The 144,179-nt window shown below is 38.9% G+C and overlaps 1 protein-coding gene across 1 annotated transcript; it reads left to right on the forward strand.

Annotated features, from left to right (window-relative positions):
- The first annotated feature begins 757 nt into the window (after nt 1-757).
- Nucleotides 758-71,767, forward strand: TPPP (tubulin polymerization promoting protein). Its single transcript, XM_074899798.1, has 4 exons — nt 758-861; nt 14,902-15,216; nt 48,601-48,754; nt 63,415-71,767. Exons 2-4 carry the CDS (start codon nt 14,906-14,908, stop codon nt 63,607-63,609), a joined length of 660 nt encoding a protein of 219 aa, XP_074755899.1. The 5' UTR covers nt 758-861; nt 14,902-14,905; the 3' UTR covers nt 63,610-71,767.
- The last annotated feature ends 72,412 nt before the right edge of the window (nt 71,768-144,179 follow it).

A 144,179-nucleotide genomic window follows, 5' to 3' on the forward strand; every position in this document is an offset into this window, starting at 1 on the left:
ATGCACAACAGTTCATTAGATTTCTGCTGACTCCTGAACTGCCTCTGTGCTCTAAGGTTTTGGATGGGATCGCTCCAGATTAGGTTAGTGGCTGCACCCCTCCGCTGTGCCAGCTCCGGGCCTGCTCCTGGGCAAGTGCCGAGCTGCGGGAGCGCGAGGTTTTACGGAGCGCCTACCGCACCGCACAGCCCCACTCCGTTACACGATTTTTATTTACTTTATGCCAACGCCCCCAGCTTAAAGCACAGCCCAGCAGCGATCCGGACCCAAACCTGCCAGAGCCCGGCAGGGCGCGGAGGACTGTGGCGCCCCTCGGCCTCCGCTTCTCCCTCGGGAAAACGGGGACGAGATGCTCGAGATGGCGGCAGCTGCTGGGCCCGGCCTCGACCCCCGCCCCAGCCGGGGCTCGGGATCACCGGCCCGCGCCGCGCCCGGCTCCCGCCGAGGGGGGCGGTCGGGGAGCCACCGCCGCCCGGCCCGGCCCCCGCTCCACCTGCCCCTGCCCCTGCCCACCTGCTGCCGGGCCGCAGGGAGGGAGGAGAGGAGGGAGGCGCGGGCAGAGCCGCCGCCGGCCGCAACCAGCCATTTAAGGCAGCAACTGCAGCGGCTACCCCCGCGCTGCCTCCGTACCTCAGGCTCCGCGGGGGGCGGGCGCGGCCGCCGGCCGGACAGCCCGCCCGGCCTATGGGGGCGAGCGGCGCAGGGGCGGGCAGGCGGCGCCGGGCGCCCGCCAATGCCCGGGCAGCGGGGGCGGCGCCTGCCGGAGCGGCCGCGCCGGCTTGACAGGGGCTGCCGACAGCGCCGGAGCGCGGGCGAGCGTCGGGCTGGGCTGGGCGACCTGCCGCCCCGCGAGAGCCGGCGGTGAGTGGGCACCCCGCGCGGGGCGGGCGAGGCGAGCCCCCTTTTTATAACTTCTTTTATTTTTTGGGGGGAGGCGGTGCAGGCGGGAGGGGTGCGTGTTGCTTGCCCTCTCCCCCCGTTTTAGCGCGGGGGCTAACTGATTTCTGTGCGGCGAGCGGAGGCGCGGAGGGGGCGGGGGTGCCGGCGGAGCGGCCCCGGGATGGCGTGTCCCCCCCCCCCTCACCTCCCACCGGAGGGGCGCGCCGTGCCGTGCCGCGCGCTGCCGTTATGTAACGGCCGCGGGGGGCTGCGGGCGCGGCGGCTTTTCTCCGCAGGATTAACCCCTCGCTGTCTTCCCCGTTTTTCGACGTTTCTCCTTCTCTCCCGCCAGAGCCCCGGGGAAGGGACCGGCGGGGACCGGGGCTCGGCGCCGAGCTGCTCTCCTCCGCCGGCTCCCCGGGGTGGGCCGCGGCAGCCGCTTCTCCCGCCGCCCGCGGGGATGGGACGCTCGGCCGCCGCTCGGGGGGGCTGGGGGCGCTTCCCCCGGCGGCACTGCGGCAGCGGCCCGGCGGGTGGGCGATGCGGCGGCGGCCCGGCTCCGCCTGCCGGCGGCCCCCGGCGCAGCTGGGGAAGGAGCCACCTTGCGCGCACACAGCCGGTGCTCTGCTGTTCGCTAGAGGGGATGGCAAAGCCGCCGCTTCGTCGGGTTCTTGCGCAGAGCAGGCGGTCTCCTTTCGTGGGGATTGATGGGTACAGACGGTTTGCCTTGGGCGTTAAAAAAAAAAAAAAAGGCAGACAAGTGTTAGCTGAAGGGGCTTTGTCTTCGAGAACTGCTCCTATATGGCGTCGTCTACGAAAACCCGCATCAGGTGTGGGAGACTGTTTAGGGACTGCGGGGTAACACCCGTAGGTGTGAAGCTCTAGGGTGAAGAACAACACGAGAAAAAAATCATGTGAATGTGCGACCTCAGCTAGCTAGTTTGAAAGCAAATACGCCATTCACCCACCCCCCCACCCCCCGCAAATCAGCAGCGGTTGAGAGTATCTCTTCAGTCCTGGGTGAAAGCTCTTGTACCTGGGTGAAATTCTTCCACGGGGACTTGGGGTGCTGAACACGCATGTGAAAAGTGTGTGTCTTCTAATAAATGTTGACGGCTTTGAATCTTGCAGTAGATGCTGCTGACAAGCGGTTTCCCTGTCCGTGCTTTCCAGGGTCTACATGAGCAAGATAAGGGGGAAAATTATTTCAGATTTCACAGAGCATTGCGTAATCGCTTATGTTTATTTAAAAAGAGAAGGAGGGGCAAAACCAACCCCCAGCCTGAAATCAAACACACAATATGAGACTGTTTTCACTGACTTCTACTGAGCCATCACACTGTTTTCTCAACTGGTATCATTAATTAGCATGCTTTAGAAGGTTGGCAAGTGTTAGCATGATAATGAAACATGAAGGTTTGGTGGTTGTTTAATTTTTTCCCCTCTAGAGCTGTGAAAACCTGGGAGAAAACAGAGAGATACCTATACACTTTCATAGTCTCAGGCTTAAAATAGCATGACTGTTTATCAAGTGTATACAATTTATTTATTCTTAAATTGTCAGTGGACATTGTTTTACTCCTTTAGTGATGAGTGACTTCTTTTTCAAATTATGTTTTCTAGAGGCCCTACCACAGCTCAACCTCACACCTCCCAAAACCAAAATAAAGTGCTGTTTTGAATGCTTTTGTACCTCTCTGGGTCAGTGTCATATGCCTTTAAATAGTCCATAATTTGTGACTGCTGAAGTGTATGTCCAGTATTAAATCATAGTACAGTGTAATGCTTGGACAGCATGCCATGCAAGGATCAAATTGCAGATAAAGTTCCCATAGGAATCTCCAGTGGTGCTTGCACTTGACCCTTGTAAATGTAAGAAAAGATCTTTATAAATGGAAATATGTATCCAGCAGGTAGTTGTTTCTGTGCCCACTCTGGATTGACAGTGGTGACAAATAATATCTTTTTATTTCATTTTTATGGTAGTTATATTCATTCCAGTTACAGGCAGCTGTATGATAGAATTTATTTTTACATCTTGTACCTTGAGCTTAATTTGAAAAAAAAAAAAAAACCCAACCCAAAAAGAAGGGCTCTTTTAAGGAGGGAGGAAGTCACATGTCAATTTATGTTAAGATTAGCATATTCTGATTATAGAGGCAATTAATCGTACTTAATATATCTCAGAATGCTTTTGAGAATACACTATATAGTGTTTAAACTTGATAACTTGCTCTCAGATGGTAAGATACAAATCCAAATAATATCAGATATTTGATATTTTTCTTGCTTTGCATGCATTGATTTTTGTAAGTCTTCGCTGTGAGAACGTGACTGTATTCACAAGCTTGTATCACTGAAAAATTTGTAACAAGAACAGTCTTTCCTATGGTGTAGTCACTCGATGATGTCATGTCGTTTCTATTTGTACATGCATACTGCTTGCAGCCCTTGTATAAATGAAATGGACTCTTTTCAGCAAGCAACAAACAGTTGTGGTTTTTTTTCTTCTTCTTCCAAAACGCATTTTTATGCCATGCATAACTGAAGGTAGATGCAGGTATATAATTTTCATGCCTAGTGCTTCTCTGCCATACTGGCATGACTACTATGGGCATAAGAGCTTTTAGGTGCCTCTGCCAGTTAACTGAAATATTTTGCTTACTGTTTGTATTGCCGTAGTGTCTGGGAGCTGTGATCAGGGACCTTAACTGATGTGTTAGGTGCAATATAACCATGGAACAAAAAATTGGGCCTCGCCCCCAAAATACAAAACAAGGCATTGTAAGTAGTACAAAAAAGGTAATGTAGCTGTTGTTAAGAAGGATACATTGGTACATGTGTGTGCATTATCCAGCTATGTATTTTCTCTTTCTTGGGTGTTAGAGCAGAGGGAACTGTAGAACTTACTGTAAGACTTGCACGGTTCTCTGAGGAAAGTTCTGGTATCAAAGGACACTCTTGGGATGTGTAAATAAAGACTTGGTTTGAGGAGATCTTTAAATGTACTTGACTAAATGCTGAAAGTTGAAATAAAATTTAGAATATCTGAATCGACCCAGTATGAAACATTTTAAATTCAGGCTACTTAATTTTTACCATTCTTAAATTTAAGGTCACTCTTAAAAATTTTGAAATGGAGTTTTAATTTCAAAATCCAAGAGTTACACAGGTAAAATCACATGCTTTGACTTTTCTGCAATGTTTTCTGTAAGCTGTTTTAGCTCTTTCTTCCTCTTATCTCCCTCATGTGCCTAAACCCACAAAAAATGCGTAGTAACAAAGACACCTTCTGCAGAAGGAGATTTCTTAGTGAATGCATTGTCCTGCCCATCCCAAATTGCCCCTACGTAGAACTATTGCAAGAATTTCCCTTTATAATGGAGTCTGGTTATTGGAACACTTTTGAAATAGTAGTGAAAGTAACTACATTGAAAGGATGTTACTGGTAAAATACCCTGATATAAATACGGTCTAAGTACACAGGGCCTGTACATGTGGTTGAGGACAAGTACATATAGCCTGTTCAGGTTTCAGGGCACTTTTTCTGAATGGGTGTTTATCTCAAGTGCTGATGGAGCAGAACAGACTGATTTTTGTGCTGATCGTTTTTCCTGTCTGTGGTATGTCCATCAAAACAGATGGGAAGGTTTTCTCTATTGTTAGTTGTTATGTGTAGTGGGTGAACAATTCAGTTTGCTCCTGCTAAGAGGGAATCTTAGCTGTGTCAAGACTCGAAGGCAGATGTGGAGAAGCCTAGGTTCTTACTCTTACAGTTGTCTTAAGGTTCCCTCCTCTTTCCCCTGCCACGTAGTGTCCTGAGTGTGTGGTATGTCCTGGGTAGAAAACTGAGAGCTAGAAACCAAGAGTATGCAGACCAAAGCTTCAATGCATTATGTGGCAGATGAAAAGACAGAAATTAATCTGCAGTACAACTGTATTGAATAATCTTATGAAGGTAATTCTTGCCCAGTTTGGCCGATCTCAAGAAAATGCTTGTGTGACAGTGTTCAAATATTGGAGCATTCAGCAAAATAAGCACAGAGAAACTTAAAATCAAGGATGTAACAGTTTTTGCTTGAATCTCTGAGGGATGCAGTCCTAGTTCAAACAAGTTCTTAAATGCACAATTGAGGAATGGATCAGCACTAAGGAAATGGGAAGAGGTCTTGTTCACAAAAGCTTTATTTCATTGTTGATAACTACTTATTTTTAAATTAAAACCAAATCTGCATCTGCCCGTCTCATCTGATTTCACTATCAGAAGGACCAGTACCCAAACAGTTCATTTTACAGGAGCTTATAGATGTGAAAGAAGTTACTGATGATTTAGCAAAGGAAGTATTCCCCTCCTATTTTGTACTGAGCTGTGGGTAGTTGAAGAAAATCTGTTATTAAAGGTTATTTTTTGGATTCAGACAAAACTGAAGCAGCAGACTTAAAGAACATAAGGGATCTTTAGACAATCTAATCTGACTCATGTGTTAGTTATTTTTAGTTAGTTATCTGGGACCAGTAACGTTTGATGAAAGTCTATCTTTCAGAGATGCTTGACTAAGTGTATGTTCTGTATTAAATGAAATCTAATGTGCTGACATCAGGATGTGAAGTATTTGCAGCTTATTCTTGGAAGTTACCTTTAGTATTTCCAGTGGGTGGTTGTATCTCCTTAAGGAAATCTTATTTCTAATTTGCATTGGTGTAACCTGAATTCTAAGCTGTTGAGTTTTTTGATATCTTTCACAGTAAAGAGCCATTTAGTACGTGATGCAGTTTCTCTACGCAGGTTATTTGGATACCTCAGTCAAGTGACTTCAATTACCTGACAAATTACATTGGTGGAATTCTTTAAGTCTCTCATGGTAAAACATCTTGTCTCATGATTTTGTAGCTCATACCATCTCCAGTTCTTTGATCAGAGGTGATGCTTTATGACTATTAGATCTTACAGTGCTTTCAAGGCTTGTGAGTCTGTTAGCTCTGTTTTTCTTTGATCTAATTCTATCCTTGTCAATAGCATCATTGTGGTTCTCTTGGTATTTTTACCTATAAGTGGTACACAAAGCCCCCTGTTTTACCGATGTTTGAAGTGATCTCCTTGCTGTACAATCTCTGATCTTCTTTCATGGAGCAGATCTTCATTACTCATGGCTTTTGCAGAAATATTTTGAAAGGGTTCTGTTGAAGTTCAAATTAGTAGTCTGCTCTGGATGTGGTGGCGGGAAGGGCAGTGCATAGTGTATGAAGAAATGAGGCTAAGCAAACTCTACAATTTTAATGTTACAAGTCCAGGAACCTGTACTCAACTAATCCAAAAGTGATGATAGGCCCAGCATGTTATTTGTAGCTGCAAATTAATTGTATGACTAACCACTGTGGAGAGCAGCTGTTGTCTTCTAGACTTCTTAGATCTCTGACTCCCAAGCCTTTTGTTGATACACCATGAAAAAATACCTCATCTAGACAGTTGAGGCTCCTCTTTTGTTGTGCTTTTATCAGTGTCGTATTCATTTGTTCTGTGAAGGCTGTTCTAGACACTTTTTTGTGTCCTTGCCTGTGTGTGGAATTGCAGAACATTTGTGTCCAGATTATTTCTTCATCTACCATCAATAGCAGCCCAGCAGAGCTGAGGATGGATACTTAGTAAGTGGAATCCTCAAATGGGATAGCCACATAATGGAGAAAAATGCACGATAAGATTTTACCAGTACATAAATGTGTGGTGGATGCCTGTATTTATGCTTTTGCCTTGTGTAAGTGACATGGTGGTATTACAGTATATTCTAGGGCTAATTAAGAGTTATTTAGATAAGGAGGTTTTGTGTAGTTTTAAGCGTTGTCGGATGAACATGTGTCTTTCAGAAGAAAAAAGTTCTAACAACTATTACTGATAAAGATATGTGTGTCTGTGTATAGGTGCTTCATTTATGTTTATATAAAAGTGATATTTGATGAAGTGGTTCTTTGGAACGGAGGAATGCAGTTTTCTAAGAAGTAAACTTAGTTTTGTATATAAGTGATATTGTTGCAGTAAATAGATAGGCAGATAGCAATAGTTTTTCAGAAAAAGAACAGTAACAGCCTTTTGTCAGCAATCAGAATAATCTCTGCGCTTGATAATGTGATTTCTAAGGTTGTTTCTTCAGTGATATATGTAACTTCATCACAGTTATTAAGGAGAAACATTGGACAACTTGAGAAACCATGCTTTTTGTTACTTTGTTTGTGTCCTGCTGAAGGTCTTAATGTAGCTGTATGATCTAGCCAGCCTTGCCCTTGTCCGTAGTGCTAGATAGAGGTATATTGTTAAGAGAACTTGAGGTTCAGCCATGCAGTTCCTCATAAAGCCTAGAAAAGGATGTAATTTTCTTTAAGTAAATATGGGTTTAAATGTAGATATATTTGTGTTAGCTTTGCTTTGTCTGCAGTGTTCTCTGCTTATTTTCCTTCTGTGTTACATGCTAGGGAAAATGGATGGCTCTCATTCACTTGAGCACCACATGTGGAGAAATATGCCCAGAGCAGAACTCAGACAAGAAATGCCTTAACTCTGGTTCCTACTAATAGCTGTGAAGGAAGGTTGAGGGAAGCTTTAAGAGCATTGTCTAAAGCATTGCATTTTATCGGGAGGATGTTGCATTTCTCCAGCTGTTTATCCCTTCCCTCAGCTTGAATGTTTACACAAAAATGTGGGAAAAAGATTCCATCTGCTGTACTTTGTCTCTCCTGTTTTTATTTGGCATAAATAATTACAGAAAGAAAATAAATGAGAATTCCCTTTAACAGCAATTCTGTAACATTTTTAAAACATGAGGAAGATAGATCAAGTACTAAAATAAAACAGATGCAGTCAGACAAATTCAAATGCCTTGTACAGTTTGATAATGTTATGAATCCAATTCACTCATAAAAATAGCACCTCATGCTCATTGAAGAGTTGCTTTCTTTTTTGCTCTGGATTGGCTGGAAGATCTTAGGAAATATTAGATGACAACTATTTGTGGTGTAGTGGATAAGTTCTACTGACAGTGGAGAAACTGATCCTGATAAAAATTAGACCTTAAGCACTTGCATGTGCAGGAATGATTAGTGGGAGAATAGAAGGTAAAAACGAGTAACAGTTAATATAATGTTACTGGGTTGTGTGGCTGTGGCCAGAATTCTTTGTAATATGCCTATTTTCTAAAAGCCAATGACCTTTCAGGTTTAAAACTATCTAAAATGTATAGTTAGGAAGGCTGGTAGTTTGGCTAGGCTGAGGAGCTGAGAATATAGATGTAGAGATGTTGAGGCTGATGCATTTATAAGAGAATGGTGTGGAAATAGGAAGCTTATAGTGAGGTTAAAACAGAAGTAAAATAGTTAATGTTAGCAACATATGGTTCTTCAAATCTTTATGTAATACTGGACTTAACTTGCTAGCTGCCTTAACTCCATTGCTAGGGGTCCACCATCTCTCTCCTTTCCCCCTACTTTATTTCTTGTTCTCAATAAAATCAGTAGATTCCTGGTTACTGTTTTCTTGAGCATTCATTCAAATGTTTGATGTTATCATATACATGAGAGATGCTGTCTTAATTGAGAATTGTGTTTTTCTTGGCCACCTAAATAGATGTATAGATGCTTTTGCAAATTAATCTGTTATATTTTCCCCACTTTGGAAGATGAGGGTGCAAGGAAGATCAGTTGGATGAAATTCACTCATGAGCTAGGGAATTTTTTGGTCTGAATACCCATTACAAAGAGCAAGAAAAGTCTGCATACTCATACTTGGTTTAAGGACTAGCAAAATGGAATAGAGTGCTTGAAAGATTTTTTTTTTTTTTTAACCTGCTGGTGACATTTTGCAAATAATAGAACAGCATCTTTCTTTTTAAGTCTAGGGTTTGTGCTGTGGATTACCTACTTGCCCTTCTCATTGGATGGATCATGGAGACAAAATGTACAATAGTATTGCTGGGTGGTGAGGAAGTTGCGGAAAGACTGTCTGGGTAATCTCTGCTTGAGATTATATCTTGGTGGATATTTAGGGTACAGTTAGGGTACCATCTCCACTCTACCTTGTGGCCGAAGGTCTATGGTGAAACTGTAAGCAAAGTAGAACCCTGGACTTTGCGTAAAAACAACACAAAGGGAATTGCAGAACAAAAGAAAGTAAAGGACAGAATTTGTAGATTTTTTCTTCTTAGTTGTCCGGGGCGTATGGTAGAAGGGATTAAGAATTTAGGGAGGGATCAGGGCTAATATTGATAACTTGAGCAGATATTCCATTTTAGGGCTATTTTATCCTAATTACTCTCTTTGGGCTCAAGATGAGGAATTTGCACTGCAGACTTTGGATTTTAGCTAGAGCATGACCCTGATGCTCAGTGTAAACATAACTTTGGGGTCTTGTGGAGTTGTGTTGCAAGTTGCAATGGAGCGCTGGGTGTTGAGTGTGAGACATAAGGTTGGCACATGCAAAAGTGAGCATTACAGTGAGTAGATGTTAGTAATATCATTATTGCATGGTGACTGTGCCACTGTATCTTTTCTCCAAATTCATTAATCTCAGCAGTTTCCTGAAGAGAGGCTTGCTTGATGCTTGAATGCTTTCTGCCATTAAAAAGCTTGAGCTGAAAGTTTTCCTTAGTTCACAGGACTCTTGACCTCATTTTAGCCAATTTCTTGTTAGTAACTATTGTAAAAAACAAACGTGTAAAATAATCTGCCTTTTCTATTAACTGGATTTTATCTGAGGTTGTAATAAATACTATAATGTTCTATCTGGTCTTCTGTGCTGTCTTAGACAAACACACTTTTATTCATTTCTGTGGCAGTTAGTGCTGCAGGAGGACTTCCATTAAAAACTATTTTTGTAATACTTGCTGCAAATGAAAGCAATTCAACTTGTATTGGGACAGAATATTCCTAGCATGCTAGAGGCAAACTAGACAAAGCAGGTGAAAAAGTACATGGTATAGCTCAAAAAGCTAGGCAGTCACACTGTTGATAGTTTCCTGCTGATTTTCCTGGAAAAGCATTTTTTGGTGTGGAGATCATAAACTGGTTTAATACATTTGCAGCTAGTGAGACTATATTTATACTTCTTCCACAGAGTCAGAGAATGTTGGTTCTTCAGAGCACTCCATACAATCATACACCTGCTTTATGTGGCCCAATAATGAAAGCAGTGTAGAGTATGGTCCCCAGGGTCCTCATTATGTTCTGAACTCTGGCAGCAGAAGACATGTTTCTTCATCCCTCTGCTTTGGTTTCCCTGTGTGTGACATGGCAGCTGTGCTAACTTCTTTCACAAATACTAATCTATCTGCACTTTGTGAGCAGATTAGCCATGTATTAGTTCTCGGGGACAGGACAGGGAAGGTGCTGCAGCGAATTCTGACCAGGTAGGATACATATATATTCCATAGAGTTGCATAAGCTGCTGAAGTTGTTGGCAAAAATACCCTGGGTTTTAGTAAGTCTTCAGGTCTTCCTTCTTGGTGCTGAGAGGGGATTACTTCTAAGAGCAATTCTCCCAAATCAAAATCAAAGTTGGACCAGAATTCCTGCAATAGAGAATGTGGGTAAGTGAAAGAGTGTAAGTTAATATAAATCTTCCAGTAGAGCTGACAGTTGGTCAGTACTGAGGCTTTGGGCTTATTTATATGTATCTGGTATTCATGCAGCCTTATGGAGAATCAACTGGAATTCAAAGAAACAATAGCTGGTTGTCCCCTAATTTTTGGAAGAATCCAGATTAATACGTGACTTTATCTAGGGGAGTTCTCCCAGCTGTCTGTCTGCAGATGAGTATGTATTGTAGTCTCTGGCTGAAAGGAAGTTTGATGGTATGAGAAAACTTTTTCTAATGGGTTAGGCATGTGTTGAGAACACAGATCTGCGCTTTCAATTTTAGCATGAGTTAGTCATGACCTCAGTCAGTTTGATCCCTAGCTTATTCTCTGTCTGTAGAGGTATCTCTGTCTGTGTAATATGCTGTATTATTTACCTATTGCAGAGGCAGAGGACAAGAAATGTTTTTTTCATGATACTGAAGGAGTATTACATGACAGAGTCTATAGCAGTTCATAAACACACTGCCTAGTTGTCTAAATATTCCGTGGATTTCTGGAACTCCATTTTTTTGGGACAGTTCTTTCACAAAGCTTTCTGAACTCTAGCATCTACTTATACCTCTTTCTTAATGTCTTATATGGCTGCTTTTGTTGATGTGGACCTGCTAGGTTGGAGCCAGCAGTATCTAGAGAGGATGGGGTTGGTGACTACTCCTGCTTTCCTTCCCTCAGTTGGCGCTGGAAATACAGTATTATCTAACTGTGTGCGTATTAGACCTTTTGTATGGTGATGAAAGGTGTTTCTATGCTTAGCTGTAATTGTTACAGTCAGCATCTATGCAGCTCATGCTTTTGAACAGTGGCTTAATTTTGTTTTACTGAATTTTAGAACTGGTATTTTAGTTACTTTCTTTTGTAACTTCCACCTATCACGCTGCTGTGGCCCCTCCCCAAATTACTGCTAGTCTTTACTTCTAGCAGAAGCTAGCAAGCATGTTCTGATCCCTTTGTCCAGGGGAAAAAGGATAAGGAAGACTTAAAACTGCATTTGATGGTAAGCAGGTTATTCTCTATTTCTTCTTAAGAGATCGTTTCTTCAGTATGGCATAATCTCCTTCCTTGTCTCTAATAACTAAAAATAGTTAAAGGAGCTGACCCTATTAAAAACCTGATTTCATATCCATGTTGTGCATTTCTTTACCTTTCAATGTAGTATATTAAAGATTATATTTCTCTTCAGAGTCTGTTGTTTGTAGTGTCAAGACAAAATTTTAAGTTGAGGCTCGGTCGGTGTTTTCATAAATCAGGCAGCTTCTTTTTAGTAAATTTCATGCTGTTATGTGGGATTTTAACAAGTAAACTGTAATTATGGTTTAACAAGAAAAGGAGTACCTGTGACAATGGCAACCACAGCAGAGCCCTAGTTTTAATCTATCCTTGACCTTCTGCTTTAGATGGTGAGGATTTCTTTGAAATGAGTCTGCTTTGCATACCAGACTTCACCATTCAAAACTGAAGCCTTTACAATAGTGTGTGTCATGTTTCCCTCCCACCCAGAATTAGTCAAAATACCCCAATACAAAGTTCATTTATTGATGTCCAAGAGAACTAAGTCTAGAAGTGAACTACCTTTCTCAAGGCCAAATATGTTCCTTTGAGCATTTTTCCCACCATGTTAATAAACTTTTCTTAGCAACTGAAAGTAAGTAAAAAATATTTTCAAGATGTAGCTATCATATTGAAGACAGTATAAGACAGTATTATTGACAAAAAAAATGTAGGTTTTTTTTTTTTTAAAAATCACACAATTCAGAAAATCAGAACTCTTTCAAGTGTGGGTTTCAGCTTATGATTTGAAATCACTAGTTGCTTTTTAAAACACATTTCTGCTGTGCTTTGCAACATTGAGTTATGGTTAAGCGTGAGATGGGATTAGGCAAAATTGGCCAGCAAGGCACTGACACTGGCTAAAGAAAGAAAAAAAGTAGGAATGTGGTTATTTTTTTCTAATTTCAGATGAGACAGAGTGGCACATGTTTTCTTGCTTACAGTTTGTAAACTGTGCAATTACATCTTTCAAGGATATTCACATCGAGTGTAGCTTCTTTACAGTTGCTAAGAGGGGGGCTATCCCCAAAAATCTCTTAGAAGGTTTATTTGGCACTAGATAAAATTGCAAAATGGTAACTGTATATACCTTTCTATAGAAGATCATTTTTTTTTTTGTCCTGTTAATTGCTTACGGAGATAACTTTGGGTTTTAATATCCTGTACAGACATTAAAATACAGGCTTTGCTTTTTGCTGATGTGTACTCTTTTCCTTTCTTTCTTTCTCTAGCCAGTTAGTGTTAGCTTGGAAAATTTCTGGTTCTAGTTTCCAGCTCCAGTGGTTTTGAAATGGTGCAAGCTTGGAAGAGACTTCTGCTTTTGGAAGTCAAGTTTCCTCGAAGGTGGAGGTAGATCATAGGTCTTTATGATCTTATTTTTAACATAATTCTCTTTGCACAGATTGTGTCAGCAGTGTTTTTGTTCTTAAGTTCTCTCACCACTGTTTTTGTAGCAAAAGAATGTGTGTAGCCTGATGAATCAGTTTAGACTGATCTAGACACTTGTTAAAAATGTACGCATCTGTAATACTTGCAGTAGTTTACAATTGACTGTGGGTGCTTACTGTTTCGAGTTTCAGTGTTGGGAGACTTTCAGAAAAAATTGTTGAGGTAAATTTACTGTTCTTTGGAGAGCAGGCAGGGTACAAAGAAAATAGAAATGGCAATTGGTTATTAAACTTTTTAATGAACTTCACATTTTCAAACTCTTTTTTTTCCTCCCTCTGCTTTTCTTTTTATTTCATAGGTGCACATATAACTTTCAAGCGACAGTTAGGAAATTCCTGTCACATTAATTTTAATTTAGCATTTTTATTTTTTGGCCAAAACTTGTACTGACAGTGTAAACAAAACAGAAGGATCTCCAGGCTAAAGATGCAAGGTTTTTAAGCATTTGCTTGAATATTTTCAGAATAGACAGTAGTGCTTTGGCCATGTTGCATTTGCTCAAGTGTAAAGAACAAAGGTCGTTTAGTATAGTTTTTGTTAAAAGGTTGTTTCTAATAATGAAGCTTAACAGTAGCTGCTGCATAGCAAGTAGTTATGGTTAGTTCTGTTGCAGTGTGCAGGAAAGGGTATGGCGTGGTCGTGCAAGTGATAGAGGTTAAGCAGTATTGGAAGAGATAGAATTTTGGAATTGTTTCCATTGCTGAAGAGTTTTTATTGAAGTACAGTATATAAGCCAAAAGAACTTTCAATCTGATGCAGAAATAAAACCTTAACTAGAAATAAATACCAATCTTTGCATATGTTAGTTGCCTACCACATACATTTGTGACTTTAGAAGAGTGGACAGGGTAAGTATGGTGGGCTTTCCAGCCCTTATCCAGTATTTGCCAAACTTCTGATACCTGAAGCGCCTCTTTATGGGTTAAAATTTGTAACTGGGCAACAGTCTGCATGTAGCTGTTAGGACAGGCAGAGTGTATCCTATCCCATGGCTTTTCAGTGCTTCTTACTTCTACCAAGCTAAGATTGGATGGGCAGAAGGAAAAGGCTTCTGTGTAATGCTTCTGACATGTTAGGAGTTTTTTTCTTTATGAAGACACCTGAAAATAACTTTAGTGTTCTGTTGCTCAGTTTAATGTTTCTTTTAAAAGGCAAATCCGTTCTACATGAGCATAGGCTAATCTTAAAGTTATTCTTTTCAGTAATGACATCCCTTCTCAGTGGTCCTACGTCATAGATGTGTTCATTCCAAATTAATTCCACAGCTACAGTTCTTTGATTATAAATTTGAAAAATAAATGGTTTTGTTAACAAGAGAATGTCTAAGTATTTCTGAGGCTTCCTTCCTTGTTAGACTTTATGTTATATAACATGAGGGTTGTAAGATTAATATTTTTGCTGCAAGTTCCAAACATTCAACTTTTCAATTAAAAAAAAAAAAAAAAAAAGAAAAAGAAAAAAAAGCCCCATTCCAGAAAATAAAGGGTTGGGCTTTTTTTAACTTCAGAAATGCAAGTAGGTAGTAATGCCTACAATGTAAATAGGACATACTTTTATTAGAATCAGTAGACTGTGGTGATTGCCATTTAAAAATAAAAGAACCAAACACTGTGTTCTCTTGTTGGCTGATGTATTGACAGTGAAATTAGGTTTGTGCCCTAGTTTGGAATGCTCTTTCCCGGACTACTTTTTTTTTTTTTTAATATGCTAGAATTTTTTTCTAGATGGGCAGAGTTACATAGTTCTATGTATAGACTGTTGTTTGGTGGTGGAGGGCACTGAGTTCTTGCTAACTTTATATACCACTTATTCTTCTTACTATGTGATATGGACTGTAGCCTGTAGCTTAACGGAAAGTAAATTAGTGGAAATTAATGTAATGAGTTTACCCTCCTCTTCTTTGTAGCACAATGGCTGACAATAAAGCGAAGTCGACCAAACCTGTGAATAAGACTCCTCCAAAGTCTCCTTCAGATCCAGCAAAGGACCGAGCAGCAAAACGATTATCCTATGATTCAAACAGCTCCCATGAGGGAGCTATGGCAGGAGAAATAAGTGCTCTGGAAGAAGCCTTTAGAAAATTTGCCATCCATGGTGATACAAGAGCCACAGGAAAAGAAATGCATGGGAAGAACTGGTCAAAGCTATGTAAGGACTGTCATGTGATAGATGGGAAGAATGTGACAATCACAGATGTTGACATTGTCTTCAGTAAAATCAAGTAAGTTCCTTTATGCCGTCATTTCCTTGTCTCCCCAACACGTTTTGTAGATATCATCTAAATTTATCTTCTCTTGCTTACAGATGTGAGGCACTGTATGTCTTTGCCACAATCAATCTCTTTCTTGTTCTTTTATGAAACTGTGTTGCTTTGTCTGAAGGTTACAGCTTTCAGCTTCTGTCCTACTGTCTTAAACTGACTTCAGTGTCATAGGTCTTATGCTGTACAAAGAGGAAAGAGGAATGATGTGATCAAGACAAATGCAGGCTATGCAAAGAAACCTTTTTTCTTTTTTTTTTTTTTTAATTGCAATAAATGATATGACTGTTTCCTGAAGGATATCTGAATGAAGTCAGGATGGTTTTACCTCTTGCCAAAACGCAGCTTCAGAGGACTGAGGCTAAGGTAGGATGTGTACTTAAAGCCATTATTCTAACAACAGTCCTAATGTCCAGCACAACACCTACACAAGTTTAAAATGTAGGGCCATGCCAAACCTATGGTGAATTTGTGATGCAGACCCATGGCTGTGATTAATAGGTTAGGATTATCTCAGTGGTCCTAGCGTATTCTTGTAAGCTGACTGGAGCTTTAGTGAAACTTTCTCCCCACATTGAAAACCTAGGCAGGCTTGATTGAGAAGCTCATCAAATCCAAGGGAAGACATTCAACTCTTCTGGTATATTCTGTGTGAAGCCCCAGATAATTATTTTTTTTTTGTTCTCACTTTATGTATGGAATTGGAACATTTTCACCTTCCCTCTCCCCCTGGTATCCAATAGCCTTGTTTAAATTGTCTCACACCTCCTTGTGTTGAGGGATATGCTTTAAGGAAGGGTCCCTTAATTGTGGATTGTAGGAACATTTATTTGGCCTGTGCTCCCAACCACTGTGGTTGTAATGCTGAGGAAGGCATGCAAACTGAGTTGCCTACAAGGGGAGATGGGAAAACTTGCTACAAGCACTGACCCTTTAGTGTGCATCAAAGCATAGAAAGGCAGAGAAGAAAAGGCCCCTTGATCTTGAAATGTTGTTCAGTGTAACATGCACAGTTAGATTGACATTACTTATTTGATTGATTTCTTTCTTTCTTTTCTCCTGAGGGCTCTTATTTAGGCAGTTGAAAACACTATATATGCACACTCCAATCCTCTTGGTTTTGTATCAGTCCACTTTCTCTTTTGAGTTCCTACTTGTATTTTTTTGGAAGTTGTGTTGTCAGAATTGGGTATACTATCAGTGAAGTAGCTTATTTGAAATGGATGTTTAGGCTGTAGGGTTGTTTGTTTCTTTCTTGATCTATAATAGACAATGCTGGCATTTATTTTCACATTTCCTTTGGCTTTCACAGACTTAAAAATTTCTCTGTATCTATCATCACAGGAAGTAATAAATCTTCATACTACTTTCTTCTGTTGGTATCTGGACAAGTTAGTGATAGGACAACCCCATGATATGGCATAGACAGTTATGAAACATTAGCAGGTATAAAGAATTATCAGTTTTGGTGCCTGCTGGGGTAGAAGGAACTCAGTCCTATTCTGCAGGAATGAGTTGTGAGGTGGCAGGCATCTGAGGCTCAAGGGGAATGTCAGCGTATCCCCTTGCGGTTCAGCAGTCTTAGCTCAAGGGTTCTTGTCTCTGCCTCTGTGGTGAAGTGCCTGTTCAGCAGTTTCTCAGACCTCTCCCATGACTGCTGTGAAGTGTTGTCATTTATCTTAGAAGAAGCACGCCATCTTTTCCTCTCTCTATCTAATATTAAATAGATTAGAAGACAACTACATCAAATGCATTTTTATCTCTATTGTTTATCAGCTATGTGCTCATTCCTCACCTGTGCATGTACATATAATATGTATTTTATATATTCTTCTCTTTTAAGATTGTTTTTAAATTAATATTAAGCAATATTATGGCAGACATGGAAACTTGTAATAGCTGAGATTTGTTGTCTTTATTAGGAGGGTCTGTTTTTTCATGTGCATATTTTCAGTAGGTATTCTTTCCCATTTTCTTAAGTGTTGGGGCTTGGGTTTTGTTACATTTTTATTCTTGAGAGTGTATGTCAGCAATTCTTTTTAGTCTAGATCACATTTATTTCACATATAATATTTTAAGTTTTAACAAGGAAAGATTTAATGGCTCTAGTTACTCAAGTGTTAGTAATATGCTGTAACTTAGGAGGCTTATGCATAGGCTAAGTATACAGGTTTTCTCGAGCGTGTTCAGACAACTGCTTTTCCTTGCTTCCTCATTTGCTTCACATTTAACCCTAAGCTAAAGGATAATGATATATTTGGTGATGCATCAAAACAAACATACTTGTAAAATAAACTCTTTCTCATTTCCATTTTGCAAGAAGCTTTTTCCCAGCAGAGAGCTAAGGTTTTTTGACAACCCAAGTTTTTCCTTATCTGTGTCGAATGAAAAACATTAAACCCTATAAAAGATTCTCTGACTCCTCAGAAGGCGCAGAGTACTGCTTCCATGCGCCAGTAAGAGTAATGTTTACGGCTGTCAGAAGGCTCTGTGCGTCACTGTTGGTTTTAGGTTCTTCAGCTAGGCTGTGTCTCATAAGATGGACTTTGGCCTGGGATTCTCATGGTCAGCCATAGTGGTTCAGTGAGGTGGGGCTGGTGAATCTTGGCAGTTGTAGTCTGGCCAGGGAACGCACCGAAAGATAAGAAGAGATGATTATCATGGCCAACTGCAATTGTCATCTAGTATTGTGGTAGAACTTCCAAACAGGCTTTCTGTTGGGTCTGTTAACTGGGAAGCTACTGTGTTTAGCAGGATTTGGTTTTTAGCCATCTATACTTAAAGTTTATGACAATGGCACATGTTGTTGAAACACTAGGAAAATAATTGATTGAGTATAATTGTTCTTTGGATTTATCAATTACTATGTCTCTGTATAAAGCTTATGTTTGTCATCTTGCTGAGTTTCCCAGGCTTCATTTATTGTTCTGCTACAAATACTGGCAAAATAGGTAGGAACTATGTGTTGCTGATAATCAGGGTAAACTAACAGGGAAATTAGTAACAGATATGTTTAACTAAGAGCTCCTGAAAGATAATCTTTTATTCTTGGATTGGTAACTTTCTCTGCTGCAGGAGAGATTTTATCAGTTCAATCCTGAGAAGTAATGACATTTTTGCAGAGTGAACACCCCCTTCCCCACTTCTACCTAACCAGGTGAACAAAACCTCTGAAAGTTTTGATTAGTCTGTGATACTTCTTCAGAGCTGGGATTATGTGCCTGTGTTTCAGAGATTAGTTCATTTTAGGTTAAGTTTATGTTTTTATAAAGATTGAGAAAATTCTAATGAACCTTTTGTTACAAATAGGAAAATAAATGAAGAGTGTTGTTTTCCTTCTGCATGAGGATGTCAGGTCAAACTGAAGTGTAATTTGGCTATTTATCTTGCATAAAAGATCTACGGAAGGCCTTCATGTAAGCACAGCATTTGTACGTACATTAGGATATGAAGAATGAATGGTCTAATGCAAAGAATGAACAACAGTAGACATTAGAGAATAATTGCTACAATTGCACTGTTTGGTAAGAAAAGATCTCCCCCCTTTTCTCCCCCCGCCCAAGGATATTTTAACAGTAATGTGTAGGTTCTTAAGGGTCTCACAAATCCTTCCAATTTGGACTGTAATATAAGTTGTTGTGTGTTAAAACCTGATTTAATAGATGTCTTTCTGCCCTTTTTTCTTGCTTTTCTATTTTAAAAACTTTCTATTGTTAGAAAATACAAGAAATTAAGCAATAATGAATTTTGCAATGGAATTACTTGAAATGAAAAGCCAAAGCCCACTTGTAAGTAGCCATGTGTATGCATATTTATAAGTTACATCCCTAGAGATCAGAGGAAAACCACCTACATTTATGCCAAATACTTGGATTGTATCATTACAGTTGGGATAGACTGCAATTTCTATAATAAGTAGAAAAGTTTTTTTTTCATTTTTAGATTATAAAAACATACAATAAAGGCATTTCATACAATATAGTTATCTTTCTGTGCATGTTGCACCTGGAAAAGCAGAAGAAATTGTGAAGAATTACAAAGTTTTGTAATATCTCATGGGATCAACTCTATTTAAAATGGAGCAAAACCAACAAAAGTGAATATAACTGTAAATGCAATTATGTAATAAGCTTTCCTTACTGTATTTTATAGTTTCACAGTCAAAACTTGAGATGTTGGACTCTTTTCTTCATACGTTCATTGGATTGCATGCAACAGTAACATGATGGTTGCAGGGTAAACTTTTATTTCAAAGCTAGTTCCTTACCTAAAGTTACATAAAATGTTCTTTTGCTAATTAGTATCAGGATAGCTTTTTCTCTTTAAATGGCAAAAATTAAGCAACTCCTTCTGTGAAAAAACTGCTCATATCATTGTTTTAAAAAACAATTTTTTTAACTGTTCCCTAAATTCACTGCCATACTTGAAGACAAGGGTAAGTCATAATCATATTCTATGAGAAGGAAAGTTTTCATAAATTACTGTATGAAATTTTCATGACAGGACCAAAAATAGTATTTCACCATTTTTGTAATGATAATAACTTCAACTTCTCTGTAGCCCAGGCTTCTGCTAAAATATAGGGCTTTAGTATAAATATCTTGGTAATATTAGATCATTCCAAGCATTCATTTTTCACCACTATCTGAACCTTATATAGACATGTTTCTTTTATATTTTGCAAATTAAGAGTGATAATGTAGTCTGGGTCTACTGAATTTAGAGACATAGAACTTGCAAACATGCAATAGCATTTGAAAATTGATGATTTTCTTGAGAATGGGAATTCTGTGTGTATCTTTTTAGTAGATGAAACAATTGCCTACTTTTTTGGAAATTTTCCTCATTAACTGACTGTTTGTTTTATGTTACTCTTCCAGAGTTGCAAAAGTTTGTAGGCTGTGTCTTGCATTGTGCTTGCACAGTGTATATATGGGTTTAGTGAATCTTGTTGTCTTGGAGGAAGCAAGCTTATTGGTGACACAGGAGAAGGTCACAGAAGTGTTCTGGATTTGATATGAAAAGCAACATGTGGCTGCATTCTTATTCTTAATCCAGCAAGACAGTGAGACAACAGTCTAAGAAATTCAGGGTTTTTGTATTAAGGAAAGCAGATTACCCAAGAAGAATACATGTTCCTGATCTTGGACCAGCATTCTGGCATGTTGCCTTAGGAACTTAAATGTCTTTGTTTATTGGGGTCAACAACTGCTCTGGGAAATTTGATATGTTAGCTATGCCATACACATACTCCACATGTTGTATGTAGTTAATATGGTAATAGTAATAGCCCTGATATAAATACCTCTGCTCTTATTTTAGAAGCGTTGCCACTCAGCACTGCAAGAGTATGGTTTAAGCACTGCCATAAAACTTCTAATTCTATGACATTAGATAGAAAAATAAAAATACTTCTATTTACACTGGCATGTTACTGTGGTTGCGGGCAGGCCTGGGTGACGTCACGCCTTGGATCCATTGTGAGCATTTATTTAGGTAGCTGTCTCTATGGAAACATTTGTTTGTTTTGATGTTACTATGTGTTAAATTTTAAACAAATTTTTGTGGTTCTATACTGGTTTGTTATTGAAGACTAGTTAATCTACACAAGCTTTGTAAATATACCTTACCCTCTAAAATATTTTTGGTAAAAGATCAAGTGAAAGCATAATTGTCCTTTCAAATTCCATTAATAGTTTCTTATGTTGCTTTGACATGTTTTCTTGTTGCTGAGGAAGCCATGTGTTCTAAAGGCCAGAAAACACTCCTCCATCTTTTTAAGAAAGGAAGGTTTTGTTCCCATGGAGAATCTTCACAACACACTTTATTGTGCCCTGACTTCTGAGCAGTCCCACCCATGCTCTATCCTTAGTACATCTTGCACAGTCAGCTGTTCAGCCTAGTTCCCACAGTCTAGATCAGTCAGGCCTCTACAGGAGTGCTTCCACCTGAGATCAGCTGGGTCTTAATTCAGCAGCAGTTCACCATTGCTGCAAGACTGTGGAAGAATTAAAATGGATAATGTATGCTCTAAGCAACTGGCAATATAACTCTTGGCAACAATAAGTACATGTTTTCCCCATTTGTTAACTATAATCTTATTTTTGTTGTATTGAACAATTATGATACTTCTTATTAATATATTTGAAGGGAGTAGTATTTTGACACTTGTGCTCATTCAAAATAAATATCCATGAAGTTTCTCTGAAGTAATTAACAGAAATTTTACTGAAGCCTCTCTTAAATTTTTTAAACATGTAATAGGTATGAAGTGGTCTTTATATGTAAATGAAGCACATGGGAGTTGTAAATTTACTTTCCTACTGGAGAGATTCTTTTAATAGTGACATAGAATCTGATTTGTGTAATCCTACTTTATGCATGAAGTAGGCATAACAGTTAACTTGTATACTTTAATATGTCTGCATCGGGAAATAAGTTTTAAGTGGATATAGAATGGTATGCAGAATATAATCTGTGCTAATAAATCTCTCCCTTCCAAGCAAATTGTGAAGTAGTGCAGTTATAGATAGAAAAGCAGTTAAGTTACACTAGAAAGTGTTCTTTACCACATCATCTATATTTTCATTGAAATTAGGATCCAATTTCCTTTCTTGTCCAAGAAGCCAAATATAATATTGCCTTTTGCACTTTATACTTGACAGGCTTTTTATTAAAAAAAAAACAAACCCCAAAGCAACTCTTCTTCCCCTTCTACCAAGAGGCATAAATTCTAAAAGTAAAACTGTCACAAGAAGAAAGATGAATTTAGATTCACTTGCTATTATGCAGGCTTGTTTTGTGCATGCAAAATGGGTAAGTTCTGTATCCTTAATGATGTGTGATAACTACAGAGGTGTTTAAAAACACCTTTTCATATGACTAGACATCACATGAAAACCTATAGATAACAGCAGTGGGCGATTCATTTCCCAGCTGACATGGAATGCTGCATGATATCATACATGGTACTACAGAGCAGCTTGCTTGTTGTTTGCCACACTTTGTGGCATAAGCTACTTGAGGACTACAAGGACTTCTACTGGTGTAGAGTAGAATTAGGGCTCTGTTATGAGATCTTGTCTTGGGGGTTTTTAGTGGGTTTGTTTCTCCCGTTTCTGCCCCCCTCACCCTGCCCGCCAAGTCAGCCTAATTTCATCATATTGCACCATCATTTAAAACTGCCTGTTTTTCATTTATAAAAGCAGCTATGTGAAATCTGTGTTAGTTACAGAGTTACCTCATTTTACTGATTAACAAGCAAGTATTTTCTGGACTGTTAAGCATCAATGTAGGCTTTGTCTCTCATTTTTCATGGATTAAAGATTATTTAAATGTAAAGGATGAGGCAGCCTTGGCTGCAGCAAGCAGATGAATGTAAAGTTTAAGGCCCTGAGAGGAGGGAGCAAGATGAACAACAGAATTACAAACCCAGACTTCAGAAGGGCAGATCTTGGCCTGTGCAGTTCCCCACAGGAAACTGCCCTGAAGGGCAGAGGGGCGCAGGAGAGCTGGTTGGTCTTCAAGACAGCTTCCTCAGAGCACAAGAACGGTCCATTCCCACGTGCAGGAAGCATGGCAACAGGCCTGCATGGATGAACATGGAGCTTCTGACTGAGCTTGAACTGAGAAAGGAAATAGACAGGAGGTGGAAGCGGAGAGAAACTATGTGGAAGGAATATAGCCCAGGCATGAAGGAACAGAGAGAGGAAAGCCAAAGTGCCCCTGGAGTTGAGACTGAGGATGGAGGTGAAGGACAACATGAGAGGTTTCTGTAAGTCCACCAGTAGCAAAAATGTTGGCCGACTGCCTGGTGTGGCAGGGGACCAAGTGACAAGGGACATGGAAAAGGCAGAGATACTCATTGTCTTTTTTTCCTCCCTTTTCAATGGGTAGGGCTTGCCCTCAGGGCTCCCAGTTCCCCGAGCCTGCTAGCAGTCTGTGGGCATGAAGCAGTACCACAATAAAGGCAAACAGAGTTAAGAATCACTTGAGCCAGTGACACATACACGAGTCCATGGGACCGGGTAGGATGCGTCCAAGGGTGCTGAAGGAGCTGGGCAATGTCATTGCAAAGCTGCTCCCTATCATCCTCAAAAGCCGTGGGAGCTGGGGGAGGTTCCCAGTGACTGGAAGAAGGCAAACATCACACGCGTCCTCAAGAAGGACAAGAAGGAGGATCCAGGTAAGTGCAGGCCGGGCAGCATAACCTCAGTCCCTGTGGAGGTTGTGAAGCAAATCCTCTGGGAAGCCCTTTCTCAACACACGAAGGACAAGAAGGTGATTTGGAGCAGCCAGCATGGTTTTGTCAAGGGTAAGTCAAATCTGATGGACCTCATTGCTTTCACTGATGAAATGACTGGCACTGTGTCAAAGGGGTATAGTATACCTTGATTATGGCAAGGCCTTGGCCCTGGTCGCTTCATCACCAGATTGGTGAGGTGTGGGCTGGACAGTGGGCTGACAGTCTAGGAAGCAGCTGTGGAGGTCGTGGTGGGCACCCGGTTGAACGTGAGTCCACAGCAGTGCTTGCAGCGAGTGAGTCGTGGCAGCAGGGAAGGGTAGGGGCATCCAGGGCTGCATGAGGGAATGTGTAGGCAGCAGGTCTGGGGAAGTGATCTTGCCGTTTGTGGTGGTTTGATCTTGGCTGAATGCCAGGTACCCACCAAGTTGCTCTATCACTTCCCCCCACTTCCCTCTTTTTTCTCAACAGGGTAAAGAGGGGAAAGAAAATAAGGAAAAAAACAACCAATAAGGAAAAAACCAACCCTTGTGGGTAAAACAAAAGCAGTTTTAATATAAGCAAAGTGAAGCACAGGTCTGTGCGCAGAAGCAAAAAGCAAACAGATTTATTCTCTCCTTCCCCAGAGAAGAGGCGACGTGGGGCTTTCTCATGAATCAGGGCTCCGATACGCGCAGGGGTTGCCTCTGAGGACCAAGGGTGCCCCCACCCCCTTCCTCCTTTCTCCCAGCTTTATACTGAGCAGATGTCCTATGGTCTGGAATATCCCTTTGGCCAGTTGGGGTCAGCTGTCCTGGCTGTGTACCCTCCCAAGATCTTGCCCACCCCGTCCCACTGGGGGAAAAAATGTTGTAAAGAGCCTTGGTGCTGTGTAAGCACTGCTCAGCAGTAGCCACAACACCAGGGTGCTATCAACACCCTGCCAGCTCCCAGCATCAAACACAGCACCGTAAGGGCTGCTATAGGGGAAAAACAATTCCAGCTCAGCCACACCCAGTACACCATTCTGTTTGGTGCTTGTGAGACTGTATCAGGGGTGCTGTGCCCAGTCTGGGGCTCCTCTGTGCAAGAAAGAGACTGAGACACTGGAACGAGCCCAGTGCAGTGCCACTGAGATGGGTAGGGGGCTGGTTACAGTATACCATGACTGTGGCAGGGAAAGGAAAAAAGTTTCTTTATGTATAGACCATAGAAATTAATTTGCTGTTCTGGAGTTAGAGGGGAAATTTTAGAGGAAGAAAGTGTGTGTGTCTGCATGTATGTATTTGACTCCTAAAATAAGGACATGAGCTAGAAATCATCCATCTTGTAAAGAAGATTGATAGATGATAAATATTGTAATTAAGCTATATTTGATCTGTCTGTGTATAAAGCTACTAAAAGAATTATGATGTGGTCTGCTTAGGATGTGATGCTGGTAAATGGAAGCATGAACCATTTGCTGCAGATTTTCATCTTCCCTCTGCTTTTGGTTGGTTTGTTTTGGGATTTTTTTTCAAAAACAGTGGTTGACTTGGGAGACCCCAGTTCTTGTTTTCTGCTCATTATCTAGAAGTTTAAGAGAACAATTTTACAACTGAATCAGAACAAGTCTCGTTAAAGACTGGTTGTAACTTTAAGTTGAAGTATTCACCAACACTCCAGCTTAAAAAGCCAAATGTGAGCATATGTCAGGTCCCACTCAGACGAGGGAGACAAGTGACTCGGATTCATAAATCCCCAGTGGAGCGGACAACTGTGAGACATGTCTCAAAGTCCAAACATTTATTAACTTCCCACAATGTACTAATTGGATACATGATAATTGGCTAAGTATTTAACAAGTTGTGGCAAGCAATACAGTATGCCTCGCATTTCTTAATGGTAGTAAAAGAGAAGGTGAAGAAGGAAAGGAGAGAGATGGAGAGAATAGAGGTATAGAGATCACCGGTCTGGGTTCCTGCCTTGATCCTGCCAGTGAGGGTTCCAGGGGGTATCCGTCGTCTTTGCTCCACTGCACTCTCCGGACCCTCCCCACCCTTGTCCCCCCTCATGCACACTTTCTTGGGTCCATCCCCTAGGTCGACCTACATAGCTACGTATCCCATGTACGGAGAGGTGTAAGGTGTTTCATGGGATGATGTAGTTAGCATGATCTTGTTAGTCTTTGTTAGCATATTCAGGGTGTTAACTTTAATATGCACTTCGTGGATAATGAAGCAAAGATCATTCACTGGACAGATGGCCTTTGAAATTTGCCCAGGTGCTCCAGAGCAGAACCGTCCTGTTCCACAGGGCTCCTTCCTCCAGCTGCATCCTGTGTTATTTGGGCAGCCTCATCAGCTTCAACCTCCACACCATCCACCCCGTGACTAGTTTCATTACTTGTGAGTGTTTGAGACATTCCTTAGCTTGGAGGGCCTCCACTCCCCCTGCTATCCTCTATCTCTTTCTCAGTCTGTTTTTCTCAGTCCTTGTTTCTTGCAGGCCTGTTTCTTTCAGGACCTGTTTTTATTATACAAGTCATCTCACAGTCTGTGCAGTCTTCCTTGTTCAGTTTCATCTTCACTACCAATAGGAATGTAAAACTTTCCCTCAGAGCAGTGTTGGCATATAGCTTTCAAGTTTGTGAAAGGCCATGTTAATCAGGCTCCTAGATCCCATGATTTATAGTTGCTTGGAGTCTTGAAATGCTTTGGACCTGGAGCCTGGGGCTAATATTACAGAGGAGGAAAAGAAAGGATCAGTTGTAAATGCTGAGTGTGCAGCGTGTGATCTGCCCCTTAAGGCTGGGCACTACATGGTCTTATTTTGACGGAGGTAGGTCTGGGCCAGGCACGTTTAACTTACTGATTTGAAATTGTTCCTGGCAGTGATGTCCAAATACAAGACACCTTCTTAATGTTCTTTGGTCCAGCTCTGGCTGGTCTACTAGTTGGATGAGAAGTTTTAAGTGCTGTATATAGTTAGGATTTGCAGCGTTAAAACACCCAAGTGGTGTTACTGGAAACCACTCTGAAAGTCATCACCCTGATTAATTAAAATGGAGTAACTTACTACTTTCTGCCTTTATTGAAGTTGCTTATTGCTTTCTTTTGTGTATGTGTGTCTGTGTGTGCACTAAACTGCAGAAGCATGAATGAAATCCAAACTTTACTCTGAAGCTTGATCTCTGTTCCTGACTTTCTGCAGGTTTTTTAATGCATATGCATGTATTTCCATGATTTTTTTTTTTTTTTTAAAAAGTGTGGACAAAAAAAAAAAGTGTGTGGACCTTTTGGTGTGGTGTTCTGATATAATCTCCCCAGAAGGAAAAGCTTTCCCTTTTTTTCCATTTCATAGTCAGTTTTAGGTTCTCATTTGTTACACAGGTTCTGGATGTTACCAGGAAATAAATAATCTTTAAAATCTTGCTAAGAATGCTAACAGCATTGGTGCTGATTCTGAAGGCTCCCAGAACATTGTAATTACATAAATAAATCTCTATGGCAACCTCTTCTAGGAAGAAATGCTGCTAGGTACTAGACTTTCATGGTTGAAGGAGCAAATACAGAAAGCCATTCAGTTTCTGTGAGGAACTGGGGAAGGATGATGGCAGTTGACAGAGTGTAGCCAGGAAGACCATGGCTAAAACGTTCACCCTTCTGATAAGGAGTAATACTAGCACCTTAGCTACTGCCCATCACTAGCTTTTCCAGCAGTGCAAGCCCTCCCAGTGCACTGCTGCTTTTCTACACAGAAGTATTGTTACTGAGCTACTGGTTCCTCTGAATAGCAGCATCGTATCCTGAATAACCAGCATCACTTTTTGCAGGTCTCCCATCAGAGTGTTAATATTGTTGATTTAATTTATCACTTGAGAAAAGATGATTGTTTAAAAAACCAAAACCAACAAAAAACCCAAATGGGCAGGATGGCGTAATGTTCACAGTCTGCCATTTTGTTAGGTAATGTACTTCCTTTGATCCACTGATTGCTAAAAAGACACAGTACCTCAGGCAGGAAGGGAATGTTTCTGTACTATCTGGACATTAGTAATCCAGGCAGAAACCCCCAGAAAACCTGACTGCAGTGTTTTGCATCAAGCCAGTGAGTTTCTGCTTAAGCTGTGGAGCAGCATTAAATCAAACCTGAATCTTTGTCAGTGATGGTAAGAGTGGAAAATACCTTCAGGCAAGTTGTTTCAGTGGTGATGGGAGTTCATTGTAAAACCCATGCACTTCACGTCTGTTTTGAATGTGTGATATTCCTGATGTCCAGTAGCTTTTCATGCCGCATTTACTTTCCAGTAATTGGTTCTGGAGATCCTTTTTGGGAATGGTGCCCTGTTGTGTGCAAAGCCACAGGGTGCGCAGCTAACGAGAGCTTGCCACGTGCTGTGCTAGCTGCAGAAATGGAAGCAGTGCAGCTCCAACTGTGTGGTGCTGCACTGCTCTGGTTGTCCAGCCTGTTGCATTGTGCCAGGTGAATGCTCTTGGTGTTAGCTTGGTGTTTTAAACTGTGTGCTTCTTAAAAAGGGTGTCAATGAGTGCTGACAGAAAATGAAGAACATGCATGACTTTATCAGCACTGGATTGTCTGTCGTCTTCTTTGCCTCAAATTTGTTCTGGATGGGAGAGTCCTGTTAGTGTGGGGAATCTTTTTATTCTTACTCTACTACCCTATTTTCATGATTGTAGCACAAGCTTTATAGGATGCTTAGAAAAGAGCTTTTTGGAGTGCTCCTTCAGTATACATAAAAGTACAAGACTCTAAAAAGCATAAGCCACTATCATCTGGTGAATAGGAGTTAGTGCTGTAGACCTGTTCATCTGTTTGTCTCTGCTGATACAGCAGAGCATTGTACCACTTAGTGCCATTTGTGATCATGGGCACCAGCAGCTGCAGAATAGTGGTGATGTTTGGCACCAGGCTGTGACTCTCATGATGCATGACAGCACTTGCTTCATTGCCCAGATGTCTTGGGTCTTTATTCTGTGCCCTTCAGTTGCAAATATTGTTTAAAAAAAGAAAGTAAGCTAATGAGAGGAGCAGTTGTTTTGCTTTGAGAGGCTGTATTTTTTTAATGCTATTTAAAAGATGCAACTGATAGCTTTTCTGTCATCATAAAAGTGTGTACAAGGATAAGTTGTTTTTCTTTCAGCTAACAACAGATATCCAGTGATACTGTAACATAATGGTAGTTCCTTACTGAAAAATCACTATGAGAAGACAGGATAGATCTGTGCTTATTGTTTGGAATCTAACTCAGATACCCAAGATCTCCAGATACCCTCATTATAATTCCCAGTGCAGTACCAATTAACCCTGGATTTGTCTTCTTCATGATATTTGAGGTGTTTGTTATTCAATGTGGGGTGATGTTTGTTAAGCTTCTGAATGGAACTGACAGTGCTGAGAATTGAGAATTTACCTGACGCAGAGCAGTGTGGGAGTAATACAGGAGGCTACTGAGGAGAGGGGGCAGCTCTTACTCATCATGTGCAGTCTGTATTTCACAAGAAGGTGTTGTGTGTTCACTTCTGCAAGAACAAGCCTCTGTGGTGTGGGATAGATGAAAAACGGTGACTGGACTCTTCACCTTTCTGTCCAGCTGCTTCCCTGTGTATAGCAGCTACTACTGCTGCATGCCAAGCGAGTTGGTGGCACTGGGGGATCATAATGAACCCTATTTTGGTACTTTTAATGCCCAGTCTTCTGTGTCTCAATCTGAAACAGGTAGTAACCTTTCTTCCAAATTTAAGATATTTTAATTTTTTTTCTAGTAATGGATGCTGTATGGAAACAGATTCCTGGGGCACTTGTAATCCAAGTGGAGATCACCGTGCTCTTGTGGGTTAAATAGCATGTGTCATACTGTTCTCATTTGGTATAGTGTCAACAGAAGGTTTTGCACCTTTGTGAGCAGTATGCATTGATCAGTGTTTACACTTTGCAAGAGGCTGTCTAGGGAGAAGGCTTCAAGTGGGGTTTTTTTTGGTGGTCTGTTTTTTTTTTTTTAGAAAAAGAAATGGGCAGGTGAGTTCATATTCTTAAAAAAGCCTATAATAGACAAAGGAAGAAAAAGGAAGTAATTTATCATTTATAGGGTCTTACATTTTTTATCTGAAGTGCTTTGTAAGTTGAGAGATAGCTTTCAAATATAAGAAGACAGTAGGATAAGGTACTGAAATGTAGCTATGATGAAAGAAAATGTATACCCCATATGGTAGTTGATAGCCACCCTATTAGGTGATATTTTTGTGTATGTCCAAATATAAATCTGATACTTTTCAAGCACTGTATTAGAAATAGGTTTTGGATGAAAGTGGTGGTGAGCTGTCTGTGATTTGCATTTAGGACTTTTTTGTGCTAATAACTAAAGATAATGAGTGATGTGAATGTAAATTTGAGAGTAATGACTATAATCTGATTAAATGTTTTTTGCTCCCAGTAGTCTTGGTGCTGGTTTAAAATGAACAATGAAGAGTATTCAGTTCAGTAATTCCTTGAGAAGACCAATACATTTGTCATATGTTCCAGCGCTTTATCCTTTATTAAGATAGCACAAATAGCATGATTTGTTTTCCAAGCTTTTATAGTGAGAATAAACAAAAATTATTTCCTTACTTTTACAGAAAAGCTGGAACTCTGGTTTCCTCTTCCAGACAGGTTGCTTTTCTTTCATCACTTCACCTCAGATGAGAGTAATGGGAGAGCTTTACATTATGCTGAAGTGGATGACGTAGCTGGAAAAGCTGTTGAACTAAAATGCGCAGAACTAGCTTGATCTTCTCTTTTGTCAAGACAGCACACTGTGGCCTATTGGGTCTCCTCTAGCCAGATGAAGACAGCTATAGAAAGGATACTGAGAAGTCAAAGAAGCTGTTTGGTTTTGCTCCTGATGTACTGATAAGATGAACGCTGCTTGCTGATTTAACAGTTTGGTTTTGAGTTTGACCTGCAAATCCAGCTGACTGCAACTTCAATCAACATTGGCCATTTTGAACAGTTTGTCTGATTTTAATAATTCCTTTTCTAATTTAGTCCTGTGCTCTGTGACCAGCAAAACAGTTATCTCCTGCATGCTTGGAAGATTGTTCCTTTTATTCCCCTTTAGGTGCTACACTGTGCCAAGGTGCTACACTGTGCCGCCCAGTCATTGGCTTCCTGATTTCTAGTTCTGCATCTTTTAAGTATTAATCTGTGAAAGGCATAGTGATGGGCATAGATGGGCAGTGATGTGACAGTCACCTGAGATAAACAGTAAGGGTATATAACAGCTATCAGATTTAAGGGCTACACATAGGGAACTGGATTTCTTTAATGTCAGGGACTCTGATGTTATGTTATCTACCATGACATTTGTACTTTTTGGAAGTGTTTCAATTCCATTTGTCAGAGCCTTGACATAAAGAAGATGACAAGATGTACTTACTGGAGACAGTTATCCAAATAATTTATGCCAAGTGCTGATTAGATTCCTATATGTGCTTGCTGCAAGTGTAATCTCTTAATCTTGGAGGAAGTCATTTACTGAACAGCACAGCTTCTCCAACATACATAGTGATTTTTAAAGGCATTATAGTATTGATTAACCTTTCAACAGTGTTATGGAGTTAATTGTCATATGCTGTTGAAGAAAATGGAACACATTAAGTGTTCCTGATTTACATGTACTCAGAAGAATTCTGGCCAACACTTCTGCTTGTCATCTGCATTGAGCTTCATTTGAAAATCTGTGAGGCTTTTTGGGGCTTTTAATAGTGAGAGGATTTGACTTTTGATGCCTCTAAAGGGATGGACACCCTACCTCTGCTGCAGAGTAGAAAGGCACGAAGACATACTAATTTTTGTAGCTCTGGTCTCACAGGACTGCTTTGACCTATTGTATAGGATAAGGTGTTTAGTGGTGCATAAGGCTTGCTTTGGTTATGTTCTACTCTATCAGACTTTGTTTGGTAATTGAAGCAGAGTATTGGTCTGAACCAGTTTGTTGAGCAAGCCTCCTGGTTTTGCTATCCTTGCTGTGGGAAGTTAATTATAAATACATGCATCGAGTACTTAAGCTAGTTTTAAATTAACTATTTGTATAAACATACCTAATATAGAGATTCTATGGTAAAAATGACCAGCATGTAACCCTGCAAAGATGTTTGTCCATTGCTTGTTATGGGGGGTTTCCACAGTAGACCTGCATAGACTGGTATATGCTGTGAAGTGCATAGAATTTAACAGTGTATATGTACAGAGCATTGTCTTTATCTGTTGTTTTTATGTCATCCTGTTTTCCTCCAAGAGTCAGTCTGCAGTTTTGCTTTATAGGCTATAAGGATATACTCAACTTGCTTATGAACAGCAATCTACCCTACAGGCAGTGCTAATGGAGTGTGAGAGACCAGATGTTGAATTAGCTCCCATGGAAATTAATTAACAGTCTGCATTTAGAAGATTTTATATCACAAATAATTAGTATATAAGAATCTGGTAGGTAAGACAGTCTTCTGACATACACACTAGAATAAGAGCACAGAATTCTAATACTAATTGCACCATTAACTGGCCACAGTTTAGAAAACTTACCCTTCTGTACCAAACATTGTGAAAATGGATATTACTGTAATGAATATCCTTGCACCAAAATACCATATTGTTAGCGAGTGACAGTTTGGAGCAATACTTGGCTTTCTTGCTTCAGCTGGTAAAATCAGTGGCTTTGAAGAAAATGTCAGCTTCAGAATTGAGATGGTTACTTACATTCAGGAAATAAGACTTCACTTCTTTTTTTCCCTGAGTTACTAAGAGCTGCTAGATGTTGCTACTGTAAGAATGTAACTATTATTATTATTATATATCTTATTATTAAAATAACAAATGTAACAGAACATGCCCTTTGTACAAAGCAAAAATCAAGAGGGCAGCACATATTTAGCAGTTTGTATTCAAAAGCCAGAGAGTTGTGACCTGACAGAGAACGAAAAAGAGATGCATCGAAAGGGAATTTGTATTCCTCTTCAAGAAGTTTTCTGATGTTTGCTATGGCTTCTTATGTTGCGAGAGTTGGGTTTTTTTGTTTTGGAAGGAAAAGCTTCTCGGGTATTTTGAACTTATTAAATGCTATTAACTAGTCAGTGGTATCTGATCACAGCAATGTTGTTCAACTGGACTCATCTAAGGACAGGTTCAGTTTCATCCTGGCATGCAAGGAGGGTCCTGTGCCCTGATAGATTTTGCAGCAGGTGTAAGGGACAGGCTAAATTAGGTAGAAATTTCCCTAACAGTTCAGTAACTCTAGCTGCTTTCTTAGTTCAGTCACTGAAGTTATGTTAAACATCTCCAAAATTGTTGGAATCTTTCTCAGCACTGGCTTGATACCTTCCTTCAGTAGCTGTTGATCTAAATAAGTCACAGATTTCCAAAAGAATGTACACTTGTTCTTTCATACTCTCCTCTCTGCTTTCACAATTCATTCCAACATCTTGGAGGCTTCCCAATTGTTCCTTGTCATTTTGGTTTATGACAGTGATGTACGCAGGATAGAAAACGATGTGGGTAAACCTCGATTTATTGTAAACTTTTGGATCTTTTAAATACATCCAGTATTTTGAATTGAGAGAAAAGTGGTGTAAATGAGAGAATATCTGTATTGGTGTTAACTGTCATAATTTTCTGCATTTCTGTTGGGTTGGTTTCAGAGGCACATGAGTCATCACTGTAATGACTGATAAACAAACATTTAATCCAGGGGAGGAGATAGATTCCCACAGAGAATTTGGTCACTGTTTATAGCTTTCACAAAGTGCCAAGACATCATTGGTATGGACTGTTCCTCAGATTCTGTGGTACAACTGAGACTTCCACTGGTAAAATATGTTTCCCTCTTGGGACACAGAGAAAGGATCAATCTCTCTTACCCCAAGGAGGACTGCCTCAAGATCAAAATGGCTTATTTCTGAAGCTGGTTGTAGCTTTGTTGTAACTACTTGTTTGGCAGGCTTTCTCTGGTAGAATTATCTTAGGATTCTTAACTTTAGCTTAGATTTTTTTTCTATCAGGAAATAGGCAGAACTCTGTGGTTTGCAAACCCTCTGTTTTTTTCTCTTCAATCTCTGCTTTGCCTACTTTCAATTGTTTAGGTCTCAGAGCTAAAGAGCCTGCACTTACTCCTTGCAAGGTATACTGCACTTTTTGCAGATGTTCCTTGTTAATGATTAGGAGGGGAATCTTCATTCAAATTGATGGCTGTCTTGTCCACTTTGTGTTGGGATGGGAAGTGCGTGGAGATGGCTCTTGAGATATATAAAATAGGCAAATGCTTTACCTATTTTTTCCCCTAAGCTGTGCAAAGGTGCATCCACAAGATACGGGAAGGAGAAATGATACAGTCATAGCAGAGGAACTTACTAAAGAATATTCTCTGCATTGGAAGTAGCATACAAGTCTTTAGACTTGTGGATCTGTAGAAGAAATGAGGCACCACCTTTCTCATATACAAGTGTTATATAGCTTTTGCTGCTGTATAATTTAGCCTGAAGACTTCCCGTCTGCATTGACAGCTACCCCTAGCCCCCATTATCTTTCTGTAGGAAAGACAAATTTGCTTCCAGAGAAATCAATAAGAAGGAGGGAAACAGTCCAGAACTGGTACTTGATGGGCATGGATAACAGAAAAGCAAGTATATACCTCTTAATTTATGTATATCTCTATGGCATGCATGAACAATAATGTTTTGAGACCAGCTACAAGTGTTAGAAGAATGTGAGTCTTTTCAGCTTCTACATGAAAAGTTCTTGTACTTTTCAGTAATTAGAAACTGCTTATCACTGTACATTCTCATGAAGGTTATTTCAGTGTCTTCTGCAAAAGAACAGTAAGATTTTTCTGGAAATTATGTTGATGCTTGAGTGAGCAAGGAGAAGTAACTTATGTAATAAATACGTGCATCATTGCTTTATGGTAATGTTGCAGCAGAGTTTTTTTCAAGAATGTATCATATGTATGAAGACATACCACTGAAAGCTAAATGAGCTTCTTTGGGTCCATACAAAAAATTAAAGCACTGTGATTAATTAAGGATCCTGTTGACATGACAGTTGTCCTACACTTATTCTTTGGTCTGAATGGAAGCAGCCTTCATTTATGGCTTTGGTTTGCTTGTCACTTTGCTTTGCTTGGTTTTGTTTTCTTGTCACCTGATTGTAGCATCAGCTCTGAAAAATCTGTCCTCTTTGTTTCTATTGAGCTGTTTTTCACTATACTTCAGTTTCAGCTTAACTTAAAAGGATTTTATTATGTGCCATGAGAAGAATTCAATGTGTTTGTTGTTCCCCTATTTATTCACTGTGGTAAGGACATATCTAAGCTGTTGTAAAAGGTCAAATAAGCAAAACTGTGCTCTTGACATAGAATTTGTCTTCTGACATTCTCTTGAACACCCCACCTTAGAGAATTAATTTTCAGCTTAATTTCTGAGTAGGTAGCAATTTTGCATATGTGGTTTTCAAAAATACCATGTTCACCAGTTAAAACTCTTTGTTGCTTAAAACCTTCATTTACATGCATAGTGTTCTAGATGACTTGTATATAATGTGAACAGGAATGAATGATGTCTACCAAATAAGAACAAGAGCAAATTTAGAGATATTTCTGAAAACTTGGATTTGGTATCTGGAGTTCCTTTGTCTTTTTGTTTGTTTTGTCATATGAAGAAGATTTTAGTAATGCAGGACTGGACATTTTTTTAAAAAGTTCTTAATGCTTGTTTAAGTTCAGCTGGCTTCCTAATTTTTCATATCAACAAGAGTTAGCTTGAACTCTTAGATGTCCCACTTAATTTCCCGTCTCCTGTGTTGTGTGTCGTGTGTCATCCCCCCCGCCCCCCCTTTTTTTTTTCCTAAATGATAGGAAAATACTTTTTTCACAAATTTTTCTGTGCATTCAGTTTTTCAGTGGTCTAACTCGCCTTGTTCTTGGTGGAAATAACCTGATGTTTCTGCAAGTTTGTAGCTGGTTGAACAATGCTGTACCCAAAGCAAGAACATGATTTAAATTGTTGAAATGGCAACTGGACAAATCACATATGGGTGCAATTTATTTTTTTTTCTCGGTGTGTGTTTTTTTTTACTTGTGGGCAAAGATGAGGAGAAACATTTTGCACATCAAACAACTATAGGTTTCCTGTTTTTCTTTTTTAAAATAGTACAGTTCTCTTCAGATGGGTATCTCTTCAAATATTCTCCTGCTCTCATTGTAACCTGAGAGACTGTTTCAGACAGTCTGCCTGTTCTTCTGTCTTGCCTTTTGTTTTGTAAAATGAGAATAACTGCTGACAATGCAGACAATTGCATTACTAATTTTAAGGCTCTAACTGCTGTTTCAGAAGACATGAAGATAAGAGGGATATGGGGAGCTGGATATTGTGAATATTGGTGTTTTAACACAAATTCAGGCTCTCATACAAGGAATACACATAGAATGGGAAGACTGTAGACCATCTACATACTCAGAGCTTTCCTGTGACCATCAATTTTCTCTATCCTGTGGGAAGGTAATCTTCCAGAAGGGGAGGCATGTGCAGTTTCTTTGTTATTTAGGTTATATGTCTTGTTTTGCTTGAAAGAGAACTTGTGATAATTCTGCTGTGTGCGTACCTGCAGTCTGGAGTCTCCCTTCTTGAAGACTGTGATTTGGTCCTTGGCCATTGGTTATGACAGACAGATGTCTTGTGGGATTCTCTGCATGTGACCTCTGGATATGGGCTGTCACTGTAGTTAGTTTCTCTTCTTTCACTTGGTGTGTCATTCTTGATTTCACACCTTTCTATCTCCATCCACGGTCAATGATTCCCATAGACTGAGCTTGCACTCTCAGTTACCACCAGCTGTCTATTTTTAATGCTGCCATCTTCTCATATTGCGAGTAGAAAATGTTAGCAGATATATGTACATCCATGTTTTCTCCCTGTCTTCAGGATCACTAAAACAACACCTCCCACATACACATGCTTTTTTACGTACCTGAATATATCTGACCTCTCAGGAGAGTTCACTATCACTGAGCTGTCACTGGGTTCAGAAATAGCTTTCATACTTATGTGTAATTTGACGTGGAAAAAATTCTAACCCTGTGAAATCCTTTGAAAAACTGGAATCTTGCTGTTGTAAAACCATCTGACAATGACATTTCCTTATTAGGTCAGTCTGAAAAATATCTGTTGTTTTTCAATTCTATGTTATTAAACTCTAAAGTGAAGTTCCACCTTGGATTAGATGAGACTGATGCTCTGCCTTCCACAGTAGCATTTTTGGAAGCAATGAGCTGCTATTACACTCCACAGATACATCAAGCCATGTTATTTAATGTTTAAATTATGTTTCAGAAAAAGCTATGCAAAGACACTTGCTATGTGTAGTGTTAAATGGTAGTATACTTTTCTCTCAAAAAACCCACAAACCAGTCTGTAACTGGAGATACTTACTTGGAGGGTAGAGGGGAATTTCCTGGTGCTGGAGGGGAGCTTGGTACCTCAGCTATCAGCTAGTGCCTTCTGAATTTCTTGGCCATGAAATATGAGTAAACTTGCTTGTCTTGGCAGTATCATTAACAAACAGCTGCGGTGCCTGAATAATAGAGTAAGTATACTCTATGTGAATTAAAGGTTGTTTTTGCCATCCCTTTCCCTTCATTTTTCTTGTCTTCAGTCAGAGACTTTTTTTCTTTATACTGAACAGTGTAATTTCTGAATTATGATGGGATCTTTTTCAGAGGCCTCACTGGAACAGAGTGTTCCGGACATCTTTCCCTATAGGAACAAGCAATAAAATGTTTGGATTGCATTTGTAGTTTTATTTGATCTTCATAGTGATTTAAAAACATGTCCCCGCAATACAAACCCTTTGCCTTGCCACCATCTTGCATGCCACTCTGATGTGGATTGGCTCAGCCTAGCTGAAATGGCCATTTTGGTAGCTATAAGGATCCTGAATGGGAATTTAAAAACCCACATAATATTAGACATTGTAGAGATACGGAGCTAGGCTTTTTGCTGAAACAACACAAGATCCCAGGAGGAAAACAAGAAGGATTCTGAGAAAGTTAGCAGCACATAAAAGGCTTTTTAAAACTGTAATTTTAAGGAAAAACTGGGAAGAACTTGTGGATTATATGGTGCTAGAAGGAAGCTTGGATCCTCACTGTTGTTGCATAATAATGAGTGAGTTGGATTCAGTTATTATTCTGTTCCTTGTGCAGTGGTTTGCTTTCAAGGTCCAATTCAGTCTTACTGAAAGCATAATTTAAGCTCTAATATCTTGAGACTTAATGAGTTCAGATCTTACTATGTCACGTTCTATTTAATAATTCATTGTTCTTTGACCTCCTGTAGTTGTGTTTGAATTTTGTCCGAGTAAGGTGTCGTATACTAATCATCCAGTATCTAGTCCTTAGTGAGATACTGAGATTTTCTGTTCTGAGTCTCATTAATAAAAATAGCACTGTCTTACGTAACTGTTCCATTTCTGTTGTGGAGATTTCATCTTTCTCTCCTCTATGAAATGCTATGTCCTGTTCTTGGTTAACTGGTCTCATCAAAAGAGGGAGCTTGTCTTCCCTGAATGTCAACACAGTCAAACATAGACACTGCATGTGGAGAGAAGGCAGTAAAGAAGGTTAGTGGCTATCCAAAGCCTGAGGGAACTGGGTACTAACACAGAAGTTCATTGGGTTACATCTCTTTTCCTATCTCTGATTGTCATGTATTTATATGAATTCAGCTTAATAATATAGCAGAAGTCCTGAAAAATAGCTAATAATCTGAAAGGTGTCCTTGAGAATCTTTTTATTTTCATACTTACAAACAATTTTCTGTAGTTTCTATGGATTAACTGCTTGGGATCAAATACATTCACTTTTGCTTAGAGGACGTTTGGCTGTGCAGCATTGGTCTTGTTCACAGTCACGGCTTGTGGTGGTATTCTAGCTTCCTTTCAACAGTGTTTGTGTTTGACACGGTTTCATTGTACATAGACTGGTCTCCTTTTTAAACAAATATTTTCATACTGCTGGGGAATGAATCAAAACCTAGCACTGGGTTTTTTTTCCTGGGACATGAATGAGATGTGTTAGCTCATGGGGTTGCTGGTGAACTCTAGAAGGACACCTTATTTGTGTTTCCTACTTTTTTTTCTCCGGGTATCAGGCAAGGAGTTCATGTACATTACTTTAACTGGCATAAAAAGTACAGATGATGTTGGTTCTTTGCCCTGTCCTTTCAGCTCTAAAGCCTTTGATATAAGCCTCTGCACTTCAACAGCAGAAAGAGCTTTGAAACTGTAGCGAGTGTGTCAGCTGCTTCAGCCCTTGGAAAGATAAAATGCTAAGCATTATTGTAGGAAAATAGCTTCTTATCACTATCTTATGTAGTAAGCTTATCACAGCCTGGGGAAGACTGACAGATGAAATGATTGGCTATTGAGGATTGTTAGTAAATCTGCAGCTATCCTTAACTGCTTTCATTTATTGGTATGAGGCTGATTTAATGAACACTATGACATCATCCTCTTGGATTTTCATATTTTGGATGTGCTCAGCAGTGTACCTGTCAGTTATGAACTGTATTAGGTTGTTAACACTGTGGTTAACAGTTTCTGCTCCCTTCCCCTATGATCTATGTATATGTGTCCATTCTAGGGCATATCCTTATGATGACAAGAAAGAACCAAAGAGAACAGCAAATAAATGGAGCCCTCTGGAGAAAAAATGTGCATGTCTGCAGAAGCCTGATTCTGAGGCACTGTCTTTCTGCTTCAGCACTAGTTTGTCCTCTACCATTTGGGTCTAAGACTTGTCTGCAGCCTCTCTTTTTTTGCTGTCCATTTCTTGCATTGTTCTGTACTTTGGCTAACGTTTCTGTTGCTGTCACTCACCTTTGCCATGTCCTTTAATGCCTAACTTCCATTTGAGTTGTGCTGACAAATTGTGCTAGTCCTTCATGCACCCAAAATATAGATTTCTGTGTTACTGAACAACGTGCTCTGTAAGTTGCATGTCATCTATTGGATTCTTTCACAGAAGCAGACAGCGTTCTAAGGATAAGGGCAATAATACACTGGTGATAAAATTGCTATCTTTTATCCATTGTGTGTGTAAGGTTATTACATTCTTTGTGTAGAGTCCAGGGGATTGACAGCCAGAACATCTCTCTCCTTTGTATGATAACAGTTAAAATAAAGCCTGATATCAGCTTTGGTATAGTGAGCTGCTAAAGTCCTCCTGCTTCAGATTTTCAAAACATGGCCGTTCACAAGCTGTCAGTTTCCAATGCTTACAATGACCTAGATGTGCTCAGCTTTACCCTTGCTCAGTAGTGAGACAAAAAGCCACTTGGAGGGAAACTGGCCCTTTCAGGTTCAGTTTTTGAGTGAAGGATGTGATTCTTCTACCTTGCTGCTCACTCCCTGACTCCAGAGGGGTTTCTGCAAGCCATGACTATTGTGATATAATAGAGAACATTTTACACTGCATTTTGCATTGTGCCTCTCTTGTTGCTTTGCTCTCCTGGAATGATGAGAAAACTGATGATGGCATTCCCTTGTGGTTGTGAAGCCATTCAGTCCAACTCCTTATATCTGACTTGGCCAAGATGCTAGAAGTTTTATTTATAACTGTGAAGGTCGTCTAGATGTCGTCTTTGTCAGTCCTAATCTTTCCATCAAGGGAATCCCCTTTTGGTAAATAGCCATGCACTTAAAGCTCTGTGTGTTCCAGAAGTGGCCACTATCTAGCTGAAGATCTCTGTTGTATCTTCTTCCTAGGATCATTTTTCTGAGGATATCTTCTGGAAGGATATCTTCTTTCCTAATAATTTTCTAATTTTATTCCTGCTGCATCAACACCCAGATGTCTGATTTCAGTATCCCAGATCTACCCATTAATTGGGCAGAAGTTTCTGATGCAAGGTGATACCTCAGGTTTTGTCTTCTTAACTGGTTCTTTTACAGCCACCTTTCTTTAGAACTGTTAGTGCAGCACAAAGAACCTGATAGAATTGTATTGCTGTATCTTTCCTCCAACTCAGCTTCTCCCTTCAGCTACATTTGTCAAATTTTTACACAAGTGTCTGCTTTGGGTTAGTCATACATTGTTTAGTTTTATCCAAGAAACTGTGTTCTCTTTTTGATTTGTAAGTTTTTTTGATTGTATGTCTTTTGTAATTTCATCCTTGACTAATATGTAACAAGAAACAGATCTTCACAGGGTGTGTTAAGTACTCCATTAGATGGAAAGATTCTAGCAGCCTGGTTATCTTACCTAGGGACCTAGCTTTAGTTTGGGACTTTTTTTTTTTTTCTGACTGGAAATTGTGAGGCTGGTGGCCAGTAAAACTGCTGAGCTGTGTAGCCCAAAGAGAGCAGAAAGTGAAAATTGTAAACCACAAAAGGGAAAAAATAAACTACCAGCCCCATGTCATAATTTGCTTCTTGGTTAAACAGATAAGCCTTTGACTTTGTGTTGGTAACATTAGAGCAGGCATTCTTGGAAAAAAGAATACACCTGTTAGATGAGTGATGTATTTTGCAGAGACCAGTATAAACCTTTTTTGCTTCAAGGAATTTGTCTGTGGTACCTCTTTACTGTCAACTTGTACAGTACAAATGCCACTAACCGTTCCTATTAATGTATATTATGTTTATAAACTACAATCAAGAAGACTTGTGTTATTGTAAGTAGTAAGAAAATAATAAATGTCAGTTCTACTAAATGAACAGGAGTGAATGCTTTGGGAAACACCACAGTAATAATCATAAAGTTGCCACTGTAAAGTGGCAAATTAGAAAAATCGATTTGTATGAAAATCAGAGTTTCAGCTGTAGTGAGTTTTTATGGCAGATTGCTCTTGGAAAAAAAAGCAAAAAGAAAAATCTGAACAAATTGAGCAAGATCCAACTATTATTTGTCTTCTTTTAAAAAAAACCCCAAGACTCCTGTTTTAGAAGAAACACTTCACATTTCCCTTTTTTGTTTCCTTGCTAAGATAAACAGTTCAAAGTCTGGTCTGAATGTTATTAGGAAATATGCATTTGTAGGGTTTGGGGTAAAAAGTCTGACCTATGGTCTGTTCTCAATGTTATCACAAGACCTTTATATTATTAATTTGAATAATTTAAATTATTCATTCTGATAATTCAGGAGTGTTTCTTATTATTTGGTTAGCAGTTACCTACATGAATGTGGGAGCAAATGAGAATTTGTAGTGGCAAATCAGAAATTGTCCAATTAAACTTACTGTTCCAGCAAGACAGAAACTGTGACAAACAAGCCACTCGGGCATTCTGTTGCCATCACAGTCCTTCATTCTGTGTTCTGAATGAATGAAACTGCCTTGAAATGGGAATAAATATGGGGAATACCCCAAATCCTGTTTGTTCCTGTTTACAAGAGATGATGCTGTTGAGTTTTACTTGACTGCTTGGTTGACTGAGACACCCAAGTCCATGGTGAATTTAGACTAAATAAGCCTTACAAACAAAACTCCTTGTATGAGAGTTTATGCAGAAGTATTTGTTGGGCTCCCGTCTCTAGTTATGCTGTCTTCAGACCCTTGTCAGACTTTCTGTGCTCCTTAGACTTTTGTGGGTAGATGACAACTTCCACAGCAAAAAGTCCTGGTTAGTGTATGCTGCTGTAATCCTCTCTGGTGTGCTAGGAAGAATAGAAACTTCTCTGAGTATTTTTAGATCTTCTTTCTCCTCTTCAATCTAAGAAAACTGAAAAGTGATCTTTTGGGATGGGAGTATGGGATGACTGTTGGTAGCTCATAGATTAAGACAGAAAACTATTAAGTTGGAGACTTTTCTATATTAACACAGAACTGTAATGCTATGGAGGTAAAGATTTCTAATATTGGTGGAGGATTTTGTGTATTGTGCATGTGGAGTGTATTTGAATAGCTTTTCAGCTAAAATTGTAGACAACTGTTAATCCACACAGTATTCAAGTCCAAATGGCATAGAAGTATTAATTTGCAACAGTATATTTTCACACTGTTAATCTAATCTTGTGAACACAGGACACTGTGAGTAGTAATATTTGAAGATGAAAACTGCATCACTTGCTACGGCAGTCTACTTTGGGCCAATGTTTGATCTTTTACAGGTTAGGATCACTATGCTGATGTCCAGGATCAGAACTGATGCTTTTACATATGTGAACTTGAGCTCCCAAGAGCAAACCGAGGAGTTCAAGCTTTAGTTCAGAATCTCCCTATCTCTGGCGGTGACATGTGAAGAGACCCATCAAGAAGGGGAAGTGATGACAGGCTTCCTAAATTTTCTGAGTATGCTTAGTCTGTTCCCAGAGGGAGACATAGATAGAAGCAACTTCCTGATTGTACCACGACTACATTGTTTCCTCCACCAAAGGATGATGTATTAGAGTAATTTGTTTGTTGTAAGAAGCAGAGCTTAAAATAGAATGGCATGTAAGAATGTATCCTTTATAAACATAAAGGTTTCTTTGTGGCATAATAAAATATAGGGCTTAAACTTATTAAAGCCCCTCTTAAATATATTTTGTTCTTTTCATTGTGATTGACAACTTTATGATGTCTGTTTTCATAAAAGCCTTTTTCTTCCCCACCTTCCCTCTATTGTTACTGTTTTCCATTTTGTCTCATTTTCTGGTCAGATAGTTTTAACTTGCATTTCCAGTGTCTGACTGTGTCATGTTCCTGTATCTGTTCACACATTCCTTCTATTACATTAATAATATTTTTTTTTTTAAATGTAGTATTTTCTTTTTTCTAGGTCTCTATTAACTCTCTGTAGTGCTAAACCTAAGGGAAGAGTGTTAATAGCTGAGAGATCACCCTTGGCATACTAAATTGTAGACAAGTTGTTTGAACTTGTAACACTTGGAAAATGAAAGTTAATATATTTGTTTTGTTATTCCCATGGAAACGAGATATTTATAATGAGCTTCTAGAAACAAGTTACAAATATACACAAAGAAGCTGATTCTTTGTAGCAATTGCTACAGAAAGAAACTGGTTGGTTTGGGGTTTTTTTAGGTTTTTTTTTTAAGGTTTAACTTCATGACCTCTGAAAAGCTGGTGTCAGGAAGGGGCTTCCTGAATGTGAACAGGGCATTAAAAATAGTGGGAATAAACTTAGGGTACAACTACCTTGTGTGGTGTGTCATGCAGTCTTCATAGTATTACAATTTTTCATAAAATACTTTGACTTGGAAAGGACCTTTAAAGGTCATCTAGTCAAACCGCCTCCTGCCATGAGCAGGGACATCTTCAACTAGATCAGGTTGCTCAGAGCCCCATCCAACATGACCTTGGGGCTGGGGCATCTACCACATCTCTGGGCAACCTGTTCCAGTGTTTCACCACCTTCATCATAAAAAATTTCCTTCTTATATCTAGTCTAAATCTACCCTCTTTTAGTTTAAGACCATTAGCCCTTGTCCTATTGAAACAGTCCCTATTAAAAAGTATGTTCCCATCTTTCTTATAAGGCCCTCTTTAAGGACTGAAAGGCCTCAATAAGGTCTCCCCAGAGCCTTCTCCAGGCAGAACAACACCAACTCTCTCAACCTTTTCTCACACAAGAGGTGTTCAACTGATCTGATCATTTTTGTGGCCCTCCTCTGGACCCTAACAGGTCCATGTTTGTCCGATGTTGAGGACTCCACAGCTGGATGCAGTACTGCAGGGGGGTCTTGCCCGAGAGGAGTAGAGAGCAGAATCCCTTCCCTTGACCTGCTGGCCACGCTTCTTTTGATGCAGCCCAGGGTACGGTTGGCTCTCTGAGCTGCAAGTGCATATCGCCACCTCAAGTCTAATTTTCATCCACTAGTACTCCAAATGCCTTCTTTACAGGGAATTTTTGTGGACCTGGAGGGGGCTGAACCTTTGGCATGAGTGTATGAATCCAGAGCTATGTAGGTTTGTTGGCAGACTTTGCCTCCATCATTTTTACCTACTCAGTCTGTTCTCTACATTAAACCCATGTACAGACAGAAGAGAGGGTAGGAGCATGCTGTCCTGATGGGTAACAATGACGGCAGCTGTTCAAAGCTCTTTGAGACATGTCTCTAGAGACAGGAGGGGTTGTAGTGTTGCTGCTTGGTAATTTAGATTCTATGGTACATGGCATATAGGTACCATACATAGCTACCAAAAGTGCCAGAACATGTGAGTTAATCAAGAGTTATGTTCTCAGGGTTTTCCACAAGATTTAGTGTACCTTGCAACTATAGAATTTGTAAGTTAATTATGTTGCTTTTCAAATGGGTTTGATAATGTTGGACGTGGAGAGAGGATGTTTTCGGAGTGTAGAAAAAGATAATGAATTTAAAAATTAAAGCGGCTTTATCTAGGAAACTTTTACTTGGCATATAGTTCAAAAAATTCCTTTACTCCCAATCCTATTTTTAGTGTTACTCCAGTTAGTGGTTTTTGCTGGCAAAGAATATCCACCATGATGCACATTTTCTTTTGGGTCTAGCAGCAATACTACATTGCTCATATATGTATCCAATTTGTGGTTACACCTTAAGTTGGATGGGGGAAAAAAAACTCATTTCCTTTCCCTATGTTAGTGTGACAGGGAAAAGACCAAATGTGAGAGGTAGGAATGGCAATATCTTAGACTAGAAGATGCTCCTTATTCCTCTTGGCATCCTCATTTATGTATTTTTCCTTTTAATACAGAAAAAAAAAAAAAGTCATGTTCATCTATTTGATAAGTGCAGAACCAAAAATTCTACATGTGTTAGTAAAAGGAATCAACATGAACTTCAACAGTTGTTTGCTGAAAATGGTCATTCCCTTCCTTATTGTGATGATCGTGACTGATGATCCAAGCTAAACTGTAGCAGTCCTGTTTGGAGACTTCCAGGTAACCTATGTGCTACAGAAAATTGCATTTGAAAGGTCTGTATGTTAGACTTGACTGTGAGTCTGTAGTGAACAAGGGCCTTAGTGTGGTGTTCTGCTGAAGCTTTGCAGTGATTGCCAATGTTGTCTTTTTCTACATGAGAGTTAAAACAGAATTAAGTCCTGACCTCTTGAGCTAGTTAAAAGTTCTTGGACATATTGCATCAGAAGAGGGATGTTAATCCTACTGATGAGAATCCTGGACAAATTCCGAGTAGTTAATTGCAGTTTATTCCTTGTGTCTTTCTGATTAATGAAACCTTGAATTGTATTCTTCATTTCCACTGTCATGATGATATTTACTAGCTAATTCCATGAGATACTCCAGCATATACTTCACCTAAAGCAGACAGGTAGTTGCAAGCAGCAAAGTTTGGTCAAAAAACAAGTAAAGTTTATTTCTGGCTAAAATAGGGAGTGTGAGGAATATAGGGATTTGCTACATGTTGGGCTGTGTTGAAAATAAAGGATACTAGTAATGAATGGTATGTAAAGGATTGCATTAGTATTGAATTTTGTTGTGAAAAAACAATTTCTCCTTACTTTAAAAGCCTGGGATAAAATTTCATTTTGTGTTTGTTTAATTGAAATAGGATTCACTTCCTAACTGCTAGTGTCTAAAACTGTGAAATCTCACTTCCCCCTTTCATTAGTGGATGCACCCTCCAACTGAGAGGGATTTGTCTTCTGAAGGTGTCCAAGAGAAGATCAAAGATAAATTGATCATAGAGAGATTAATTGCTCTTTGAAGTGGCTCTTTAGGTGCTTGAATTAAAATTAGATTTCTATGCATAGTTTTTCTAGCCTGAGATTTCTGTTGCCAGTGCCCAATTTCTCTGTCTTTGCATCTATTGTTTATTTCTGTATAAACAGCTGTCACTGTTGAAAGGACCGGTCTAGGTTTTGTAATGTGAGGGTTTTGTTTTTTTTCTCATTTGATGGAAATGCCCTCTAAATTGGCATAAAGAAGAAATGCTTAAGCAGTGAACAAAACTGATGTAGTAGCATGTTTCCCAGTAACATGGACTCTCAAGTATTTCTTTGACTTTGAGGGTTTCATAATGTAGCAATCAACTGAAAACATCTGCTATTAAAGATGGTACTATTTAAGGTTGCATCTGCGTAAGTATCAGAACATTTTCGAAAATTTTTTGATTTAACCTGTTAAATTTTAGCTTAAAACATATGGCTAAATTTTGGTGTATAAATTCTTGTTCTAAAGATCAGGGAATCTGTAATCTAATAATACAGGGAAAAGGTATGTTTTGTGTGATAGAATTAATAGAATTTTTTTTTTAAATAGTGAGTAATCTCACTAATGCTGTGGACCCCTGTGTAAATTTTAAAATGCGAAACACTAAAAATGGTTTTGTATTAGGGAAAATAAAGGAACAATGTGTACTCCACTACATTATCACAGAATCATCTAGGTTGGAAAAGACCTTGAAGATCATCCAGTCCAACCATTAACCTAACACTGACAGTTCCCAACTACACCACATCCCTCAGCACTATGTCAACATGACTCCTAAACACCTCCAGGGATGGGGACTCCACCACCTCCCTGGGCAGCCCATTCCAACGCCTAACAAACCCTTCTGGAAAGAAATGCTTCCTAATATCCAGTCTAAACCTTCCCTGGCGCAACTTGAGGCCATTTCCTCTTGTCCTGTCGCTTGTTACTTGGTTAAAGAGACTCATCCCCAGCTCTCTGCAACCTCCTTTCAGGTGGCTGTAGAGGGCGATGTCTCCCCTCAGCCTCCTCTTCTCCAGACTAAACACCCCCAGTTCCCTCAGCCGCTCCCCGTACGACCTGTGCTCCAGACCCTGCACCAGCTCCGTTGCCCTTCTCTGGACACGCTCGAGTCATTCAATGTCCTTTTTGTAGTGAGGGGCCCAAAACTGAACACAGGAATCGAGGGGCGGCCTCACCAGTGCCGAGTCCAGGGGTCAGATCCCTTCCCTGTCCCTGCTGGCCACGCTATTGCTGACACAAGCCAGGATGCCATTGGCCTTCTTGGCCACCTGGGCACACTGCTGGCTCCTGTTCAGCCGGCTGTCAGTCAGCACCCCCAGGTCCCTCTCTGACTGGCAGCTCTCCAGCCACTCCTCCCCAAGCCTGTAGCGCTGCTGGGGGTTGTTGTGGCCCAAGGGCAGCCCCCGGCATTTGGCCTTATGGAAACTCCTCCAGTTGGCCTCAGCCCATGGCTCCAGCCTGTCCAGGTCTCTGGATTTTAAAATGCTAGAAAACAGACTTGCATTAATCCCCTTTTGGTTAGCACATGTCCACAGTGAATACTGAGTTTCTTAGTATGAGTTTTATCAATTGAACCGTTTTGACCTGCTGGGTGTAAAAGATCACAAGGAGTGACTGTATAAATAGATGTTTGTAAAGTGTGAATTTCCCACTCTACCTGTCAGATTTTGCACTGTACACTGCAATAGCAAAATCTTCTCCACTGGAAGTAAACCTAAGCAAGTAATCTACTAGTGTGGAAATATGGGCTTCCTATTAGTGAAAACAACAGCAAGTCTTCAGCTCTGAATTTATGGGGGGTTTATGAGTTTATCAGACTCATGTTTTACATGAACCTTTGAATGTTTTATGAAGGTGATGGCCTAAGAAGGAAAACAGGTACTGAATTTAAATACATCACTTTAAAATTTGACAGTCTTTAATAGAAGAGGAATTTCAAGTTTTTAAATGCTTTTCAATAGTTTGCTTTACAGAACAGCATTATTTTTAATTTTCTTGTGAATACATGAATAGTGACCTATGAATATGTCATAACCAGATATTCAAAGAGGGATAAAAAAATATTAAATAATAAAACTCAGCTAAGATGCTTCAGTTCTTGTCTTTTATGCATGCAGGCTTTATAAGTGATCAACCAAATGATACTGTATTTGATTTGATGAGCTGCAGGCATTCTGACAGCAGGCCAGGTCCCTTTAATTCCTCTTTATTTCTGAATGTTCATCAAGAGAAGTTTCTAAAGTGCTGTCCTACTGATGTACATAAAAAAGCAAGTGATGTTGCTGGGATATGTTTTATTTGACACCATAAATGGGCTGCATGGATCTTCCTGTTCTGTTGTGGTTTTCTGTTGTTCACTGTGGTAAACTGGAAACATTCTGCTATTCTTGGAATGCTTGTTGTGCTCTTTTGTAATTTCTTTCAATTTCTATGTGTTTTGACAGGGGAAAGTCTTCCAGAACTATCACTTTTGAGCAGTTTAAGGAAGCTCTTCAAGAACTCTCCAAGAAGCGATTTAAAGACAAGAGTGATGAGGAAGCAGTTCAAGAAATATATAAACTAATTGAAGGAAAAGCCCCGATTATATCTGGAGTAACGGTATGTTACTGATCTAATGAATGGATTGTTCTAGCTGTACTTTGATCTACTGTGTTGGTGTTGTTGTATTCACCTGCTTCCCATTACAATCCACAAATCCAAGCAGCCTCTGTGGGCCTGAAGGCAACAACTGTGCTGAGTTGAGTGGGAGCAAAGATTATGCAACAGTCAAGTACTGCACTACTGTGTATTCTTGGGTGGCACTGTCATTGCTTCTGCTAGGAATTGTAGTACCACCCAGTAGCATGGTCAGAAAAATTCAGGGAGAGCTCTTGTGTGTGGTTAGAACATAGAAATGGTCATGATGAGTGGTGTATCCAAATCAAAAAGAGTAGAAGTGAATTAAATTTAGAACCTCATTAAACAGTTCTAAGTTGTGTGAAATATCAAAACAACTAAAGCAAAGACATCCTAAAATACATTTAATAGACAATGTGGATCCCAGAACACTGGAAATCTGTGAATAATTATCATGTGGTCTGATCTTTATTTTTTGTTTGTTCCAAGTCTGCCAGAATGCTAATGTTCTTTCTTTTTCTTTTCTTTTTTTTCTTTTTTAAATATTGGTGTTAAGCTTTATATATGAAAAGGAAGTTATAAAACCTGGTGTACATAAGTTTGGTTATCTTTTAAACGCTCAAGTCAGGCAAGATTTTACCTTGTAGTATAGGAGATATTGGAGTGTTTACTAGCAACTTGAATACTCCTGTCAATTGACTTCATTGCTTAAGATTTGTGATCCTCCTGAATTTTGGCTGCAGATCTGTGGATGAAAGTCTCATTGTAAATAATCTTCCCAGAAATTGGTTTTGCATGAATGAACAGTGGAAATGTCAATTGGAGATTTTTGACTTGTACAGTTTGTCAGATTTTTACAAGATTTTGTTTTATTACTCTTGTACCCTCATTTGAAACAAGTGGTAGTTTTGATACAGACTTAAAATAATGAACCTTTCTTTTTGTCCTTCACTCATTTTAATGAGTTTGAATACCTTGTTCATCTATCCGGAGATGATCCCTCTGCATTGTGCACGTTCTTCTAGGCCTCATTTTCAGTATTTCAGCAGTCAGATACTGAAATGATCAATGCCTGATAATAGGGGAACAGCCTGTTTCTGTGTGGGTGACAGGGTGATGAGAGAACTTTGCAGATGCAGGGCAGTTTGTAGGTGCTGCAGAGGTACCTGAATGTGCCAGGGGGAGAGGAATGGAGGAGCCTCACAGTGTGAGGCTTGCTTGTATTCCTATTGTATGTGCAGTCCTGGGGAGGGTTGGAGAAGTGGTGAAGAAATAGTGGGAGAGCGGGGGGGATTACAATATTCTCTCCTGCTTGCTGTCAAAGTAAGGAACAGGAGGCAGAGCTTAAAGAGAGGGAGATTTCAGGCTGGAAGTGTGGAGGGAAAAAAAAAACAACAGATATTATGTTTGTTATATCATGCTACTTTAGTTTCTGAGTACTAAAAATGACCCAAACACTTGGTTATTAAAGGCATTAAAATTACATACATTAAAATACATGGCTACTCTTCACCCAGCAATCTGGGAATGCAGATATGAAATCTATATACAAGTATTCCAATGATTTGTTTACTTTGGGAAGTCTGTGTCCTGGAAGTGTTAAGTTGGACTGCTTTCTATATGGTGAGACAGAATTATATGCAGCTTTTCTTAAACTGTTCTAGGATAACTCAGTCATGCCATGTATTATGTCCCCTGCTCTGTATAGCTCTGCTGTAGGTCAGGTAGATTTAGTTCAGGTTTCAGTCAGAAAACTTTAGTGTGACTGCTGATACAATTATCTAAACATACTAAGGAGGGAGTTGAAAGCATGATTAAGTGAGGCTTGTGGCTAAGTATACTTCAGCAGCATTTGGAGATTTTTGTGTCGTCTTATGTTTTGTGCTCTCTGTTTGGGTGGGGGAGGGGAGGCAGAGCAATAATATGTCTGTACTGAATGGCAGCCTGGGGAAACCACAGCTTCAACAGGATGGTTGGAAAGTTTACTTTCATGTCAGACAATGAGGATTTTAGTGTATGCTGTAATAGAAGATATTTTTTTTCTGTTTATTTTTTCTTCTCCTTCAGAATGTTGTAGAATTACAATAATCCCTGCTTGTGGTTGATGTGGTTGAGAAGGCTCAGCAGCCAGACATTGAAACTGAGTGAAATTTTGGGCTGCTTTCTAATCTGCAACGGAAGGTGTATGGTTGGCTTGGTCACAAAGGAAGAAAAACAATAGGCAAGTGATAGGGGTTAATTAAGACATGGCTTTATTAGCTCATACGATAGTGATCTGGCAATAGAATATACAGTGCAGGTCGTGTATCTTTGACAGTTTACAATCAGATATGTAAACAAAGTCTAGGGCCTTTTAGTTGCCCTTACTCCTACACAAAGGCTACAAGAGCAAGACTGAGGTTTGTTCTTTTCCTTTTTCTTAAAAAAAAAAAAAAATTCTTAATGTGAACGATCAGTGATGCAATGAGATACTCTGGACCTGTTACAATCAAAAGGAAGAAGTGGTTAGAGATGCAAGAGCTGAGAGAGCCTTGGCTGCAGCAAGCAGATGAATGTAAAGTTTAAGGCCCTGAGAGGAGGGAGCAAGATGAACAACAGAATTACAAACCCAGACTTCAGAAGGGCAGATCTTGGCCTGTGCAGTGCCCCACAGGAAACTGCCCTGAAGGGCAGAGGGGCGCAGGAGAGCTGGTTGGTCTTCAAGACAGCTTCCTCAGAGCACAAGAACGGTCCATTCCCACGTGCAGGAAGCATGGCAACAGGCCTGCATGGATGAACATGGAGCTTCTGACTGAGCTTGAACTGAGAAAGGAAATAGACAGGAGGTGGAAGCGGAGAGAAACTATGTGGAAGGAATATAGCCCAGGCATGAAGGAACAGAGAGAGGAAAGCCAAAGTGCCCCTGGAGTTGAGACTGAGGATGGAGATGAAGGGCAACGTGAGAGGTTTCTGTAAGTCCACTGGTAGTAAAAGTGTTGGCCGACTGCCTGGTGTGGCAGGGGACCAAGTGACAAGGGACATGGAAAAGGCAGAGATACTATACTCATTGTCTTTTTTTTCCTCCCTTTTCAATGGGTAGGGCTTGCCCTCAGGGCTCCCAGTTCCCCGAGCCTGCTAGCAGTCTGTGGGCATGAAGCAGTACCACAATAAAGGCAAACAGAGTTAAGAATCACTTGAGCCAGTGACACATATACGAGTCCATGGGACCGGGTAGGATGCGTCCAAGGGTGCTGAAGGAGCTGGGCAATGTCATTGCAAAGCTGCTCCCTATCATCCTCAAAAGCCGTGGGAGCTGGGGGAGGTTCCCAGTGACCGGAAGAAGGCAAACATCACACGCGTCCTCAAGAAGGACAAGAAGGAGGATCCAGGTAAGTGCAGGCCGGGCAGCATAACCTCAGTCCCTGTGGAGGTTGTGAAGCAAATCCTCTGGGAAACCCTTTCTCAACACACAAAGGACAAGAAGGTGATTTGGAGCAGCCAGCATGGATTTGCCAAGGGTAAGTCAAATCCGATGGACCTCATTGCTTTCACTGATGAAATGACTGGCACTGTGTCAAAGGGGTATAGTATACCTTGATTATGGCAAGGCCTTGGCCCTGGTCGCTTCATCACCAGATTGGTGAGGTGTGGGCTGGACAGTGGGCTGACAGTCTAGGAAGCAGCTGTGGAGGTCGTGGTGGGCACCCGGTTGAACGTGAGTCCACAGCAGTGCTTGCAGCGAGTCGTGGCAGCAGGGAAGGGTAGGGGCATCCAGGGCTGCATGAGGGAATGTGTAGGCAGCAGGTCTGGGGAAGTGATCTTGCGATTCTGTTTGGTGCTTGTGAGACTGTATCAGGAGTGCTGTGCCCAGTCTGGGGCTCCCCTGTGCAAGAAAGAGACTGAGACACTTGAACAAGCCCAGTGCAGCCACTGAGATGGGCTGGTTACAGTATACCATAGCTCTGGTAAGGAAAGAAAATATTCTTTGGTCTAGTTCTGGCTGGTCTACTAGTTGGATAAGAAGTTTTAGGTGCTATATATAGTTAGGACTTGCAGTGTTAAAACACCCAAGTGGTGTTACTGGAAACCACTCTGAAAGTCATCACCCTGATTAGTTAAAATGGTGTTAACTACTTTCTGGCTTTATTGAAGTGGACTTGCTTATCACTTTCTTTTGTGTGTGTGTGTGTGTGTCTGTGTGCATGCTAAACTGCAGAAGCAGGAATGAAATACAGACTTCACTTTAAAGCTTGATCTCTGTTTCTGACTTTCTGCAGGTCTTTTTAATGCATATGCATGAAATTGCATCATATTCCATGAATTAAAAATAAGAAATTATTTTGGTGAGAAGTCTTGGTATAATCCCCCAAAAGGAAAAGCTTTTCATTTTTTTCCATTTCATGGTCAGTTTTAGGTTCTCATTTGTTACACAGGTTCTGGATGTTACCAGGAAATAAATAATCTTTAAAATCTTGCTAAGAATGCTAACAGCATTGGTGCTGATTCTGAAGGCTCCCAGAACATTGTAATTACATAAATAAATCTCTATGGCAACCTTTTCTAGGAAGAAATGCTGCTAGGTACTAGACTTTCATGGTTGAAGGAGCAAATACAGAAAGCCATTCAGTTTCTGTGAGGAACTGGGGAAGGATGATGGCAGTTGACAGAGTGTAGCCAGGAAGACCATGGCTAAAACGTTCACCCTTCTGATAAGGAGTAATACTAGCACCTTAGCTACTGCCCATCACTAGCTCTTCCAGCAGTGCAAGCCCTCCCAGTGCACTGCTGCTTTTCTACACAGAAGTATTGTTACTGAGCTACTGGTTCCTCTGAATAGCAGCATCGTATCCTGAATAACCAGCATCACTTTTTGCAGGTCTCCCATCAGAGTGTTAATATTGTTGATTTAATTTATCACTTGAGAAAAGATGATTGTTTAAAAAACCAAAACCAACAAAAAACCCAAATGGGCAGGATGGCGTAATGTTCACAGTCTGCCATTTTGTTAGGTAATGTTTGCCTCCAGTACTTCCTTTGATCAACTGGTTGCTAGAGTAACACAACATGTGTATTGGGTCTGGCTGAGATGGAGATAATTTTCCCCACAGCAGCCCTCATAGTTCTGTGCTTTGTATTGATAGTTAGAAAGGTGTTAACACGCCAGTGTTTTGGCTACCTCTGAGCGGTGCTCACACAGTACCAAGGCTGTGTCTCTTAACATTCCCCCTTCACCAAGTAGGCTGGGGGTGGGCAACATCTTGGGAGGGGACATAGCCAGGACAGCTGACCCAAGCTGACCAAAGGGATATTCCATACCATAAGATGTCTGCTCAGCAATAAAAGCTAAGAGAAGAGGGGGGAAGGGGCTTTCACTATTAAAATAATTGCCTTCCAGAGCAACTGCTAAGCCTACTGAGGCCCTACTTCCTGTGAAGTAGTGGCTGGACATTGCCTGCTGGTGTGACGTAGAGAGTAAATCTTTTGTTTTCCTTTGCTTTTGCTTTATTAAAGTGCCTTTATCTTTAAAGTTTTTTTCCTTCTTACTTTCTCCCCACCTTGTCCTGCTGAGTAGGGGAGTGATTGGTGGGCACCTCATGTCCAGTCAAGGTTAATCCATCACAGTACCTAAGGCAGGAAGGGAATGTTTCTGTACTATCTGGACATTAGTAATCCAGGCAGAAACCCCCAGAAAACCTGACTGCAGTGTTTTGCATCAAGCCAGTGAGTTTCTGCTTAAGCTGTGGAGCAGCATTAAATCAAACCTGAATCTTTGTCAGTGATGGTAAGAGTGGAAAATACCTTCAGGCAAGTTGTTTCAGTGGTGATGGGAGTTCATTGTAAAACCCATTCTGTTTTGAATGTGTGATATTCCTGATGTCCAGTAGCTTTTCATGCCGCATTTACTTTCCAGTAATTGGTTCTGGAGATCCTTTTTGGGAATGGTGCCCTGTTGTGTGCAAAGCCACAGGGTGCGCAGCTAACGAGAGCTTGCCACGTGCTGTGCTAGCTGCAGAAATGGAAGCAGTGCAGCTCCAACTGTGTGGTGCTGCACTGCTCTGGTTGTCCAGCCTGTTGCATTGTGCCAGGTGAATGCTCTTGGTATTAGCTTGGTGTTTTAAACTGTGTGCTTTGTAAAAAGGGTGTCAGTGAGCGCTGACAGAAAATGAAGAACACTGAATTGTCAGCACTGGATTGTCTGTCGTCTTCTTTGCCTCAAATTTGTTCTGGATGGGAGAGTCCTGAAAGCGTGGGGAATCTCTTTAGTCTTACGCTATTACCCTGTTTTCATGATTGTAGCACAGGCTTTGTACGATGCTTCTAAGCCTTTGACACCAAAGTTGAGATAGAGGTCCTGTTGAGTCCATAAAATTCATGCTGACTTAACTGTACTGATGCAGATTCTGTGCTGCAAACAGGCCAAGCCAGTGCTGCAGCATGGCTTTCAGTGCATGTCTTTTTCTTCAGCATATTACTACATTCTTCTGCAGTTATGTTGATGGAATGCATGTTCTTCATTTCTGTATTCTTATTTCCTTTCTACTGTAGTTCCTTTCAGTTTCATAAGGATTGGTAGTACATTTCTGAAACATTCTGATTCTCAAAACTGGTGAGATGGAATGTCTGTTTGTTCTGTTAACTGCTCTGAATCACAGAATCAGAATTACAGAATCATCTAGGTTGGAAAATACCTTGAAGATCATGTAGTCCAACCATTAACCTAACATGGGCTGTTCTCAACTACACCATATCCTTAGGCACTATGTCAAACCGACTCCTAAACACCTCCATGGATGGGGACTCCACCAGCTCCCTGGGCAGCCCATTCCAACGCCTAACAACCCCTTCTGGAAAGAAATGCTTCCTAATATCCAGTCTAAACCTTCCCTGGTGCAACTTGAGGCCATTCCCTCTTGTCCTATTGCTTGTTACTTGGTTAGAGAGGCTCATCCCCAGTTCTCTGAAACCTCCTTTCAGGTAGTTGAAGAGGGTGATGTTTCATCTGTTATCATGAGGTAGAAGGTAAAATGTTTGAGTTTGCAGAGGTGTCTTTCATAAGCTAGGAGGAGAGAGGCATGTGGCACTGTTGTTAAGGGCTTCAGGCTTTAAAAAGACTCTACAGCTTTCACTTCCTATCTTTGGTATGAGGGCGGTTTCAGAAAGACAGAAGTTGGAACGTGGATAATTTGTAATTTGGATGAGATGTTGGATTTTTGTTTTGGTTTTTACACTGGGTGTAGTCAGACATTGGTACAAGTTTCCCAGAGAGGCTGTGGAATCTCTGTGCTCGGGACTTGACTTGAGAAGTTTCTGTGCAACCTCATTTGAGCCTTGCGACGAACAGGTGTTTATGCTAGGTAAGGACTTAGATGCAAAGGTTCCTTCCATCCTAAATTGGTCTGTTACTTTATGTTTTTAAGTTTTAAGAATCTCCAGTGATAGAGAATCCCCAGTCTCTCTAGGTAAGCTGTTTCTGTGCTTGACCAGCCACAGTAGTGAAGAATTCCCATGTGTCTAGTTGGAACTTCTCATCTTCTAAATTGTGTTCATTATCTTTTGTCTTGGGATTTTTTTGATAGTTTTTTTTGGGTTTGGTTGGTTGTGGGGTTTTTTGCTATGTACTTCTGAACTGGCTCTATTTCTAACATAACCCCTCTATTGACTACAGGAATAAGATTTTCCTCCCCTGGTTTTATTTTCTTTTGAGTCACCTTCTCCTTGTATGTCACATGCTTCAAGATCCTCGCTGTCGTAGCAGCACTTCTCTGTAAACACTGACAAAGTGGAAAAAGAAAAAAGAATTGCTAATAAAAAATGAATCATCTCTTTAAATTAGCAGTTCTACTGGTCTAAATAAAATTTATTTTTATTTCCCTGAGTCTGTGGCCTGTTCTGATATTCTCAGCGAGGTTTTGGTGTGAGAGGAGTATCAGTTGAAAGGAGGTGGCATACATGCCTTTCCTGACTCATCTGAGATGTTTCCATGAATTTGAAGGTCACGTGGCCACATTTTTGGTTGGAAGCTGACAAGCCATTTTAAAAAGATTTTTTTTTTAAGATTAGAGGGAGCACAATGGTCCAGCAAAATATCAGTAAAAATACAAGGTTGGTGAATGAGCAGGTCTTTTGTGAGTGACCTCCTCTTTTACTAGAGGCAAAGACACTGAAATTATAGCTGCTGTCTTGTATTAATGGAAAACTGTGTGAAGGAAAGAATGGTGAGTCTTGGAGAACAGAAGTCTTGACATTTTTGGAAAGTACCTTTGGTTGATTCATTTCGTGTTCCAAACTGAGTTTATACACTGATTATATTGGATTCTGTTGTGCTAAGTAAACCTTTCTCTTAAAGAGTTTTTTTTTTAATAAAAAAAAAAATTCATATGCATCTTCTGTGATATGAAGACTTTGTGGTTAACTCTATGTGCAAATAGGAGTAGGAAAATGGAGGCTTCTGTGGGCTGACAGAAAGGAAAGGAGGAGGTTGGCTTTAAGTAATTTATTGCCTTTAGAAAAAGGTAACTAGAGAGATTATATAACATACTCTAGATAGTAAACAGAGCACAATTGCTATGTGACAAGATAGAATCATTTGTCTGTGATTTGTTGTGGAAAAGAAGGGAGAGTGTTGACTTGCTAAGATGAACATTTTCCTCACCCAGCCCATTTTGCTGTTCACTGTATTTCTTGCTACATTTTTCCTCACTGGTGAGGGATGTTCAGCTCCCCCCACACCCCTCTTTTTTTATTTGACCCCCAGTGCCCATGTGTAATTAGTAATGAACAGCTGGGTTGCACAGAAGAATGAGCTCCTGGCTACTCTTTCAATTGTTTTTGCCCTTTGCTCAATTGCCAGTTTAGTCTCTGTAGTTGGTTTTGTTGTTCATAAACAGAAACACCATTTTGATAAAACCCAAGTTGGGTGCATAAAGGCAGTTAGCTAAAAATAAGACATAAAGACAGTTCATAGAATATGAGCTTTATGAATAAACTTGTCACCTTAGGACACTGAAGGTGATGGAACAGCTAATCCTAGAAATCATTTCCAGGCACTTGAAGGACAAGAAAGTCATCAGGAGTAGTCAGCATGTCTTTACCAAGGGAAATTCATGCTCGACCAACTTGATAAACTTCTACAATGAAGTGACTGGCCTGGTAGATGAGGGAAGAGCAGTGGATAGTGTGTATTTGGTTACAGTAAGGCCTTTGACATAGTCTCCCATAAGAGTTTCATAGCCTCTCAAGTTGTTGCTGTAGGGGCTGGATGAGCAGACAGTGAGGTGGATTGAACACTGGCTGCATGGCCGGGCCCTGAGGGTGGTGATTAGTAGTGCAAAGTCAAGTTGGAGACCAGTAACTAGCAGTGTACCTCAAAGGGGGCATGTTCAGTCCAGTCCCATTTAACATCTTCATTAGTGATCTGCACAATGGAGCAGAGCGTACTCTCAGCAAGTTTTCTGATGACACAAAGTTGGGAGGAGTGGCTGATAGGTCATCCAGATGCCGCCATCCAGAGGGACCTCGACAGGCTGGAGAAATGGGCTGACAGGAACGTCAGGAAGTTCATCAAGGAGAAGTGCAAAGTCCTACACCTGGCAAGGAACAACCCTGCACACCAGTATATTCTGGGGGGCATCCAGCTGGAAAGCAGCTTGGCAGAAAAGGACCTGGGGGTCCTGGTGGACACCAAGTTGAGCACGAGACATCAATGTGCCGTTGTGGCAAAGGAGGCTAATGGTAACCTGGGCTGCACTAGGCAAAGTATTGCCAAGCAGACCGAGGGAGGTGATCCTTCCTCTCTGTTCAGCACTGGTGAGGTCACATCTGGAGTGCTATGTTCAATTTCAGGCTCTGCAGTAGAAGACTGATATGGAGCTACTGGAGAGAGTCCAGTGAAAAGCCATGAAGATTACTAAAGGTCTGGAGCATCTCTCCTGTTAAAAGAGGCTGAGAGAGCTGGGACTGTTTAGCCTAGAGAAGAGAAGGCCCAAGTGGGAGTCTCATCCATGTATATAAAAACCTGAAGGGATGGTGGAAAGAGAATGGTGCCAGGCTCTTTTCAGCACTGCCCTGTGATAGGACAAAAGGCAGTGGGCATAAACTGAAACACTTTTCTGGAAACACCTTTTCACTATGAAGGTGACCAAGCACTGTCACAGGTTGCCCAGGGAGGTGGTTGTGTCTCCATTGTTGGAAATATTCAGAAGCCATCTGGACATGACCCTGAGCAACTGGCTCTAGGTGAGGGGGTGGGAGTTTGGAGCAGATGACCTTCAGAGGTCTCTTCCAGCCCTGGCCCTTCTCTATGATTTAGTGATATATAGTACCGCTAGCTGCTTCTGGTTGAGGAGTCCAAACCAGACATGAAGTCCTTGTATTCTGTTTTACAAAGGCTTTTTTGAAAGAAAGCACCTTAGAAGGATGCTTAGATTGCACCTGGCCCTTCTGTGTAATGTTCACACGACCTTAAAGAGGATGTAATATTTTCTTTGTAATAGATATGCATTCATCATAAGAAACATAAAAGGAGAAGAAGTGGGGTGTTCTGCATAGCCTTATGGTGGCATCTCATTAACACTGATCTTTTATATGGGTGAATCAGTTCAGGGAGTGAGATCATATTTTACAAGGAATTAAAATGGTTTGAATTGTTACTGTTGGAAACAAAGCGAATCTCACATCTCATAGAAATTGTGCCAGCTAGTAACCAACAGGGATTTCCATCTGTCACATGTGGGAAGGGGTGCACCAGTGACTTCATATCCAACTTAGGAATAGACTGCTGTTCTTACTCAGTTAGAAACAATTTGGAGAAAACATGCTTGCCTTGCAGCTACTGTAATGTTAAATTTGCATATGGTGACTCCTGGGATGCAGAAAGCCTTCTGATACATCCTGGGCAGAAAGAACACAGGATGTGGGATCCCTGTTGTTCTTGCTCTGCAGTTGTGATGTTCATTGTGCTGGGACTTTAGGTTTTGTTTAACTGTTTTTCAGGACAAAAATATTGTATTTTTTTAATCTGTAATTAATTTACCTTTACTTAGAATTTTGATGTTTCTTTCTCCCTGCACAAACACCTATTAACTTTCAATTAATAGATATGAAAGCCAAAGATCTGAATGATTGTCCTAAATTGTCTGCTAAATAAGTGTGATTTTTTTTATTTTTTTTTTTTGAGATATGTCAAAGGAGTGCTAAACCATACACCTGGGGTTTCTTTTCTGTATTTCAACCATTTGCTCTATCGTTGTTGCACTGGGAACACACTTGACTCTAGCATATGAAGTATGTGTTATAAAAAAATGTTTTCATGTTAGTCCTAGCACAGGTCTTTACCAGAGGACATAACAACGTTATGAGACACTTGGAGGAAGTAGTGGATGTGAAATCTGTAGACAGATAACTAGTAAATTCCAAATGGAGAAGTATCAAGGGAAAGTAGTGGGGGAAAACAAACAAAACCCCCTCTCAGTACAAAGTGAAGGTGAAATTTATTTACAAAGTCTCTAGTAAGCTGATTCTCATTTACATGTACCTATTTTCTGATAGATTTCATTCACTTGCTCTCTCACAGTCAAGCATGAAGATGTGTGTGCCAAATTGGTCACATTTTGGCACACACATCGCATCCCCTCTGTGTGTGGGACACAGAGGACAACAGATTCTTACTACTGAGACATCACTGTGTCTCCTGGGTTCTTCATGATCTGCAAAGACAAACTAGTTTTTGCATAAATGTTTCATGACCTTTAAGAATCAGTAGTTGTTACAGACTGGTCCTTTGTTCAGTCTCCATAAACTGTAGGCCAAGCTGTTGCCCATTCTCTGTTTTCTATTTCCATTTTTCCATGTTGTTTTGAAATATGTCACTGTTTCCCCAGCAGACTAACAGGAAAAGGAAAGGCTTATGTGGCATGCTTCAACCTTGTTGCTATCGTCTTGTTAGGATGCACCTTTTTTTCCTGATAAGTCATCTGTGTTGTGGTCTTACCACAGTGCAGAGTGCCTTGATAGAAACAACACATACCTCAAGTTTACCACTGGGAAGGACATCCTGGGAGTAGTTTCCTGAGAATGCCCCTCGTTATTAACACAGGCATTCTATTAATACTCATTTTACTATTTCTTCTTGTGTGTTAATATATATATGTATTTCCTTTCATATTGTTATTCATATTCATACTTCATACATTCATATTCATACAAGTCTTAGTATGTTTGCTATAATTATGTTACTGTACCAAAATTCTTATTTATTTTTATTGTAATTTGGGTATTGACGCAAATTTCATACTGTCATGCCACTGCTTTGAAACAGAGGAGCAGAAGTTGTAGTTGTTCTTTTTCCAAACAGTGATTAAACTTAATATTACAAATTCTCAGAACAGCAGTCTGTCATGAGAATTCATTTGGTAAAGACAGTCAACTAGAGTTTCTGAGACTTCTCTCTACATGTACATTTAGAGAAAACTGATTTTCTGTAAAGTAGTGGTGATGAAATACAAGGAAAGTAAATATGTGTTAAGTTTATTACACTGAATATTGCCCCTGTCTTGCATTTGGAGTATTTCCATGTTTACAATACAACACTAGTAGCTTCCTGTAGCTTTTAGCAACAGTGTTATATAAGTAAACATAGAGCAAAGTTTAGTCCTTTGATTATATGATAAGCTTTCCTGCAGCTTCTATAGCAGCTTTTCCTGATGTTAAGGATGGTGAAAGATACATTGGCAAGTGTTGTGCCCTAGCTTTTTCCTTGCTGGCTTACACAAGGAGAATCACAGATGGAATCTTCATTGTCTTCATAAGTTTGTTAAGAACACACAAGAATTGTGCTAATAGTTAAGAAAATGCCTTTATTAAGAAGCTCAATATGTTCTTTTGGAGGGAGAATGGTGCTGTTGTTTGACTGTGTGTACAACTCGTTCAATTTACTAATACCTTGAGGAACAGAAAGAGTAAGTTCTCAGCTAGGCACCAGGCTGGGAGTTTTTACTTTGCTCCTTTTGATGTTTCAGCTTATACATTTTTATTGCATTTTCATTTTATCTAGCTGGGCTGCTAACACGATTACTGATCACAAGGGTGTAATTTTTTGAATTGCTGTGAATACATGTATCCTGGTTATAAGGTGCTAGCAGGCCAGTGTGGACAAGAAACCTGTATGTATTAAGAAGCAATACTTCTTCCTAAGCATTGTTTTAATTTCTGTTTTTCGATATAGAAAAATAACCACTTCTGCAAATAGTACTCTGAGACTGCAAGGCAAGAGTCCATAAAGCTCATTCAGTAATGCTATTTTGAGAAATGAATGCTGCAGTGGTCGTTTTCTTTCAGATAGCGACGGAACTCTCACTTCCATACCACCTTTCCCCTCAGGGCCTTATGTGAAAGTAATGCTGCAGAACAGTACAGTATTTTACATGTTGAGTACGTTTGGAGGGAGAAAAGTAGAAATATACAACCTGAGATTCTCATTAAGTAGTTACGTATGTGAACAAATTCCCTCAAAACAGCTTTTATTTAAATGGTGTGTGGGACGTGTGGCTTCCATGGTGTACAATTTATAGCATTCATTCCCGTTCTAACTGAATCCAAGTATTGTCATCTTCTTGGTACAGATTGAAGCATCTTTTCTAAGTCTCTGATCTCTTAATGTTCAGCATTAAAAGATATTCGACATATGTCGTCCCACGGAAGAGCTGTGTGTTAGCACATTTGTTAGGTCTCATTAATAAGCATTTATTTGGGCTGAGGATGGGTAGAGGGAGAATGAAGTTTTTGATGAGACAGATTACCAGAGCATTTACTTCACTGCAGTGAAGCCCATGCAAATTTTGTTTCTAAAATGCACACTAACAGAGTGGCACACATAAGAAAGATACCCAAGACTTCCAGTGCTACACAACAATTTTTTGTGGTTTCCCTTCTCCTTTAGTGTCCTTTCTTTTCTGATTTTAAAAAGTAAACTTAAGGATCAGAGAGACTGTTCCCAGTCCAAGCACACAGATTAGCATGCTTGTATATTGTTCTATGAAATATATTTTTCTTTCCGTTTGTGTAATCATTTTTTTTTGTCTCAATGACAGCAAAACTTTGATTTTTAAGCAGCCTGATATGGCTCAGTGGAAACAATGTAGAGGAAAGTCTTTGCTTAGTTCCATTTCATAGACTGCTAATTAGCTAACATCGAAAATAACTTTCCATTTTTCTATTTTGTTACTTCTCTCATGAATCCTAGAGTTTAGAATTAATTTGTCTCAAAGCAGCGAATCCTGGCTGTATTGCTGTGCTTCTCCTGTATTGGTGGAGCCAGACTTTTCTGCTTGGATGTTGACATAACGGATTTTCAACAGGGCTGTTCCCTATGACTTCTTCGTATCTTTGATGCTTAGAACTTTTATTAATAAACAGAAGTATCTCATATTGAAAGTCTTGTCCAAAAGTTTTTGACATAAATTGCGCTATTTTGTTCTTGGCTATATGATTATTCTCCTGGTATGTAATGGCAAGAAACAAACATTTTTTATATTCTTTTGCTGGAAGTGAGTAGATATTTATGTAGTCTCCATCATTAGCAAAGATTTAAATGTCGGTAGCATGTACGGATATCTGCATTAAGAATAATTGATTTCTGATATGGTTTTTTTCTTTTCTTCCAATAGAAAGCAATTTCATCTCCAACTGTATCGCGCCTTACAGATACATCAAAGTTCACGGGTTCTCACAAAGAGAGGTTTGATCCCAGTGGCAAAGGAAAAGGCAAAGCTGGCCGAGAAGATCTGGTGGATGCTTCAGGATATGTATCTGGATATAAGCATGCAGGCACATATGATCATAAAGTACAAGGAAGCAAATAAGGCTGAGGGTTTACAAAACGGAGGGAGAAAAAGAGGGGGAAAGAGAATATATTTGTAAGAATGATGTAGATGAATCCCACATGTTTTGGTTATTGTGAATGCTAAGACTATGTTGTCAAGAAGTTGTTTTCAGGAACTGGAACTGATTTCAACATCTGCTGAGCTACTCGCAGCATAAAGCCACTTCATTACATTCCTCATGTGTATATTGGCAAAAATAAATATATTGGTACAAAAATTACATAATTTTGTTGAGCTTTAGACAAAAAAACAAACCCACCACAACAAAGTCAAGAGCAGTTATACCACACTTTGTCAATTCAAGCAAAAGATCTCAAACATTCCTAAATGCCCAGTTGCCCTGAGGATGTCAAAGAGAACCTCTTGAAAAGAAGGGTCTTTCATTGCAGTCTTTCTGAAGAATATCCCATTATTTGTGCAGCTTGATTTGACTACTGGTTTGGGGCTTTTAAAAAATGTCTTATATGGGATTTGGCACTTTTTAAAAAACATTCAACAATATACTATTGGGGAGTAAGTGGTTGTAATATACAAGGTGCTAGCCTGTAAATGTCATACACGACTCATGGAAAACTGAAAAACAAAAAAGTTATTTCTAAGACAGTATAGGTTCTAAAGTATATTATGTCAACAGAAAGAGGTGAAAAATACCAGCCCTTACTTTCCTCCTGTCTATAGTTTGTGCTTGTTACTGTGTGTACTGTAGCATGGTTCTGACTGGCTGGATTTGGACAGAGCTATTGTACTAACCTGAGAGGTGGGAAACAAGACATTACTAAAAAAGTTGATTAAAGCTTTTTCAGTCTGTTTTCAAGTTTGCACTGCCTCACATTTGAAATTAAGGGATGTTAAGCTAATAACGCTTTAAAATAGTGATTATGACTAAACACTGCCAATCAGATTGCTATTAAGTGAATGTTATTATACACGTGCATTGGCACATATTCCCTTTAAACTATAACATATATAAGGAAATTTTATGGTGCCTTGAAATAAGTACATTTACAGTTAATATCCATGTAATTAGATGCAATTTGCCCACAAAAATATACTTTTATAACTGGGCTACATTTTATGTTAGATTTGTTTGAAGCCAAGTGATTTGATTCTCTGTTTGATCTTACTACCTAACTTGGGAGTAATAGTATTGATGGGAATGGCTTTCCACTGCTATAGAATGAGAACCAGTTCCACAGACTTAAGGTACAGGCAGCTATTTCTGACCTGCTTGGGGCCCAGAATGACAAAACAGGTTAACAGGAATAAAAATAACTTGATTTTTGTGTTGATTAAAAAGGAGAGAAAAGGCTGGTCCAATTTTCCACAAGAGCTGAACAAGTAACCCTAATGTATTACTCTGCTTCTCTAAAATTATGAAAGACAAGATTTCCAGTTTTCAAAACCAGCTGCTAGCAATTCTGCTTTGCTTTCTTCAGAAAAGAGCTCATGCACTGATTTTCATGTTCGACTCTGAATAAAGGTTAATAAATTCATTGCTCTCCCCCGACTTGCATCAGCAGGTATCAGCATCCCACTCAATACAAAAAATTTAGTGAGCAGTGTGTGCTGCCGTGTGCCATGCAGGTCAAAAGTCTGTATTTGACCAATGTCTGGAAACAGAGCACTGATTTTTCAGCCCTTAAATTGTTCATGTTTTGGTTTTCTAACATTGAATGGTAGCCTTTCTTGTAACTTTGCCTCCAATGACCCTTTGAGCCCAGACATCAGCATGAAACCAAAACAATAGCAAACAAAGGCAAGGACTTCCTTGTGGACTTGGAGATTGGGTTGTTTGTTTATAATTTATTTTAGGTTTTGTTTTGAAGAGGGAGGGAAGTTTGCCAAAACTTAGCACATGTTCTTGTAAAGATTTAAATGGTTTTTCCTGTGGTTGGCTCTGGTTACCTGGGAGGATTTTTGATGTATGTAAGGATGCTCAGGATGAGAAGCATCCAGCTTTGTGAAACCTTTCCAAGTGTTACCTATTGTTCTTGAAGAAAAATTTCCATGGAATGGATGATTATCCACTCCTGCATTGCACTGGTGACCTGTCAAACTCTGAGGCAGAAAATAGAATACTGTGATATGAACAATGGATAAATTATTCCAGCATGGTGAACTGTCTAAACGTAGAGAACCTTCTTCTACATCACTGGTGCTTGTGCACCTGAAGAAGGCTCCAGGTTATTCATTGTTATGAATAAAAAGACTAAGCCTCTAACCCTTGATAAATCCTTCAGCTAAGTTACAGGCAAAACCAATGTTCCTATTCTTCCCATTGACTTTAAGACTTGACTCATAGCTCACTGGTAGCTGAAAAGATCTGGACCCAGCCCAAATGAAGTCCAGTCTGCTGCAGAGCCCTTTCAGCGCACTTGGTCTGGCTGTTTGTTGTTAGCAAGGTGCTTTGTCTAGCACATCAGGTGATACTTCACCTGAGATGCACAAGTGTCGGGCTTTCTCAAGTAGGCAAATACTGAGTGTCAGTAATGCCAGACTGTTGCTGCACAGGAAGAGCGATTGGTTAGGAAGGCTTTAAGGTATAATCAGGTTTTAAGTTGCTAGTTCGCAGTGTGAGAGAGCCCAGGTTTGCAAAGGAATTGAGAATGCAGGCAGATCCAAGCTGGCACTGACTAGAAATTGAGCTACTCTGCATAGAAGAGGCTGATGGAACTAGCTGGAGTTCTGGCAGAGTTTACTTTACATTACTTGTGCAGTACAAAATCCATGCCATGAACCAAAGCACTTTGTATAGACCTGATGCAAAGTTCTTTGAAATACTTTTGCTGGCATAATAAGCTGTGGATCAGGACCTGAGAAGATGCCTTAGATAGCAGTATTTTATTTTGAGGAACACACTTTGTTTCTTCTTTGTTTCTACAGTTGGATAGCTTTAAAATTCAATCAAACAGATGTATGAAAAGAAATCATTCTGATATGACAGTGGCAAAGGGAATTTGTGGCTGGAAAGATAGTATTTTGGAAAGATTTTTCTGTTTTACTAGACTTGGTGTGGAAGATAAAGGATATGAATAAAAGCACCAAATGCAGCTGTGTAATTAGGGGTTCAACCACCTACTTAAGCTTTTACTTTTCCACTAATATCTGTAGGAAATTAAAAGCCTGAATACTAGCTTTAATGTTAGCCGTAAGTTCCAGGCCTGCTTGGGAATGAGGCAAAGTACATTCCCTTAACTCTCAGGACAGCAAGTACAGCTGGTACCTCAGAGATGAGGGGAGGGGACAGCTCAGGGGGTGCAGGAAGTGACCCATTTTTCAACCCTTGAAGTGTTGTTAAGCATATGCTCTTCCTGTGCACCATAGTCCAGACTGTAACTAAATGTCATGTCTGAAGTAAGGACATGGGTACCTAGTAAGTTTTACAAGCATCTCCTTTTTTTGGGCATCTTAACTCCTTCCCTCTAGTCACTCCATGTGCTTTAGTTACTTGTAAAGAGTTATGCAACAACCTTACCGATATGGAAATACCAGAAACAAAAACTACTGTCCTGCATTTTATGGCTATCAAAACTATCCCAGTAGTGTCACTGAGAAGCAGGCATTAAAAAAACATACACTGTTTCAACAGTCCTATGTGAACAGTTGCCATTAACTGTAAACAAATATTTGGATCTATCTACTTTTTTAAAAAAAAGCTATGATATTTCTTATCTCTTTTTCACTTTAGAGAAGGGAAAAGGAGATTTCAAAACTAGTCACATGTCACAACTTGTGTTTTTCATCAGCACAGAGACTGGCCTTCAAAGGTATTTTGGATTGAAGTATGATATTTTCCATGTATTTTACTGACCTTACCTAAATTAAAAATTCTTCTAACAACTTTTCGGCATTATAGAAAGCTTTGTTCATGAATTAGCATTTCAGTCACACATATTTTCCCTCTATTGGATCAAATTAACATTTTTTTTTATGGTACTGGAATTAGCCAGAACTAAAAGGCAAAGACTGTTATGGGTTTGGCTTGCAAGTGATAGGTTTCCCAGCCGTCTGTAATCATCTGTAGAGAAAGTCCTTGTGTATCTTTCTCCAAAACCAAAACTTTAAAGTTGTAATTGATAGTTTTTTTCCTTAAGGCTTGTCATAATTATAAAATAAATTTTAATTCTTTGTGCCTGCATGTATAGTATTCAAAACATAACCGTGCCTTTCAGTGATGCATGTATTCTGGGGGCATGTGACTGTCATCCATGAACAAGAATTCTGTTTGCACTGGCCAAGAAACAAACCTTTTACCTTCATGATAGAGCAAATGTAACGTGTTGCACTAGTACCTGTCCTCTTAACTGACTGTTAGCCTTGCGTGTGTGCCAAAATAACTACACCTTTGTATACACTGTTTGTAGTGTGAATATTAGGTTCTTAGCTTGCCTATTAGCTGGTAATAAGTAATGTAATACACAGGACTTGTACAGGTTTGAGCGTGTGTACACATACTCCTTGCATCCAGCTAAGTAATTAAACCATATATATGTTGATCTAAACCTTAAATCTTACTAGGGCCAAACTCTAGTCCTGCAGCCAGTGCTGTTCAGCCTAGCCAGTTGGTGACACTGCCATTCTCCCTCCATATCATGAAGGTAAAGATCTAAGGAGGCTTTTATGTTTTTACACATCTACCCTATTGATTCTAACATTAGACTTCATGTCACAAGAAGAGTTTTTTCCACAGTGAGGAAGTAAGCGAGAGAGAGTCAGGGTGAAAGCAAGATTTCTTCTGAGTGCTCTCAAGAGACCATTTAATATTATGTCCTGGATGGCCCCTGTATTTTCCTTTGTCCCAACTTTGAAGCAAGTTGACACTTGTATGTATACACGCAGTTGTTCATCGTCAGTTAGTACATACAAAGTCATGGTATGTTGAGGTGGGAACAGGAAACAGAACTGTTGTACAATACCTATGGACTTGAGTCTGGCATAAACCTTTATAAAATGAAATACCTGAAGCATAATGACAGATCTCAAACTCGTGTGAAATTCTCATAGTCTGGAGTGCCTCAACTTGATACCTGTGCACCTCCTGTATTTGTTTGGAGTGTTTGCCCATAAAATAGCATCTAGACATTCAGTTATTCATTTTGTGCACCTAAGTGCCCATTTAGTTTACCTAATATAAGCTGGAAATGATGGATTGGGATGTTCTTTTTAAGTCTTCAGAAACCTAAAACTAGTGAGATGCCTTTAGTTGCATTATGCTTGCTCATTAAACTCAAAAACAATGCTTTGAAAGATGTCCCAGCTAGGAATGGTGCTTTAGGAAGCTAAAGAATATTGCAGATAGAACCTCCATGTCTTAATTGTCCAAGTAATTTGTTTTTGCAGGGAGAAATAACTGTAATATATTTCATATTTTTTTAAATGTTTTTCAGTATATTACCTTGGCTCTATTGCTTCAAAATTCTTACGGAGAAGGTGGATTTCAAAACAACTTTAAGATATAACTCTTTACTTTGTTCTCATAAAATGTTTGAACTGGCTTGTTTCATTCAAACTAATTGATCATGTACTCTAGGTAGTCTTCAGCAAGAGCAAGCCTGATAATAAATAAAAGGGGAAAAAACCCAGTTTATTTCCTCCCGGTATTCTTGACAGGCATTTGCAATACTGGTAGCCTGAAAATGATTTTTTAAAAAATAAATTCTCTTTTGTAATCATGCATGTGTGCACATGTATGCACACATGCACTACTTTGGGGCGTATGTATACATGAGTGGCAAGAAAAGCCCTCAGGTTTTTTTTCCTTTTTTTTTTTTTTTTTTTTTTTTAATACCTTACATTTGGAAATTGACATTGAAATGCCCAACTGACTAACCTGATTTGGAAAAAACTTAAGCACCCACCATTTTCCATTGGAGGTAAACAGCCAATGAATTAATTTTCAAATATAGTTATACAGCATCTCTTTTTGTGAGTTACTGTAAAGCTTATGGCACTGTACAAAGTAAATTTTGTTGTAAGCACTTGTAAAGGTCTTAAAGGTAGTGCTCGTGATAATTTGCCCTTCAGTTATCTTGATTATTTCTATTACTTTGCACATTTTTCAGAGCAGATCACAAATGTGAATAGTTACATTTAAGTTAACTATAAATGTAGCCCTAGAAACACACTCATACTTCATCCATTTTTACATTTTGATTGGGAGCTATATTATGAATGATCAACAAAATAAAAAAAAAAATGGCAATCTGTATCCCCACTGTGGTGAATTATTTTAAGCTCCAGTTTACATCAGATGAGTTTCTGTATGCTTGCATTTGCTCAGATGCTATTTTCAAACAAAGTAATTAAATAATGTGAAATAATGCAGCCTGGGATCTGTTAAATAGGGTTATATTAATGCAACTGAAATGCTGTATGTCTGTAATATTCATGCTAAATACATACTATCTCTTTACAAATGCTTTGTGTAAGGTCAGTTAACCTACAAACTTTGATGTCCTGTATAAAATCCTGTTGGCAAACTACTTCTGTTAGCATTGTAGTGTATGAAATGGCAAAGTCCTAGACAAAAACAAAGTTATAGGATGCAGCAAAAGCGTGTTTGTGTTTATCTTTGTGCTGGGTTCAAAATATATCAGCTTTGGCAAACTGTTGCAGCAGGGAAAATGTTTTGTATAATACTTATAATACAAAGTAACTTGTCTTTACGTTCTGTAAGGCAGAGAAAGGGTCAATGTTGGATAAGTATATTGAAGTTTATTCTTAGCAAGGTTTTATGTTTCACAGATTTAAATATTACAGGAGAAATATATATTTATACAGAAGTATAGTTTTTGAATGTTTGAGGTTGGTTTTCTTCAGTCATGAACCATTTATTTATCCACATTATGCTTTATTCCTTTGATAGTTTGTTTATCTGTCCATGCTGTTCCATTTCTAATTTGATTTAGGTATTTTGATTCTTTATTTGCACAAATCTGGATGTGCATGCTGTCAGGACCTGATCATAAGGTGTAGAGGCAAAACTGTTTTGTCTTTGATTACCTAGAGCACTAATAAAAATTTAATCATTAAATAGTTGTGATATGGAGATAGGTCTTGACATAGTCTTCCTTGGAAAGCACTGTACAGCATGATTAAAAACCTTCAGTGAATCTTACTATTTCTTGTTATTATTTTCATTTGTCTTTCATCTTGGTCCAGAAAACCAGGAAGCTGCTGTGTGCTAATAATTGCCTGCAATATTTATAATTGCAGGCATTGCAAACATTAACATTCAGCTGTACTAGCCTACTGTGTTCACTGTGAAATTTTCAACATGGTAGAAAATTTACATGATCATTTAACCTTACAAGTTTACTTTTTTTCTCACTGATTTAACACTGAACCTTTTCTTTCATTACTGCAAATGAACAACTTGAGCATAGCATTACTTAATCTTAACTATAACAGATAAACATATTCTAAGCAAAGATTTTTAACCACTTGATGAAGGGGGCCAGGCACCATCCAGTGCGAAGCACATTGGGCAAAATCTTATCCCCACTGCAGTCAGTGCCAAAATTCTAACTGGTGTTAGCAAAAACAGAACCACCATTACCAAGGGGTTAATATGCTTAGTAATAATGACAAGAGGTTATGGGGGAGCACAACAGTGATTCTCTATTTCCATATCTTTGTTTCTGTTAATTTAAAACTACTACTATTCAATCTTTAAAATAAGTAAAAGAAACTTGAAGGGGGGATCATATACTACTAGTTTGTACTAGGTTTTTTCAGGAAAAGGAAACAAATTTATATATATATATATATGCAATATATTTTTACACTGTTTATTAATGCTAGAAAGTATTAAATGTATCACTTTATCAGTGTGAATGTTAAAGTAATGACAATGTTATGGATGTTTTAAAACTTTCAAAGTTGTCTTGTTAAATTCTAAACTCACATTAACAATGGAAAAGCTACTTTGTCTACAACATTATTGTTGATGTTTTAGGGAAAAAGTACAGCAGTTGTTTAATTAGCACTGTAAAAGCTTGGCTTGAAAAGTTGTAGTGAAATCCATATTGTAAACACCGTTTTTAAAGCATAGCTTCTCATAAAGTATGTTACTGCTGTTGACTGACTGTATAAAATTGTATCTTTAGTTGGTAAAGTGATCAATAAATGTGTTACTACATCAGTTTCTGGATTTCTTGAAGTAAATGCTATTTGCTGATAACTTTTGTTAACCAACAGTTATTTTACAGTTTAGATGTTAAGCAAATTGCTAATGAATGTATAAATTACAGCAAAATACTCTCTGAACTACCAGCTAGCTCCCTGGTTCTGAGCAGGTTATATTTCTTCTTTACCATTTATTTTCCTGTTTTTAATAATGAGTAAAGCTGACTAGTAACATTTTGAGAGCTCTAGTATGATCCTTGAAGAGTCATGATGATAATGATCCATCAAATGAGATCTGTCAGGGATGAATTTCTTCTTAACTAGCTACTTAACATACATTGGTCCTCAGTCTCAAAGCCTGAGTTACTTCTCTCACCTTCTCTGAGTGATGTTGAAAATGTTTTACTTGTAAGGAAAGTAATTTGCTACATGAATCATTGTTTAAAGTACATTACATTCAAAAGCGAATATGGACCTTTTACTCATAAATAACAATATTCTTCAGCTTCCCAGTAGCAATAATACCATGATTTTTCAAGAAACAGAGGACTGAAGTTATTTAATTAAACTCAGAACATCATAATCACATAATGAATAATGTGACAATAAGCCAGGCATGGTGCTGCTCTAGAAATGTAGAGGTGCTGATTATCAACTACAAGAAAATGTAACTAAACAATTTACAGCTACACTCTCTCTTCTCCAGTTGTTCTTGAACTGGAAGTCGTGGTCTCTGCTCACACACTAGACAACCTTCTTTAGAAATGCCTTTTAAGCGAAATTTAATACAGTTGTGTCTTGTGATAGCTTTTATTCCTGAATAGAGAGACCATATACTGTTTGTAGTATGACTGCCAGATAAAGCTCCTTTTGTCTCTGAGCATCCCTGGTTATGGAAACTGTAAAAAAACTAATGAAGTAGAACCTTTAGAGATTACTAAAGGAGAAATGAAGATTTTTTTTTTTTCCATTCAAAAAGCCCTTAAGGAAGGGGAGATAGTACCCTCCTGCCCTATGAGAATGTAAGACACTAGTATCTATTTTTTTAGGAGTTGAGGATTTTTTATTACTTTCCTGTAGAGCCTTTAGAAATACTCACTCAACCCTATACTCCACTTATGCATCACAACTTTAAAATAAAAAAATAAAAACCCAGTGTTGTCTTTACTTGAGGAATACAATTATTTGGGCTAGCTTTTCTGTATGGATAGCTGCTGTTGCAGTAACTACACACAGATTGTACATGTAGAGATAGTCCTATTGAGATGGGTCTGACAGAGTGCCACCTAACCCTTGCTGGCTTTCTGGTCCAAGCTTTCAGAACTGACCATTTACATCAGCATCAGTTAGGTCTCCTGCTCTCATGTCCATATGCCAAATGCAGGCTGATCTCTCTCCCGGTTGTACTAGGTGTTCTACCATAGCCAGACTGCATGGAGAAAGGAAGGGGGAGGAAAGGAAAGAAAAAAAAAAAAAAAAAAAGCAGCTACCTCTGCCAAATCTGTCTTCAGGGGACTTGTAAAATCTGGTCTTCTAGTTAGCCTGTTTTCCTTTCCTCAGCTTCCTATTTAACTCACTGCACTGCTTTATTAATAACGTAAACTAACTCAGGCTCACTGCAATTTACTGCTCTGGTTCACATTCCAACCAGAAGTTCATTCTCGGTCTACATCACTTTATTTCCAAAATGATGAACTCGAGAGATTACACAACCATCCATGGGTCACTTAAGGGCTCAAGGGCTGCAGGGGTTTTCAGGAATGAATGCAGGAATATAAAGAGTGGCAGGGATAGTAGGAAAGAATAGCCAGCTGGGGCTGCTAGTATGAATCGTATAGATCTTGCTTCCAGGTAGCACAAGACTGTCTTCCCTCCTCAAGGCAGGTAAGCTAGTCAACTGAAGCATCGGTTTTACACCCTTGTTGGAATGATAACAAAAACCTGTTACCATCTGTTATATCGTTACTGTGGCAACAAGACAATTTTTTTCTGTAACAGTCCTTGGTGTTAGATGATAGTACAGAAAATAAAATACAGTCTAATCCCATTTTCACTTGAGTTTTGTGAGCATTGTAATGCCACGAGAATTTTGTGTGCAGAACAGAAATTGGCTAGCATGGAATATTTTATCTGAGTCAGCCAGCTAAATAGCTTCTATACCTGTAATCATCTCATTAAGTGCTTTTATAATAGTGGACAAGACTACATTCTTCATCCAAGGCAATTTTGTTTGTACCCAAGAAAGAATTCCAGTTGAGGAACTCGGGGTCTAACTGAGGGTCATGCATGAAAATAAGAATTTGACATTACTGCTGTTATTTAATGACTACCAAAAAAAAAAAAAAAAAAAAGCAAGCAGGGGCTGGGAATTCTACACACAATGTGGTGGAATACGAATAAACTCTAGATATCTAGACTCACATTTATTTATAAACAAAAGACCATTTGATACCAATATATGACCAGTGAGTCCCTTATTAAGAAAATACCACGTATTCAACCTGAAAGCTAATTCAGCAAAGAAATGCCTTTATTAGAGCTTGTGGGTCTTTTGAACTCATCCATTTGAGACAAAATACATAGAGTATAGTATGCTGATGTATTTGTTTGGGATCATTTGAAAGCAGCTTAGTGGTTGTAGTATTTCTATAGTTCCACACAGACTTGTCAGTGACATTTCATGCATTACCCTTATCTGCTATTATTCATATTTTTTTAAACAAAAGATAAACAAATTGACCGTATACTTGACATTTAAATACAATCTCTCGATTTAAAAATGAACTGTTATACTTCAGATAGTACAGCTGTTTTTAAACTAGCAGGATTTAGAAAATAATTCAGCATCTAATCTGTTGGAACTGCAGCATTTACTGTTGCATCAATAATTTAGCTAAGCTTCCCAAATTCACCAGAGACAGATTCATGCCCTTAACCATCCCTTCACTCCTGAAGACAAATTGGATCAGGCTTTTTTCTGTTGATAATAGGGTTGGGCACGTAGAGAAACTGAAGCAACTTCAGTAAAGGCATTCTTAATATCTGAAGTAACCTGTGCACAATGCCTTCTAATTGTTTATTTTACTCATCCTGTTAATTTTGTTTCCTTCTGCCTCTGCTCTATTTTTCTCAGATTAAGAAAGCTGAGGAAGGAAAAAAAAAATGAGAAGAGCATTTGAAAATTAGGATCAGTGTTCTGGTCAACATTTTACAAATACTTATATTTTACCCACATTTTTTTGCCCATTTTGCCTATTGTAAAATGGCCTTAAGTTGGATTTGAAACATACATAATATTAGTATAGAAGATTCACTTCAGTCACCACTGAAATGGATTACCAATGGGTCAGTGCTTGAATACTGAAAACAACCAAGTGCAGGCAGGATTGTTCTGTTAGCTGTTATTTAGGTTATTTGAAGAGAGAGTTGTTACAATGGTAGTAAACTGAGAAAGAAAATGTTCCTCTTTTCATTCACCATTTAGAGCAGCTAGAGCAGCATGGTCAATACTGCCAGGAAAAAGAAGGGCAGTTTCCAAGGTTTCAAATTAAGTAGTGATCGGGTTTCATACTGTATATGACTGTAGCCAGTCATTGTCCAGCAACTCTTATCTTTTCTTCTATGATTAAAAAGCTTGTCCCCACAAACAGAAATGAGCACAAAGTCATGATGGCACATTGGGGAACCCAAATAACTCAGAAGGGGGGGCCTCTCACAGCCCTTCCTGGGGCTGTGACAGAAGAGCCATCAGCCTCACTGCCCAGGTGTCAAGCACATTGAAAGGAGTCAGTGGCTCTCCAGAGCACTTTACAGATTACTAGCTCCTTACAGATTACCATGCAGGCTACTACCTACAGGACTATGCAGGCATGAGCATTTAGGGATTGTACATTATGAGATACATATACAGAAGGAACCAAAGGCAGGGATGTAGGTGGTCTGGGGAGGAACAAGCACAGGAAAATAGAGGGACAAGAGGCTGATCACTTGCCTGTACTGTTGTTTTGCAATGCCCTGGACTTCCCAAGTGTCAGCTGCCCTGTCTTATTAAATTTTGTTTCTATTTTCTTGGGTGAGGGGATTCTCTATTCTGTGTACGTATGTGCATATAGATGTCTAATTGCCAGTAACTGGAGTCAGATAGCCAATAGCCAATTAATTGTACCTGTGGTGCCAGCAACTAAGAGTGAATGAGGATCTATGAGCCAGCAGCTGGAGTGAGGACTGTGCATAAGGGGAACCCATGTGCCTGTGGTGCCAGCAACTGGATCAGGTGAGGGGCTGTGTACCACCATGCGACTGCTAGCAAATTTCAAGCTGAATCTAGTCAGCAAGTAGGTGAAGGGGCTTGAGCATCAGTTACCAAAGCATCCATAAGACTGGGCCTGATATGTGTATGTCTCTGAGACAACTGGAAGAGCATAGTGGAGGCACCAGGCAGTCCAGGTCAACTACTGGGGAGGCCACAAGGCCTGAAGGTGTGTTTCTCTATGCAGATGGTAGAATCCAGGGGCCAGTTACTGAGCTGGCTGTGCATCTAAGTCCAGTTACTCAAGGGATCCATAGTGTGTGCTGGTATGCAAGAGGGTGGAGTGGGGGGAACTGTGCCAGCAGCTGAAGTATAGCTGTGGGTCTCACAGGCTTGCATGTCCAGGTGCCAGCAGCAGGGGAAAATGGATCCAGGCACTAGCTGTTGGATAGGCTGTCTGGAGAGAACCACATTGAACATATGGATGTTTCCTACTAACAGCCCTTCATCCTGATTGGCCAGGGACAGGCTGTTGGTACTAGTTTTGGTTTTGGTGGTGGTGCTGGCTTTGTTTCTGTAAGTGCTGAGTGTTTCTGGCTGTGTTGATCAACACTACCATCATGAAACAACTTTGCCTTCTTTGCAATGTTGCTAACTTCTGTTGTTGTATGTATTGCTATAAAAAAGTTGATTCATTGTGTTTCTTAACTGATAACAGCTCCAGTTAAATTGCTCAACGAGTCATGTGGCATGTGCATGTCTGCTAATTCTTGGTAGAAATTAAAGTTCTGTAAATTAAAAAAAAAAAATCAGGCAACCAATTTTGTTCATTTTCCCAGATAATTTTTTTTTTTTTAAGTTTCAGTAGTATTTTGGTGGGTTTAGTCTATTTTAGTACTACTACTTTGAACTTTTACACAAAGAAAACTTTTTAAAGCAACATTTCTTACAGATTACCTAGTGGAAAAAAATATTGTAGTTATACATTGATATCTATCCAGTGAGATTAGGTTCCACATGCTGACATCACTGGACCAGATGCAATACAAAATATAAACTATATAAAAAAAAAAAAATTAAAAATATCGTATATTTAAATTTAAACATACCTTAGACTATAATTATATGTATAATGTATCAATAGATAAATATATATATATATATATATATAAAAATATAATAAAAAACCTGGTAAAAAGCCCATTATTTGAAATTCTGGCTGAGCTCCAACATTGTCACCAGCATGAAGTGATATTCTGTGTTAATTTTGAGATTCTATTTTAGCTAATTGCTATGACACAGACATCCCCAGGATGTATTCTTCTTCTAGTAAAGTAAATTTTGTCTACCTTAAAGCAACACTACAGCATCCTGTCCCGTGTACAATCTATGCTCATTATCACCCTCTCATTATCTCATCAACTTCACAAACAACACTTGACAATGGCTTTCATGTTGAGCTGTGACTGATTCTGCTCTCCTGTTTTTTGACTACCCTTGGACCATAGCTTGATCTCATTTAAATGTTACTGAGATAACTTTAGACCAAATGGTGTTTCCAATTATTTTTAGAAATAATATGAGATTGTCTTTTAAAATTTCATTTTATCCCAAATTTTTACTCCTCTCAGATCCACTGGAAGACAGACCATATAACAACTCATTTTAATTACTGAATAGCTATTTTTCCCAGATATTTTCACAAGCTAGAATACCATAAACTATAAATGAACAGAAGAGCAGACAAGATCCTAAAACAAACAGGCCCAAGCTCATCGCTTTTAAAATATAGCTGTTAACATCACCTTAAACAACAGAGTTCACCTGAAGCCTGTCTGCAAATGAGATGTACCCAACACTGCATCCACTTCTCCCTGCCCTCTCCACCTCCCTCTTCGCACTAAACAGGCTTAAACTATCAGCACTTTTATAAATTGTTAGTTCATCAGACAAATTTCCTGGTTCATGAAAAAGAACTTGCATCAATCATAGATGCAAAGGTATTTTGCTTGCTTGCTTGGATTCATATACCCCTGGCTCCACCTAAAAGGTGACAACTTACTACAGAAAAAAAACCCCAACGCACAACCCAGCATTTAACAGATTACTTTGGTCAATCACTCAGTGAAAAATTCTGTACTAGAAGGAAATGTTTACTTTACGTATATATTTTATTAGCAACATTATGTGAAAGCTTAATCTCACTAATTAAAAGAAACCCACAAAACAACAAACAAATGAAACCAAAACCAAACAAAAACAACACTTTATACCACAACCACCACCCACTCCTCGCAAAAAACCCACATCATTTTGTTATCACCATAACTCACTAGCTAGGAAAACTTTGATCCCAAAAAGATGTTTATTAGGATATTAACTCTTCATCTGGTCTGGACAAAACCAGCTTTACAATGGCACAGTTGTGCCATGACCTTGTATACAAGTTACTAAATGTAAAAGGATCTTTGCTTAAGGAAAAATAATGCATGTATGAACTACTGGAATAATTTGTAATACACATTGCATGTAGTAAATAGAACCGAGTCACAAATTTAAATTTACAGAAGTGAAAAGGCAGTAACCAACCTGATTGTATGTGTGATGCTTAGCAAGGGGGAGAAAGAATATCAAGATTTAGTTTCAGCTGTGTAAAACATCTTCACTGCCAAGTCTCAGTAAATTGTTTTCACATAGTTTTATGCAAACAGTAGTTAAGACTCTTGAAAGTATTGTCCTTCTTGATTCTCAAAATTTAAACTAGATTGACACTAATAATTATTGATGCCATATATATTAAAGTAGGAACTCTTTATGATGTTGCTAAACACAGATGGAAGTTAAACAGAAAGGTATGAATTAAGACATATTTTGTTACTAGGCAAAGTAACTGGGGTGTGAGTTATCTTTTTGGAAACAAGCAAATACTGCATTTCATAGACTTGTAAAAGGATGGCTCTTTGGAGGGATATTAAAAGAACCCACTAGGTGGTGCAGAAGGCATAGAGGAGATAGGCAACAGGGTGGAGACAAAACGCCCACTTAGAAACTGTTTGCAAATTTTAAAAATCACCACAAAGAATTAAAAGAAACCCCAAAATCTAAGGTTAAAATTACTGATGACAAACCGCAGTGAAAAGTCCAAGGTACAAGCAAATTTCACCTCACTTTGGCAATGCAAGTTCACTCCTACGCACATTCACTGACTACATTTAGAGGAAAAAAAGGCTGCTAAACAGACAAAGATTTTTCTCCTGAAGCCTATAGTATATGTTGTTTCTAGAGAAGAACAGGGAGAATGTGAACTACCAAATATCTAATGGCTGATACTGAGCTGAAACCCGAAGGTCACACACATCCATTTCTCCTATCACACAGGAGAAAGGAATCACAGGGACTTGTGCATCACTTCCATGTCATTTCTACCACGAGATGTGTGTCCATTATGTCTCTGAGTATTGTGGGGTGTCCCGACCCAATGTCGGGGGAGGTTTCGATATGATCCCAAGAGTGAGATTAAGATACAAACGAGACCCCCAAATAGGGAACCCAAAATAGGTTTTTATTATTAAAAAAGTGAAGAGGGGTAGCGATAGGACAGAATGGAAGGAAAAGACAGAAATAAAGCAAGGATGTGGGATAGGGCTGCAAGAATAGTCACCACCATGGATCCAGTGACATCCCCTTGGTCCTCAGTCTTCAGTTCTTCGGTGGTGGGTGCACACGGATCTGGCTTCGATGGTGGATGCACACTGAGCAAAACTTTCTGCTGCCTTTTTAAGTTAACCGTATCCGCTGATTAGCATATCTGCTCACCTTTAGGGTTTTTTTCCTCTGGTCCCACAGGTTTTGTGGCATCTAGCTTCAGGGCAGGAACGTTTGCCTCTTGCCAGTTGATTGGCAATGCAGGCATGGGGTCTGGCCTGCACAATGGAGCCACAAACGGCTCCAGGATGGGGCTAATTCAGTACACTCTGCCCCTTTGAGGCTCGTCTAAAGAGTGCGGACAATGCAACCGCCAGGAAGTGTGGGGGTGCATCCTTCAATACACTCCTGCTTCTCTGGGCGACATCCCCCAGACCAATTCACAGGCTGCAGCAGCTTCTCTTGGAGGTTTGCACAGACACAAGCAAGCTTTGAGACAGTCATAGGACATTTCAGTCTCTCACAGGGGATAGAAGAGATTTAGCAGTCTTAACAGAACTGCGAATCAGTATCTAGCAGTCTGTATGACACTTTATACCTATAAATTTGTCAACCTTCCTATTTATGCAACCAACACTCAGTATTCGCTCAAGATCCTCTTTTGTGCAAGCCGTATGCATCTCATCCTCCACAACACTACTCCCAGTTATTAGCCAAATTACCTAATGTTTACCTAAACCATTACCTCCTCACAGTCCTGAAGTATTCTGACGCACACTACCTGCTAAGCAAGAGGCACTTTTTGACCAGTCTGCATGCAACTCAGAGCCAGCCACAAGAGTTATATGTAATGACTACAGAATGAAATCTTTTTTTCAGTAAAGACGCCAATTAGAAAGCTCAAAAATTCCTTCTACTTGAAGACTGAATTTGATTTCCATTTAATTACAGAGATATCTCTTGGAGATACTGACAGTCACAGAATAATAATCAAAGTAGAAAACCACCATAAACAGCCATAGATACATCCTTCTCATTCGAAGATACAGTAATAATTTGCACCATCGTAATCAACATCTTGAACTAAGCAAGCAAAAGAATTAAAGTGCTAAAATTGATACTTGGTTGAATTGTAAAGTTAGACTAAACAGTAATTTTATCATAAGCTTCAGCTTCATCTTGAAGTTTTAGATTTGGTTCTTTTTTAGACAAATTTGTAGTCCTGCTTTCTGAAAATGTAACTTTGCTACTTCTTTTTCAGGTTCTTGTTTATTGTTGAGATGTTTAGCTGGTGAAACATTAGACAAATATTTATACTGTAGCAAAAAAAAGAAATTTAGGTTTGCTATCAAATAGCTACTGATAATTTATTATAGGGATATACACTAGAATATGCAAGAGAAAAGAGTGATAATGGATCACGTAGACAATCCTCATTTCCCAAGCATGACAAAACAGAATGTGGTACTTTTAAAAAAGAACTGAAATACAGTATTTCAAAGTTGAGCCACTGATCACATACTCCATATTTATTGATTGTCTGGGATTATAAGAAAACTAGGTGATAACTGATTAATAATATTCTAATTTTATGCTACGTTATATTCTTTCTTTTTTTCCATAGATTGTTGACACAATCAATAGCATGTAGTGACAGCACTACTGCTGTTAAAATTGCTTTCTGTTGATTCAGATCATAAGTACACTGAACTCATGGTTGCCTGCAAAACACTAATAATCTTCAGCAATTTCCACTACACTGAAATGTCATACTCTAGGCATAAGGATTTAATGCAAAATTCCAAACAAGTTCTACATATAGGTGATTAAATATAATGCAAATATCTCATGCTGTCTGTTTGTTGGTTTGGGATTTTTTCGTAAAGAACCAAGAGCTAATTCTTATAAGGTTATTTCATATATCATTTTACTCACTTGAAGTTAAACACTTGCATTATTTAAGGAATTAAGATGCTAGTAATTACACTTGCATAGGAAGTGTTATGAGAGTTGATATTTTCCTAGCACTACCTGAGCTTCCTATTACAAAGGTATCTAGGTATATGTAACAAATTGTATTCAGAAACATGCTTGTTGAAATGGCTGCTAATAATTCTCCTCGAATTTTTTCACTTTTTTTTTAAAATTTTTTTTCAGAAGATGCAGTATTCCATGTGTTTAGTAGGCTAGGTTGTGTACCCTTTTGCTAATGAAGCAATACACAATGCTAAGAAATAAATTGTATAAGAAAGTTTTCAAGACCACAGATCTTTTAGCTGTCATCTTTGATATTTATCATGGACTAATAAGAACCTTAAAGTGCTCTTGCAACCTCTTCTCTCAAACTTTTGCTTTGAAACATAGCTCTCCAAAGCCAGTATACAAACTTATGCTATCTCTGCCCAAGCATCAGTAAAAAATCATGAGGACTCCCAAAAATTCAGGACCTGATCATCCTGAATTTACAATTAGCTGGTGAAGCAGATATATAAGAAGACTGTGCTATGCCAACAGTGAAGCACTTCCTGCAGTAGTCTTCTTTTCCATGTAATTGTACTTCATTTATTAGTAATGGAAATGTCAGTCCTACTATCTAAAATGTTAAAGAAAGAGCTGGTGGTAGAAACACTTTGATTCCAATTAGTATGAAGTTACTAACCTTCAAGCAATACCAGAAAAAAACCCTATACACGTTTCACAAGTAAAGGAAAGATTCACCTGGAAATAAGTATTTGAAAGAAGTATCTACTTTAGTTTTTTGTTTTGGCAAAGCAGGTAATGTCAGGCTACTCAGTCCAATTGTCCCCTAAGTTACAAGCTAAACTTGCAAAAGCCATGAGAGAGATTTCAGCAATTCTGCAGAGCCCAACTTTGAATACCATCATAGCTACCATTAGCAGTGGGAAGAAATGTTATGACTACACATCAGAAATAAAAACTAAGCATTAAGGAACGAGATAAGAAAGCTGTAAAGAAAGCCAAACGAATAGCGCAAGGCAAGATTATTCCAACAATAGCACAATGTACCTCGGTTGTAACCTGAAATACTCCCAGTTTTGAACAAATACCAGGCTGAAAACAGAACAAAGGTGAGTATCCCAGAAAGAAGTTCAGACATTTAAGATAATTTCATCTGTAACCAAAAGAAAGGTATTTCTATAAACCTACAGGTGCAGCCTGTACCTATACAGGTGCAGAGCTAATGGCAATACAAGCTTATTTTTTTATTACCATGTTGCTTCCATACTTCAGAGGTGGGTCCAATCTCAGGCTTCTTGTTCTTTAACATTTATGCCATCAATTTTGCAGATACCAAGGAAATAACATTTGAAAATTTAAAACCATGAAAATAAATTGACTACAAGAACGTCTTTCTTAAAATTATGTCTCAAACAACTGTATAATCACCAGCTGCCTTTATCACTTGAAAGTAAAATTACACAATTTCCAAACTTAACTCACATTAACCCACATGCAGAACTTTAAGATCTGCATGAATCTGAATCTCGCAAAAGCTAGAGAAATTATACTATCTTCTCCTTATCTACAACTTCAATTACCAAGCTTTCAGGTTTTTTTCCCCCAGATTTCACAAAATACATAGATCTAAGATGAATTAATTATATTTCACATTCCCGAGTGCAAAGATTAGGTTATACAGGGTAGAATTACCAGGAAAGACTGCTGATCGCCATCAGATCAATAAGACTTTTGATGGCAAGCTGATGACCACATTACTAGAGCTCATTCCCCTTTTTCCTGAAGGGTCTCTCACGAGAATGCAGCAGCCAGAATACTGCTCTCTTAAAGCACAGAGGAATCCTGCTGCAATCAAAGGGGAGGGAAAGGCTGCTGCAGCAGCAATAAGAAACTGATGGTGTCCTTGGAACCTGAAATACCAGCAAATTCCTGTACTTCCTAGTACTTCTACTGGGTCCAAATTCAATTTGTATCAAAACAAAAATGCAAAGGGAAATCAGCAACAGCAGTTTCCTGTCTGATACATGAGACTAGGCCTAAGTCTGCATTATGGCTATCCTTCAGATTCTAATAAAGGTTTAGAGGAAAATATTAAAATATCCATATCCGTACTTTTGCTGCAGATCCCTTCTGGTTTTGGTTACTTCACAGGATTTTTCTAAGCTTCTAGCAAAGGACATGTCACAGGACAGTGTAAGCTTTGTTCACTGAATTGTAGTAGGATATTCTTGCAGTTATGACAGGAACAATTTAGTTTTATTTAGAGGACTGTCAGAAATTTCCTTGAGTGTTCTTGGTCTATCCACCTACTCCGTGTTCCATTTCAATTTTATAAAATGGGAAGGTCAATAATTGCTCTCTCCTACTTATTGGCTGTGTCATTTTTCTGTGTGGCCAGCGGGTACAGGGAGGTGATTCTTCCCCTCTACTATGCTCTCGTGAGACCCCACCTGGAGTGCTGTGTCCAGCTCTGGGGCCCCCAACATAAGGACATGGACCTGCTTGAGCAGGTTCAGAGGAGGCCACGAAGATGATCAGGAGGCTGGAGCACCTCCCCTGTGAGGACAGGTTGAGGGAGTTGGGGTTGTTCAGCCTGGAGAAGAGAAAGCCCCAGGAGACCTTATAGTGGCCTTCCAGTACTTAAAGGGGGCCTATAGGAAAGATGGGGAGTGACTCTATCAGGGAGTGTGGTGATAGGACAAGGGGTAAGGGTTTTAACTGAAAGAGGGCAGATTTAGATTAGCTATAAGGAAGAAAATCTTTACTGTGAGGGTGGTGAGACACTGGAACAGGTTGCCCAGAGAAGCTGTGGCTGCCCCCTCCCTGGCAGTGTTCAAGGCCAGGTTGGACGGGGCTTGGAGCAACCTGGTCTAGTGGAAGGTGTCCCTGCCCATGGCAGGGGGGTTGGGACTAGATGATCTTTAAGGTTCTTTCCAACCTAAGCCATTCTATGATTTGTCACCACAGTTCTGCATGGGACTTCACTAATCCACATTACAACTTCAGAATAGGGTTTAAATGAAAGGCAATAATGTATCAGAAAATTTTCCAAGCTCATTCTGAGAGGAAATATAAAATTTCAAATACTAAGTTGTATATAACTAGCTTGTAACTTAATTAGAATTATAAACTGTAAGGGACTTCTGCACATCCTCCATTGTTCAACCTTCTGCTCAAATGAGCTTTAACTTGAATGCGAAGTTGCACAGTGTTCTGTTCAGTCATATTTTAAAAGTTCTCCCTGGGTGCTTGATCAGTGGAAAAAATCCTTCCCTTACATCCAGCTGGAATTGTCTTTGTTACCACAGAAATGATAGCTGCCTTTTACTATGTATGTTTGTGAAAAGTCTGGCTTCATCTTTTCTATATGCCCCCATTAAGCAGTGGAAGACAGCAATTCTTCTCCTGCTCCCTTTCCCCCAACTCTTCTTCAGGGTAAACAAAACCACATCTCTCATCCTGTTCCTTGTATGTTCTATGTTCCAGCCCCATACCTTCTTAGAGGCCCTCCTCAGGCCTCTGTTCAGTTTTAAGACTTCTCTCTTACTGGGGAACCCCAAAGTGAGCAACAGCATTCCAGATGCTGTCTCTTAATTGTTGAGTAGAGGTGAATAATTGCTTCTCTCAATCTTCTCTTGTTAACGAAGCCCAGCATTTATTGCACTCATGTTCAGCTCATTATCCAGCAAGACCCCACATTTTCTGCAGAGCTGGTACCTAACGAGTCAGATCCTGTACCTGTTGCAGGGATTATTCTACCCAAAGTACAGGACTTTGCATTTGTTTTTGCTGAACTTAATGGTGTCAGCTAAATTCTCAAGCTTGGTAAAGGTTCCTTTTGAGCAGCAAGCCAAGTGCAGTTTGTTCTTTGCTATACATTTGTAAATACCAAATTCCTTGTTATCTCGAAATTATCTCATTGCTTTGGGATGGGAATAGAAAAAGTAATGTAATTTTACCCAGAATATATTTATTCAGAATAACTTGCTTCATTAACTCACCTCTTTGAAGAGATCTATAGAATCAGAAGTGAAGCAAGTGAAATCGCAGTTATAACTGGAGGTGAAAGTCCTAAACATGGGTCCACTTTAGCCACCTAAGTTTGAACATGCTGAAGAATTTAAGTAAATGCACACTAAACAGCAGTAGTCTTAAATAATTTTTTCTTGTTGCACAATTTTCCGACTGCCTGTCCAGAAAAACAAGGAGCAAGAACAGATGTATTAGGGTCTCTGTGGATTCCCCACATGAGCAAGTTCTACATACAACACAAGCTGTAGAGTAATTTCAGCTGAACAGAAACTAGACAGCAGAATTTCTTGTTGGAAACCTTACATCGCTAAACTTTCTATATGCTCCCCATAGTTTTAAAGAATGGAGGCTAATGAAAGTATTTCAGTTACAGCACTGGTAGAAACACAAAGCCTTTATTTTGTTTACAAGTAATTCATTGTGAGAGATGTTTAAAAATGTAAGACTAAAAACCTGATGAGTTAACCATCTCCACAGTTGAAATCACATGGCTAAAATAAGCATACTAATTTAGACCTATTGATAGCAGAATAATCCACCCGAGAACAGCTCTGAAACCTGCAACAACATGTGATGTAAAAGGAGACAATGAAGCACTGCTAAACTGAAGAACACTGGGCAAGTTAACAATTGTGTTATGTCTGTATTTATGTGAGCATACATATAAAAAAAGAAAAAGTTATAAAAATAAATTTCACAGAAATATGTAAAGACAAAATACTAAAATGACTATAATTGTAATTGTTATTATCCTGTATCTTGATATAACAAATGATAGTACCAAAGCTGACATGCAAAACAATATAATATTGTTTTTATTGCCAGAGGGGTGCTTAAAGGCACAATATACAGTTACATGAATAAAAAGAATGAACACAATGGAAATTTCAGTGCAACTGAACTATGCTTAAACCAGGTATTTCAAAACAGCAAAACCATTCTGAATACATCAGAAATCTTTTCTCCTCTATGGTAACCAGTGGTATTCAATTCCCAAAATGCTTACAGACCCATTACAGATTTAGAAACAAGCTAGGAGGAACATAGGATGCTGATATAGAAAATTAATGTTTTAATGAGTTCACAGATGATAAATATCAAGAGTCCACCCGGAGACATGTGATGCCAACAGAAAAGGTACCACCAAAAGTAAATTAATGCACAAGAAACTGCCAAGACTTATTAGATATATCTGAGGTCATATCTCTGCTGTTGAGCATCTTACAAGACAGCTATTTTTAAATGAGACTTGTACCAGGGAACATTCTAGCCACTGAAGCATGAAGCTGTATATAAACCAGTTCACCACACTGAGAGGCAGCAGTACTGCAGTTACATGTAATTATATTTCCAAAATACTTGAGAAAAATTCAATTGGTGAGTGAAGGTGTAAAGAATTTCTAAGTGTTTCCAGACTTCACAGTGAATTTTTCTGAACTCACCTAACTCTACCATTCACTTTTGAATGAAACTCTAGCTTCTCTGACAGCACTGCAATATCACTGTTTCAGTTAATGCATTACTACCTTTTAATTTATTTTATTCTGTTGCTGAGGAAGACTTAATTTAAATGCATGATCTGTAGTAAAATGCAACAAAGATGCATTTCACTCACTGATCATCTAAAGTTTCTGAAAAGCAATTGATTACGTTAGAATTTTCACAAGTGTTTAATTCAGGAAGTTAGAGCAGCACCACTAAATCTTTAAGATTATTGAATTAAAAGACAGTTTATCAATCTAATGGGATGTGTCATTATATAGGTAGGTAAGAAATGTTAATGGAAAAAATAAGTGCACTGGAGATAGCGTCGTAGGACATGAAATCCATACTATCATAGCAACTGTACACAAAATCTTGACAAATCCTGTAAATCAAACTATTCTACAGAGGAAAGGAGATTGTAATTTTCTTTTAACTCAAATGTGAGGAAAGGTTACTTCTTGGCTGCCATTTTGAAAAAATCCATTATATTACATCAGTTGCTGAAATCTGTCTCCCACTGAGAGCATGTTAGAGCTATAAAGGGAGCAACAGGAACAAACTTGCTGACTTTATGTTAATGATACTTTTAGATTACCTAGGAATATAAAGGGGGGGAGTGACAAATACAGAACTTTGGCAAAATGCATGTAAGAAATTTAGGCTGGCATTGTATAATACGATGAGAATTTTTGGCAATAGAATCAGTGGGCAAAAGCGATGAATAGTGTCGGTAACACTGGGACTTCATATGGAAATTAGAAATATCCTGTATACGTAATTTGAGTATGACTAATCTTTAACTTAATCTTATACCTGAAACAATGTGATTTTATTCATAGAAAGGTAAACACGCAAACTGTCTGCTGTGAAACTCCTGAGATTTGGTAGGAGGAAAAAATTGAACAAATAGCCTTTACATGCAAAAAATAGTACAGAAATAACTCTAAGAAAGTCACAGAAAACATAGGAAGGGCACACATTCAACATTCACTTAAAAACACAACAGCTTGCTATAGTGTTTAGTCAGTTAGCAGTACTAGTTCTACTAGTAACCAATAGAAGTAGCTATCTTCACTTTCTGTGGCTTTTGATATCAATGACAAAGCAATAAACAACAATATGGACGACATATCAAAGTTCACAAAGCAATAATATAGCAATTTGTTTTGTAGCTCCACAGAAAAGAAAAACCAGCACAGCTTCCCAGACTAAACAGAAACTAGTTTTCTTCCCTTGTGCTACTGTGAGCACAAGATAAGCCTATTATCAAGACCTTTTAAAGAAGCAAATGCAAACAAAAAGGAAATAAGCTATTTTATCAAAACATTTGTGTATGCAGGTAGTCTGTAAATGAGATGTGTGCATATCTGTGAATTTAATCAAGTTGTATCCTCATAGGACAGTAATATAAAAACTTAAGTGCAGAATCTAGTATTGTTTTGTATTTCCCAAGTTTTACCTTGATACCTACTTAAAAAGAACTTTATTTTGAAATAATTTTATATTTTCAAAATACAGTCCCAACTGATGTAAATAATTCTATTTCTTCTACAGTAAACTAAGAAGCCACAACACTGACTGACATATTTCTTGATACACATCATTATGGTGATTTTGCTTGAAAGGCACCCCTGTAAAGACATGGCCTTGAAGACATTTCATGTTATAAATGGAACAGCAGCTGAGGACACTGGGTTTGTCTAGCTTGGAGAGAAGGAGGCTGAGGGGTGACCTCACTGCTCCCTACAGCTTCCTGAGGAAGGGAAGTGGAGAGGGAGCTGCTGATCTCTTCTCCCTGGTACCCAGTGCCAGGACGAGTGGGAATGGCTCAAAGCTGTGTCCCTTTGGGACACAGGGAAGGTTTGGACTTCACATGAGGAAGCATTTCTTTACTGAGAGGTGCTCAGAACCTGGAACAGGCTTCCCAAAGAGGTGGTTGATGCCCCATGCCGGTCAGAATTGAAGAGGAATTTGGACAACACCCTTGATAGCAGGCTTTAATTTATGGTCACTCCTGAAGTGGTCAGGCCGTTGGACTTGATGACTGATATAGGTCCCTTCAACTTGACTATTCTGTTCTGTTCATACCTATTGAACTATGGCTCTGACAGTCACACTCTAATTGCCTGTTACAGTGTGTAAGAGAAGCATGGGCACATACTACAGCAACTAAGGCACCAAAGATATACTAGGACTGTTTAATTTACTAGTACAGATGCTAGCTTTATAGACTCAAGACACAGTCCCAAGGTCACATGACAGTATGTAGCACAACAGAGAATTAACTATCCATTCCCCACATCCTAGACAGGATGGATGGACAAGTGCCCATCCAAGAGAAATGCATTCGACAGCATTTTTAAAAACAGAAAAGGAGTTCAGAAATATTACTGACCATTCACTTAGACTTTACTAGGAATCTGTCATGGGTGGTGCAAGTATTTTATCCCAAACATTAAAAACAAAACAAACAAGACAGAAGAGTCCCAAACACACAGATCAGAAAAACTGCAGTCCACTATTTAAGGATGAAAAATTAACAATGTTATGATTTCATTACAAAGGTTACATTATGGCACATATAAAAAGCATGACACATGGTAGAGTCTCTACACAAAATCTTTGAGCAAACTCCTAACCCTAAGCCCACTTTCCTTAAAATTGCCTGTCCTATAAAAATAAGGAAATGCATTTATGCAATAAACATGTATTATTTACTTATTAAATAACTGGCTAAGGCTTGGAAGCATGAGCACTATGAAAAGGCAACAATCAGATTTTTTTACATGTTAATTCAAATGCAGGTCCAAACCTTGGAGTGCAGTAAGCTATGGAGTCTAAATACTTCTCGTAGATATGAAACGTGGTTGTAGTAAAGACTGAGTTTTTCTAAAGAACTAGATGCTGAATACTCTCACAACACACAGAAAACAAACCAAGTTAACATTGGTACATCACTTCAATAAACCAGAAAGCCAGAAACTGAAATGGTTTGCTGCATGGCACGAGTCAGTAGCATCTTCTCAGTGAAAGGAATGCTAATATTGTCCATGTTCTGATGGATAACTGAGGTAAACCTCCTCCTACAAAATGTATAAACAAAATCTTAAGTTATATAACACCCAGTAGGCTGTATCAAAAGAACCAACATGCTCGGTCTTCCTTCCATACAAGGTTTAGGTCTTCACATAAAATGGCTTGGGGGTGCAGGGAGGCTGTTGTTTCTTCAGGGGTTGAAGAAAGGTGTGAGAAGAGAAACAGACATTCCTGGGTATCTGTAGTCCACATAAAGGTATCTGGTGAATAAAACCTGCCTTTACACAGTTTCCAAACCAATAATATTTTACTTTAGATAAGCATAAAATTGAAAGAGAAGTGAGACTGAATTATGAACTCGGTCCTCCTTCAATATTGACGTTTATCGACCCGAGACTGTGGCATCATGAGATGACCTGATCTAACACCTCATGGACCCTGAAACGGAGAGAGCTGACAATCCTTTTCCCTTATTTTTCACTCTCCCTGCTTCCAATCAGAAGTTGACAATGCACATACTTTTTACCTTGCACAAACTCTTGTGTTCTCTGGATTCCTCTGTGAGTTCATGCAACATGTCAACCTGCTAGAAAACAAGGCAAGGGAATGTACAGAACTATGTGGCCAGGAGCCATGGATGAGGGAGGGAGGACCTGAGGTATGAGAAGGTAACAGAGAAGGAAGAGACAGGAACCAAAGTTCTCCCTTGATGTGGCAGCAAGCCATTCATTTCACTCCATTTTTATTGAAAATAACCTGATTGTTACAAACTAGGAAAAAATTAGCAATTTTATTTTTGTATTACCACTGCAAAAAGCTATAAAATGTAGAATGAAAATTAGCAAACTTTCTTTTAATTACAGAAAGGCACCTCAGAGTAAAGTCTGACAACCAGCTTTTGAAGTAGCATGTGAAACCTAAGTGTTTGATATTTCTCCTTTGCTACTTCCAGTCACTTGTTCAAGTTCTTACACCACTCTGCATTATATCTCTTCATTATGTCAGGTGTTACATCACTACAGTAAACCAAACTGGAAAGCTGATTAAGCTGAAAGATAATCATCTGGGGTACTTTTGGTGTGTTTTGTTTTTTTTTTTTAAAGATTTATTTCAGCACTCAGCCATAAGAAGCTCTGTTTTAGTGCTTGTGGTAGGGGCAGGAAGCAGCAAATACATTTATTTCAGCGACACTAACTGCTCAGCATCAATTCATGGACTTAATTGCTATCTCACCTGAGTCAGAAAAACTTTTAAAGTAGTAACTGCTGAATATACTGATGCCATTTTTCAATAACTCAGATAATTCAAAACCACAAGCAACTACTTAAGATCCTCACGATAAGCACCTGGGATTGGCCATGTTTGAGTTTTTGTGAAATCATAGTTGCTATTAAAGAGAAGTTCCTCCAAGTGTTGTCAATTCAACATGCAGAGGCAATTATGTTCTTCTGCATATTCATTCACTAATGCAATGTAATCTTTGTAAAAGACACTTTGAAGTTTGAAATACTTGTCCAAGCTGTACGTCTAATTCACTCAAACTACTGCCAAAGGTTTGCTTGCTACAGCTGCTCATTTTGAAACAGGCTAAATACATACATGCTTTCTAAAGGGTATTTTGAATAACTGCAGGAAAATAAACTTTAGCCACTAATGATCAAGTGCAGAAGCTACCACCTCAGCACGAAACCTACCATTTCTTGCCCATCTGTTAGGACACGTCTCAGGAATCAGCGCCTTAGTTACAACTTCAGTGATATGTTGGAACTGGAATTAGGCACTGAGACTCCCCCAATTTATAAATGCTGATTTAAAATTTTATTGGAAAATAAACTTCTCTCTCATACTTCCCCTTTGTTTTTCCACAGAAAACAAAGGTGAACAAAGCATACATGTAACTACTGCAAAGTTGCTCGAGACAACTGACACTTTCTTAGCCTTGCCTTCTGTATGCTTTCAAGAACCACTGTGTATTGGTTACATCTTTCTTAAACTAGTTAAATACCCAAACAAACAAATGTACAAAGTCCTTACCTCCAAACTAATCAATGCACTGTGAGAGAGATCTAGGGATTTCAGGTGACTAAAATTTTTCAGAGAATTTAATAAATGAGTAATTTCCTTCCGATGTTTTCCAGAAAGGACTGAATATCACCTACAGCTGAGCAAAAGGACAGGCAGGGTGGGAACACACATAACCTCAGCATATTTAAAGAAAAGCAGGTAATGTCTTCTACACATTTAAATACATAATATGGTCAATACAAAGTACCAGATGAAGCTATTCTGCAGTATGTCAAGAACTAGAACAACATCTTTAGTATTAAACTAAAATATGAAGCAGATGGATTTCTTGTTCCTATTTCAGGGGCTATTTTGGTTGTTTATTTTTGTTGTTTTTTTCTTTTTTTAAACGGTGAACTAGTAATAGTAACTATTTGGTAACCATTGCAAGAAGATGCTAGAAAGAAGTATTGCATCTTTCAAATGTCACTTAATATCAAGCCAGTACCTGCTCAAAACCCTGCATATCCACTCTCCAGGATAAGATAACCTCTATGCAACTTTCCCTTAAAAACAAGTATTTATAGCAGGTGCATATTATGCAAATTAAATCACTGTCATCTTGTGTACAGGGAGAACACACCTCAACTACACAGACCTGTGTATCATCTTCCTTAGGACAGAAGCTATGGAACAATAAAAACTCAGTTTCTAAATATATGAGAGTTTTGATCACAGACAATCTTTTAGATTTGTCTAGAGCCTGCAATAATCAACTTTTTAAAATGATTATTATAAGTAATCTGTGAAAGAGAAAACAGCTTGTGAGTTCTTTGATAGCATCAGGTCTATCTCAGCTGAACTCTATGACTTTATTTCTGTAGGAACAATTATATAGAAAAGTTACATAATACAGTGCAGGAGGCATCCAGAGTAAGATCTAACCAGGACACAAGAAACAAAGTATTGATACAGAGAAATGATTACTTGTTTTGAGATTTATTTACTTATTTCCTTATAAAAAACTGCTTAGCAACTTATTTACTTACTTATAGCAAGTTATAGTATTACTTATAGTATTTTTTAAACATTGCTAATAATCCTGCTTGCCCAGACTGTTCTGTGGAATTTTACCAAGGACTACTGTGTTCATCAAAACAAAGCAGTTCACTGTGAAAATCTACCAAGAACTATAATGTTCAGCAAAATACTATACTTTTGTCCTTGAGGAACAGGTGGCTCTAACTAGTTGGAATTTTGCTAATGAGTAAAGATAGCCATATACAAATGGTAGAAGTTCTATTGGTTCTCTTAGATAAGATAGAAAGTAAACCATCTGAAAAACACTCTTGTTATTCAAGAAATTGGCCAAGAGAATCTGTGCATGCTCCGGGTAAAAGTACAAGATGAGAAAGACTATGAGCCTTCCTCCCAAAGACCCCTGAAGACGACCACCAGGAGGCAATGCGCAGGTGCAAAGATGACATAAACTGCTGACATCAGCCTAACTAACCCAGCCTTATTCATGCATGTGTGTGTTTGTGTTATGTAATCCAATGAATATGGATATCCACACTCTAAGTTTTTGGTAAAATGTGCGGTGGGTGTGCAAGCTTTGTGGAGAAATACGCTTGCACCCCGGCGCCGGAGTAAACATACCTGCTTTATAACTCTATTCGAGTTGTAGTCTTTTTTTCCACAAATCAGTATGTATTTCTAACATGGGAACTCCTTCTCTCCCTCTATCAGCCAGTCCCTATATACCTCCCATGATTTAACTCAACATGTAACACCTTTTGTGAAGATTTATAAGCCTTAATGGGCTTAGTTTCCATATCTTGGAATGCTATTCCCAAGTACCTTTGCATGTTTGAGCATTACACCCTTTTTAAAAACTAGATTTTTAGGCACTGAATTATAAAGAAACTGCTTTGCATTTCATGTTACTCAAAGTCCATGAAACAAACAGAACATATTTAAACACTGATCTATGTCAATGGCACATCTAAATTAAGTTAGCTGTTATCAGGACTAGTACTGAACAGAAGCCAAATTTCTGCTTCTTTTCAGATCCATATTAAGAATGTTAGTAATCTGAAACAGCTTTAGGAAAAACAAATTTCCATGAATGAGAAAACTACACTGGTCAGGCAATGCACTGTCAAGTATCAGCCACAGATGTTTATCCAAGCAGGGCAAAAACCCTCTCCTCTCAATCACATAGGAATGAAAAGCTTAAAACTCAGAAACCTGTCCAGGTCTACTTAACAATTCTTCTGGACCTGTTCAGATAATTCCTATTTAGGTCACCGCATTAGATGCCCAAAAGCTAATAAATTGCATTTCTGCTTGAGTTTACCATTACATAGTTATGCAATAGTTCAGTTGACATAGTATTGGTTAACAACTTTTTTATTTAAAAGCACTATGCAAGAGGAACAGACATTCCTTTGTCTTTTTTATTCTTTTAATCTCTCAGCATCCACAGCCTACTACTAATAGAGGAAAAGTGTTACAAATGTCAGCTCAGCCAAAACTGAGAGGATAACAGCTGCTGGCACTTATTACCTGGGAACAGATGAAAAAGGGATGGGAAACACTGGAAATTCCTATGCAGGAATTCCAGGCCTTCTGGCTTTCTTAAGGGAGAAAGATAAGACAGGCTTTTTTTTCCACAGCCTAAAGTTAAGAAACTCTTAAGTCTTGCTCCTCTCATATCCACCTTCCTCCTGTTGCTTTATTCTGCACTGACTGTGGCAGTGATTTAATCAACTTTCATGGAATAATGGACAACAAAACCACAATTATACCTTATTGCTGGGTGAGCAAGTTGAATTGGTATACTGCATGAGCTGAGGAATACCAGAGATAGTGCAAAGTAAGATGATATAGCACTGGAAATGAGGAAAAGAGAAAGATGAGCAGTTAGGAAGGATGAAAATGAAGATAAGACACCTCTATAGATTAGCTATCTATGAATGAATCTTAAGAAATTACATATTTAAGAGGCTGTCCCTCTCTTGTAGTACCTCTACATAATATACATACAACTGAACAGTGAGTTACACATTCTGATTTTGTAGAGATTTACACCTCTTGAGCACACAGATAACCTAAAGTGCACCTAAGACTCAATCAATCAGGAAAATATAGCTATTCTAGTGTAGAGTGTACACAGGAGTTAAAAAACAGACACCATGTTCTTGTGGTGTATTGTTTTCTGATAACTCTGGACCAACAGAACAGTATTTTCATTTTCTTCTGCTCAAGAGTAGCATTTACTAACCGCATTTATAGGCAAAACACAGAAATCTGCTTATGACTAAGTATTTGGAGAGAACAATTATCTAAGGTTTTTATTACCAAAAAACCCTGAGTTAACTGCTCTCCTGACATAAACTACTGTGAATGAAACTACTGAAAACACAGTAAAACTGTCATCTTATTAAATTGTTGATCAGGGGAAAAGTGGCAGCAGTTAAAATTTTCCTATAGTACAGTAATGCTTGTCCCGCAAATTTGCAGCGAGTAAGAACTGAGGAAAAACTAAGACAGTACAAAGTTATCTTTAACCTTCTCTCCTGTGAACGAGGATGCATAAAGTGCAAATTACCTTCAGAGATGCCGAGGCAGGGTTTAAAGTCAGCAGCAGTGTAACAGGCCGTGCCCTCAGGGATACGGGGCACAGCCCAACCCCCACCTCCACCACCACCCGTTCCTGTCCCCTTACAGGGAGCCGCCTTCCCACGCTCTGGCCACCACTCCCGCGGGGCGGCAAGGCCATTCCCAAGGTGTCGTAGGGCAAGTGGACTCTCCCACCTTCTTCTTCTCCCCCTCCCCCCCTTCTTCTTCACAGAATCATCTAGGTTTGGAAAAGACCTTGAAGATCATCCAGTCCAACCATTAACCTAACACTGACAGTTCCCAACTACACCATATCCCTCTGTGCTATGTCAACCCGACTCCACCACCTCCCTGGGCAGCTCATTCCAACACCTAATAACCCCTTCTGGAAAGAAATACTTCCTAATATCCAGTCTAAACCTTCCCTGGCGCAACTTGAGGCCATTACCTCTTGTCCTGTTGCTTATTACTTGGTTAAAGAGGCTCATCCCCAGCTCTCTGCAACCCCCTTTCAGGGAGCTGTAGAGGGCGATGAGGTCTCCCCTCAGCCTCCTCTTCTCCAGACTAAACACCCCCAGTTCCCTCAGCCGCTCCCCGCACGACCTGTGCTCCAGACCCTGCACCAGTTTCGTTGCCCTTCTCTTGACACGCTCGAGTCATTCAATGTCCTTTTTGTAGTGAGGGGCCCAAAACTGAACACAGGAATCGAGGTGCGGCCTCACCAGTGCCGAGTCCAGGGGTCAGATCCCTTCCCTGTCCCTGCTGGCCACGCTATTGCTGACACAAGCCAGGACGCCATTGGCCTTCTCGGCCCCCTGAGCACCCTGCTGGCTCCTGTTCAGCCGGCTATCAAACAGCACCCTCAGGCCCCTTCTTCTTTCCCCCCGCTTTTTCTACGCCTTCTCCCTCCTCTTCCACCTTTCATTCCAGCCCTCCGCGCACGCACTTTTCTGCAGCCAATCGGAGCGTTCCGCAGACGTGACCATGGCGGAGGGGCGGAGCTTACCGCCGCCTCGGCGCCCAGGCCGCGGTGCGCGAGTGCGCCCGGCGGTGCTTCCGCGCTGGGATTGCCCGGGGGGGCCTCTCCTTCCCGGCGCCCAGAGCGTGCGGGGCGGGAGGAGGCGGCGCCAGGCCGGGGCTGCGGGGCAGCTTCTGCGGGTGCCGCTCACCGAAGTAAAGCGGAGGTGACGTCGCGGGCGGTGGCGTGCCGTGCCGCAGTCCCGGAGTGATGCACTCGGGAGGCAACCGGGGCCCTCGGGCGCTACCGCAAGTACGGGGCCTGCGGGGCTGTCTGCGGGTGCGCGAACCCGCGGCCGGCAGCCCCGAGGGTCCGCTGGGCAACGGAGCGGGGCTGGCTGCCTGCCTGCCCCGTCACGTCACGGGTGTGCTCGGCCCCGAATATCTGCGAGGCGAGGGGCTGGGCCGGTGCCGTCAGGGGAAAGACAGGGAAGGCGGGGTTGGCGGCGCTTTGAGCTTCCGTGCGTGAAACGTGACCGGCCGCGACCCGCTCTGCAGAGTGAAATGTCCCTGCGCGTTGCAGGGGGGTTGGACGAGGTGACCTTTGAAAGTCCCTTCCAACCCTTCTGTGATGGTACGAAAATGCCATTAGTACCTATAAACTCTTGCCGCCTGCCAGCCAGTGCAGAATTTTTGCAGTTGCCTTCCTTTCATCACGTGTAGGTGCAGTATTAATGCAACCCGTCTGCTGCCCTTTGTAAACCACTAACTTGACTTTATTTATTGGTGATGGAAAGCTAACCAGTCTGAAAAAGTGCATAGAAAATAAAATATGTTTTAACTTGCTGGACTGCCTTAATTTTGGTGTAGGAAAATTTTTAAGCTGTATCATGTTTATGGGCTGTGAATGCAGTAAATCAGTTTTTTTAACAAGTTTTAGTTTAAAAGAGTACGCTTACTCACAGGTTTGTAGTCCTCAGAGTCCTCTAAATTGTAACCATGTGGCTTTACTAAAGGAGTGCATGACCATCTTTAACCATTAAAGTGGCGTGTCTTTTTATCTGCGCCTTCTTTTTAAAAAACTAGTATAAAGACAAACTCTCTTGAGCATTGATTTTCTAGATGGTTTTATTTCTCTTTGTTTTTCTAAAATATTTGCATTATATTGACTATGAATCTGATATATTTCTTTTCAACATCAGCAGGGAGTCTTTCTGTTGGTTTAATGGGAGTTGGACTGAACCGTGATCCAAATTTGTAGCCTTTTGATAAGAACAGATAAAAAGCCTGATGCTTAATAGTAGTTAATTTCTTAGAATATATAAAAAAATAAACTCTTAAACAGGATCTGAGCTTCTCACATTAAGATCTGCAAAAGTAAGCTCATTACAAAATTATACTGTCAGAGTTAGGTAATGTTAAAGAAGAAGCTCTTCTCCTCAGGTTCAGTCCTAAGTTTCCTGAAACAGTCTCTAAATCAAGGCCTTCAAAATCAAAATGTAATTTATGCTGTCTATGGTGCACAGATTTGGACAGCTCGAGCTGGGTGCCTCCAGAGAGGGACCCCGAACAAAAGTCTCCTGGGCAATTACACCCTTCCGATCTATGACGGATCACGCACTCTTCACATGCTCACGCACTTTTTGGTCCAGTAGTAAGATTCTGGTCTGGGGTCATCTTACTCTTCATTGGGTCCCCTCTCTTGTCTCTGGGTAGGTTCCTTCTTTTGCTATTTCTGGGGCTGTGACTTGTATGAGTGCTTATTTCAACTTCTTCCAGTTCAAACTTGTTCTGGGGTTTCCCAAGTTTTGCTATTTCTCCAATCAGCAAATAGGTCAATGCTAAAGTTGTAAATTCTGTTTTATCAGCTACTTGTATGCAGTTAAACAAAGTCCATAAAACCTTGCAAAACATGTTAACAGCCTCTGTAATTTTATATATATTCCTGTGCTCTTATAGCCTCATAATCTTATTCCGTTATTGCCACACGCTGTTCACATCTCGTTTGGGTCTAGTCTGCTTGCTCATATGGTTCAGCTTTGCCGCCTTCCGCAACAGTCTTCCCTTTGTCTTCCTTTAGCATACCTGCTGATGTGGATGTTTTCTATTTGTTGTATCATTGTCTAAATTCTTATGTATGGTATCAAAACTAAAAGCAAGCACAATACAGTTAGCATTAATGAAACGATTACTGGGTGTAACATGTGGTTCAGGATTCCTGTCACAGCTGGTGACTGTCTGAAGAATGTTTTCCACCATTGATGCTTTCTGTCCTTTTTTATTTTCTCTGAAACTTCATGTATGGTGATCAGTTTGATGGTTATTGTCCTGGTTTTTCTGTAGGGTATCCCTTAAGTTTGTAGGTTGCAATTGCTTTTTTACTATTATGAAGTTCATCTATATTGGTATAGGGGTCAGGTCCTGATATATTTTATAATTGGATCTTATTATTTGATGTGTGGTGATGGGGGCACTATAATTAAAATCACAACCTATTATTTTCATAAAGTTACATACACAGATATTTAGGTAGTCTTTTAGGATGATTGTTCCATTACCAGTAATCAGTTTTTGGTATTGGGTTCTTAGACGCAGCCTTGGCCTGTATGTATTATTACTGATTTAGGGTCCTCACCTGTTTGTAATTCAGAGTGATGAATTTTTTGATCTGTGTTTAAGCAGATATATTATACTCTTAAGGTGTTACTTTCACAAACATATCTATGTTGCTCTTATGCTAAGCAGGCTTTTGTATTTATAGTCTGCCCCTTTTTTTCTGTTTTGCCAAGCCCAAAATCTGTGTTCGATTGGATAGAATGCAGCTCCATTACGTTGAGATCTATATTACAGGGTATATAGTATGTACTGAAGCATTAGTTACTGTATTGACTTTTGTTGTAGTGAGTCATAAGTAAAATTAATTAGTTTTCACCATGTTTGGAGGGTTTTTTTCTGATTTGGTGGCATCGTCTCATGAAATTTTTTTGGATTTCAGTGGGTAGTGTGCTTGCCTTCCCTTTCCTAATAATTACTATGACTGTGTTCTGCATGCACAGTTGTGCTGAATACAGCTCAGCGTTAGCAACATATTTTGATCTTTTTTCTAAGGTATTCATTATGAGTAAATTATTTTTTTCCTCAATCTCTTCCCAATGTGGTAAGATTTTCGATGTCAGTCATAGGCCCACTCCTAATGCTCCTGGGGATGATCATAGTGGATGTTCTAATTTATGCAGGTCAGTGATAAATTTAATTTGTGCTGAATTTATTGGCTAATATCTCTGCATTAATGCTGTTTAGTAATCCTACACCAGTCCCTAGGATTCCTGAGACATCCCTTCTTATTCTCTTAGAAGGAGGCAAAGCCCAACCATGTAGCCAAGCTAACTATCTTGTATCGGATGTATTAAGAAATGGTAAACAACTGGGTTTGATAGTTGATATGCTGACTTGCTTGCCTAACTCTACTTGTTTTAGGGACCAGGATGGGTTAAATAAGAGTTGCTGTTGTCCTACCCTTTTAACAACATATGGTCCAATTTTAGTTACTTAGGGGATTAAAGTTACTTCTTTTCCCAGGTTAGCTGGCTGACCCTCTTGTCTTCTGAGGATCTGCATTGTAGTTGTATGAGTTAAAAACTCCAGCTTAAATGACAATGCAATTTGATTTTCTTTTGGGGGGGTTACTGTTAGTTTCTGTTTCTACAGGTAAGTTTCTATTCGGTTTTTTTTTGCCATATTTTTTGACATATTACAGACATTGGTTGTGTTAAGGTAAAATGGTGCTAATGTTCTCTTTCTTGGTTTTGATTTGAGCATATTACCTTTATTTGACTTGAGTCATTATAGATACCCCTTACAGTAAGTTGAGAGGCTTCTTCGTAGTTTGTTCCATTAGTCATTTGACATCCTACCTTCATCTTTTTTCCTTGTTTTGCCCTGAGTTGGGACAGTCTTAGGGGTTCCCCTGAGAGCAAAACTCCCCTCATTTTTTAAAAATACCTCATTATCATGCATAACCTCTGTGGATAAATTTAACCTGTTTGTCTTTGATTTCTGTCCCATGTTGCCAGTGTATCTGAAATGCACTTGTTTCTATGGCCATTGTGATGTGTTTGCACAAGTACTCAGGAGTATCAGCACTAGTAATTTCAGGTTAATCTTTATTGGACATTTTATGGTTGTTATCAATCCGTTTCACATGTGAGTAGTATATCCTATAGTCCTTTCCTGCAGCTGGTCTCCTGGTTGTATTCCATGTACTAGGCTTTCTGAAGGGACTGGTTGGCTCCACACAGCCGTTTTTTGGTTTTAGTTGCATACTTATCCCATATTGTGTTAATCATTCATCTCCTTCCAACAGGCTCATCTTTGCTGGGATATAAGTTCCTGCTGTGGTTAAATGTCTCCCAAATAATATCTCAGCAGGGCTCAGCCCTGTAGGCCACCATGGGGTATCAAAACACAGTCAAAAGTAGATCATTTGAAATAGATGTTGAAAGTTGCTGATAGGAAAAAAAAAAAAAAAAAAAAAGATTCACAAGAAGAGAAAGTGGCTTTATGCAGAATTCTTTTTTTTCTGGCTAGTGTGACTCAGGAAAATCTCCCACACCTGCGTGTAGATTGCAATCTGCTCAAACACTATTTATGGCATCCATGTATTGCATCCATATACTGTTCAGTGGGGTTTTTAGCAGTAACTGTAGCTGTACAAATAATGCAGATTTTTTAAGAAAGGGAGTTATTTACAAGAAGGAAGCACAGGAAAAGGTATTTTGATGTTCTGCCAATTTTCAAAAGTTCTCTTTAAATGTAGTTTTAAGATAATAATGTCAAGGACTGTTTCTGTTACCTTTAGTAGGATTTCTCCAACAAATGCATACAAGCCAATGAAATTACTATGTTAGAACAGACATTGTAGTGTGTTTCAGTGCATTGGGATTTTTTATTTTCATAATAGAAATTATTTAGAATAGATTTTGCAGCTCTACACAGTTATGAACAATGTGTTAAATGCTAGGTTTTCAGAGCAGTATAGACTGTTACTTTCAGAAATGTTAATAGCAGGTAACATCTAGTTTAAACAAATTAAGGTGAAAAGGAACAGTTTCATATATTATACTTAAGCACAGTACTTGGTAACAGAATCTTTACTGTCTGAATGTCTTATTGTAATGTCAGTTACCTTAGCTACTGAATAACTGACTGTTGGTTGTGTTCACCTGTCCCCCTGCTCAGGACAACTACTGTTTCTGGAGTGCTGATCTCTTATCTGCTTAATTTTTTGCTCAGCTATCAATAATGGTGCATAGCCATTAGAAATTAATCTCCGTCTGTTTTTCTGTCGTTGGATCCTACTTGCAGGCTGGATACATGCATTTTCATAGCCACTGCTGCAGGTTCATGTGAGGTGACAATTGTCCTGTTTATGTTTCTCTGCCCAATAAACTAATACCATACTAGGTCTCCAGTATCTTTTACCCTCTGAGTCTAAGAGTGGCTGCCCTGCTTGAGGCTAAGAGTCCATTTAGCCAAGTATCTTGTCTCCAAATAGGGTGTAGCTGCCTTTTCACAAAGATGGTCTTGCAGTAGATTTTCTGCATTCTTTTGAGGACTAGAAGAAGAAATGCAAGAAACAGCATTTGACCCATAGGTTAAATACTTATTTCCTGAGTGTGAAATATCCATGTTTGCTTTATGTATGTGTCTATGGAATATACTGTCTCTGTACCCTTACCCATCTTTTTGACAGTAAATTTTGCCTTAGAAAGGAGTGGTCATAAATGGCTGCCAATGGAAGAGTAAGAACCAGGTGATCATGTGATAACATTTCTCTGAAGTATTCACAGAAACACAAAATTCTTATTTTTTGTGCAAAGAATCACTTCGTCTGTTAGTTTTGAACCAGGATACTGCTTGTTTAATTTGATGGAAACCAAGATTTATGTATGAGAAAAGAAAGTTAACAGTTCTTATTCTTCTGATGAGTAATCTTCTTAAGTAGCATATCCTCTCAAATTATTTCTTTTACAGACTGAAGAGTACTAGCCCACCTAGTCATTCCTTGAATGAGAAGTGTTCTGTAACTTTTGTCATCCTAGTTGCTTGTCTTTGAAACTTTTGTTCTGAGTAGTGATAATAAACTTGTGATGATACTTAGGATTGTTTTTATCCACATGCATGACTTTACACTTAACCTGCTCTGCATTTTATCTACCATTTTATTGCCAGTCACTCAGTATCCTAAGGTCCTTTTGTAGTTCTTCACAGTTTACCCTCTTAAAAACTGTGATTGCTTTGCAATATCAAGCAGACCTTCTCATGTTATTGCTCACCACCTCCTCCTATGAATATAGATGGGATAGGATAGGTCCTGTCACAGAATTCTGCAGTGCTTTATTGATGAACTTCCTCCACTTGTTATTTTTCCATGCAGGGACTTTCCTTCATATCCCATAATTGCTTAGCTCCCTTAAAAGTTGTTAGAAAGGGGGCTTTGTTAGAAGCCCTCCCTATGTGCTTTTCACCCCTTCAGAGACCTGCAAGAGATTTGTAAAGCCACATATACCTTTGTGTTGATTCTTCCCAAGCATATCATGTTTATCTAAATATCCATTCTATCCATTAGGTGTCAGCACAGAATTTGGAGGCATTGCTGAATTCTCTTGCATCTGGTTTGAATTAATCTGAATGTTAGAAAAATGTTGAAAGGATATATTAATTTTCCTATAATGAGGTTTACACCATTTTATACCTGCTTATCTCCATGGATTTTAGTGGTACTGTCCTAACTTCTGGGACCTTGTATATCAAATGCGTGTGTAAGAGTAGCTAAGTTAACTGCTCAACAGATGCATATTCAGAGTAAACTTTTGGCTATGCTGGTAAGAAGTAAACAAGGTTCACCAATATGCAGTGTAATGCCAGTACAGTGGTTACTTTTGAGGTGTGTATAGCTCTTGACATTCATCTACAGCTCTTATGCAAGCCTATGCAAGGAAATTTCCAAAGGCATCACTGGAAATTGGGACCTAATGGATGACAGTTTTTCTCAACGATTGATTCCTTGCCTGCAGTTTTTGCCTTTGAAAAATGTGCACCCAGGAATTTCTATGGAAGTCCTATAGGAAAACAGTTTCTTAATGGAATGATAGTAAAGCTAGAAGATACACTGCATTCAAGATAAATTATTACATTTTTCTTTAAGAGTCTAATTTAGGGGAAAACATGAAGAAGATACTAAACTAGGATTAACTGGCCAAATGAAAAGGGGAGAATTAGAGGATACTAGATAAGGTTAAAAAAAGTCAGTGAAATGTTTAAAAAAAATCTGTGGCTTGAAGATATTGGCATTAACATAGCTACAAATTTGTTACCTCAGTTTTGAGGTCATTAAAATATTTTTTTGGACAGTCATCTCATGTTCTGGGAAACAGTTATCTGTGTGGGTTGGAAAAAAAAAATACGAGGATTAAGGACACCTAAATATATCTGACACTACATAATCATAAAATTATCAAAGTGCAGTTTAAGGATTGTGTAAAGTAATGGAATTCATTCTTGCCTCTGTTCCTGAGACTAGGAGCCCAGTTCTTGCTCTGTGTGAGGGTGTTTCTCTGAAGTCATGGAAGGGATCGCTTGAGATCATGTGTCCAGTAGCTCCCAGTTTAAAGCAGGGTCAGCTGAAGCTGATTTAGGGCATTGCCTAGAACTTTTCTGAGTGTCTTCAAGGATGGAGACTCTGCAACTTCTCTGTGCAACCTGTTCCAGTGTTTGACCACACTGACCGTAAAAATGTTTTTTTTTCTCATGTTTAAATGGTATTACTTGTATTTCAGTTTGTGCCTGTTGCATCTTGTCCATCCACTGGATATCACTGAGAAGAGTCTGCCTCCATCTTGATATACAGTGGGACTGAGTGCACCCTCACCATGTTTGCAGATGACACCAAGCTGAGTGGTGCAGTTGATACGCAAGAAGGAAGGGGTGCCATCCTGAGGGACCCTGACAGGCTTGAGCATGGGCCCCTGTGAACTGCATGAAGTTCAACACGGTCAAGTGCAAGGTCCTGCACCAGGACGTGGGCATTCCCCACTCTCAATGCAGACTGGGGGATGAATGGATTGAGAACAGCCCTCTGGAGAAGGACTTGGGGGTACTGGTAGATGAAAAATTGGACATGAGCTGGCAATGTATGCTTGCAGCCCAGAAAGCCAACCATATCCTGTGCTGCATCAAAGTAAGTGTGGCCAGCAGGTCGAGGGAGGTGATTCTCCCCCTCTGCTCTGCTCTTTTGAGACCCCCCCCTGGAGCGCTGTGTCCAGCTCTGGGGTCCTCAGTACAAGGAAGACATAGACCTGTTGGTGCGGGTCCAGAGAAGGGCCATGAAAATGATCAGAGGACTGGAACATCTCTCCTGTGAAGAAAGGCTGAGAGAGTTGGGGTTGTTCAGCCTGGGTAAGAAAAATTTCTGGAGAAGCCTTATTGCACCCTTTCAATATATAAAGGGGGCTTATAAGAAAGAGAGAGACTTTTTACCAAGGCCTGTAGTAACAGGACAAGGGACGATGGTTTTAAACTGAAAGAGGGTAGATTTGGATTGGTATAAGGAAGAAATTTTTTACAACGAGGGTGGCGAGTTGCTGGAACAGGTTGCCCAGAGAAGTTGCGGATGGCCTGTTATCTTCCAGTTGCAAAGACGAGGGTATAGCTTACCGTGTTGTGTTTTGTATCTAGAGAGAAGAAGAATCTGGAATGTTGAGGACTAATTTTCATTTTATATCTGTATTCTCCATTGTGGTAAAGAATTTGTCAAAAATAAAGGTGGGGTTTTTTTCCTTGTTTTTTTCCTCTCAATTTTGGAGACAACAGAAAATTGGAAGTTGCTGCAGGTTTGAAGTTCTGGTGGAACCCTATGTAATAGTGGTCAGGAGTGAGTAATGTTAGGACTACTCTATCAGGTTTGGGTCACTGAAAAGCCTGGTGTGTAGGGATTAGTTTCCAGTGATTGTGTACATCAGTTACTCAGCTGTTTTCTTCCACCAGTTAACCAGACACTGTAAAGTTTGTTTGTTTTTTTTTTTAAATTTGTTTCTTAAAATAAGACTCCTGAAAGTGTGATCTTGCCAAGGCCCTTTCTACACATTTTTCAGGTGGCATTTACCAGCAGTGAATCAGACTGTACCCTAAGATCTGAAGCAGAGCACTGAAAGGTATAAAACTATTCTTCAAGTCTTCACTGTCATATTATGGTAAACGCTTGTACTGGTCTGGGAACAGCATTTTCTGAAGAGTCTAGGGAAGGAAGTTCTAGAATTCTTTTTAATTTTTTCTATGAGTTTCCTGTGCCTGATTCCTCTAAAATCTGTTAAAAATCTGAGTTTCATGACTGAAATCATAGAGTGAATTAGATGCCACTGATTTTCATTAAGTTCTGACTTCGGTTCTAGTATTTATGTATATATTATATTTATATATATAAATATAAAGCTATAAAGACCTTATCTTTTCTCGTTGTTCTTTTCTCGAGTTCTTTGCAAGTTCAGTTTCCCACCAAAGGTAATACTTTGCTTTGATAGCCAATAAGAAAAGTCTGTATGCTTTAGTGAATGTGATTCATACGAAGTCAGAATTGATTAAAGGAATGACTATATTATCATGAAAAAAGAGTAAATAAATAGAAAGCAGTGAGATAACTGGAGTATTTTAACGTATTTTTTTCAAAATATTTCTATTGGATAAAAGCCCAGAGGAGTTGCTCATCCAAATCAGCAGCATACCACAGTTTTGACTCCCTTTTTCAAGCAGTTTGGTGGAAGCTGTAGTCTGGTTAAGGCTATTCATAACAAACTAAAACAGGTCGTAGGACATTTTGTGCCATATTGTGTTAAGATAGGATGTGAAGGAAAAATATTTCTTACTGAAATTATGAAATAGCTTGTTAGGAACAAGTGCCACCCTAGAACTAGTTACCATAAAAATGTTTGGATTGTGCGCTCCTTGTGGCAAGGATTAAGTGTTGCAAAAGTTAGGAATCTGGGCTTGTTCACCACTTTTTTTTTTTTAAACCAGAAAAAAGTAGTGTCACATATATTCTTTCGTTTCTTATTTTTTACTTATAAGGCTTTACAGGTATCCTGCAGTGTGCAGCCATCAGGGAAGCATGTGTGAAACCAAATATGAATACCAATAAATACTTGTCATAGGTGTCTGCCAACGCACTTAAAAATCTCTGCATGGGGTTCAGCTAAAATGCTTCATGTAGAACAACTTTTTTGTTTTCTTTTTCTCCATGCAGGTTTTACCATTCTACTCTGCAGAACTGACTGCTTGCACCTACTTGCCATCAAATACAGATCTAGTCATTTGTGACTAATGACTGTCTCATCTTCCATATGAGAATAATGTTTTTCTAGTGTCTACTCAGTCCTACCCTCACACTCCAAGCCAACTGGACATCATATTAAGCTCAGTGTTAATATCATTGCTAAGACTGTTAATACACCTTGCCTGCCAGCACTGCCTTAACTAAAGCTACGCAGCTATGGCAAGGTCTAAATTGGCTTAGTATGTGGGCAAAAGGATTGTGTGTCAGCCTATGCAGATAAATGCTTCTTATCTTTGGATTGTTGTCCTTACTATTACTAGGAGAATTATTTTACTCCTACAGTTTTCTTGATCATGCATTTTCAACAGCACGTTTATTTTCTGACATAGAAGGGGGTGTGGAAAGGCAGCCAGGTGGAATAATGTATTTCACCACAATTTATTAATTTAATTACTTCAAGGAGAAGTAGGAGTTAATTGCTTTGGAATATTAGTATCAGTGGTCTGTTTCAAATTTTCAGAGTACTCCAGGAATGATTTGTTTTCTTGCATTAAATACTACTCAGCTTAACAAAAGAGTCATTCAATAAATATCTGATGCCTAACTAACTGGTGCTTGTCATTAAGGCACCTTAATATTCTTTCATTTACATTCTTACAAAAAATAGTTATGTCTCATTAGGCAATAAGGTAACAAGCAAGAACTAATCTAGTAGTTTCAAGAATTAAGATCCCCTGTGCTTCCTAGCTTGCATATGTCATGGGAATATAAGATTAGTTATTAAACAAGTGGTTCTTCTGTGTCTTAACAGCATGTAACTATTCCAGAAAGAAAGCCTTTCATTTCTAAAAGGGATATTTTAAAATTACCTGTTTCTACTGAGTATTTCTATTCTCTTCATGTCATCTAGAACTCTGCTTTACTTGAGACTCAGCTGGCTTTAGAAACTGCGCAAATTATATTGCAAATTTTTCCTTATTTGATAGTTACATCTTGTCTTTTTTGTGGTTTTAAACAGACGAGTGAGAAGTGCTCACTGTTCTAAATCATGAATGTTGTTACTAATCAAAATGGACAGAACGGCTTTTGCTGCATGAATAAAAAAGAAAAATATTTGTTCCTGCAGATTCTTACAGATCAATTAAAGCATATCACTAATAAATACATATGTGATAAGAAGTATGGTGACCAGGCAGGAACTAGCAGAATATATAAACAGCAACCACATTCTTGTGCAGTTTTTCAGGGTTTGTACTTGGTGATGATGACTTCTAGTAAACTAATGTAAATAATGTAAGATGTGTTTGAATTCTGATGAAGCATGAAAAATTAGTAAATCAGTTACATTAATATTAGTTACTAATCTGCTTTTTATAACCTCTTCTTCAGGTGGTGACAGCAAATATCTCATCCCTTTTGTATACTGGAACCGTTGGAGTTAGCTTATCTTTAATCTCTTTACAGGTACCTGAATGATGTACCGTTTTGCTGTAATAACTCTTTCTATGTTAGATCATTATTTGTGTATTTCCAGCTTACCTCTAGGAAAAAATTCCCATATTTTCCCATAGTTTTCATTCACAGTTAGAAGGTTGACCTCTTCTTTTTTTAGGAACTCACCATTAAACTTTCTTTGGCATATTTAGTGACTGTCACTTCTGCTTTTCTGGGTTTTTTTGTTTGTGGGTTTTTTTTTTTTTTTTAAGCTGTTGCTCCAGATTGCTGGTTCCTTGAAGCCAAATAAGGGAGCTCCTCTAATGATCTCAGTAGTTTTCAGAATAAGTGTTAACTTATTTGATATAAAGGTGAACCAACTTCCTAACCTTTGAGACTTAGAGAAGATTTTGTATGACGGAGAACTGCAACATTCTTGTCATACACTTGGAACAAGCGAATCTAGAAATTCTGGAAGTAGCTCGTTTCCAGAAGAGGGTAGTGATTTATCAGAGAGCCCACTGCTTCACTGCAGAATGGAGCACAGCTGGGCATGTAGCTGACTCCCAGGGGAATCCCTGATACCAGTTTAACAAAATTCTGCTGATTTAACTTCTCCTGTAGCCAGGGATTTGGTCTACTTAGCATTCTCTGTTCCTTAGTGTTCCCTGTCCCTACTTGCCCTTTCGTGTCATAACTGGTTAGTTGAATTAGCTCCAGTAAAGAAGCTACTTTGGAACGTTAGCCGTGTGTGGCTCAGATTGCTAATCTGGGATGTATAGCTTTTTTGCCACTGTAATACCTGTAAGTAGTTTAAGAATTATTTTTAAATCAATATTTGATTATGTGTTAGTGTCTTTCATCCAAGTTGTTTCACTGCCACTCATCACAACAGGTTTGGTCCTGATAATTTCAGAGAAGCCAGAATTAATGTGCTTTCAGAGTAATGCTCCCATTAATTCTTGTACACAGTTAAAATATGTCATCTTCAACCTGATTTTTTTTTTAGGCAATCTAAACATACTCATATTCACTGACATACTCAGTCCTGAGAAGGATGCAGATTATGTTGTAAGACATGTAGCAGTTTCTTTCATGACAGATTTAGTTCACAGTGTGTAAATTTCTTTAAGGAAATTGTTTGTGCTGGTTGGACTTTCATCTCTAACTTCAAGACAGCAGAAAGTTTTGCAACCATCTGAATAGATGTTAAGTCTAGCAGCTAGTAGGTTTTTAGTTCTGAGTCACATAAATTCATGAGCTGATGTAAATTTTGGCATTGAAATTTACATGCTTCCAAGAGGCATGATAGGTTCATCCAATAGCTCATCACTACTGAAATTGTTTCCATCCCCATTCCCAATCATGTGATTCTTCCTTCTCATTTGCACAAGCTGTGGCACTACATAAATCTTTTTATGAGCCAATTTTACTCCTTAGGACTTTCTGCTTCCTCTTCTCCCTCTGCATAAATGGTGTGAGAGAACTGTAAGCCTATACCTGTGCCATTCTGACAGATTTTAGAAAGAATTTCTGACATTTGGAAGACTGGCACAAAGAGTGAAAAGTTACTTATTTTCATCTTCCTCACTCCCAGAGTAACCCAGCACCTCATGTACTTAGGGATATTTTTTTCTTGTTGCGCATTCCAAAAACTTTGCTTTGCTAAAAGATCCATTAAAAGTAATAGGAGAGCAGTACTGCTTACCAGCTGGTGACCAGTTTGCCTATGTAAAATGAGTTCCTAATAAATCTTCCAAAGGACAGAATAAAATATCTAATTGATAAAAGTCTTCTTGATAAGCGTAGAACTGAAGATGCCAGAGGGAAAGCAAGTGCATTTATTGTTTACTTGTTTACTTGTTTCTATAAATGTCAGTGACTATTTATTTAATGTATTTTCAGAATAAGTATGTAGAAAAAAAATCTGTTTTTTAAATTCAGATCAGTTCATTATGATGAAGTTAAAAGAAGCAGCTGAGACAATCTAGTAACTGCAACTTCTGGAAAGGGGTGGCCACTCACTCCTTTATACCAGCTTTATTGTTTGCTGGACTTTGCTGTGATTGATTCAACTTATTAATGCAGCACAAGATTATCTACCCAGCTACAGCCAGGGTAACTTAGATACCATTGAGTGTACAGCAGGAGCAAGTCATTCACCAGTGGTAAGCCTTTAGATCTCCTGAGTTTTGTCTTATGTTAGTTCAGTCTGAGCACTTTTTTTTTTCTAGACCGCTTTGGCTGTGCAAAGGCACATGACACAATCATTTTAGTACTGGATTCAGTTGCTTGGCACAAGGACTGTGTTCTCACTACACTGTTTGCAAACAAGTAGTTGGAGTAGTGTGTGGACAGGTGTGGTTCTGTCACATTTCCCATGTCATAATGCGAGAAGTCTCTTTTTGACTCAGTTCCTCACTTAGGGTCCCTACTGAGTGATGTTCTGGGACAAAGCACAATGTTAGTGTTACACTTCCATGGGTGACTCCTAGCTTTACCAACAGTGTAAATAATTATTAATGTTAGAAGATAAGGAAGGAGAACCCATAAAGTGGTTTGGATAGATCTGGGAATAGAGTATATTGAATAATTCTCATTCACTTTTATATTTTTAATACAATGAAAAGTTTAATATTGTATCATTTTAATGCATTTACATTCTGTTTTATCACATTAAATACAGCTTTAATGTGATAAAATACTGAGCATTTATTTCCACAAAGAATATTGTACTCCACATCCCTTGCTGGCAGTGTAATGTAATTTCTGTATTTTAATAATTTCTCCAATAGATGGCAGTAGCTGCTTATTGGCTGATAAATTAACACCATTCATAGTACGCTATAAACATAAAGCAGTAAACCCCATGTTCATATATAGGTACTTAACACATAACTGACATGTAAGTATGTATGTTACAAGTGTCACCTTTTTCCATATTTGTACGTGCAATCCTTGCTGAGTATTTTCCTTTGAGTCTGTCAGTTTGCTTAGAATTATGTGGAGTATAAAACTAATACAACTGTTATTGGGCTACTAAAGGTTAAGAGAAATATATCTCAGCCCAGGCTTTGTTCTGAGATCATTAGAGTTTGTCTACATTTAAAATCTGTTGTGAATTACCTTGAGTTGGTTAATTTTAAAATGTCTTCCATCCAGATGAGGATGCTTTATTGTAAATTATCTGGTGTTAAGTTGTGCCAGATGCTTTATTGTAAATTATCTGACATTAAGTTTATGATTGACATTTTACTTAATATTACAAGTTTACTTGCACCAAAACCAGTATGGATGAGTTTACTTGCACCAAAACCAGTATGGATGAGTTTACTTGCACCAAAACCAGTATGGATGATTCTACGTTGTGAAACATGTTATGTTGCAAGACTGTCGAAATCTGCCACTTTTTCTACCATGTGTTGCTGCTGAACAGAAGTTCATCCATATTGCTTCTTCTGTCCTGGAGTCGTGGTAGGGAGATGGTTATTGTACTGTTTAAACGTTTATCTGAGGACTTTTACATGGTCATGCCTAATTAATAGGGAGTTCACAAACCAGAGCTCTTGGTGCTTTATCTGCCATATATGATGTTGGCTGAGGCCACATACTGAGAAGCTTGGTGTGGAGACTTTTATATGAACAACCACTGTTATGCAGATGAAGGAATATATGGGGTGAATTCTGGTTTTACTAAATACCTCATAAGTGAATTTTGGGTTTGATGGTATCTTGCTAACTAGGCTATGGTGGTCACAGTAACACTAATAAGAGAATGTCAGACACATTGGATCTCATAAACCCTGATAGAGACATGGAGAGCTAGAAGACCCTGAAAACCACTAAAGAAACAAAATGAACCTCAAGCAGAAAACAAAACCTGTGTATGCAGCCAAATCCTGTAAATAGGAATGGATACAGTGGAATATGACTTCAGCGTAGGTGGATAGGGAGGTTTAAATAACTTAATGGCACTAACACATATTTCTAGCCTTTCTTTGCTTCCTGGATTAAGTGCCTTTCCTACTGCCTTGCCTGCACCCTGACTGCTGTTCGCCTGTCCTGCACATCACCTGCTACCACTTCCCTATTCTGTAAGTACATGCAAACAGAAACAGTGTCCCACTCTGGTGCTCCATCTCTTCACTTGGGCCTAGAGAAAAAGGTGATATCCAGGGGACTGTTTTTTAAGAGATGTGTACAGAGAAGAAAGACTCAGTAAGTGATATCTTGGAGAGAATGAAAGAGCACGTGTAACTCAGCTTTTCACCAATATGCTGTCATTATGTGGCTTTATAATACTCACAGGAACAGCCAGCTTGTCAGTGGTCGTTCATTTCCTCCAGGTTGGCAGGGCAACCAGTTTTTACTGTGATACTTCATATCACATCTGTGGAGTAGCAGTGCACATAAAGAAACTGGTTTTTTCTGCATTTTGCCTTATAGCTCTAATGCCATGAAAAAGAAAGTGTGGGGAAAGGGAAAGAATAGTGAATGATGTTGCAAAGGCAAACATCTTTCTTGAAATACGTAGCAAGGTAGTCTTTCAAATGGACATAGTGCTACAAAAGCCTGGCCCAAAATTTTTATAAGAATAGTATTAATTTTTTGGTATTGCTATGTGTTGAATAACAAAGAGTTAACTTTTTCTTACTGTTTTGGGTTATGGAGCCCCCTTTTATATCATTGTCATCATAACAAATTAAAAGACTGAAATAACATGGAAACTTCAACCTTGTTACAAGAACAGTATTACAAATTATCCATGAATGTGCAGCAAAAATAACACTAAATGTGATAACACTTATCAAATCCGATTAAACTGCAATACCAGTACACTGAGCCAAGAAGACGTAGCATTCCTAAGACACGTCCTCTATGAAAAAAATGCATACTCATGAAAAGCTGAAATTAGTATCAGTGTATGAGTAAAATACATCCCTCGTTTTTTGAATTTGTATCATTCCACTGAGTCCTCCTTTCTCACCAAGTTTGCATTTCTCCTACTCCCTTGTGCAAGATTCTCATTTGCTTACTCTCTTGATCTGCAAAACACATCAAGCAGCAATCAAAAGGAACATTTTTTCTCTGGAATCTTGTGTCTTTCAGTCTTTTAGATGTGCCACTCTATCATGGCTTAGTCTTTTCTGTGTATCTCATTACTGTAGATGAACTTCCCATATGCAGACCAACACTGACATACTATGGAGAAACATTTTTCTCTGTTGAACCTTGGGGTATAGAGTAAAAAACCCCAAACATTTGTACAATAAATAGCTGCATTTGATTTAGAGAATGTCAGCTATGTAAAAACCATTTATAGCAACCAATATAGATAAAAAAATACAGCTTGAGTTTTCATACTATTCTTGGATAGAGTCACGTATCTGTATTACGACAGCCCTAATGTTTGAGCTACTTACGTGCCAAATTAATTAGTAATTGCCAGGGTGGTAAAATAACCACTGTCACACACTTTTATATCTTGAGGTTGTTCTCATGCATGAGAGGTAATATCTGCAGCTAGAGGACAGACTAGGCAGAGAGTTCTAAGAAAGTGGGTTTGAGATCCTACAGCTCTGCTGCCATGTCATGCCTGTCTTTTGGCTCACTAGCGAGTAGTATTTGAGCCCCAAACACTGCCTTCCTTTGCAGGTGATCCTGATTCACTGGTTATTCTCCACTTTGTGTATGTTAGCAACACAACTACCTGCATTCATTACAGTTTGCTCCAGACTGCCTGACTTCACTTTGAAAAAAGAAATAGGGTTATGAAACCAACATGGTAATACGACCAATAGAAGAGAAACTTTGCTAATGACAGAGGAGCTTCAAGGTTGGATGAAGTTGCAACATAAGTAGAGTTGGTCAAACAGACTGGGCAGTGGGAGTGCACACACAACAAGCTTTGTTCAACTGTACAGACATCAAAAAATGAGTGGAATCTAGCACTGTGTTCACAAACATGTCACACAATGTCCTGCTCCATCTACTGCTGATAAGCATTACAGAGGTAAGGTGGGTTACTGATGAGCAACATCCTGTAATAGGTCATTTCTATGTGGAGACTGCTGTTGTAAAGACAAAGTCTGGTTTTGGACAAGTCAGATAGCTTTGTCTCCTGGACAGTGATCAGCTTCCCCACTCTTACACAGTTATCTTCCACATCCCAAGTGAACATGGATCACTCCTGCTGTTTCAGGCACAGTGCTGAAGATTTGCTTCTCTGACCTGGAGAGAGAGAGGAGGTAGAAAGGTTGTGGTGGCCTCACCTCAGACTGGGTACCTTCTCAAAACAGGCCTATGGAATGCAAAAGTGCTCCTAGGCAAGACATGGCAAGCTGCCCAAGATGCCAAAATGATTTACAGTGACCCTGCTCTGCTACAACTCAATCAGTGCTGGGTGCAGCACTGTTTGCAAATCTGGATGAATATTGCATTGTCAATTACATACTTCCAGTGAATCTTTCAAGTTCCACTGTATCTTTCAGGTGGTTGCTGGACTAAAAATATGACATGCCTTTGGCTTCTAGACTAGTCTGTTCACACGCATTCTATACAGGTATGCCTGACCTTCCTGACACTGATTCTGTCAAGTTTCTGAAACACAAAGAGAACATAAACTTTCATAGGCAATGAGAAGTTATTCACTGCCACAACGGATTGACCTTTCCCAGTTCATGTAAGTGTTTATACATACACATCTTGATTTTGTGGCAGGAATATTTAGACTATGTGGAAAATTTGTTGGAGTGCACTGCTTGTTCTGGAGATAATAGTGTTTCTCTAGGTGTCTAAATCCATGCATTTTGTGTAAATCACTTAGCTGCTGAGGTAAACAAGTAGGTTACTACTCCTAGGAGCTAGCTAGCTCCTGTTCCTAGCTACGGCCTCTACAATCTGTTTACAAAAATGTATGAACACTCCCTAGTCTTTTTTGGTCAAAATGAGCTGCCTATCATCTTATCATACACACTTTTTATCCTGATCCCATCTGAGATTGTTTTGCTATGAGCTTTACACTTAGTGTGGAGTATGTGAACAAATACGCTGCTGCAGGGAAGACAGAGTTCCTTATATTCCAAAGTTTGGCTGAGTGATAAGCATTACTTAGTTTGAATTGGAATTAAAAATCCTGTCTTAGTGCAGGAATACTATAAATGCAAAAAAAAAAAAAAAAAAGTCTATAAAAGCATTTCCATATTTAGTAATTTGAAGAAATCATTCTGATTCTTTGCCCTTAAAAAAATCACTCTATGGCAGTTCTGGGTAGTTTTATGTTATAAAAAGGTGGGTTATTTTTGTCATTCTGTGTATTCAACCAGCCCTGAGGTGTGGAAACTTAATGAACAGGCTCCAGCAGCAAAAATCATTGCAGTTTTTCAGTTTTCCTCTGATATTTTTTCACATGCAGAAAGGACATATACATACCTGGGTGCTACAGAGCATAGCCAATAAATAATTATGGTCTGCGAGTGACTGGAAGGCAATCAAGGATACCATGCTGAGTCTACATTTCCAGTATTGTCTCGTGCTCCCTGCTATAGCATTTTTCAGCAGATGGAAGTAATCAATATTGAACATCATCTATGTGTAAATTGTGTCATTTACAGTCCACTGTCCACATACTGCCACATAGTTCTTCAAAAATAGTTGGGCACATTCAGGCTAGTATGAAAAAGTAGTTAAGCTGGTATTGTTCCTCCTTGTTTGTCAAGAACTCTGGAGGTGCTTGTGGTTGGGACAGGAAACTAATTCCTATTATTCCTACAGGAAAATAATTTCTATGCCAGAGCAGCTGTCTTGTTCCTATAGTCTTTGCAAATGGAACTGAAGCCTATCTAATCTGAATTTTTTTCTTGACCACAGAGAATTCACTTGGGATAGTCCATGATCAACATTGGCTTCCAGGACTGTGCCATTCAGTTTGAATGCAGATTCAGCAGGCATTATACAAGGGAAAATAGCTTGTCTGACAACAGTTGCAGACTTAGTGAAATGGCAGGTGGGATGAAGGAACTTTTTCCTCAGTGAAAAAAGATATTTCACTGATCAGCTAATATAACTGTGAGGGCATGGTCTTTTCTCAGCAAAGGAACAAGTGAGACAGTTTTCAGGCAAATGCTGTCTCCTGAAAAGAACAGATTTGATAGGTATGAAGACAAGTCACTAACCTGTATCCTTTCAGGAGTAAGGAAAATTCCTACTTGCCTTTTTTTTTTTTTTTTTTTAAACTAACAGAACAAAAAGTTATTTTATTTAAAAGAAAAGGATGTTGAAATAGTTGAGTAATTCACTTAGTTTGTGAAATCAAAAAGCAGGCAAGGACTTCTGCTTGATCAATAAACTAGTGCTCTTCTTTAAATCAGACATACTTGTAATAGCGCAACACAGAAGTACATTAATTAGAATTTAAAGATCTAGTCTCTCTACATCTCTATGTGAATGTGAAATGTAAGGTTTTGTTGATGTAATGTTGAGTCAGAACTTCTTGATTTGATACTCTCTAAGCAGAACAGATCTAGTAACTTAGACATCTCTCCTAGTCGAAACTTGGGATCCTACTGGAAACATTTCACCCACAATGGGACTTGATGAATAACGGCACTGGAAATTTGTCAGTCAGCTGCAACTGGAAAGCATGAGATTTGGGGAGGGGGGAACTGACACGTTTGGTACAAGTCATCTTTGCTAAATAAGGTGCTTCCTTACTATGCTGTCTTCTCACAAAATCATGTATTTCAGGAAGTTGTCGTTCCCATATACTAAAAGGCCTCATAGAATGTGCAGTTAGTTCCATTTTAAGATGTGTGTTTTAACTAGCTTTAAAAATTTATTTTAAAGCTTTCTCATGAAATACATTTCATTATTGCTAAGTCTGCAGAGACTATCTTCTGCTGAGCTACAATCTTTTCTAAGGGTTTCAGTGCAAGTTGTATGAATTGTTACATGGTACAGTCTTGAGACTACAGTATCTGTTGATTAAAATATTAAAATGGGTATGTTCTTACATTCTAGTATCAGGAATACAATTTGCTGATGTTTAGTAAGAGAATTGGTAACACATTCAGCGTTTCAGACAGTAAAACCAAAACTGTCCCTGCTTCAGAGTTGAATACTTATGAAAAGATCAGTGACAGGAAACTGCTTTCGTGCAAACACTGTTATATCCTCTGCAATAATTAAGAGGTAGGAAATACTTACGATGTTACTCACATGTGCACATACAGACACAGACACATCCCCTTGTATGAGAGCTTAAACCTCCCTAGAATTCTTGCATTTTTGGCTCAATTTGATTCAGTTACAAGCTTTGAATACCCCACCTAACTTGCGGGAAATCCTTTCTCTGTGTTTACAGACCTTTTTTTTTTTTTTTTTTTTGTGTTTACTTCATGCAAACTGAGAACAATGGTGGATTTTTTTTTAATGCTTTTTATCTTTTAGAATTGTTAGAGGTCCCACAGTTCTGCTGTCACTAGGTCACTTAACAGATAGTTTAGCTTTTCCCACTTGTGTGTACTGTAAGAGTAACTGCTTTGATTTCTTAAAGTTAGGCTTCAAAGGAGTCTAGTTTTTAAAGCTGTCTGAAGTGTTGTGTCTTTATAGAAAAGGTAAAACCAATTTCCTTTTTTTAGACACAGCTTTTCAGCTGTTAGAACTTTACCAAAACACCTTAGCTAGCTTTCCCAAGGTGCATAGTAATGGCAGAGGGATGTGGTTTCAGTCCTTGCATCTGGTCGCAAGGTATCCTGTCACGTGTCCTTCCTTAAGTTACATGACAAGGACATGCTTCTACATTGGCAGCACATAACTGCAAGACCACAGGCACATCCCAGCTACAGCCATCCCTCCTTAGGGCCTGTAGTTTTGTAAGCAATGACTGAGACAGGGAGCAGGGCTGGTCTGGTCTCAGCTCAGTTTTTGAGGCTGTGACTTTAGGCAATCCACTTTATCTCATTGTGTCTGGATTTTCAAATTATGATGATTAAGACCTCTTTCCACAGCACATTCAGAAATTCTACATAAGATCTAAGTAAGAGTATTTTCAGCTTCTCATTTTGTAAAAACCTGGAGTTTACATAGCCTCATCTGATCTGACAGACATTCTTTATCCCAGGAACTCTGTAGTTTATATTAAATAAAATATAGGTATAGGTAGAGACAGGAACATATCATTTAGACACCTAGATTGTTTATAGATCACTTTTTTTTTTTTAATTTTGATTTTTAATTGAATTGTAAATTCCAGTGTATGATAATATGAATTTGGCTAAATTTGATGATGTGATGTGTACAAATGATGAATGGGAAAATGTTTCTATTTAGAAGAACAACATTGATAAACAGAACATTTACAAGTCATGATATACATATAACCTTGCAAGAAAGAATTTGTTCAATTATCTAAAAAAGTATTTATTGCAAGTAGTCATATGTATAGTGCTAGAACCTAGGTCATGAAACAAAACTTTAAATTCTTTTTCATTTAGCTGTTGATGAGTAGTACTATGTAATTTGTCTAGGAAAATGAAAGGTGATCTTAAAGGCTTTCTAAACCATTAAGTTCTTCATGAGAGGGTAACATATAGTTTCAAGCAAAATCCAAAGAAATAGCTGGATAGCTATTGCATAAGGGTGACTCATGTCTTTTGCTTGTAGTTCTGTTTAATTAGGAAAGAAAAGCATCCTTCTGAGAGACATGTTACTTAAAATATAATACAATATAATGAATTTAGTATACATTATTTTCACTGCATATAAAATAACAGTAAATGCTGATAATGGGTTTCTTAAACCTGATGTACTGCCTACCTGAGTTATGTCTTTGTTTCTCTGGTAGTGTCTGGGGTATCTTTTTGCTTTGATGATGCTTTTCCCTTTAGACATAATATTATAGGGGTTTAAGTAGGTCTTAACTGATTCTGAATCTGGCCTGCTATTTCTTCCAGGTTATTTTTCCTTGTTTGTAGCACTTCATAAGTGTGCTTCCTAGACTCATGATCTAAGTCTTGTGTGGTTTTGATCTAGGCCATGTGTGGTTTTGCACATATGCACTCTGCTGGCATTTCTGTTGTCTGTTCAACTCTTCATTACCAAGTCTGCAGCAATGTCAAAAAGTAGTGAAGAGATGTAATCCTCTATCAACCTAGTGATTCCACATGGAAATATTCTGTTATCTGGTGGTTAAAACCCTACAGGTCACTTTACACATCTGAATATGATGAGAAAGGCTGTGGATGTTGTCTTACCTTGACTTTAGTAAGGCCTTTGACACCATTTCCCACAGCATTCTCCTGGCAAAACTGGCTGCTCATGGCTTGGATGGGCACACGCTTTGCTGGGTAAAAAACTGTCTGGATGGCCGGGCTCAAAGAGTTGTGGTGAATGGAGTTAAATCCAGCTGGCGGCCGGTCACGAGTGGTGTCCCCCAGGGCTGGGTTTTGGGGCCACTCCTGTTTAACATCTTTACTGATGATCTAGACGAGGGGATCGAGTGCACCCTCAGTCAGTTTGCAGCTGACACCAAGTTGGGTGGGAGTGTTGATCTGCTCGAGGGTAGGGAGGCTCTGCAGAGAGACCTGGACAGGCTGGAGCCATGGGCTGAGGCCAACTGGAAGAGTTTCCATAAGGCCAAATGCCGGGGGCTGCCCTTGGGCCACAACAACCCCCAGCAGCGCTACAGGCTTGGGGAGGAGTGGCTGGAGAGCTGCCAGTCAGAGAGGGACCTGGGGGTGTTGATTGACAGCCAGCTGAACAGGAGCCAGCAGTGTGCCCAGGGGGCCAAGAAGGCCAATGGCATCCTGGCTTGTGTCAGCAATAGCGTGGCCAGCAGGGACAGGGAAGGGATCTGACCCCTGGACTCGGCACTGGTGAGGCCGCACCTCGATTCCTGTGTTCAGTTTTGGGCCCCTCACTACAAAAAGGACATTGAATGACTCGAGCGTGTCCAGAGAAGGGCAACAAAGCTGGTGCAGGGTCTGGAGCACAGGTCGTACGGGGAGCGGCTGAGGGAACTGGGGGTGTTTAGTCTGGAGAAGAGGAGGCTGAGGGGAGACCTCGTCGCCCTCTACAGCTACCTGAAAGGAGGCTGCAGAGAGCTGGGGATGAGTCTCTATAACCATGTAATAAGTGACAGGACAAGAGGTAACGGCCTCAAGTTGCGCCAGGGAAGGTTTAGACTGGATATTAGGAAGTATTTCTTTCCAGAAGGGGTTGTTAGGCGTTGGAATGGGCTGCCCAGGGAGGTGGTGGAGTCCCCATCTCTGGAGGTGTTTAGGAGTCGGGTCGACATAGCGCTGAGGGATGTGGTGTAGTTGGGAACTGTCAGTGTTAGGTTAATGGTTGGACTGGATGATCTTCAAGGTCTTTTCCAACCTAGATGATTCTGGGATTCTGTGATATTGATCAGCAAACTGGAATTCCATAGAGCTGAAAGTCCATGTTATAGGTCTTTGCAGGATAATGCCTTCTGAAAAGAATCAAAATAGGTGTTGGGGTTAGCAGACTGTTCTGTGCATACATTTCTGAATGTTCTTAGTGTGAATATTTGCTAATATACAGTATGTTTAATATACAGTAAAAAGAATAACAGTATTTCTGTTTTCAACTTTCTGTGAGTTTTGCATGCTGGACATGAGAAGGCTCTTTGTGCAACAGGGATTACAAGATTTCTCTTCAGTCACAGTCAGTGAAATGTCCTTTGCTAGATATTCTGTTAAAGTTTCCAAGTTTCTTTCAGTGAGCAGTGGGCCCCTTTTTCAGATTTAACTCAACAGTTCTGTCAGTTTAAGTGGTAGGGATACCGCTTTAAAATCACTGACTTGAGTTTCTCCTTTTGCTTCTCTGTTTATCAATTTATTGATTATAGTCTGTATTTCTTGTATTTCCAAACCAGTGGACCAATGGTTCATGTATTTCACCAAAATCAAGTAATGTGCTGAGTTAGTGGACTGTGAGAATTCCTTTGAAATGCTGTGCCCTTACAGTCATCTGCTTTATCTTATTTATGAGTAAGTTGATGCTGACTGAATAATTGGATATTCCCAACACATACACATACATGCAACCTGACCTCTCATATCTAATGAGTCCTTGACTCCTTCAAGACTATTTTAGGTGTTTGGGTTATATTGCTTAAAACAGCAAGCAGAGATGAACTTGCAACGTGATGCTTTCCATGGCATGCTTAATAAATGGCTCATTACTTCAGATAGACTCCCCCAGATAATGGTGCAATACAATGGAATCTTACTTTGACTATAAAGCATATCCTTCTGTCCAAAGCCTGAAACTTTGGATGTGTCTCTATCACAGAGTGCAGCTTTACATATCAAAGCTGGATCTTGTTCTGATTAAACTGGTATGTCTACAGAGGGCAGCTCAGTGCCATGCAGAGATACTAGCCTTGATTCCCAAAGCAATGTAATTACATCAGCTCAGACTCCACTCTCAATAAAGTATCATGCTTCCCAGTAAGAATAATTACACAGTAACAGAGCTCTACACTGAAGTGGCCACAGTGTTGACCCCTTAGCTAGTTAGTTTTGAGTTAGTGTAAGTATTTTGATAAGTCTGTGCCCTGTGCTGCATGGAGGTATCCTATACTGCAATGCTGATATATGGCATCATCTTGTATTGCTGAGCAGAGGGATATGGGTTTAAAAGAATAAAGCTTCACTAACTAATTCAAGTCTGCTTGCAATTTCAGACTTGAAAACAAATATTTTCTGGAATGTATCTGAAAAGAAACATGCTGCTTCATTTCACTGCTGCTAACTCAGTAATTATTCTTTTTCCCCAGAAACAATATTGAGTCAGCTATCACAACCCTGGAAAGGGCCGAGCCCACCTTAAATTTATTAAGGGTGCAACCTGCTATCTCCTCAGTGTTCAGCACAAGTCTGTTCTCTGCTCTTTGCCCTGAAAACAGTATGGTACTTGTGCTATACTTAGACTATATATAGCACTTAAGAGATATCAAGGGTTGACCTTGACCTCGAGCCCTTACAGATACTTAAGCTTTAAGGAGTCACCTGATGGAAGGTAACAGAGGCATTTTAGCCCATTTGCTTCTTTCTGAAAATTTTATTATCAACGCTTGAGGAGACACCCTGACTGGATATCTTTCTAGCTGTCATATTTTATGTGCATTTATTTAAAAAGCTAATGGAGACAATGGGTATTTTGATGGTTATGTTTAACTGTGTTTCTCCATACTGAATATTTATTTTGACAGTGATTGTCCATTAACAATAAAATCTCTTTCCCTCTCATTTGCCCACATAAGCTCTTTATAATGAGCATGTCTGTGTGTGTAAATTGGTGTCACACTGCAGCTGAGACCTCTGTCTCCCTGCTCTCAGTTGTGTAGTTCCCTCTCCGCATCTTTTGCCAGTACTCCTTTGATCACATGGTAAATTGACGCAAATCACTACCCAAGCAAAAATTATATGTGTTTAGCTTTAATAAGCTCACAGTAAGCGACAAGTGCCAGAGTTAACAGAAGGTGAAAACAGTGTTTGATTACAAAAGGAGGATGGAGGAAAGAGGAAGTGGGATCTCTCCCTTGAGTGATGAAAAATTATTGATTTGGCTCACTGTATTATAAAACCATATTTAACTATATAAGTAGACTGCAAGTACAGTGACCGTTCTGCAGAGGCAAGGATTATATCAATAAAGAGCATGTTCTAATGCACATTTCTCCTTCCTTTAACTTGGGTGCTTGAGAATTTCTAAAATACAGGCATTTGCAGAATGGCTTACAATCATTAATAAGAACAGGACAGTTTGAATGTAACTTCTGGAGGAAAGTTACATATAACTGTTGGAAGTATTTTGGTTAAAATCCTGTATTATCATCTACATCTAATATATATACAGCAATGTATTACATTCACCAACACCAACTACTAATGGAAAAAGGTATGAATTGAATGACTCATTAGGCTACATATTTCTAAAAACTGTTTCTAAAGAAACCTAAAATAAGTGTCAAAATTGTTAGACAAATTTAAGATGACAAATTCTTTGCTCTCAAACAATTTCAGTTCAAAATTCAATCAAGCTAGTACAGAATGTGCTTGAATATGCTAAAGAGTAAATATAGTTTTTCAGAAAAGAGGAGGAATATCTGCTGAAGTTACATTTCTAAACATGATGTCCAGAACTTTTTTTTTTTTTTGTTATTCACAAATCATTTCCAGGTCTGAAGTAGAGAAGCATGTAGACTGTCCTTTGAGTAGTGCTACCGTTGCTAGCAGAATAACGATCAGAAAATTCTGTCCAAACTTCCAAGCTGGAAGTTAGATACATCAATTGACCCAAAAAGTTTTTGAGGTGGATCCAACAGCAGCTGGAATCTTGAGGCTTTCATGCTTCCCAGTGAGATACAGGGGATACCTGCACCATGACGGAGGAGAAAAGATGACCACTCTCACCATCAGCTAGGTAACTGTTTTGTTCATGGGTGCACGAGTTACAAACTATGAGCTGCAAGTTATGACTTAGAGAACTTGTGAGTTAGAAACCTCATGAATTAAGTGATGACTTAGTGAATTCACATGTTAGACTAGTCTGTACAAAGGGGGTTGAGCCCTTGTTTCTCATGTTTGTAAGTGTTCTTTTCTAATGAGCTCATAAAATAAAGTTTAATTTACACAGTACATTGTCTTGTATGTTTGTTTGAGAGATACAAACAGTGACAGATGAGCCAAGAGGAACGCTGGGACATTCGGCCTCACTTTAGAAAAATCACTAGCAAACAGGGAAGAGGAGACAGACGCTACAGAAAGATGTAAATTTATGTTTAAATGTGCTGGACAGATCTGTTCAAGCCTGACCAAGTCCCACTATATACTGGTAAGACACTTGTGTCCTGGTAGGACAGATAGCCAGATAGGAATATATAGAACACTGCTGTTTCCATCAGTGGAATTACAGATCAAATCCCCAAGTTTCTAGGTTAATCACTTTAGGACAAACGTGGTTGGAAAGTCAGAAATAGAAATTTAGCAAAGAGTTTTTAAAAATCTAGTTATCTTTAAAACACTTAGAAGTTAGAGATGCACCTTATCCACGTCTGTTTTACCTTTCTGTGTGAGCCCAAATTCTCAGTATCTTAGATTAGTCAAAGCTCTCTTGCCTACAAGACATTTTTTCCTTTATTACTGCTTTAATTTGCCATCCCCTTGCTTCTCAAGCATAGTACTTCATGCAGGCATCAAGCTTCCTGCGGTGTGACAGCTGTAAATAATACAGCATGTTGTTTGTTGCAGACAACCCAATACATATGTTCAGCATAAAATGAAAACTGGTATTTATAGTTTTATTCATTTTTTTCTCCCTCTGTCCTAATCCCTTCTAGCAAAACCATTTTTTATATTATATCTTTATGTACTTTGCCAAAGCACTAAATTTTGTCAATTCAGAATACTCAGTGTTGAATTTTACTTATTATTCAAAAATATATACTTCAGGTATCTAAACTTAAAAGAACCCACAAGCAGAGTGATTATAGCCTGATAACATGTTTTTTCTTATACACCTCTATAAGAGAGAAGCATTTCAGCAGTACAATAATAGGTTGGATTTTGATGCCTGCTTATCTCAAGATGGCTAATCAATAAAGGAAATGTTGTCTTTTTGAAGTTTGAACAGTGATCTGATGATCTGCCTAATGCAAGAATCTTTTTAAGGTTACCAGTCCATTGTGTGCTATCAGATCAGGCAAAGTTTAATATATTACTTCCTGTCACACACCAGGTCTGGTATGGGGAAAAAATGTAGGTGCTTATAGGAGGAGAATTAAATGGAATAACATCCCACTCATCCAGCTGTGCTTTTGGTAGCTAGATTTATACCTGAAGGGAATGTGAAACCAAAATGCAGACTATTTTGCACTTTTTCTGGTCATTGATATGAGCATAATTAAGATATTGCAAGCGGGTCCAGAGGAGGCCACGAAGATGATCAGGGCGCTGGAGCACCTCCCCTGTGAGGACAGGCTGGCAGAGTTGGGGTTGTTCAGCCTGGAGAAGAGAAGGCTCCAGGGAGACCTTATAGCGGCCTTCCAGTACTTAAAGGGGGCCACAGGAGAGATGGGGAGGGACTTTTTACAAGGGCATGTAGTGATAGGACAAGGGGTAAGGGTTTTAAACTGAAAGAGGGCAGATTTAGATTATATATAAGGAAGAAATTTTTAACTGTGAGGGTGGTGAGACACTGGATCAGGATGCCCAGAGAGGTTGTGGCTGCCCCCTCCCTGGCAGTGTTCAGGGCCAGGTTGGACGGGGCTTTGAGCAACCTGGTCTAGTGGAAGGTGTCCCTGACCATGGCAGGGGGGTTGGGACTAGATGATCTTTAAGGTCCCTTCCAACTCAAACCATTCTATGATTCTCTATTGCACATGAATAACAATGGTAATATACTATGTACATTTTGCATTCAGAAATAGGTCATGTCCCTGTGTTTTACTTCAGAAATTCAAAAGTTTCAAAATTGGTTTGACTGAAGATGCATTTGTCAAGAATGGTCCTACCCTGGGAATGCCCAGGCTCATAAGTTCTCCCAGTTCAGCTGAGTTGGTAAACTCTTGAAAATAAATAACAAAAGGTGTCCTTCCTCAGTTTGTGTCAGTGGAGATCAACAGTTTACAGAAAATGAAAACAATAATAAAAAGGTTCTACATTACCTAATTATAAAGTCTGTCCTCACCTATTGGCTACTGTTAGCTTTCTTAAGTATCACAATGCCACAGCTGTACTAGTTATTCAGTTTTGATCAGTCTATATCTTGTATTGGTACAGCTATATATAGAAATATATAAAACCCAAACCAACATCAGCTTTTATTCATACCACTTAGTTACCTTCTGCTATTCTTTTTACAGATTTAGAAGGAAATTAAGTTATAATATCAGACCATATATTTTTCTGTGTATTTTTAGGTCAAAGCTTTAATAAATCCTGCCACATTGTACTTTAGATTTCATGCCCACATTTCATTATTTAGCTCATCAGCTGTTTTCAAGCATCAAAGGACTGTGTAAGATAACAAAAATAACAAAAAGGATCAGTATAAAAACCAAGAAAGGCCTAAAGCCTTATTTACAATTGTAATAATGGGTCAACATCTTGCATCTTGAAGGGAGCTACACCTAGATGGGACAAGATCAGTATTCAAAAATTTCAGAAACTAGTTTGGGTTTAAATATATTCTTTAAATATAACCTGTACTAGGGTGAGGCCTAGAAGGAATGAGATTTTGGATCCTATTTTATTTGAGCTAATTTTTCCTGAGGAACACATTCTGCAAGACCATAAAGGAGCTGAGATCAGAACAGAGGGCAGTTCAGGAGAATGAGAAAGTCTAAAACTAGTGGCAGATTTTGAGTTCCAGTAAAACATGCTGCAACAGGAACAAGCCAGAGAAGCCAGTTCTTTAGCTTAGTTTGACCCTGTCAATCAGTAAAAATGTGATAGAGAGGGAGCCTAAAGTCAGCCTTTTCTTCAAGGAAATAGGAAATAGTTATTTACATGTAAGGCTTATTGCCCTAAAACTTTATCCAATCTGGTCCAGGACCGCAGTATAGAAATCATAGTTCTGCTTTCACTCTTTCAGATAAGTTTAATCCTTTACCTTGAAGATAGCAACGCATGTGGACTATTTCAAATTAAAAAATACAGTGAAGGCAAAGTACTTCAGGTTTAATAGAAAAAGAATGTGAAGCACATCTACTGCCTTTTCAGTAAAATTGATCTTGTTTCATCACCCTTTACCATCAGTAAATACTGCCTTCTATTCCTTTGCCTACATCTAGGTAAAAAATTAATTAGAAAGAAGCAGTAGATCTAATTCAAATACAAAAGATGAACTAAGCACCAAAAGGAAAGTGCCAGGTCTTGTGGAGGTCAGAATTTCTACATAAATTAAGTCAGAGATTCAGTTCTCCAGTGAGGAGACGAATCTGGACTAGGCACCTACAAAAGGAATTGGGGAAGAAAGATCCTGTCCTACACATTTCCTTTCCTTTCTCTGTGCAGGCTACCTACCATGTCAACAACCAGCTCAGAGCATGGAGGCAGACAGAAAACATGGAGGAGAAACGGTCTAAGCCTTACATTGGACATGCCCCAAGATGATGGCCAACACTGCTGACTGAGTAGTAAATTATTACCCCCTTGAAGCAATGAGGAAACGATGTATATGTTTTGCCCCTGAGGTGTGTCTCTGGAACATAGTGCCTCCTGCGACTCCCACTCCCATAATGAAGGTTAAACACCAACCTTTGCTTAGGGCTGTGCCCAAAAGTATAGTCTACCTTTCAGAAGCAGATTCAGTCTTTTATTTCTGGCCTTAACAGTATGCAGTCACCCAAGATACTGAGTGGGGGAGAGTATATCAGTGGAGTCCCTGTCCTCCATCGTAGTGGTGCTAGGCAAAGCACCACTGAACTGGTGTTCAGATATTCCTGAATCAGTTTTGCATTATTGTACTTGGATGTGGGTGAAATATTGAGGCTTCTGGGGCTCTAGTTTCATACAGATTTAGTTTCACTGCATATTTTTGTTGCTGATTTTGCTTTCCAGCAGTAGGCTGAGCTTTGAATCTTGATGAGACAGATAGCTAATGCAAAATGACAGTGAGTAGAATGGGCTGCAGAAAACTTTCAGTTTGTAAGACTTATTCTCAAAGGGAATGTATATTCATTAAAGCATTCATGATTTGGGCAATGGTCTTTTGATTCTGCTCTGCTTCCTGTTTGTGTGTGGTTGTGAAGGCTAAATATATTTTTGCATCTAGACTTTTACAATATTATCTCAGATTTGAACTTGGCTGCTAATGTGCATGCAGTAGTATACGTCACAGCCATATAGTGCTGTCACTATGTCACATATGTGGGAAATGCTTCTAGGAGTGTTCGACTCTATATGAGGTCAAATAAAGCTCTAAAATAACATGAATATATTCTACCAGTACTATTTGTTACTTCGGGTATTCGGTAAATATTACTTGTTTGCCATAATTTTCTACAAGGCTTCTGTGGTGCATTTCTACATTACATGAATTTTACAGTGCAAAATATGTCTACCTTAAACTAGGAGGCATGTATAGGCTTCTCACTAGCTTCAGCACTCACTCCATCCCGCTAATTCTGTATTTCAAGGCTACTGGATGGCTTGGGGCAGTCATTAGTAAGTCCTACATCTTGTTATCTGCAGTATCACTAGAAATTTGCTAGACGTCCTGAATTGATGGTCACTGTGACAGTAGTGTGAAGGGCAACACCTGATGGAATACCCTATATTTTTCAGTTTGCACATCTCCACCAGGCTAAGTTGTTAAACTCTGGGGCACATTATAAATCTTTTTCTTGAGGAAGTAGGGTGGAGAGGATTTCCAATAACCTCGTATCTTCCTGTATTAACAATAAAAGAACCCACAGGATACAAATAGATATGATTAATTCTGAAATGAGCAGCCCAGAGCTTCCTGAAAGTGGTTATTAAGCCTTCACACATGAATATTACTTTAGTTAGTTTATTCAGAGAGATTCCCAAGTAAGAGCCAAAGGTCATGAAATAGCCCTTTGCTCTCCCTGGTTAATGATAGGCTACTACCCAGTTCATCAGAAATATTAATATACCTGTATCCTGAAATACAGAGGGTAATGAAGTGTTAAACAGTTATACAGAGTGGTAGGTGGTAATGCAAGAAGAGAAACATGTTCCTAATAGGTTAATATCCATACACTAGTCTATTACAGCAGCTGGGGAACAATTTCCTCTTCTTTTGTCTTGGCTATGGTTACTAAAATCCCCATTTTTTCTGGTCTGTCTCACTTTGATGTCAAAATAATTATTAAACAACTAAGTACCCCCATTTAGCAAATGCTTTTTATAGGAAGTCCATCCACAAATATCAAAGGGTGAGAGTGAATGACAAATAAGTATACCTTGTACCAGTTTGTGCAGATTTACTAAAATGCCAGCGGAAGCCCACACAAAAAGCAACTGTTAATTGTCTGTTAATAATCCCATCACAAGGAAGAGTGTGTATGTGTCTATGAAGTGTGAGTAATTTTTAAAAAGTGACCCACTCCACAAAACCCTTCAAAACAGTTAAATGTGGTTTAACAACAGACTCTATGGTTTAATGTCCTCCTTTGGTAAATACTAACTGATTACTCACATATACTGAAAGAACAGATTTCATCTGCCAATCTTTATTCAGGGGTCTTGGTGCTAACTTTAAGAAATGCAGTTATGTATTTTGTCTGGTTTCAATATGTTTTTATTCCCGTAGGAATAATGCACTGAAGTATTTTTCCTTCTTGGCATAGTATAATCATATATGTTCCATACAAGCGATTCTCACTTGCTTGTTCATGAGTGGTTCACAAAAGTAAGACACATGAGCACTAGAAGTGAAATGTAACACAGGTCCCAAATAAATAGACTCTCTGCTTGTACCACAGAGTGCAGTTCTGCTGTCTGCACCAAACATTGCTGGCAGCAGATGTGTTGAGGAGCAGAGTGCTGGGGCACAGTGCGAATTTGGAATGTCATTAGCTGATCTTGTTTGTTGGCCTTGGAAGGCAAAAAGTGGCAGCTGCAGCCCTGGAGCTGTGCAAGGTGAAAGCTCAGGGTAGGAAACTAGTCCCAGTGAGATGCAGAACATCAGCAGATTTTTCCAAGTGACACAAGCAGACTCAGAAACCACAGCCTGAAACTGAGCTGACTGTTACATGGTGTTCCAAAGCAAGCAGTTGTGTGTCTTGTCTGTCTGACAGTAACTTTTTTTTTTCCTTTTTCTTTTTGCAAATGTATAGGAAAAACACTCACTGGTATTCCTGTATATCTGTTCTACTGCTTCCCCCTCCTAGCTGCAGATTTCCTCAGTATACATACATATGCCAAGACACTTTTACACTATTACTTTAAGGTCAAGGTTTGAGTGTACATGAACACTGAGATCAATGTGCTTTAAGTCATCTAGGCTTATTGGAGCCAAATTATTTCATTTGAAGTTATTTCAGTCAAAATTTCAGACCAAATAAAATATTTCTAGAATATCTATCTAAAGTTATGTTAAAAGATATATTGACTTAAGTTGTGGTCATTTGAGCTCTTATTGTGTTAAAGTAACAGGAGGGAAACATTACCACTGAAAAGGGTTTAAGTGCATGGTTCTTAATGCTCTTTAATTTCTGTCGTAGCAGACCATGTGTGCACCCTTTCTTCAGTGGCAGTGATTTCTTTATCTACTGTTCTAGTTCCAAATTCTGACAGCTATACCCTCAGATGAGTAGGAGGGCATCAGAGTTTCAGGAGCAACAAAGTTTGCCTCTGGAAAAGCAAAAACATACTACAGGCTTTGCCTCAGGAAATTTAAGCTAGTTTTAAAATGAAAAGCCAGTAGACTGCAATTAATAGGTGAACAGTGACTAGCATGTATGTGTACTTAATGTTGTTTATCCTATAAGACCCCTTTTTATTTGATCAATGAGTAACAGAAGTAAAGATAATATTACCTTTCTAATGGTATTGTTTTCATTGTAATTTTCAATTTTAAAAATTTTAATGATCATATAAAATTCTTCCTTTTGTTGCCTTGATCCTTTTACTATTGATGCTGTCCTGTTCTTTTCTAGAACAGGAATGTTCTTGTCCAGAAATGCTTTACTCATGTTATTTTTACTGTTCAAAAATGTCTACCTGACAAGATCAGATTGTTGGATGGCTGTGATACTCAGGTATGCAATTTGAACTATTCTGGGAGTGGCAGCTAAAAGGAGTTTGAACAACAAAGTCTACTAAAGACAAGTCCTTATGGCTATGACTAAACCAGATAAGAAATCCAAAATAAAAGTAAATTCTTCACAAAATTCAAGTGTGCTAATGGGACAGCTGAATTATCTTGCTTATTAATAGCTGCTCTTAATGGGCTCCTTAGCCACTCCACATGTGAACCACTGCTGTGGAAGACGTAGTCATCAGAACCTAATTGCCTAATGCAAACAAAAGCAATTCAACTCCAGTTTCTGACACAGATGCAAATTGCTTTTCAGTGTATAACATGGGGGAGGTAGGAGTTCTGCAGTGTTACTCTAGAACTGTGGGTGAATATAAAATAGAGGAAAGACAGGATGGCAGTAGTATAATATCTGATAAGAAATTAAGGACTGGAAAATTTATTAAGAAGCCATTTTCTTAGAGGATATAACAGCATGAAGGTCCACCCTCTTGAATCTAGTTAAGTTATGGTATGTTAAAATTCATATAAATAAGAAGGAAACTATGCTTTATGTATTGACTTTTGAAGCAGACTTTATTTGAAGTAGAATACTAATTTTCCTACTAGTAGTATAGTTTTCCTACTAGTAGTGTACTAGTTTTATCTTAACAAATCTTGCCTTCACCTTAAAAAGAAAGTGTCATTTCTTGGATCCTAAAAAAGTTTGCTGTGATGGTATGATTCATCAAATCTGCAAAGATAAACACCTCCTCTTTTACATGCACGAGAAAGTAAAAATCCATGAAAAAAGAGAATTTTTATTATTTCTGTCCCACATCAAAGACTGATAATGTTATGTGGTCCTTCAGCTGTAAAACTGTAATAACTGGACAACATTATCGCAAATCTTACAGTGAAAGGGAAGGAATGACAAAAAAGATTTCCTCATGTTGTGCCTGCCTCTGCTCTTATCTTCAGCCTCTAGCATTACAGAACCTACCATCACTGACCTGCTGTGAGATAAGAGATTCATTCCAGATATATGAATCAGGAAAGACCTAAGAAAGAAGAGTACTGGTTTCCAGCAAGATAAAATTAGAAAGAAGCATCAAGTACCTAAAGTGTGTAACAGAACCATAGCCCTAGGCCCAGCTTACTACAGGTAAGTTTACTTAAGTATTACCTACTTACCAGGTACTACTTACCTCTTTCTATTTCAAGGTATTTCTTTGCTGTTCCACGCAAAAATAACTCATCCAGAGTCTCACTGTGCCTTTTTTTTGCCCTGTGCTCACCACATCACTGTTTTTCATCTCAGGTGTTTCCAATTTTCTTCATTACTCTTATACTGTGGCTTCCCTTAACAGGTAAAAAGAGGGTCTCTGACTTTCCCTCATTTATATCTTCTCTTATTATTATAAGTTCTGAAATGAAAGTTCTGTGGCTAGACCTTGACAGTGAAATCTGGAGCTATTCATGCTAAGAACTTCCCTTAAAAATTGGGAAGTGAGAAAGTAAGAATAATCTTCCTCAGTTACTTATATATATCCAGGCTGACAAAACCAGAAATGCCAGTAAGACCTTAGGCTTGCCAGCTTTTGCTGTACATAATGTGTAGTTATTTCATTGTTAAATAATGACATTTGATCATTTCTGCATCCATATCTCAGATAGTCATAGCTGATGCCCTATGGTTGTTTAATGTTTGAGGCTATGCAAAAGAATAACAAGCTGGCATCCCCACTATCCTTAGTAGAGAGGAACATGCAGTGTTGCTCTCTTTTCCATAGTGGCAGAGAAGCTTGCTGCCATAGCATGCATTTCCTGGGATCTCTTCCCAGAAAATTCACAGACGTTTTTCACTCCCTGGTACATTCTCTCATGCTACAGTTAGTAACAAACCTTTCAGTGAAACAAAGATTTGTCAGAAGATACTGATTTCTTGATCCGTAATATCAATACTTTTTTTGTTTCTTTGCTAATGAAAGTCCTGGGAGTCTATTGTCCCTCTCCACACCGGGGATCCTGAAATGTCAGTATAGGTTTTGTGGGTCTGTGGCTTCTGGACAGCCTGCAGTCTGGGCTTGCCCTGAGGATGGGTGTTGATTCCCACCCAGGTTGCTGCAGTTGCCCAGAGAAATTCTCATTCCTGTCAATTCTGATTCATAGCTATAAGAATACTGATAGATACATGAACTTTAAATTCCTTGAGCAGCTGCAGGGCACCTGGGGCACTTTTCTTAGAATTTCAGTTCCTAACTGAATAAAATGTCAGACCTTTTCAGACCAAATCTAAACAAGCGTAAGCAAACCCTGCTTTTCACTGAACTTGACAACTCCTTGTACTTCACACTTCCTTCAGCACAGCCTGCATTTCAGTAGAAATTAACTCAGTCTCTGATATGCTAAACCTTAGCTCACTTCTTTCTTCATATGTTACTGTACCAGAATAACGAGTTGTACTTGAATAGAGACCTATTGTAAATTGGAAGAATTATGGGGAGTGTGTTAGGGGATTAATGTTCTGAGTTAATACAATGTAAATTTGTTTTCCAAATATTTCTGTTCTTGTTGATCAGAGATATTTTGTCTATTGTCTTGTGTATTTCAAATAATAATACAAAAACATTGTTTTCTACTACCCAGTGGAGTGATGCTAGAACACTTCGATTCTTAATCAATTACGATTGCCAAAACTGAACCCAGTATGAAGCAATCAGCATCAGACCAATTTATCCCACTGACCCAGTGTTTACAAACAAACTAGTGGGGGAAAAAAAAAAAAGGAACCTGCGTCCCAGCCAGCTATTACTTTGTTTCAGAATCTACCTTATTAATAGATCGATACTGAAAAGCCAACACTCACAGCAGGAAAAAAGAAAACAGTTAGTCGTGCTTTCAAATTCTTTTTTAGGGCAAATTATTTCAGCACTAATAATAAATCAACTCAGAGAATAAAGACGATTATTTTGCATAGGGTGACCATTTCCATCTTTGTGATTTACAGTTAAATACAACATGAATTATTTATAAAGCAAATTCAATGATAATCATCATTCCAAGAGAATTGAACTACTTACTAGAAAATGTTTTCCTTGAAAAAAGTTGGTGAGTGGTGAAAATAGTAAAATGTCTGAACTACTGATTTTGAATTATTCAGAATGTAAATTATTTGTTTTGAACAGTAATTTTCATTTTATATTTGTTTTACCATACACAAAAAACTGAGGCTAAGTAACCTGGAAAATATTTTTAATGGTATTTGTTCTTCTAGAGTGAAGGATTTCAGGTTTATAAGAAGTTACTGTGTTTTTCTTTTAAAATTTTCACATGATCTTTTACTCTGATTTCACTCAAACCAATACTTTTTTTCTTCAATTCTAGTGATGTAGCCACTGAATGAAAGAAAAAAAAAAAAGCACTGCTCTAAGTACATTGTTTCAGAAGACAGTGGAAATAAAAATATAAACCACAAGTGTGTTTGCTGCAGTTGAATTTCATAAGTTTTATCAGGCCACAAACAACAGTCAGGCTTAGAAAAAAAGTAGCACTTCTCAGTATGAACACAGGACATAATAAATGTTATGAAGGTGCAGTTTGGCATTACTCCTCTCTACAGTGATGGCAGCCCTTAAGTCCTGAAGAAAATAATTTTACAAACCAGTATGGATACCAGAGTATCTGGCCAGAAGGGGTTATCTAATTCAAGATCAAATTAGACTTCTGAACTATCCTTACACTTACAGTTTTGGATTAGGATGATCAATAAATTGTTATGAATTTAGGAATATCCTGGCCAGAGTGGGTTAAAAATTGTTGTGAATTATAAAGATCTGGGTTTGAAATTATACTAATGACAGTAATATAGAATGTGGCTAATAAAATAATCAGACGGGTAATGTGCCCAACATAAACTGTGATTTGCCTGTACCAAATTTGTGACTCTGTAACACAAAATGGAGACTTCCAAGATAGTAGCTGGGTGTTGTAATGTTATATTGCATTAGAGAACCTAGAAAATGTCTTCCGTCACTCCCGGTAAGTCTGTGACAGAATCAGTTAAATGAGACAGTAAGTCTGTTCCTTATATTCAAGATCTTATATGCAAATTATTTGCAGTGAACACGCCAAAGTGTAACACATAAACACATATAAAACATTGCTCAATGATGTGCATGTTATGGTAATAATGTAATTTTGTTTCTCCAAACAACATAATGTTTGTACTGTAATTTCGAGTTCATATTTATAAAATAAGGTACCTTTCCTTAAAAACTCTCATTTTGGCTGAGCTTTTCAAGTTATTTCCTTACCTATGCTAAAACAATTGATTTCATGTAGCTCACCTGGTGATTTCAAAGAATCCCTGTAACAGACTCATTCCTTCATGTACGACACTAAAATGTTGGGTCTTTTCCTTGTTCTGTTGTTTGTTTGTTTGTTTTAAATTTTCTTTAGCTATTGGAATTAAATAACTGAAAGTGAAAGCAAACATTTCTTAACAGTTAGATTAAAATAATTCTTTTTCCTTTTCTCAGTTTTCAATTTCTTGTTATGTCAATACTTTATTTGTTCTGTAGTCCCTACAGATTCTTCCATGTATACCTATAATCTATGTTAAAAAAAAATAGAACTACAAAAAAGCTCTCTCTTCGATGTATTAAATGGCAATTAAAAAAAAAAAAAGGCCCTAATTTCTAGATACCTTTATGATCCCAGGCAAAAGATTACCTAATTCCACAAGTAAAAACAGTGCTGTCTGCCTTCCCAGATGCAGAATAGATTCTTCCCAGGTGCAGAATAATCATTTGCTTTCCTGCCATGAGCTATCAAACTGCTTTAAAAACATATTTTTCTATAAAAGTATTTCAATGGTATTGTTGGAATGTACATATATTTTTCAATACAAAATCAAGTGCAATAAAGCAAGTTTTCTGCGGAAAAAAACCTAACAGTAAAGTCAAGGTCTGTATTCGTTTTTTTTTCTTTTGAATGGAATCTTGTGGTTTCTGCTAAAACATTTCAAATATGCCAGGTAACAATAAGACTTCTAAATTATAACATGCAGGAGGCAAAAAACCCCCAACATAACCTACAAGTAAACAGATCTTTTTGCTTAGTGTGTATTCTCCACTCCTCTGTAATATCTTTGGTGGGGTAGTCACTATATTTGACTTCCTAAAGCAACACAATTTACAAAGACCCCCAACAGGGAAAAGAATGACTGAGATTATATTAAGCTTTGTGTTTGATATATGGGAAGTTACTCATAGCTGTAAGGAAGAACAACATGCAGAAGTGGCTTTGTTGTTGTTGCATTTGTTACATTGCCAAGATTAGAGTTTATTGAGGATTATAGTTCAGTTTGCAAACTAAAGCAATGTCTTATTTGATCTAAAATAAGATCATACTCTCATCAGTTCAAAAGAAAATACAAGTCATTTTTACATAACTGAAACTGCAAAGAGATTTTAGCCTTTGCAAATAATGCTTCTGAAACAAGTTTTCAGATGATATTGTTTTCTTGGTAGCAATTGATTGAAAATTTATTTGAATCAGTACAAATCAAGCCTTAATCTCCCTCCTTAAGAAAAGTAAATGTGTATACCACTCCTTGGTTAAAGATGCTTTGATTTCAAGTGTATTTAAACTTAAATTGCAGTAACTTCCAATTTAATACACTTAAGATTAAAAGTGATATTATGTTACAGAAACTAGTAAGGAAAAGATAAAACTGTGAGGAATTTCAGAGGAACTGAATTAGCAATGATGAAAGTCAGTCTTGATTTAAGGGAAGTATTTGATGGGGGAGGCATGGATCTGGAGTACCACTCATAAAATTCTAAGTGAATCCTATCATCGGGACAGGTTGTATGTAAAAAATCTTTGTCAACTCAAAAAAACCCCACCCAAACCCAAGCAAACCTGGGAAGAATGTAGTAGTAATAAGGATGTTAGAATTAAAAAAAAAAACAAAACAGATGATATACAGAAAAGAATGAGAATATTACAAAAGTTGAAATTACAATCTTGTTTGAAACATTTTGTTCACTATCCATAACTTCAGTCCACATTACTCTACCTTAATTGTATCATTGAGATAGCTAAATTATGAAAGCAGACCTCCTTAATTCTACTTTCAATATACAAAGCATAAATAGGCACCTTCAGAAGGTAATTAATTTTTATTTTTGAATGTCCTGAGTTTCCCTATGGACAGCCTGAGTTTCCACTGAATACAGAATGTTGAAGTGAATATGGTCCGAACTTCAGTGAGGTATGTAATGTAAAGTTTAATTAGCCTGTGTCCAAATCTGAAATACCAAAGTGGTAGCTCAGAATGAGGCAACACTGAGGAAGCATGGAAAAAATCTTGCATCTAAAGAACAAAGGGAAAGATTTATATGGTTTAAGAGGAAAGTGAGTAAGAGGGTATATGGTAGTTGTACATGGTAAAATAACACAGGAAATAAGATGAAACATTTTGTTTTTCCTGTCACATAACAGGAACAAGGAGATACTCTGTGAAATTCTAAGATAAATTCAAAACTCATGAACAGCAAAAAACCCACGCAGTCCCTAATTACAATCCTAGAAATTAGAGGTGGGAATAACAGAGGTTAGTCAATGCTCATGGGTGCCACATTATTTCAAGGAAATAATAAAATCACTGAATGTTCTGTAAATCTAAATCCTATCTTTTTATTTTTTAAGAACTCTCCAGGCTTAAATGCTTGCTTTATAAAAAATATCTTTTGCTTATATAGAGCCTAATCATTCCAAATATTGTGATGATGATTTTAGATTTTTTTTTTTAAACTGTATTGTTCATACATTACTGCATTCTATTTCAGAAACTTTCTGACCTTTCAGAAACCTCCCCTATAATGAGAAACTGACACTTTTTAACTTCCTTTTCCTTTGTTAGATTATTTTCTAGGTCATGAAGTTTCATATTAAATGTTACTTATCAGCATCACTGCTAGAGCTAAATGTGATATGATCCTAAGAATATAAGAAAGGTCACCCTGATTCAAACCAGTCACCTAGTTCTCTGACAGTGGTAAATACCTGATGCCTAGTAAGGAGTTCAAGAACAGGATAAGAATGCCTGCGGTATTTTTTCCTGGAAGGAAACTGTGTATTTATTGCTGGACTTTTGTTTGAATTTTGGTTTCCAATTCCTATTACAATTTTGAGCAGCCAGCAGGTTTTGAAGGTGTCTTGAAAGTAGCTAACTGGGACTGACTACTTCTTTCTTCGTAGATAATAGTCTAGAGAATATAAAAATAATTTTAATCACTTACTTCCACTGAAATACTTTTGGGCCCCTTTCTCTTTCCTCTCTCCCACAGCCTACAAAGCATTATAAACATAGTCCCATTGATATAACTGAAAAGTTAATATGATTTTATGAATAATGTCTCGTATTAATATCAGCTAAATTATGATACACCTATTTACACATAAAGAGAGCAAAATTTAATCTGGCGCAATTTATTATGGGAGAGAAAGAAAAGGCATCTGCTCAAGAGAAAAATGAGAAACAGATGTTTATTAATAATTCTTGTAGATCTATCACCACTGATAATCAAGAGTATTCAATCTTATCTAGAGATTACAAATACCAGTATAGATAAGGAGATGATATGACAAGCAGTTTGATTCATCCTTATATCTGGTGATCAGACTGTAGTATTCAGGGATGTAGTACCCTTATGCAGTATGTAGCTCCAAATTAATTAATGCAATTAGATCATTTGATATACAACATAGATATGTTTTGATCTCACACTTTACATTCTGATGTCTGCTTTTTAATGCTACTCAGGTTATATATAATTACTGTCTCAAAGTGACACAGCATACACATCATGATGTTATCCTTTCTCTCTGCAATTTGAGAGCTCTGTGCAAGTAGGGCCGGAAAGCCAAATTCTTTGCTTTGAATCATGTATATGTCATCCCTGAGGTTCAAGAAGATCTCCGATTTAACTGAAGAATGAGAACCGTAGTATGTGGCTTGTATTCACATCTGTACTGGACACCAGTTTATAGTGAATTATAAAGGCTGTGTCTGTTATGCTTGCTTGTTTTAGAAGGTACTTGTTACTTCAGCATGGCCATGGTTATTTTCACCCCTGATCTGACATGGAGTAGTGGGATAAGGGCGGTTTTTGCAAGGTCACTAGCACAGAACATGATGATGCAAGGTGACGCAGTCTGATTTAGGAGAAACTAAGACTTTATTGCCCGACCCAATATATGGACTGTCACAGTTGGTGTACAATGAAATAGAGAAGTAATAACTTGTAGCTTGTGTGTTTTTTCTTTCAGATACAGAATACTGCACTGTTGAAGTAGCATTCTCTGTGTGTCTCCCTCTCTAGAAAAAGATTTAGGTGACAGTTAAAAATGGAAGTAAAAATGGACATGTAGAAGTAGATTAAGGAAGATTTCAATTTGTTTGATAGGAGAAAAAGTAAAACATATGGAATGCTGATATCATAGCTTAAAATGTTTTCATAAAGAGTAGAAAAAATTATTTTACTGAATCTTGATAAGGAAAGTATTAGCTGTACTTCTCAGTGATTCCTCTTTTCACAGTAAAGGTTAAATGAAATATAAGTAATAAGCAGAAGTAAAAATGCAAGGTTTAATTATGCACTGTTTCCTACCCTGTATTAATACTAATATCAAGATCAGTAAGTCTGTAAATTTCTCTGGATCCCTACAATAATCTTTGATGTTTGGTTTGCTAAGCACCTAATAACTCTAGGGCTCACAGAAGGAAAAGGTGAAACAAGACATTTATGAGGTAAGGGTCACATGAAAAAGTAGAATTTTGTTGATGCCCAAGTGTGATGTTGATTTCTCAACTGTAGCATCATAAAAAACACTCTTGCAGGGAAAACACTGGGGAATATGTTTGTAATTTGTGAATTACCCTGGCAAAATCTTAGTGTTTTCTTTCTCATATTTTTTGAATTGATAGTGGGCCTACTGTTTATAATTCATTACCAGATATAGTCCTAAGAGGAACATTTTTTGGCAAAAAATCAATAGTAGACTTCTTCATTTCAAGAAAATTGAGCTTTCAAAGAATTAAATTACAGCCCTATTTTTTTAATAAAAGATTTTTTTTAATAATAAAAAAACCTCCTTTTATTTTATAGTAGATGATAGAAAAGCTGGAAGATTAGGGGACACAGTGTAGTAAAAGCATCCTAGATTGTTTGCTTATATTTAAATTCAATTAAATGGCTCACCGCTGCCAAAAGTGAAAGATTTTTATGCTTTGGCTTGTGTCTACTTGTTCCTCTTTCCCCTGCTCTGGGACAGAGAGCCCGGATTTTTTTTTCTTGTCCAAGCTGTGAAGCTTATTAGACCTCCATTGGACTGGTTCAGCTTACTAACTCTGTAGAAAACTATTCTGGTATTTTTTGCTGGGCTATGAGAATGATGTCAGGGACAGTTCTGTTGACTGTTAAAGCCAGCACAAGCTTGGTAAGTGGCAAGCTGCAGTAGTGAAGAAGCAGAAACAGTACAAGCTATGAGGTCCTCTCATTATGATGATGAGATCACAGACTCACAGGATGGTTGAGGTTGGAAGGGATCTCTGGAGGTCACCTGGTCCAACTTCCCTGCTCAGCCAGGGTGACCTACAGCCTGTTGCCCAGGACCACATCCAGATGGCTTTTGAATATCCCCAAGAATGGGGACTCCACAACCTCCCTGGGCAACCTGTAACAGTGCTTGGTCACCCTCACAGTGAAAAAGCATTTTCTGATGTTCAGAGGGAACCTTGTGCCCATTCCCTCTGGTTCTTTCACTGGGCATCACTGAAAAGAGCCTGGCTCTGTCCTCTTTGCACCCTCCCTTCAGGTATTTATATACAGAATCACAGATTCACGGTCATCTAGGTTGGAAGGGACCCTGGAGATCATCTAGTCCAACCATTCTCCTAGCACAGTTCCCACCTACAGCATATCCTTAAGCTCTAAATCAACCCTACTCTTGAACACCTCCAGGGATGGAGACTCCACCACCTCCCTGGGCAGCCCATTCCAACGCCTAACAAACCTGTTCTGTAAAGAAATGCTTCCTAATATCCAGTCTAAACCTTCCCTGGTGCAACTTGAGGCCATTACCTCTTGTCCTATTGCTTATTACTTGGTTCAAGAGACTCATCCCCAGCTCTCTGCAACCTCCTTTCAGGTGGCTGTAGAGGGCGATGAGGTCTCCCCTCAGCCTCCTCTTCTCCAGACTAAACACCCCCAGTTCCCTCAGCCGCTCCCCGTACGACCTGTGCTCCAGACCCTTCACCAGCTTCGTTGCCCTTCTCTGGACACGCTCGAGTCATTCAATGTCCTTTTTGTAGTGAGGGGCCAAAACTGAACACAGGAATCGAGGGGCGGCCTCACCAGTGCCGAGTCCAGGGGTAAGATCCCTTCCCTGTCCCTGCTGGCCACACTATTGCTGACACAAGCCAGGATGCCATTGGCCTTCTTGCCACCTGGGCACCCTGCTGGCTCTTGTTCAGCTGGCTGTCAGTCAGCACCCCCAGGTCCCTCTCTGACTGGCAGCTCTCCAGCCACTCCTCCCCAAGCCTGTAGCGCTGCTGGGGGTTGTTGTGGCCCAAGGACAGCCCCCGGCATTTGGCTTTATGGAAACTCCTCCAGTTGGCCTCAGCCCATTGCTCCAGTCTATCCATATACATGGATGAGATTCCCTTTGAGCCTTCTTTTCTCCAGAATAAACTGTCCCAGCTCTCTCAGCCTGTCCTCATAGACAAGATGCTCCAGTCCCTTAATGTTAGATGAGTTCTCAAATTTTTTGCTTCTCAATGATGAGATGTTAGGTAAGCTCATCATACCATTTAAAAGTGCAGGCTCTGTTCACTGAAGAAGCAAAACAAAGATTTATGCTTATTCTCAAATTCAACCCCAAACTTTTTCACATATCTGAAAAATTGGTAGGAAACCACAGGTCTTCAACTTGATTACAGCAACTTTTGCTGACCATGTGATTTTCCCAAACTGTCACTAAATCGGATTTGGTTTAAAAATCCAAGTTTTATGTAGGCCTGTTTATAAATAAAGTTTCTGGCTCTATGTGTGGACAACTAAACACATTAAGAATTAAAATAGGTATATCTGTTGGGCTGACAATTTTCAAAAAATGTGAACCTAATGACAGCTGATTTTGGTTTATCTCAGCATAAACATTTTAAATTTTTTTAAGCTAATAATCATGGGGGAAGTTTTGCCTCATTTGTTAGTGTATACCATGGTGCACAGCATTGCATGTTCCCTCAGATCATGTATAACTGAAAGTTTATCATCTATAAGCAGCAGTTAGAGGTACAGAGATGATGCTCATATTTTAGGACATGCAAATGTTTACCACAACTTTATGCAGGAATACCACATTCTCAGTGTTCTCTTTGTCAGGGTGCTAAGTTATGGTCTATAGACGGCAATGATCTGGGGAGACAACTACTGTTGAAAAACAGGGGGAGAGAATCAGGCTGGAAGGAGGTCAAAAGAGGAATACCTCAAGGTTACACTTTAGTGTCCATCTTATTTAACATTTTCATCAATGCTTTTGGCATCCACAACTGATTTGCTTATGGTGCAAAAGTTGAAGTCACCATCCATACAGAGGAAGATTTATATTGGCAGGACATGATGACACTGAGGACTCAAGTAATATTAACATAATGAAATTCCACACTATGAAGTGAAAGAGCATGCAATAGCAACAAAACAATCATCAGTAAGCTAGAAGCTCATTCACTGGAAACCCGTGGAAAAGAGTAGGACTTGGGTATACTACTCGATTTCAGGATGAGTACTGTGATAGGTTCCAGGATGTAGCCATTAAAAATAAATACCTTTTTGGTGTGTTTCAGACCATATGTTTCAGAGTTGATGAGGAAGTATTGTTGCCAGCCTACAAGACTGAGTGAAACCTCACTTGCGTGTGACCTGGTGAGTTCTGTTTAAGAGGGATTACTTGAAGCTTCTTGTTAAAGAATGACTGATTAGGTGGTTAAGAAAAGGAGACCCTGTCATATAAATGCAGACCATCTTAGATTAGCCTACCTTAGGTTGAAAGAAATGTTAAAAGAGAGTATGATAATTTTCATAGAGTAAAAAAGATCAGAAGAAAAAAGATGGTAAAGAATAATGTTCACAGAAGAATAAATAATGAACTTTCTGATGAAATTTAGGCTAGAAATTATATTAATATTCCTAACCAGCAGAAAGTTTCTGAGATAATATTTTCAAGACAACATGTGGTAAATTTATGCAGGAAGTAAACAATGTGATGCCTGTAATCCCAGGAGACTGGATTTAGGCACAGCCCTCATAGTCTCATAGTCCTGTATCTCTCTTCAGTTATTATCTGCATTTTCATGCATTCTTCTTCATTTTTTAAGACTAGGGTACAGTACATAAAACTTGATGATATCTTAAACTGAGATTAGGCTGGGCAGGACCTTTCAGAATAAATACTCCTGATTTTAGCATCACCTCGGTTCAGGACTGCAGTGGACTGAAAGCAGAAATGCTTTATCAAAAGGTCCAGGAAGGAAATAGAAGGAAAAGAGTAAGAATGTGAAGCCAGGAGTCAAGTGATAGGATTGAATCTTTAGTCCCAGGCACAAATTCTCCAGCAGCTCCCAAAGATGTGGTGTGTCCCCCTGTCATTATATTGAATAATGCCTCCAAAGTGGCTACAGCAGATAAAATTTAGAAAGGTTTTCCAAATGACTTGTTTACTGTGTGGATTCTTATTTTCATGAAGCAAGTAAAATTAATAACTTCTTTGCAGCTGTGCAGCTTGGGGTTTTTTTTTGTATTTCCAAAAGTGTGATTTTATAGGAAACAGCAGTTTAAAATA

The sequence above is a fragment of the Athene noctua genome, chromosome 2, assembly GCF_965140245.1.
Source record: "Athene noctua chromosome 2, bAthNoc1.hap1.1, whole genome shotgun sequence".
In the NCBI taxonomy this organism is placed as follows: domain Eukaryota; kingdom Metazoa; phylum Chordata; class Aves; order Strigiformes; family Strigidae; genus Athene; species Athene noctua.

What these genes read in the sequence shown, in the direction of transcription:
- TPPP (XM_074899798.1), top strand. Translation starts at nt 14,906, where the DNA reads ATGGCTGACAATAAAGCGAAGTCGACCAAACCTGTGAATAAGACTCCT. An exon ending in ATTGTCTTCAGTAAAATCAA is followed by an intron (nt 15,217 to 48,600) that starts GTAAGTTCCTTT and finishes GTGTTTTGACAG; the next exon opens with GGGAAAGTCTTCCAGAACTA. An exon ending in CGATTATATCTGGAGTAACG is followed by an intron (nt 48,755 to 63,414) that starts GTATGTTACTGA and finishes TTCTTCCAATAG; the next exon opens with AAAGCAATTTCATCTCCAAC.